The sequence below is a fragment of the Prinia subflava genome, chromosome 26, assembly GCF_021018805.1.
Source record: "Prinia subflava isolate CZ2003 ecotype Zambia chromosome 26, Cam_Psub_1.2, whole genome shotgun sequence".
In the NCBI taxonomy this organism is placed as follows: Eukaryota; Metazoa; Chordata; class Aves; order Passeriformes; family Cisticolidae; genus Prinia; species Prinia subflava.
Window position 1 is genome coordinate 2,607,702 of NC_086272.1, and position 140,772 is coordinate 2,748,473.

At 51.9% G+C, this 140,772-nt stretch overlaps 3 protein-coding genes, 2 long non-coding RNA genes and 1 pseudogene across 5 annotated transcripts; 3 read left to right on the forward strand and 3 right to left on the reverse strand.

Moving 5' to 3' along the window:
• The first annotated feature begins 1,378 nt into the window (after window positions 1–1,378).
• On the forward strand, window positions 1,379–19,625 carry LOC134562203 (cytochrome P450 4F4-like). The gene is made up of 16 exons (XM_063419627.1): window positions 1,379–1,420; window positions 4,427–4,739; window positions 5,165–5,292; window positions 5,539–5,659; window positions 6,441–6,592; window positions 16,009–16,153; window positions 16,540–16,593; window positions 16,908–17,035; window positions 17,346–17,480; window positions 17,959–18,222; window positions 18,560–18,626; window positions 18,701–18,830; window positions 18,888–19,033; window positions 19,115–19,179; window positions 19,264–19,346; window positions 19,445–19,625. The coding sequence occupies exons 1-16, from the start codon at window positions 1,379–1,381 to the stop codon at window positions 19,623–19,625; spliced, it is 2,154 nt and encodes a 717-aa protein (XP_063275697.1).
• Window positions 19,626–20,010: 385 nt separating this feature from the next.
• On the reverse strand, window positions 20,011–21,564 carry LOC134562067 (zinc finger protein 239-like; annotated as a pseudogene).
• A 1,102-nt stretch (window positions 21,565–22,666) lies between these two features.
• Window positions 22,667–39,027, forward strand: LOC134562205 (serine/threonine-protein kinase pim-1-like). Its single transcript, XM_063419628.1, has 6 exons — window positions 22,667–22,822; window positions 36,902–37,108; window positions 37,238–37,288; window positions 37,493–37,859; window positions 38,505–38,684; window positions 38,921–39,027. The coding sequence occupies exons 1-6, from the start codon at window positions 22,667–22,669 to the stop codon at window positions 39,025–39,027; spliced, it is 1,068 nt and encodes a 355-aa protein (XP_063275698.1).
• A 9,108-nt stretch (window positions 39,028–48,135) lies between these two features.
• LOC134562137 (uncharacterized) lies at window positions 48,136–49,371 on the reverse strand. Its single transcript, XR_010083090.1, has 4 exons — window positions 49,334–49,371; window positions 49,172–49,210; window positions 48,394–48,468; window positions 48,136–48,255 (listed from the first exon to the last, which is right to left on the reverse strand). It is a non-coding gene; the product is annotated as an uncharacterized LOC134562137 (long non-coding RNA).
• Window positions 49,372–66,463: 17,092 nt separating this feature from the next.
• Window positions 66,464–68,133, forward strand: LOC134562138 (uncharacterized). Its single transcript, XR_010083091.1, has 3 exons — window positions 66,464–66,612; window positions 67,087–67,196; window positions 67,561–68,133. It is a non-coding gene; the product is annotated as an uncharacterized LOC134562138 (long non-coding RNA).
• A 28,790-nt stretch (window positions 68,134–96,923) lies between these two features.
• Window positions 96,924–116,568, reverse strand: LOC134562206 (serine/threonine-protein kinase pim-2-like). The gene is made up of 7 exons (XM_063419629.1): window positions 116,387–116,568; window positions 99,755–99,839; window positions 98,834–99,517; window positions 98,654–98,704; window positions 98,083–98,449; window positions 97,267–97,446; window positions 96,924–97,030 (listed from the first exon to the last, which is right to left on the reverse strand). Exons 1-7 carry the CDS (start codon window positions 116,566–116,568, stop codon window positions 96,924–96,926), a joined length of 1,656 nt encoding a protein of 551 aa, XP_063275699.1.
• Window positions 116,569–140,772: the final 24,204 nt, after the last annotated feature.

Sequence of the window (140,772 nt, forward strand, 5' to 3'; positions counted from 1 at the left end):
CAGAGATAACAGTTACAAGAACTCCTAAATCTTCTAGTGAAGAAGAATTTATGGCTTCCTTATCAACAGAAGCAACCTCTTCAAGGACTTAAACCAGACTCGCAGATGCTAAAGAATTGAAAGACAAGTAACAGCTGAAAACGATTGTTTTAAATAAAATATGCATAGTCATGAGGAGGTTCCTGAAAAAGAGAGAGATTTCTCTCTAGGTGCCCTTCTCCTGACTAGCCTTTGTCTGGAAGTGGGAGGGGCTGTGGCCCGGGCTACCTTCTTTTGCTATTATTGTCTCATAAATTGTCCTACTCTAAATTGTTTAACTTTTATTATTGTATTTGTATTACTTTTTTTTTAATAACCATTTTTATTTTTATTAAATTTCCAAAAATCCCAAAAGCGAGTGATTGGTGTTTATTACACTAACCCACCATTTTTCCTCCTCACGTGGCTATTCTAAACCCAAAGTTTTCCTTTCCATGAATCTCTTTAACCAGTAAGAACCTTCTTAGGCTTCTTCTTACGTCTCCCCTTTGTCAGGGAAGACACAAGAACTCCTGTGGCTCAGGAACTGAGTGCATCCCTAAGGAGCACGTGGGTGAAACCCTGCTGTCCTGGCAATGCTGATCTGTAAAACTGACGCTGTCTGGAGCTGCAGCTTGGAGCTCCTGGCAGGAGCTGTGGGGACAGGGGGGTGCCAGGGCAAGTGCCAGGGCCAGCAGGGAGCTGGGATGGGGGCAGAGCCAGGGGAAGGGCTCTCCCAGAGCCCCTGGAATGTTGGGGCTTGGACCCTGGCAACCGTCAACAGCCCACGGAATGTTTGGGATTTGGACTCTGCAGCTGCCATCAGCTCTTGGACGTTGAGGTTTGGACCTTGCAAAGGCCAAAGACCCTTGGACATCAGGGTTTGGACCTTGCAAAGGCCAAAGACCCTTGGACATCAGGGTTTGGACCTTGCAAAGGCCAAAGACCCTTGGACATCAGGGTTTGGATCAGAAAAGGCCAGTGGCCTTTGGACATTGGGGTTTGGACTCAGCAAAGGCCAGTGGCCTTTGGACATTGGGGTTTGGACTCAGCAAAGGCCAGTGGCCTTTGGACATTGACTTTTAACCTTGCTGCTGCCAACACCCCCTGGATATTGGCACTTGCCATGGCCCACGCTGCTCATGCCAAGGCGCAGATGGAGACCACCCCCTCAGCAGAGTTTTGCCTTCAGGGGAGCAGTGTCTCTGCTTGCTGCTTTCCCCAGCTCTCTGGGGTCTTCTTCCCTGCTCCTTCTTGGTCATTTGTGCTCTTTTCTTGCCTGTTCCTGCAGACCCCGAGAGAAAAGCTTGCTGCCAGGCAGGACTCAAGCAATCTCCAGCTAGCAGGCATCAAAGAGGAAATGAATCGCTTCCTTGAGCAGAGGGAGGCTCTGCAAAAGCAGGTGAGTGGAACAGCAGTGGCACCGCAGCCATCCAGCAGGTGCTCTGTGCCCTTCTGGCCTTGCCATGGCAGAGCAGCAGCTCAGGGGGTGATCCCTGGGGCTGCCTCACGCTGTGAGCGTGGCAGCTGCTCTGAAGGACACTTAGGGATCTGCTGGATCTCAGCTGCTGCCCTGGACAGCAGGGTTGGTCCTCTGGGCTCTTGAGCAGCAAGCACCAGCATGGATTTCTGCTGGCCCCTTCCTGCTGGCCTGGCTTTTGAGGTGCTTTTCCAGGTGCCCTTGGTGACCCAACGAGAGTTCAAAACAAGTTGTCCATATCCAGTGTGAGCCTGGTCCTTTCAGGACAGGGACATGTGGGAACTGACAGTGCTCAGATTTTAGGCTTTGGGCACTTGCTAAAAAGACAAGAGAGCAACTCTCTCATTCTGGCCTAGGAAAATCCAAAGGAGGAACCCAAACAATCCTTGGGAGGTGAAAAACAGTTAGCAGGTGGTGTTTTTCTAACCTGTTCAGTGGCAAAGATGTTTACAAAGAGGTGTAGGCTCTAAATGACCGGTCATTTTCATTGTACCAAAACACTGCATAAAAAGAGGGTTTTGAAGAACAAAGATTGCTCTCCACTTGCTGTAATAAGCTGAGAGTCGTGTCGTTATTATCGTGCCACCCTTAAAACAATAATGACGGGGACAAATGGAAAGTTGTCCTTTGCCTTTGCTCACAGTGTCTGCTGTGGCTGACAGGGACAGGCTGTAGCCTCTGACTGCTTTGCTCTGTTTGACTTGAGGTGGAAGAGTTGACAGCTCGGCTGGCAGCCTTCAGAGAGTGCCAGAAACCGATTGTGCACAAAGTTCAGCAAGATGGCAGTGAGGCTCTGGAGAGGGAAAAAGGCAGGTAAATGAAATCCTGTGGGACGCTGCCTTGTGATGAATGGATTCCCTCTCTCTGAGCTTTGCACCTGCCAGCATTTCCTGAGTGGCAGAGTTCTGAACTGTCCGTGCTGATGTGTTTCATTCCCTGGAGGTTGTGCTTCATTTCTTTGGAGCCCTCAGTTTCCCTGATGTAATAAACGCCAATCACTCGCTTTTGAAATTTATGAAAATTTAATAAAATTAAGAAATGGTTCTATAAAAAATAGTAATACAAATATAATAATAAAGGTTAAACAATTTAGAGTTAGGACAAATTATGAGACAATAATAGCAAAGAGTTACAGCCCGGGCTGGGTCCCCTCTCCATAAACAAAAGTCAGCAGGAGAAGGACAACATTAAAAGAGAATTTACCCCTTAAGAGGAGTCACTCCATGATTATGCATATTTTGTTTAACACAAGAGATTTTGCCTGGTACTTGTCAAAAACTTTCTGCTAATCCCCCAGGCACCTTTGAGTCTAAGTCAGGCTTGAAGAGGTTGTTTCTGTTGATTAGGAAGCCATAAATCTCTTTCCTCTGGAAAATTTAGGGGTTTCTGCAATTGTTATCTCTATGCAAAGAATTTCCTGGTTATCTTCTCTTTCTCTTGAGCTAAAAAAATCTCACACGCATAGGTTTTTTTATTTTTGATTACTAAAGCTTAATGTTAATTACAAAACTCCATTCACTATATTATTCAAATGTTAATACTTAATACTTTAATAACTTTTCAATCTAGCATAATACATAAATATCTGCATAGAGCCATATAATATGCCTTTTTCACACCTGAGGACAAAGGCTTTTGGAGTAGCTCTTTCCCTCTGAGGGCTGTTGTGTTGTTTGGTTGGTGTCTTAACCCTGCCCAAGCTGCAGTGTAAGGAGCTGGACACATCCATCAGCTCCACCTTGGGTCTGGTACCTCGAACCCTTTGGGAGCTGGGTCAGCCTGGCATCCTGATTGCTTTGCTAGGCAGAACAATCTTAAACCTGTGATCTCTGATCTGAGCCAGATTCCCCTCTGAGGAGCCCAAGGGACACCAAAGTCTCTCCTGGCCATCTGTTGCCTTGCTCTGCAGGCCAACTCTAACTCTGAAGGGGAAGGAATGGAGCCTCAGAAACCTGGAAGGAAACAACCTGGCCTGGGTCAAGCAGGTGTCTCAGCTCCATTCTGCTTTTCACTGGGGTGAGCAGCTCCTCTCAGACCGCATAGGAGAACTGCAGGAGCTCAGCACCCAGGTAACCTGTGCAGGGCATCCTCTTTTCCAGGGACACACAACACCACCTTCAGCTGCAGCTTGGAGCCCCAAGTGCTTCCTTCTGCCAGCAGCATCCACTGCTGCCATGTCCTGCCCGGGGCTGCTGCTGCGCCCTGGGGCCAAGGCTGGCTCTGGTGTCTCCTGATGAGGTTTTTCCCCGTTCTCTCCTGCAACAGGAACTCTCAGAGGAGAAGCAGGGGCAGACTCCTTTGGAGCTCCTCCATCCCTCTTAGCAGTGGAGTTGGTGCCTGGGCTGGGCACTGAGCAATGTGGGGAACACAGGCATGGTTATGGCAGGCTGGGGAGGGCTCTTCCAGCACAGCCAGTCCATCCCGTGTTTGAGCTGCCCCACCAAGGATGCCCATTGCCTCCCGTGCTTTGTTTGGTCTTTGTCCCCGTTGGAATCCTTGGCTTTGCCCCTTCTGTGTCCAGTGTGGTTTTTTGTTGCTGTAGGACACGAAATGAACCACACAGATGCCGTGAATTCTCAGAAGGCTGGAAAAAGGTGTTTATTCAAAGTGTGATTTCTTTATCTACTATTTACAGAGACCAATATGATTGGGTGGCAAAGTAAACACCTCTTCAACCACACTGGTCAAGCCAGAGGGCCATCAAGAAGTCCCTCCTCTAAAAGGAAGGAATAACATAGATATAGTTAGCAAAACATTTCTTTTTGTGTAGAGCAAAGCGCCTGGGAAATTTCACAAACCAAAACATCTCAGACATGAAATCTACAGTTTTTTTGCTTGAAGTCATTTCTCCCCCATTCCTCACCCTCCTGCTGCTCTGCTGCCCCAGCAGCAGCCCTGCCCCTGAGGCTGTGTGCATCCCTGTTGCAGATCCGCTCCCTGCAGGAAGCAGTGCAGCAGAAGGATGCTGCCCAGGCAACTCGAGAGGAGCAGCTGCTGCAGGAGCTGCAGGAGTCCCGGGCAGGCGAACGGCGCTGCAGGGACGCGGTGCAGCTGCTGCAGGCCGAGGTCTCGGAGCTGCATCTGAGGCTCCGCAGCTCCGAGGACAGAGCAGAGGCCTTGGCCACACAGCGCCAGCAGGCCAGCGGTGCCCACCGCACAGCCCAGTGCCAGCTGGACAGACTGCTCCTGGCTGTCCACCGCATGGTCAGGGACAGCAGCCACTTGGTCACTCGCAGCTCAGGCAAGCGTGGCAGGGCTGGGCTGGCAGAGGTGCAGAGGCTGTGGGAGAGCAGGGGGAGTGACCAGCGGCCATGGTCAGCCTGGGGTGACAGGCTCAGCCTTTCAGCCTTTAGGCTGGCCCCAGCCTTGGCGAGTCCTGGCAGCCTGACAGCCCTGCAGGGTCACAGGTCTGTGTTTGGACAGGGAGAAATGATCAGCACCAGGAGGGAAAAGGGCCTGAGCCCTGTCGAGCCACAGGGCCCGTGCAGCCGTCCCTGGGGCAGTGCTGGCACCAGTGGTCATCAAATGAATGATGTGACACAGGCCCTGCTGCAAGGGCGGCTCTGGGACAGTGACAAAGGCACTGCCACCCTCTGGCCAGGAAGAGGCCTGGTCTGTTGTACACCCTGGCACTGAATCTTGAACCAGAACGGCTTCTCTTTTCAGAAGAGGGTCATGTCGTGGGCCTAACTGCTTCTCAGGCCAGGGATGACCCCGCAGAGCTCACGGTGGACACAGTGGAAGCAGCCCTGCAAGACCTGTGGCAGCACCTGGAGCATTCCCAGAAGGACCTGGTAACGTGTGCCCAGTGCACCCAGAAATCCTGTTCCACTGCTGGGCAGGCAGAGCACCAATGCCAGCCTGGGTGGCAGTCCTTGGAGGGGGTTTGCCGGGGGAGGCAGGAGGATCAGAGTCATATCTACCACTTCTGTCCAGCTGCCCTCTCCCACCTGGGCGATTTCTGCCTTAGTGTTTGTAGCCCTTTGTCTCCTGCCAGCAGTGGCCCCGTGAGGTGATTCTGCTCCTCTTACCTCTCCCAGAATGATGCAAGGAAGAAGATTCAGGCCTTGAAGCTGCAGCTGAGCACGACGCAGGCTCAGAGGGACTATTTGTGTGCCTGCAATCAGGAGCTGCAAAAACAGCTGGCTGAAAGACAGGAAGGTACAGCCTCTCCTCTCCTCTCCTCTCCTCTCCTCTCCTCTCCTCTCCTCTCCTCTCCTCTCCTCTCCTCTCCTCTCCTCTCCTCTCCTCTCCTCTCCTCTCCTCTCCTCTCCTCTCCTCTCCTCTCCTCTCCTCTCCTCTCCTCTCCTCTCCTCTCCTCTCCTCTCCTCTCCTCTCCTCTCCTCTCCTCTCCTCTCTCTCCTCTCCCACTGCCCCATTTCTCACCACTGGGGATCTCTGGTGCCACGCAGAGCAAAACTGCAGTGGCCTGAGATGGCGGAGGAGAAAAACCACCAGCAGACTTATCCCAAGCAGGGCCACTGAAAGCTTTTTTTGGAGGCAGATCCCGTGGCTGGCAGTGCACCTGGCTGTGCCACCAGTGAGCACCTGCAGAGCTGCTGCCTTTCAGGTGCCATGCCTCTGCCGAGGAACTGCAGCTGGACGATTCCTTGCCTTGACTCCTCCAAACTCCAGGCCAGCCCAGAGCCTCCAGGCTCTTGGCTCTTTGTGCCAGGGCTGGACAGGCTCCCCCCAGCTCCTCTCTCTCTCTTTGACTGCCTGCTCTGCATAAGCCTAAAAGCAAACACACTTTCCTCTTCCTCTCAACCCTGCCCTTTTCATTTGTTTTTTTTTTCCTCTGCCCAGAAGTTTCCCTCATTCCTGTCAGCTGTGGGAGCCCTTGTGGGCTCAGGGCCCGGCAAACACAGCCAGGCAGAGATGCAGGATGCACATCAGTTTGCCTTTGCTTTGCTTTGCCCCTTCTCCCCCCTCCCTGGTGCAGCCATAGAGAGGGCAGAACGCAAGAACTCTCTAGAAACTGCCCTGAGGGAAGAGGCCACTGCAAGAAAGGAAGAGGCCATGACCCTTCACCAGGAGGTGGCATGTCTGCAGAGCAAACTGGAGAGCACGGAGAAGGAAAGGAAGGATGTGCTGGTGAGAGTGGCAGATACCATGAGGGGCCATTTCTTTGCTGTTTGGGGGCCTTCTCTCACTCTCTCCAAGGAGCTCCTTTCTCCAGTTACACTTTCCTCACTGCATTCTTTGGAACAGGGAGGAAAAGATGTCACAGCCGTGTCAAACCCAGTCAGGCCTGAGGCTGCTGACTTGCCTCCCTGCTGGAGCTTTCTGCCCTTGGAGCTGCAGCTCTCAGTGCCCACACCTGCAGCTCTGTTCCTCCCCAAAGGAACACCTGAGCAAGGCTCCAAGAGATTGGGGAAGGGCAGGAAGGGACCTGGGACAGGCTGAGGGAGCTGGCAAAGATGCAGCAACAAGGGGGGCCCGGGAAAGATCTGCAGCATCCCGAGAGGCAGGGAGAGGAGGGGCAGCCCGTGCTGAAAAGCAAAGAGAGACACAATCACTGACTCTTCTTCTCCCTGTTTTGGAGCACGAACGGGACAGTCTGCAGGCAAATCAAGAAAAACTGGAGTGTCGGATCCAACTTCTGGAAGAATCAGTCACAGCCTCTGAAACCCGAGCAAACTCAGCCATGGAAAGGAATTGTGCCCTTCAAGAAGAACTCCAGACCATCATATCCATCTTTCAAATTAAAAAAGAAAAACTGGAATCACAGGAAAAGGAAATGGAGATGCTCCAGCAAGAGGCAGCAGAGGCCAAAGCTTTGCAGGGCCATCTCGCTGGCATGACTGCCGACCTGTCAGAAAGGGAGAGGGAAATCAGGTTGTACCAGGAGCAGATAAGAATGCTGGAAAAGAAGAATTTAATGCAAGCATCTTCCTTGAAAAGGAAGGAATTAAACCAAATGAGAAGAGAAGCTGAGAGGGAAGCCATGAAGGAAGAGCTGGAGCTTGTGGCTGCTACTTTGAAGCAGAGGGAAAATGGAGAACTTGAATGGAGAAAGAAGGCTCAAGCCCTGAGTGCTGCCCTTGCCAAGAGTGAAATGTCCAAAGGGAGTCTAAGGAAAAAATCAATCATCCTGCAGAGAACAGCTCCCGGCAGGGACACGGACCAGAGCTGTCTGCAGGTAGGCACTGGGATTGATCTTCAATCCACTCAAACGCCCCTGAAGGATTCCAGCGCTATTTCCCATCCAGAGGTGGGAATATATATCCCTGTCAGTCCATGGCCTGCTTGGGCAAAGCAGCCTTGTCTGGCTGACTCCAGCCAGCGGCCACTGGCCTGCGGGAAGGTTTCCTGGCACACCCGCAACGACTGACACAGCTCTGGAGCTTGCTGCTAAAATCAGCTCCACTCCAAGAGCTGGGCATGGGGAGCTGCTTCTCCCATGCCTGGGCAAGGGCAGGCAACACGTGGTGGTTTGGATTTGGTGCAGGAAGGAACGCAGCAGCTGAGCCCAGTGATGGACTGAACTGAGCAGAGCTTTGTCCCCAGGGCTGAACAGCAGCTGCACTGCTGGTGCTCGCAGCATGCCTCCAGAGAGGGAGAGTTCTGAGGGACAGTTTTGTGATGCTTTCAAAGAATGGAGTCATCTCTGTTGCGGTGTGCGTTTCCCAGGACGCACAAGGCAGCATCGGGATGCGACACATTTCCCCCCGGGGAGACGTTTCCTCCCCGCTCTGGACTTCGGTGGTCTCGGCAGTTGCTTTTGGGGCTCAGAGGTGTATCAGAGGCGAGACAGGTCTTGGGGTAAACTAAGGAGATTTATTACAGGTATAACTGAAGCATAACAACTAAAAGCTGGACCCCAAAGACAGGGAGCACATGGTCCCACCGTGGGTTTTATAGACGGGGCGATACAAAGCAAACAACCAATGAAAATGCACTCAGGGAAGAGTCTAGGGCAGGGAATACAGAACTAAATCCAATGGGAATAGCAAAAGCAGTGTAATGATATGAAACAGCAAATGATATATCAAGTTAGGGAAGATTGGCAAGGAAGGTTCTAGAAACAGAGGCAGGGACACAGAGAAATGACACATAACATGTATAATTTAAATCATAACACACAAATGAAATATAAAGCTAGCTTGAAAACTTAAAGCAGAAAATCCACACCACAACACATCTCCTCTCTGAATACCCAGCAGGCTCCTGGAGCAGAAGGGGAGCGGCTGTCACAGCACTCAAGGAAAGGCCTGGAATGCGTGCTGAGTCTGCTTGCATCACCAGAAAAGAAGACAGAGTGGAGGGAACTCAACGCTGAGCCCAGCAGGAATCTTGGGCAGGTAAAATGGGCTTTCCCTGCCTCTGCAAAGCCTCAGGCTCCTCTGCAACACGACACTTTTCCCCAAGCAGCACTTTGAGGTGCTCTGCTTGTTTCCTTCCCTCTCCCTCTCCCCACTGAGGGCATCTCGGATTCTTGTCTCCGAGATTCGGTGGTAAAGTGTCTTTTGCCCTCTGAAACACCTGGCACCAGAAGCAGAAGAAGAGTCAGGAGTTGCCAGTTCTGGTTTTCCAAGGTTGTTTATTCTTTCTCATCTCACAGTTCTCTCTGTGCTCTGCCAAGGTTCCTGCTGCAGCAGAGAACTCGTGGCAGCTCCCCTCTGGTCAGGAGGTCTAACCCTTTTGTACCATTCCTCTGACCCAACCATGGTCCACAATGCATTCTCTATTTACAACTAATTGCCAATACCTATCACCTACCCTAACCATGTCACTCTAAACCAATCCCTTGTGACCCTGCACTGCAGAAGATGGAGGGCAAGAACAAGAAGGAAGAAGAACAGGTCCACGCCCTGATTCCTCCATCTTGGCTCTCCAGCCTCCATTCTAAGAAATCCCAAATTCTGCCTTTTCACCCTGTGATAAACCAACTACTACTCATTTCACACTCTTGAGACTTGTAATTCCTCTTTCACTCTGTGCCAAGGTTTCCAACCCCCTTGTAGAGGTTCCAAACCTCCTGCTCGGGTCCCAGACCCCTCTGCTGGGGTCCCAGACCCTCCAGGGTAGTCAGAGAGATGCCCTGGACTCTGACATGGGCACACACTTGTATTTTCTCTCTCTTGGCCTTCACAAATGCACTTCACTGGGGTGCCTCCCTCCTCGCCCCACACTTGACTCTCTTTCAGAGCCCACAGCAAGAGCTTCATGCCCCCAATGTCCTCTGGTACAATTAAGGGTCTCTGAAGAGACATCTCCTTGCCTTGACATCCAGGGGTCCTTTTGCTCCATGTGACCCCTTCTCCCACCCTGTGTGCAGGCAGAACATCAGTGGAGGAGCTGGAAGGGCTGTAGGCGTCGGGAGAGTTTGCTCTCTGTGCGTGGGGCTTCCAAGGAGCTCGAGTAGAAGAGTTCTTCAGAGCCTTGGGTAAGCAGCAGCCTCCTGCTGAGGCACAGCCTGTGGAGAAGGGGTCAGTGCGCTGAGATCTGCTCAGGGCCAGTCTGGGAGCCTCTTCCTTCCCCTCCGACACGGACAAAGGGTTTGCCAGGGCTGGAGTGGGGGCTGTGTGGGGGCACAGCCTGTGCCGTGGGGCTGCGGGTGCTCCTCAAGTGTGGGCTTGTCTGAGCTGGGCCTCTGGGCCTCTTTCAGGTGTGCCCACTGCATCTGCAGCTGGCCCAAGACCAACAGCACCAGCAGGAGGACGTGGAGAGCTGTGCAGGGACCAGCCAGGAGCTCTCCTCTTCCTCACCACCTGCCAGCCATCATTCTGGAATAAAGAGTTTTTCAGCAGAAGATTAGATTCAGTTTTTCACTGGCACAATGAGGCTCCGGCGAGCTGTTGTGCGATTTCACCGCTCGAGGCCAGAGCTTGTCCCTGAGACAAGAAATGGGAATTTGAGGTGTCACCAAACTGCTTCTGGTCCGAGTTTTCCAGGAGAGAATGGGGAAAACCTCATCAGGAGACACCAGAGCCAGCCTTGGCCCCAAGGCGCAGCAGGAGCCCTGGGCAGGACATGGCAGCAGTGGATGCTGCTGGCAGAGGGAAGCACTTGGGGCTCCAAGCTGCAGCTGAAGGTGGTGTTGTATGTCCCTGGAGAAGAGGATGCCCTGCACAGGTTACCTGGGTGCTGAGCTCCTGCAGTTCTGTGCTCGGAGTGGAGCTGCTCAGGAGCCTGCTGAGGAGCAGAAGGGAGCTGAGAGGCCTGGCTGATCTGGCACGGTGTCCCTCCAGCTGCTGAGGGTACCAGAGCTCCAGACCACCCACTCGTGGAACCAAGGGGCCACCGTGACACTGCGGGCTCTTGTGGAAGAAAGGGGCCACAGTGACACAGCAGGGAAAAAAAATGGGCCCAGGAGACTCTGGTCATGCTGTGGAACCTCATGGAACCAAGGGGCCTTTGTATCATAGTGGAGCTTTTTCAAACCAAGGAGATCATTGTGACATGATGGAAGATGATTGAACCAACAGGCAAGGCTGCATGGAGGCAAGGATTCCATTGTGACTCTGACAAACCAAGGATTCCACTGTGACACTGACAAACCAAGGATTCCACTGTGACACTGAAAATCCAAGGATTCCATTGTGACTCTGACAAACCAAGGATTTCACTGTGACACTGAAAATCCAAGGATTCCATTGTGTCACTGAAAATCCAAGGATTCCATTGTGACTCTGACAAACCAAGGATTCCACTGTGACACTGAAAATCCAAGGATCCATTGTGACACTGAAAATCCAAGGATTCCATTGTGTCACTGAAAATCCAAGGATTTCATTGTGTCACTGACAAACCAAGGATTCCACTGTGACACTGACAAACCAAGGATTCCCAGCTCTACCCCTTTATAAATAAGAGAGTGTTTCCTGCTGCCAGTGACTGCCAGCACTTAGGAAAGACTCACACTTTTCACTCACAGTTTATGGTATAACATAAATTATTAGTTTTATAATCATAAATCTATAATTAATATTAATAATTATTATTAAATTAATGTTAATTTATTAATATTAAATCATGACAGGTTAAGGTCCAAGGAGTGTCAGTGATAGTATCTGAGTGTAAAATTGCACTCAAATGAATACAGAGACAAGCTCTAATCCCCAGTGAAACAATTAGTGTGCATCAAGCATGATTCTTACCCAACAGACATCCTTATAGGGAAGAAGAGAGGTTCAGCCCCTTGACTGATGCCAGCAGTTATCAAGGAGTCTTCCCTGACTTTTCTCTCATTCTTGATTTTAGTTTTTTACTATTTCTTTCTGTTTATGTGGAGCTTGAGTCTGCCTCAAGTCAGACCTACAAATTTGCACAATGGTGCAGTCGATACAATCACTCCATGTATGAATGGCTACATAATCTGATCGTTCAGATTTGAAGAAAATCCTGGCCTCAAATTTTACACCTATACCCTCTAAAATCAGCCTTCTCTCCACCTCTAAAATGCTGGAGAGAAGACTGATTTAGTGAGGTTGGAATTTTGTAACTGTTAGGTAGAAATTAATGAGAGATTCCATCATTACACCCAGTGGGAGGGTTTGGCCAGGTACCCTGAGGTGTACGAGGTTCTAACAACCAGACCTGCCTCAGGAGGAAATATAATTTACAGACAGAAGCAGTCAGGACAGGCCATCTATGTTCAACCCTTAATCAGGACCAAATTGTTCTGAATCTGACCAAGGTGGACAGGCCACCTACACTTGAAGGGGGACCATATAGGTAAATATATGCTCAATAAATAGCCAAATGCCTCATCATCTAATTAGTCATGCACCTGGATGGAAGAATGAGATTCCCACAGCCCCTACCTACTATCCAATAAAACCACAGCCAAGGGAAGGGGCTTGGCAGAATCAGTGGGGAAAGAAGACCCTGTTGAGCCTGGTGCACTCTCAACAGTGTGGGATGACCCCCTGCTGGTGTCGCAGCCTTCGGTGAAATACCACTACTCTGATCATTTTGGTGAGCAAAAATGATGCCCAAATGATCTTCCTGGGTAGAGGAGGGGAAGGCAGACCATATCTGAGACCCCAGTGGGTAGCCCTGGCCTTCTGTGACCAGGCTTGGCATGCTGGGGACACGGGGTACACCTGGTCCCCTGCTCCAGTGGGGTGAGGTGGCCTCCCATCCCAGCAGAGAGAGAGCAGACCTGCTTCCTGTGACCAGACTTGGCCAGTGTGGGATGTAGAAAACGAGTTCCAAGTGTAAGTTCCTACATTTCCAGGGTGATGGGGTTGGTGACCAGTTAATTGCTGGTCATCTTGTTCTCGTGTTCCCTCCTGTTTGTTCAACTCCTTGTATTGCCTCTGCTGTTCCCAAAGATGGCACCTGTGACCATGAAGATGGAAGTGACATCCAAGCCTTCATGCAAATTAAGAGACATTTAGCACCATTAAAAGGAAGAAAGCCCTAGGAAGATGAGCCAACATGTATTTAGAGAAATTAGATCACAGTTTTTGCTGAGGAAGGAATAGGACTATCCCTCAGTTCCAGTTTGTAATCTTTACAGTCCCACCTTATGTTCAAAGGAGCAACACTAGAGGAAAGACCCTGGACCTCGAGCGGGCAAAGTGCCTTCCTGTGCACTCCCGTGAGGACAGAAGTCCCAGCTCTGCCGGCAGACAAAGCTGAACCCCTCCTCCTCCTCCGTGTCACCACCGGGAGGGCGGCAGTGCACGTGACCCCTCGGGCCCCCGCTGGAGCTGACCCTTAATGAAGGGGTTCAGAGGAGCTGCTCTCCTGCCCTCGTTCATTTCAGCTGGGGCCTCATCCGGGATCAGCCACACCCAAAGAGGACTGAGGATGGGACAGGCACCCACCCTACCGGGCCTCCAGGCACAGCTGGATACACCTGGACCAAGGGACGGCTGGAGAGCGGCGACACGCAGGAGCACCGGACTGTTGGGAGTCCAGGGCATCCCTCTGGTCGCACTGGAGGGTCAGGGACCCTGTCAAAGGGGTCTGCGACCCAGGCAGGGGGGTTTGGAACATGTACAGGGGTTCTGGGATCTGTACAGGGAGGTTGTAGACCTTGGCACAGAGCCCAGAGAGACATGATCTTTGACTTCAGTCCATGGGAGAGACTACCTACATTGCAGGAAGAATTAAAAGTCACCAGGGTGTGAAGTAGGTAGCAGTTAGTTTATCACTGGGGGTGAATGTATTTTGGGTGTGTGGGCTTGAGAAGAAAAAATGGAGGATTTGGGATGTGGTCCTGTCCTCCTGCTTCTTCTTCTTGTCCGACATTTCTGCTGTGAAGGTGGCACGTTTGGATAGGGTCAAAGCAGATATGACCTGTCTAAGCATAGGTGTTGGGTATTGGTGATTGATTGTAAATAATGGAAACGCAATATGTAGTATAAGAGGTCAAGACCCTCCCAGGCAGGAGGAGTCCATGTGTGATCCTGCTGCTGCACGGAGCTCCGCAGGGCACGAGAAGAGCTTGAGAGATAAGACATAATAAACAAAGAGCAAGACCTTGAAAAACTAAAAACCTGAAGACTCCGTGTTTTTCTTTGCATCCTGCTGGCGATGCCTGAAAGGGCAGAGACATTTTACCACCCTGACCTCAGGGGGTTAAACCTGAGACCGGACTGGTGAGTGAGACCAGTGGTGGGAGTAGGAGGCGAGTGAGGTGTGAGTGAGACGGGGGCCGGCAGCTCAGACCCCAAAGCGACTGTGGACCCCTTACTACCGCTGTTCTGGGCTCCTGAGGGGGCTGGCTGGGAATGGGGGGAAGCATCACCGCGGGGCCTGACCAGAGAGAGGCTCGGGACCCAGTTCTGTGTTCAGCAGAGCAGGGCAGGAAGAGAACTTCATTTACAAAAACCCACTCTTATACCTTTCCTATGAGGCCTGTGGATTGGAGGATGGAATTCCACCTCTCAATCCACATTTGTCAAGCCAACTGTCAATCACCTTTCTCCTCCCACCTAGAAATAAGTAAACAATGAAAGACAGTTAGCAAAACATGGCCAGTGTTTACATTAACGAGCGCGAGAATCTGCACGTTTCTCCTTCAACATGAACGCTTGGCAAACCAGGAAAAAACCTCATGGCAACAGGGAAGTGAGAGGAAATAGGGAGTACTTGAGGTGCCTCCAAGGGGGATAAAGAGGGGTGCCCGCCGGGTGTGTGGAGGTAACTAGAGAGTGAGTGACACACAGAAAAAGGGGGAGGCCCCTCTCTCAGGGCTTAGCGGCCCAGGCCCTTGCAGAGTGCAAAGAGCCTAGGTGTAGAGGGGGTGGTGTAAGCTTACAGGGTGTCCCCAGGCGCTGCTGGCACCAGGGTCCACGAGGAGCCCGGTCCCCTGGGTCACACCAGATGTGCCGTAAGTGTTGTGTTGGTGCAGTCCTGGGAGGGGGCCGTAAACCTGCCCAGAGCACAGGGGTGGGGGGCCAGGGATCGAGCAAGAAGGAAAGAACAGTGGGACCTGAAGTCAAAAATAATTGGAGAAGAATGCATCATGAGGGTAGAGGAAGAGTGTAAGACCTCAGTAGGAAAAACAGCTTGTAAAAGATATTTCATAACAAAAACTTTAGGCCCTAAGTACATTTCCCAAGAACCCAGTCGTTACTGGTCCTTTGAGAAGAAAGAGAAAGGGTGCATCTGTCATGAGGGGTATGGACTGCATGAACGTGCTGATAAAGAGATAAATCCCTTTTGGGGAGTAAAGAGAAGTGTCCAAATATTGGGAATGTCCACCAGAAACAAGCGGTACCTTTGGGGAGGCTCCTGAACAATTCTTTTGGATCTGCAGAAATACAGCTTACACCAAACTGCCAGGGGACTGGGCTGGGAGTTGCACCATAGGAATTATTAAACCTGCCTTCTTCTTACTCATAAAGAGATCAGAATCAAATTTGGGAGTTCCAGTATATGACGACCTGAGAAAGACGAACCGGAAAAAGAGAAGCATAGTTGGGATAGGGGGGACCCAAAAGTGGAAAAGTAAAGTATGGACCCCAGAAGAAATCATTGAAACTTATGGGCCTGTCACCTGGGCTCAAGATGGGTCCTGGGGACACCATACCCCGATTTATTTGTTGAATCAGATCATCAGACTCCAAGCAGTACTTGAAAAAGTTTCCAACAGAACAGCCCTCGCCCTTGATCATATATCTATATGGCACCAGCAAAGGGACAGCAGGGACAGGGTGGTGGCACCTGCGAGGGGACAGAAGCAATGGGATGGTGGCACTTGGGAGGACAGTGAGGACGAGGTGGAGGTGCCAGCAGAGGGACGGGGGGACAGGGTGGTGGCACCTGTCAAGGGACAGAGGGGATGGCCCCTGCGGGGGGGACAGTGAGGACGGGGTGGCAGCACCTGCAAGAGGACCGTGGGAACAGGGTAGTGGCACCTACAAGGGGACAGAAGGAATGGGGTGGTGGCAATTGGGGGGGACAGCGAGGAGAAGGTGGTGGCACCTGCGAGGGGACAGTGGGGACAAACACACATGTCCACAAGGCTGGCAGTGTTCTGAGGACACACACGTCTCCCCAAGCCTACCTGTGCCCCCAGTGACACAGCTGTCCCCTGTTGTCCCCAGGGCCAGAGCACGGAGCAAGGCCTCCAGCAGGTGGACACCTTGGTGGCCCGGTACCGTCATGGCTGCCTCTGGTGGGGGCTTCCCTGGCTGCCCGTCCTGCTCCTCTTCCACCCCAGCACCCTCCGGCCACTCCTCAGAGCCTCAGGTAGGACATGGGACACCAGATGGGTCCCCAGGGCCACCCATGAGTATCACCACAGCTGGCACAGAGACCTGGCAGGGCCCAGGCAGTGGCCACCAACCCAATCCCAGCGGTGTCACCATGGCCAGGCCAAATGCCACCCTATAGTGGCCACCAACCTGTCCATGGGGTTCCCCAAGGCCACCCAAAGGTGTCACCATGTCCAGCTCTGGTTTTCCCCCAACCCCCATCCTTAGTGGCCATGGGTGCTGAGAGAGGGTCCCCATCCCAGGGTCCCCACCTGAGGGTCAATGGGTGCAGACAGGGTGGCCTCATCCCCAGTGTCCCCACCCAGGGGACCCGATGCCACCCCAGTGAATCCCTACCCACCCCGTCCTTGTACCCTGCAGCTTTTGTGGCCCCCAAGGACAAAATTTTCTACGGCTTCCTCAAGGCCTGGCTGGGTGAGTGCAGGGGGCTAGGGTGGAGACAGCACCCCTGGGTGCCCTGCAAATGGAGCTGGGTGTCACAGCACCCCTGGGTGGCCCCACAGATGGATCTGGCTGTGTCACAGGGGCAGTGGAGGATGGAAACATCACCCCTGGGTTCCCCCAGGATGGATTTGGGTGTGTCACAGGGGACATGGGAGGTGGGGGACAGGGTCAGACCCCTGGGTGCCCCCAGGATGGATTTGGGTGTGTCACAAGGGACAGGGGTGGTGGGGGACAGGGTCAGCTCCCCTGGGTGCCCTCGGCGGACCCCGGTGTCCCCTCGCCAGGGGAGGGGCTGCTGCTGAGCGGTGGGCAGCGCTGGGCGCGGCACCGGCGGCTCCTGACGCCGGCCTTCCACGGGGACGTGCTCCGGAATTACCTGGGAATCTTCAACCAGAGCACCCGCATGCTGCTTGTGAGAGATCCGAGATGGGCACGAGTCCCCCACCTCAACCCCAAATTCTGACCTGCACCCCCAACCCTGACCTGCACCCCAAATCCTGACCTGCACCCGAAATCCTGAGTCCCGCACCCAAAATTCTGTCCTGCACCCACTGCTGCACCCCGAGTCCCGTCCTGTATCCCAAATCCTGTACTGTCCCACACCCCGAACCCAACTCTGCCCCCTCTCCCACCCCTTTCCCACCCCCAAATTCACCCCCTGCCCCCATCCCCTGTCCCTGACCCCCTCCCTGTTCCCTCCCTGACCCAGTCTGTCCCCACAGGCCAAGTGGGAGGCAGCAGCAGCAGCAGCTGGCGGGGGGCCGGTGGAATTGGAGGTGCTGCAGCCCCTGAGCCTCCTCACCCTGGACACGCTCCAGAAGTGCATCTTGAGCCACGAGAGCCACTGCCAGGAGCGAGTGTCACCTGTCCCCACTGACCATCCTGGTGGCTGTGGTGGCCTCACCATGGTCCCTGCTGACCATCACGGTGACCGTATAGGCCCCACCATGGCCCCCACTGGCCATCCTGGGGGCCATGGTGGCCCCGCCGTCATCCCTGTTGGCCATCCTGGTCCTACCATTGCCCCCTGGCCACCCTGCAATTGTCCCCACTGGTCATTCTGATGGCCCCAATGTCCCCGCCATCGTCCCTGTTGGCCATCCTGGTCTCACCATTGCCCCCTGGCCACCCTGCAAGTGTCCCCATTGGTCATTCTGCTGGCCCTAATGGCCCTGCCATCATCCCTGTTGGCCTTCCTGGTCTCAGCATTGCCCCCATTGGGACATCTTGGCCCTGCAATTGTCCCCATTGGTCATTCTAGTGGCCCAAATGGCCCCAATGTTGGCCATGCTGGTGGCCACGGTGTCCCCCGCTGTCCCCATTTCCTGCAGGCAGCCCAGCAAGTACCTCCAGGCCATCCTGGAGCTGAGCTCGTTGGTGGTCCGGCACCAGCTCTGGCCACTCCTCCACCCGTGGTGGCTCTACAGCCTCTCCTCTGACAGCCGGCGCTTCGCCCATGCCTGTGCCACCGTCCACGCCTTCACCGCCAACGTGGTGCAGCGCCGGCACCGTGCACTCGCCTCCCTGGGCCACCAGGCCTGGCTGGATGGCCACCAGGGACACAGCATGGACTTCATCAACCTCCTGCTGCTCACCAAAGTGGAGCTGGGATGGTGGCCATGGGGGCCTGAGGGAGGTCCAAGAGGGCGGTGGTGGCCATGGGGGGATGGTGGTCAAGAGGATGGTGGTGGCCGTGGAAGGGTTGGTCATAGACCAGTGACCAGTGGGGTGCTGGTGGCCACAGGGAGGTTGGGCATAGACTGGTGGCCACAGGAGAACAGTGGTGGCCGTGGGCAGCATTGACCATAGAGCTAGTGGCCAGTGGGATGGTGGTGCCTGTAGGGTGGTGGCCATGGGGGTAGAGTGGTGGCCATGTGTGGGATTTGGCCATAGACTGGTGGCCCCAGGTGGCCCGGGGCTCATCTCATCCCCACAGGACAAGAACGGCCACACCCTGTCAGATGAGGACATAGCAGCTGAGGCTGACACCTTCATGTTTGAGGGTGAGCACGAGCTCCCAGGTGCCACTGCAGGGGAGCCACTCCAGTGTCCCCTCACTCTCCCAATGTCCCCACAGGCCACGACACCATGGCCAGTGGCCTGGCATGGCTCTTCTACAACCTGGCCAGCCACCCTGAGCACCAGGAGAGGTGCCGCCAGGAGGTCCAGCAGCTCCTGGCTGGCAAGGACACTGCAGACATTGAATGGTGAGATGTCCCCAGGGCCACCCCTGGCCATGTGGTTCTGGGACACGGTGCCACCCCTGCTTGTCCCCAGGGAGGACTGTCCCAGCTGCCCTTCACCACCATGTGCATCAAGGAGAGCCTTCGGCTGCACCCTCCTGTCACTGCTGTGTCCCGGCGCTGCACCGAGGACATCCCCCTGCGTGATGGCCGTGTCATCCCCAAGGGTATGGCATGGCCAGGGTGTCCCCAGTGTCACCACCCACCCTCATCTGCTGTCCCTAAAGTGGCCATTCCCATCCCACCAGGGGTCATCTGCCTGATGAGCATCTACGGGACCCACCACAACCCAGACCTCTGGCCCAAGCCCAAGGTAGCGCCAGGCTACGAGGTGTCCCTGTCACCATAGTGGTGACAGCTGTGTCCCCTCGGCATGACGGTGTCGGTGTCCCCCCAGGTGTTCAACCCCCTGAGGTTCAGCCCAGAGAACAGCAAGGGACGGTCCCCATCATCCTTCATCCCCTTCTCTGCTGAGCCCAGGTACGCGCTGCGAGGGGACAGGAGTGTCCCCAAGTGCCACCCCTGTCCCTGGCTGGGTTCACAGTGGGGTGACAGTGACAGTGGGGCTGTGGTGGCAGGAACTGCATCGGGCAGAGCTTTGCCATGGCTGAGATGAAGGTGGTAGTGGCACTGACCCTGGCCCGGTTTGTGCTGCGGAGGGATGCAGCGAGGCCACCCCCGCGCCGCAAGCCCGAGCTGATCCTGCGTGCCGAGGACGGGATCTGGCTGCTGCTGGAGCCACTGGTGGGACTGGCCTGAGGGACACGGGTCACCAGGACATGGGGACACTCTGCAAGGTATCTGGAGGAAGAGCAGGGAATTAACGGTAGCATGAAGGGGACAGTATCGTGGTGGTGGTGGGGATGTGTTGTCCTTGGTCATGGCAAACCTCATGGCATGGACATGGACACCCACAGACTTGTCCCCTAGGCCACTTGACACCATCCATGGCCACGTCCCTCATGTCCTCATGCATGGCCATACATGCCCATGTCACCATCTGTGTCTGTGACCCCCCCATGCCCAATATCCCTATCCACAGCCATGTCCCCACCCATGTCCATGTCCCAGGCCCCATGCCCACCATGTCCCCATCCATGTCCTACAGTGTCCCCAGCAATGACCCACAATATTTCCATCTGTGTCTTAGATCAAGGTTTTTATTTTTACCCCAGTGTTGGGTGAAAGGATGAAGAACAATGAACAATGAACAACGAAAGAAAATCAAGGTCAAAATAAAAGGATTTACGTGTCCATGCTGGCTGAGTATCCATGTGCTTGGGTGGCTGGAAAGAAACCTTTTTAGAGGAGTTTCCACTCCATTGTCTCCAAAATCTTCATTTTTTGTCCCACTCAGTCACCATTTGGTTCTGGAAGATGCCTGTGGAAGGGTCAGAAAGAATTAGAATCATGGAATGATTTAGGTTGGAAAAGACTCTTAAGACATCCCAGTATTCCTTGATGCTTAGAGAAGAAACAATAGGATGCAAAAGGTGGGATTTCTTGAGGTCAAAAGTAAAAAAATTCACTATCCCAAATGAATTCCTGATGCTGGTCTGCATCCCAATAGATTTTTGTCCTGCTGCGCCCAGGTGCCCCCAGGGGCCCAGGAAGATGTGGAGACCACCAGCCAGCTGTCTTCCCACCATGGATCACCAGGACCGTGGATCCCCAAGGCTCTGCCCAACGGGGCTCACTGGGGATCATCCAATGGGCTCCTCCAACGGGGGATGGAGTTGGAGCAGCGCACAAAGCTCTTCCCGCACGCGGGGCACTTGTAGGGCTTCCCTTCCTGCTGCCTCCATTGCTCTTGGGCCACGGCACAGCTCTGGGAGAAGCTCTTCCCACACTCAAAACGCTGTTAAGGCCTCTCTCCGCTGTGCATCTGCCGGTGGACAAGCAGGCTGGACCGGACAGCGAAGCTCTTCCCACACTCCCCACACTCATAGGGCCGTTCCCCAGTGTGAACCCTCTGGTGGACGATCAGGGAGGAGCTCCTAGTGAAGCCCTTCCCACACTCCACACACTCATAGGGCCGTTCCCCAGTGTGGATCCTCTTGTGGCGGATCAGGCTGGTGCAGCATGCAAAGCTCTTCCCACACTCCCCACACTCATAGGGCCGTTCCCCAGTGTGGCTCCTGTGGTGGATGATCAGGCTAGTGCTGGTAGTGAAGCTCTTCCCACATTCCCCACACTCATAGGGCCGTTCCCCAGTGTGGTTCCTCTGGTGGATCATCAGGTGGGAGCTTTGAGTGAAGCTCTTCCCACACTCCCCACACTCATAGGGCCGTTCCCCAGTGTGGACTCTCAGGTGGATCATCAGGTTAGAGGTATCTCTGAAGCGCTTCCCACATTTCCCACACTCGTAGCGCCGTTCCCCAGTGTGGATCTTCTGGTGCCGGAGCAGGCCAGAGTTTGTGTAGAAACTCTTCCAACATTCCGAGCACTGGTGCAGCTTCTTGCCATTGTGAAGCTGTTCATGCACCACCAGCTCAGAGCTCTGGCCACATCTCTGGCTGCCTTCCTGACACAGGGTGGGTCCTTCCTCCTCGGAGCACCCTGGCATGGGTTTGGAGCCCCTCCTCGGGCGGGATCTCTGTGCCTTTTCCTCCCCGTTGCATTCCTGTGCCATGGGGCCGCTCAAAACAGCCTCTTCCACGAGGTTCTGCTGAGGGGATTTGTCCTCCCTGGCCTCCTTGTCTGGGGGAGGAAGGACAAGGACAGCATGGGATTTGACTCCGTGCCAGAGGGAAGGCCAAGGAGATCCCCCCAGTGCATCCCCGGCAGGACGGTGTCGGCAGCGGGGTTGTCCTGCAGCCGGGGCCAGGCTGGGCTGGGAGATGGAGCAGGAGAGAGGGGCAAAGGGGCACTGACTTCCTCCTCACCTGCCTGGGGATCCGCAGGAATCCTCCTCTTCCTCACAGCCTTCTCCTCCTCTACCCAGCCAAAGTCTGGCACTGGGAATTCCTGGTGTGGGAAAGACATTCTGTGAGTGCATTGGCTTTGAAGGTCCTGCTGTCCATCTCCAGAAGTCACCGCATGTCTGGTGTCCATAAAATGCTCCAAAAATCGAGAAGGAGTCCAAAAACACTGTCCCAGGGCTTCCCTGTTTCCAGTGTCCTTACTCTGGGGTTTAAGGGGGTCCCTCTTCTCAGAGCTGCTGGGGGGCCCGTGGGTCCTGGGGATCCCCCCTCTCCCGCCTCCTGCTTTGGCTCGCTCAGGGGGTTTTGGGGCTGCCAGGGCTCATCCTGCCCTGATTCTGACTCGGCTCCCAGCTGTCCCAGGGTCCCCTTCCTCAGCATTTCCCCACTCCAGCCACTCAGCGCTTCTTCCCCCACTCCCCCACTCCCCGACAACACTTGCAGGCTCGGGGGGCCCGGACCCCCCTCATCTCCAGCCTCCACCACCCCTCCAGGCTGCCGGAGCTGCCCCAGCTCTGCCATCGCCCCCCTCCCCACTCCGGGCCTCCCGCCCTTCATCCCCCGCCTCTCCCGGGATCCCCAAAACCAACGTCCCGCCCCGCCGGCACCGCGCGATCGCTTCGTGGGACCCCAAAATCCCCCCAGGGGCAACTACGGCTCAGCTTTGCACTCCTGCAAGATCTGAAAATATCCCCATCTCCTCCCCCAAACCTCCCAGGAACATGCAAAGATATTTGCGGCGCGATTCTGGAATCTCTTAGCTCCCAACGCCATTGCAAAAACCCACCCCCCCAAAAAAAAAAAACAAAACCAAACCCCAAACCTCTCGGGGACCCCCGGACAGATTTGGGGTGAGCTCCCTCTCCCTGGTCACCGGCAATGCTGCGGGGGCCGGAGGTGCGGTGCGCTCTGCGAGCCGCTGGTCGAACTCCGTCGCTCTTTTCCTATTCCGGCTCCTCCTCCTCCTCCTCCACCAGCACGACCCCCCTTCCCCCGATTTCCCCGGACCGCGGCCGCTGCAGCACCGGCGTTTGGGTGGGGAGACCCCGCCAGGGATGGGTAGGGGGCTTGGGGACAGTGTGCATCCTTATTATCATTTATTAAAACGCTTAACAGTTTAAGAGGAGTGTGCTTCGTTTCTCTCATTGAACAAGAAGTGTGTGGTAGAGAAATAGGAAAGCGGTGTCAAAGAGAAAAAGCAATGGGAAACACCTCTGGCTTGCAGCTGCCCCCGCAGCGCCCAGCGCTCCCCACTCCCACCCCCCTGTGTCACCCCTGGTAGCCAGGCACCCCCGGGAGCGGAGTTTGGGCTCGGGGGGCAGGGGAACGGCACGGCCGGGTCTGCCCTGGGGGGAGCCCCGAGCCCCCCGCCCATCCCCGGGGGCTCCCGGCGGCTCCCCCTGTTAAAAATAAGACGCTTGACACGGCCAATATATCAAGCAGCAATTTAATAATTAATTAATTATCATGATAAAGTGTGAGCAAAAGGCAGCGCTGGGTACAGTGGTAGGGGTTTTCCCTTCCAACTGCACACCCATTGCTGGGCTTGCTGGTATTTTATTTGCTATATTCATACATATGCATAAACTTTCTCAGCAGTTTCCATTTCTAGTTTTAACGTCACAATTCAATACCTAACAGCCATAAATCTATAGATTGTCCTGTATAATTCTATAGACCATTGTGATCTATTCCGATATTTCAATACTCCAGGATGTACTTCCAGGATATGTTTTTCCAGGTGGTGGGATCTGGCTTCCAGATGTGGGGGTCCCATCTCTATTTTCAAGTCCTTCAATCTCCAATAGTGATGTCCAGCTTCTCTCTCCAGGAGCCATAAATCAGTGAGCTGAAGTCATATCTTCATGTCCAGGATGTTTTCCCACCTTGTGTGAAGCCTGAGCCCCCTCCTTATTTCCTTCTTTTGTCTAAAAAAACCCTTTTTGCACTCTAAAACTACAGTTTAAAATTCTTTATACATAGCAAGCTTCTAAAGTTATAATTAAAGGACACTTATTGCAGAATAGCTTGAGACTTATAATAGATAATTGCAAGCAAAAGATTTATTCAAAAACTTCCTTCTATGCTTTCCTCAGCTGTTTATTAGAACTCATCTTTTATAACTGTCCCATTGCTGTGTTCTACAACTACAATTACACAGATTTTCTTCATTTCCCTGACACGAAACATAACTTTGTATTTCACAGTCCCCACTCTGCTTGTATAAATTTTTATTTATCTTACTTATTCGTGTCTGGGTTTCGAATCTGGCCAAAACTTCAGAAACTTTTCCTTCTTTGTCCTTTTTCTTCAGTTTCATTATTTTGGATATTTTAGATGTTTTCTCAAAATGGCTAAATTCCCCTGTAGCTAGTTCAGGGTCTACTGGCATCACAGCGACCTGCATACCTTGTATCACAGAGTGGATAAGCTGAACAAAGCATGGAATTAAGCAAGGTAAAAACAACAGTCCAGTCAATGAACACAATATTATAAATACTATTTTCTTCCACCAAGCCCCTCTTCCAAACAACTGGTCTCACCATGGAGCTTGAAGGATAGAATTCTATTGTTAAACAGGCATTTGTTGGTTACTTAAATATCCTTCAGGGTTTTGTGGCTACCACCGATTTTAGAGAAATTTGTGGTATACATTTTCCTGCAAGGGGTTTCCCCTACCTTTGTCCCAAAAGCTTTCCCTTTCTTGGCTATGCATTCTTGGCCTATCACTACATTTGTCAATACCCATCCTTCTGTCCGCTCTTCAGGTTTTGTAATTCCTGTTCGCTTCTACTTTAAAATTTGTGCTACTTCTAACCCTTCTCCTCTCTAAGGCTATTGCCCTGTCATTTGGGTCCCACCACAAATCCAGCACTTGGAAATATTTAATTCTATTACAATTCATTGCATTAAATCCATAAAAAATTTCTCCAAAAGTGGAAAGGTCTAACTCTGGCAGCTGTTTCTTTAATTTCTCATACAAATTTGGGGAAGCAACTTTAGATTCAGAGTGGGTTTTCAACCCTTCTACTGCTTTCTGCACTAAATTCTCCCCATATTAAACTCCTCCCCCATCAGTGTATCCCCACATACTTGCTTTGGTAAAACATATATATTCTTCTCTTCTTGGACGTGTCTGGTAATTACAGCCAGCTCCTCCTCTTGCTCCTAAATTCCTTGCCATCCAAAATTCTCTTCCTTGCTCTTCACAAACCCTTAACTGACTTTCATCATGACCACCTTTGTTTATATGGGTGTGACCAGCAAAGGATACCGTTGTGACTCCTCTCCATTTCACCGCCTGGTGACATGGGTGACAATTGTCAATTGCCATGGCAATGCTTACACACATGATCAGGTATATAATGAGAGGTCCAGTATGACATGCCTTTCCACCCCTCCAACCTATCGGGTTCCTGCCAACAGTTGGGAATTTCATCTTCTTGGTGGCAAAGGCAGAGGTCAATCTGGTCTTGCCCTCTATTTATTCTTACCTGTGAATTGTTGCCAGGCCCACTGAAGCTTAGCTCTGTGCCACTCCCTTATTTCAATTTGGTATCCATCTGGTATCCAATTGTTGTAATCACACTCAATTCTTTCCAATTTTGCTTTTGCTTCTTCCTGCAGATCGATCTCAGCCCGTGTCCTGTGCAACCAGGTCTCCCACCAATCCTTATCACCTACTTTGATGTATCCTTTCTCTACTGCAGCCCTTAGTGTTCTATCTGTCTCTTTCTCTCTCATCCCTACAACTCCAGCAAAGGGTACTAGGGATCCTTGCCCCCACCAAGTTTGTATACCACAATTTCTGACACTCAATGCACCTGAAACAACCCCAGGGAAAACATTTACAGTTTTGGGTAGGACATTTCACTTTCCTTGGAAGGTTTTGATTCTGAAACCTCAGGTACAAGAGTTTCTGAAACATGCATCAATCCTTTTTAAGTCTTATTTTCAGTTCTCTAGGAGCAGATGAGATTTTCCACTGAAGCTTGGCCGGTGCCTCTGTTGGTGGTCCCACTGGTCCTTTAAGCGTGATGTGTGGGTCCAGCCTTTCTCTGCAGTCCAGATGGCTGTATCAGTGGTTAAGGGGTTAAAAATGGGCCTTCCCATTTAGAAGATAAGGTCTCCTCTTTGCAGCTTTTAACCAGCACTCAATCACTTGGTTTTATTTTATGTATGCTAAATCCTAGAGGGGTAGATTGAGCCAATATTCCTTTTCTCTCAACTCTAATACATGTTGTCTAATTGTTTGGATATATTTTCTGAATAGTCATATCTTCAACTATTACTGATGTTTGGGGTATCTCCTGGGAATATGACATTCCATAAAGCATTTCGTATGCTGATAGCCCAGTATCTGCATTAGGAAGTGTTCTTATATTAAGCAATGCTAAAGGTAAACATTTTTTCAGGACATTCTGGTTTCAGTCATTAATTTGGTTAAATGCTGTTTTATAGTTTGGTCCTTCTTTTCTACCTTCACAGAGCTCTGAGGGTGCCAAGGGGGTATGGTATTCTCAGGAAATACCCATGGCTTGTGTTACCCCTTTGATGACACTAGAGGTAAAATGGGAGCCTTAATCAGAATCACTGGCTCGAATAACCCCAAATCGGGGAATAATTTGTTCTAATAGTATTTTAATTACAAATTTGGCCGTGGCCCTTAAAGCTGGGTAAGCTCCTACCCAGTGAATTAGTTGATCTACTACTACTAACAGATACTTCCACTTACTGACATTTGGAAGCTCAGCATAATCCACCCGAACTCTTTCAAAAGGTCTATAGGCTATTTGCTTACCGCCCCCCCCCCCCCCCGTTGAAGTTTGCCTCATTACCTTTTTGTTGACTCTCTGACAAGTAACACGCCTCTGCGTTACTTGCTTTGCTATTTCAAAAAAATCCCAATACACCCATTATATTTAAAAAAAATGATCACACAAGGCTCTGGTTCTTCAATGACTATGCTGATGTAATTGGCTCAAAATCTTTTGTGCATAGGCTTTGGACAAAATTTCCCACCTATCTAAGAGTACTCCTTTTCTTTGTTCTTTCTTAGTATCTAATTACTTTATAGCTTCTTGGGAGCTATAAAATTTTTTTGGACTTCTCTTTGAACTTTTGTTATAATGTTCAACTGAATTGTTTCTTTCAATTCAAAAGCTGCCTCTTTTTGCAGCTTGGTCAGCTATGTCATTTCCTCTTGCTAAATAGCTTGTGTTTCTTTGGTGACCTTTTACATGTGTAATAGCTATTTTTTTTTCTGGTCTTTTTAATGATACAAGCACTTTAAGTATTAATTCTTGATAGATCAACCATTTTCTTTGGGTAATGATCAAACTTCTCTCTTTCCAAATCTTCCTAAAAGTATGTACAATTCTAAAAGTATACTTTGTATAAATAGTCTCCACTTTGTCTTTTAACAGTTCTAAAGCCTGGTATAACGCATATAACTCCTGGGCTTGTGCGGGCCAGCTGGAACTTCACCTTTTCCTTTCTACTGTCAACATGTTTCCTCCCTTTACAATTGCATATCCTGACCTCTGCTTCCTTTCTAATACTTTGGAGGAGCTATTGATGAAATATTTCTCCCCTTCAGATAATTTTATTTTTTTTTTATTTCAGTTAAATCTGGTCTTACTTTAGTTTGTAATTCAATTAACTCTACAAAATCATGAATCTGTTCTCCAGTTAACTTCTGATATAAAAATTTTTGCTTTTTGACTATACTTTTTTATCTACTGCCTACAATACTTTAATAGCTTTACCAGCTGTCTTATCTCTCCCTTTGTTCTGGGAGAAGGTAAGGCAAGTATGCCCGATACTCATTCGGGGTCCAGTTTCTTTGTTCCTTTACTTAACTAATGACCCAAATACTTCATTTGTGCTTCTACAAATTGCAACTTGGACATTGAAGCTTTCAAACCCTTTTTCTCTAAGAAGTTTAATAGCTTAATTGTGGCTTCTTGGGCCCCAGGAACTGATCTAGTTTATCAGACATCCCCATTTCCTTTTTAAGGGCTCTCACATCCCCAGTGGTCAGTGGTACTGATACATATCTAATAGCTGTCCCCTCCACTCCCCCCGTGGTATCTTACTATCAGTACCTTCCTTAATGGATACAACTGGTCCCTTTTGCTCTCATCATCACTGTCCTTGCGCCTTTCTGCCCGAACTGTCTCCCTGCTTCTACGTGCAGGTGCTGAATCTGGAGGACGAGGCAGAGCCACAGGGGCTTGAGGTGCAAGCGGTGCCATAGGGGCTTGAGGTGCTGGGTTAGGCACCTCTGGCGGGGCAGCTGGTTGTGGTAGATAAGGGGGGAGGTTGTGTAAGTGGTCCCATGGATTCTTCTCCTTTTTGGTTTTTAAAGCATACAGGGGACAAGGCCAGGACTTGTGCCATAAAGCAGCATAATCGCTCTCTTCTTGGTTAATTGGATCCTTTTTATTTACACAGGCATTCAGGGCCTGACAGATCCACCCCTCAGACGACCCGTACATTGGCCAGTACAAATTATCAGGTCGTGTCATTTCTTTAGTCCATTCCATCATACAGTATTGTATCATTTTCTCTTTACTTTTTCCTTTCCTAGATTTACATTCATCCTAAAATTTTAACATTAACCCCAGGGGACTGTCCTGTGGTAAAAAGCTCCCTCCTTTCCCAGTACCTTTAGTACTGCTATTTTCCTGTTCGTTTATACCAACCCCTGGGTCCTTGCCTTGGCATTGACCCATCCTAAGGAACGGGTATTCCCTCACTTGCCTCGACCACACTCTTTCTGACTTCAGTAATGAAAGGCCTTCCTATTTTCTCACTTGTCTAGGATTTCTTTAATAAAAAGTCCCTTCAACCAATACCGCTTCCCGCCTCTGATTTACTGTGAAGAAATCCTCCCCAACTATTGCCGCATCCCGCCCCCGACCTTTTTATATGAAAGAATTCCCTTTACCAACACTCGCTTTGTTCCTTCACCTGCCGCTCCCCTCGCGGAGACACGGAACCGAGGTTAGAAGAACTCCACAATCACTTCGTGGCCAGGCCACATCTCACGCACACACCACTCACACTCTCACACGTGTGTACCCGTTCTTAGCCCACCTAACCAAGCGATACTTACAGCCTCCTTTTCTCGCCTGGGTCTCTGTGCACGAGTTATTACAGGTGAATTTCACTGCAGCTTTATCCGGGAGCTCACAGTTCCTTTGCTCACAATTTACCTCGAGGATCTCCTTCTCCCTGAAAGATTCCCCAGTCACTCAGGGCCACCTGAGGCAAAAGCCTGCAAGGTGGGGCACCTCCCCGAGATCAGGGGCCTCCCTCAATGGATTGGAGGTGCCCGCATTCTCCACCAAATTGTTAAAAATAAGACGCTTGACACGGCCAATATATCAAGCAGCAATTTAATAATTAATTAATTATCATGGTAAAGTGTGAGCAAAAGGCAGCGCTGGGTACAGTGGTAGGGGTTTTCCCTTCCGACTGCACACCCATTGCTGGGCTTGCTGGTATTTTATTTGCTATATTCATACATATTCATAAACTTTCTCAGCAGTTTCCATTTCTAGTTTTAACGTCACAATTCAATACCTAACAGCCATAAATCTATAGATTGTCCTGTATAATTCTATAGACCATTGTGATCTATTCCGATATTTCAGTACTCCAGGATGTACTTCCAGGATATGTTTTTCCAGGTGGTGGGATCTGGCTTCCAGATGTGGGGGTCCCATCTCTATTTTCAAGTCCTTCAATCTCCAATAGTGATGTCCAGCTTCTCTCTCCAGGAGCCATAAATCAGTGAGCTGAAGTCATATCTTCATGTCCAGGATGTTTTCCCAGCTTGTGTGAAGCCTGAGCCCCCTCCTTATTTCCTTCTTTTGTCTAAAAAAAACCTTTTTGCACTCTAAAACTACAGTTTAAAATTCTTTAATACAAAGCAAGCTTCTAAAGTTATAATTAAAGGACACTTATTGCAGAATAGCTTGAGACTTATAATAGATAATTGCAAGCAAAAGATTTATTCAAAAACTTCCTTCTATGCTTTCCTCAGCTGTTTATTAGAACTCATCTTTATAACTGTCTCATTGCTGTGTTCCACAACTACAATTACACAGATTTTCTTCATTTCCCTGACACGAAACATAACTTTGTATTTCACAATCTCTCCACTTTGGGGTCCTGGAGGCCCCCCTGTCTGTGTTGCCCAGGGTCAAGTTTTTATTGGTGTTGGCCCTCTCTGGGCTGCTGTGGCTCCTGAGAATCCACGAGGTTCCCCTTCTCTGGGCTCACCACTTGGGGATCACAGGTGTCCCAGGGCTCAGCACTATCCAGGGTCCCTCCTTCAGAGTCCTGGGGTATCCATGTGAAAAGAACAGGGCATATGCCTTTATTAATATTCAGCTCTTTATTAAAGTGATCAGCTCATTATTAAAATCATCAGCAGGATTGCAAAGTCCGATGGGAGTTTTCCACACTACTGCAGCCATCTGAAGGAGCAGGTGCTGTCCCAGTGGATGCTGAGTCCTTGTTCCCATAGAAACAGCTGGCAGTTCTCTCTGGTCAACCATCAGAAGGCAGAGCACTGGCAGTCAGCTCTTTGCCCTCAGGGAATAGTTTCAAGAGTTTCCCATTCTCTACATCAGTCAGCTCAGCTGGCCAGTTCCCATTCCATTCAGGCTCCTCACAGGTCATGGCCAATCTTCAAACCAGGCCAGGAGGTGCACCCACTCCCCGCTCAGCCAGGGCACTATCCAATTCTCTTCTGACGAATCCAGCTTCCTGTCCCGGGGTGCAGTTTCCCCAAAAAAAACCTCCCAGGATCCACGGGGGCGGCCCTGCCCTATCTGCATATCCAAATGCATATGCATTTGTCCTGGTCATAGCCAAAGTTACTCTCGCTAAATGAGGTAGTTACAAAGGACAATAGGGCTATCTAGGTGTGGGCAGCTTCTTTTCACATTTCAATTAGGTAGGGAAAAGTTGCCAGGCAACTTTCCTTCAGGGCAGCTCCCTGCTCAGATTGTCTGGGGTGTGGGGGGTGTTACTCTAGCCAGGAGAGGGTCAGTTGTGGGGTGGTTGTTTTGTTGTTTTGTTTGTTTGTGTTTTTTTTGGTTTTTTTTTGTTTTTTTCTTTCGTTCCTAACACATGGGTCCCCCTTGTCCTTGCTCCCAACCTGTCCAGGCTTCTGGAACACCCCCAGCTCTCGCACTGCCCGTTTCTGCTCCCCCCATTCCCGGGTTTGCCTCCCAGCGCTGCTGGTACCGGGCGATCCCCACGTGTCTCTGGGCTGACAATGCAGCCCCTGAGCCGGGCAGAGCAAGCCCCACCACGGGGGGACCCTGCATGCCCCGCTCCCTGGGCAGCCGCGCCCAGCCCCGGGCACAGAGCTCCGCCAGCCCCCGCCGCCCCCTCCCCAGGGCCCCGGGGACCCCCGCAGCCGGGGCCGGGTCTGAGCGAGGCGGCCCCCGAGCCCGGCTGCGTGGCCAGGGGGGCACGGGGAGCCCGGGACCTCTGTGCCAACGCTTCCCCCGCTCTCCCTCAGCCTTTGCCCGGCCCAGCCCGGCCCCCCGAGCCCCAACAGGCCCCGCACGGCCACGGCCGGGCCGCTCCGCTCCCCTGCGAGCCCGGCCACACGGACCCACCTGCGCCGGGGCCCACGGGCCACCGAGAGCTCCCCGGGCCGCCTGGGCCTGGGCCCCGAGCACAGAGCTCTGCCCGGGGGGCTCCCGGCCCAAGGCGGCGGCTCCGGGCCCGGGCGGCCGCTCCCGGCTCCCACAGCCCGCCCGGGGCCGCCCCGCCCGTGCCGGGGCTGCGCCAGTGCTCCCCGCACCCAAGGGGGTTCAAACTGCCGGGGGGATCTCACAAAAAACCATTGCCCGTATCCCCTCCCAAAACAATAAAATCCCAACCAGCCATCCAGAGTCCCCGCTCGCACTTCCTTGGGCCCCTGGGCTCTCCTCTGGGGGTTGGGGAACAGCCGGCAATGCAACCTTGTTCTGTAAAGGAATCATTTTGGTGCTCCCTAGAGAGGCCAGAACTGAAACTTTGTTCGTTTTGCCTGGGTGCAGAGACCATCAGGGCATTTTCTGCGCAAAGTTCCAGCCCCCAGCTTTTGTTGAAGGAGCTGCCTACCAATGTCACGCTGCCAGGAGCCTGTCCTTGCTGTCACCTGCTGTGGCTGGGCATGAACAGAGCTCCTGCACTTGCATTTCCAGCTGCTGCGCAACCAAAGCTGAGGGATCTGCAGCTGCCTGAATGCAAAAACTGCAATATGAGCCACTCTCAAGGGGGAAATCTCCCCCTGCTGTGCCAGCCCGTGGCAATGCTGCCATTCTCTGCTGTTGCTGCGGCACTCTTGGGTCTGGCTGAGCAGGAAAGGTGACCCTGAGCCAGGAGATTTCTTTGGCTGCAGCAAAGCCTTGGAATGCAAAGACCTTCCTGATGCTGTGCCCTGGGCCAGGAGGCAATGAACCACCAGAGCTGACCCTAAATTTCTTACAGAATTCACAGAATGACTGGGTAGGAAGAGACCTTCAAGAGCATCAAATCCAACCCATGCCCTAACACCTCAACTAAACCATGGCTCTGAGTGCTTCATCCAATCTTTTTTTAAACACATCCAGGGATGGTGACTCCACCACCTCTCCAGGCAGACCATTCCAGTACTTTATCACTCTCTCTGTGAAAAACTTCTTCCTAATATCCATCCTGTATTTCCCTTGGGGCAGCTGAAGACTGTGTCCTTTTGTTGTGTCAGCTGCTGTCTGGAGAAAGAGACCAAACCCCACCTGACTACAGCTACCCTTCAGGGAATTGTAGAGAGCGATTAGGTCACCTCTGAGTCTCCTTTTCTCCAGGCGAAACAACCACAGCTCCCTCAGCCGTTCTTAACAGGGTTTTTGTTCCAAGCCCCCCACCAGCCTTGTTGCCCTCTCCTGGATGTGCTCAAGCGTCTCAATGTCCTTCCTAAATTGGGGGCCCAGAACTGGACACGGCACTCGAGGTGCGGCCTCACCAGTGCCGAGTACAGGAGAAGAAACACTGCCCTGCTCCTGCTGGCCACGCCATTCCTGATCCAGGCCAGGAGCCATTGGCCTTCTTGCCCACCTGCCCACACTGCTGCCTCATGTCCAGCCTGCTGTCCAGCAGTGCCCCAGGTCCCCTTCCCTGGCTGCTGTCCAGCCACTCTGTCCCCAGCCTGGAGTGCTGCAGGAAGTTTTTGTAGCCAAAATGCAGGACTCAGCACTTGCACTTATTAAACTTCATCCTATTGGACTCTGCCCATCCATCCAGTCATTCCAGGTCTCTCTGCAGAGCCCTCCTACCCTCCAATACATGGACACATGGTCCAAGCTTAGTGTCAGCTGCAAATTTACTAATGAAAGACTCAATCCCCTCATCCATGTAATCAATATTGAACAGAACTGGCCCCAGCACAGACCCCAGGGGAACACCACTGGTGCCACCAGCTGGATGCAGAACCTTCACCAGCACTCTCTGGGCCCAGCCATGCAGGCAGTTCTTAACCCAGCACAGAGTGCTCCTGTCCAAGCTGTGGGCTGCCAGCTTTTCCAGGAGTGTGCTGTGGGAGACAGTGTCCAAGGCCTTGCTGAAATCCAGGTACACAACATCCACTGCCTTTCCCGCACCCACCCGGCGGGTCACCTGGTCATAAACGGAGACCAGGTTGGTCAAACACGACCTTCTGTTCTTAAACCCGTGCTGGCCGGGTCTGATAGCCTGGCCATCCTGTAGGTGCTGTGTGATGACACTCAGTATAAACTGCTGCAGTACCCTACTGGGTACTGAGTTCAGGCTGACTTGAGTTGTGGGATAAGGATTTAACAATTAAAACTGTAAAGCAGGTATGTTTTATTTCCATCTGGGACACAAGGGGGATTTTCCACCATACCTGCGTACCTGGTTGAGACAGGTTTAAGGTTTAAATACACTCAGATCCCACAAAACAACCCCTCCCTCCCCGCCCATTCTCTGCCCACTCTCCGCCTCCTTGCACTTCCTATTATAATTAGCCTTCTCTGGTGCCACATCTCCTGGTGGTTGCAGGCTGGGGTCTTCTGATGAAGTAAGAGGTCTTCCTCAGTTGTTCACTGTTTGACCTCTTCCTCTGGGCAGATGCAGTGAAGGTTTGGCTAACTCCCAGGTCACTTTGTCCTGGCCAAAACCACGAGCCTGGTTCTTTCTGATTTCTTAAGCCACAGGTTCTGCTTTATGGGGTTTTCACTATACCTAAGTCTTGCTTTACTGAGTTTTCACAATATACACAATATACATCTTATCTCTATGGCCTTCAGCTAGCAACTAAATCCTCATGTGTTCTGCTACAAGTTGTTTTTCTGCTTTTACAGGATTGCTAAATAAGCTGTATATTTCTGCTTCCCCTCCATCTGCTTAAGCACATTAAATGCTTCTAAAATTCTGAATTTTAGATATGTTTCCCATATCAAACTGGCCTATAATTACCAGGATCCTCCTTTCTACCCTTATGGTGTAGGGGTCACACAACACATTGGCCAACCTCCAGTCCTCTGGAACCTCACCAGTGAGCCAGGACTGTTGGGAAATGATGGAGAGTGGCTTCACAAGCTCATCTGCCAGCTCCCTCAACACCCTGGGCTGGATCCCATCTGGGCCCATGGATTTTGAACATCCAAGTGGCTCAGCAGTTCCCTGACTGCCTCCTCCTGGATAACAGGGGCACCATTCTGCTCCCTGACACCATCTACCAGCCCAGGAGGGCAGCTGTCCTGAGGACAAGCCGTCTTCGCCTCATCTGCAGTTCCTAAGTTCCCTCCCACATCCAATAGAGAACAAAGGTTGGTCCTACCCTTCCTTTTGCCATTAATATATTTGTAAAAACATATTTTATTATCCTTTACAAAAGTTGCCAAAATGACTTCAAACTGAGCTTTGGCCTCCCTAATATTTTTTTCCTACATGTTCCCTTAAATACTTCCTGAGAGACCTGACCCTCCTTCCAAAAATGATACATCCTCTTTTTATTCCTAAGTTCCTTTGAAATCTCCTTGCCCATCCAGGCTGGACGTTTGCCTTGTCAGCTCATCTTTCAGCACACAGGGACAGTCTGTTCCTGTGCCCTCAAGATCTCTGCATTGAAGCACACCCACCTTTCCTGGACTCCTCTGTTTTTAAGGGCTCCTTCCCAAGGAACTCTCGGAATAAGTCTCCTAAAACGACCAAAGTCTGCCCTCCAGAAGTCCAATGTAAAAATCTTTTTGATGTCCCTCCTGAATTCACCACATATTGAGAACTCTGTAATTTCATGATCCCTGTGCCCCAAGCAGCCTCCAAGCACCACATCTCCCACCAGCCCTTCTCTATTTGCAAACAACAGGTCGAACATAGTCCCTCCCCTGCTGGCCTCACTCACCCGCTGTCACAAAAAGTTCTCCTCCATCCACTCCAAAACCTTCCTGCACTGCCTCTTTGCTGCTGTATTGAGTTCCCAGCAGATGTCTGCAAGGTTAAAGTCACCTACAAGAACAAGGGCTGGTGATCCTGAAACATTCTCCAGCTTCTTAGAGAAGAAGTTGTCCACCTCTTCTTCCTGCTTGGGTGGACGATAACAGATTCCTAGCAGGTACCCCTGGTAGCCCGTCCTGTTTTCTTCGGGTAGAACAGGAACAATGAAAACCTTCCCAATGGCACAACTCCCCAGCCCACAAGGGGAAAGGAAAGAAAAAGTTGTCAAGTTCTCAAAACCTTTCTCCTGCTTTGCTGCAAGACTCCTGCTTCACACATGTTGTGGAAAGTCAAGAGAAGCTGCATGGGTGGGATATCTTGTGACAGATGGTGCAACTCGTTCTCCAGGAAAGGTTCTTGGAAAGAGCAGACAGGACTGTGGAGAAGATTCTGGGAAAGCTGAAACAGCTTTTAAAATAAAAATGAAAGTGGAAAGAAACAATCCAAGATGTTTTTCTCTGTTTATTTCTCTGTCACCCTTTCCATCTTAAACTACTTCTCCATCTCATTAATTCTAAATGGGTCTCACCTCTGACATCCAAGACTTGGCAAGATTTAGACACTGTAAAATACCATGAGCTACATCCAGTTTGCCTTCCCCTGTTTTTCTTGGAAAGCAATGCCGGAGACACAAGTGCAGTGCTTGGGTCAGGTTCAAATTCTGCATTCAGGGAATGTGCTGTGACAGTGTCTGACCCTCAGCAGGGACAATGCACAGCAGCAGCCAAGGGGATTCCTCTGTCACTGTGCAGGAGTCAAGACTGGGCCCTGACTGAAAACGGCGAAGTTCCCGTGTTTGGACAGGCCCAGGGGCTGCCCCGGGGAGTGCAGGGCTCGGTGCGAGGCAGAGGGGGCAACGGAAAAAACTGACAAGGGGACAAACGGCCCTGGAGCTTCAGTTGCAGCAGAAGCAGCGGCGGCAGCGGCAGCAGCAGCGGCAGCAGCAGAAGCAGAGAAGAAAAAAGCGGCTTTGTTGACCAAGCCGTGCTTCCCCTCTCCCTCTCCCACAGTCCCGCAGCCTCTCCCTTTCCCAGTGTCCCCCTCCCAACCCAGTCTCCCTCTCCCCTGCTGGGCCGGGCCATGCCTCGGGCCCACCCCCGGCCCCGGGCGGGGCTGCCCCGTCCCTGCCCCCGGGCGTCCCGCCGCGGTCTCGCCTTCGCCCGGCTCTGGCAGTGCTGGCGATGGCGCTGCTGGGCGGGCATCAGTGCCTGGGGCTGGGGCAGCATTGCTGGCCTTTGGCTGCGCCTGTGCCGAGCCCAGCCCAGGCCCCGGCACCAGCCCCGGCACCGGCCCCGGCACCGGCCCCGGCCGCAGCCCCTGCCCCGGCCCCGGCCCCGGCCCCGGCCCCGGCCCCGGCACCGGCACCGGCCCCGGCCCCGGCCCCAGCCCCAGCCCCAGCCCCAGCCCCGGCTCGAGCCTCGGCCCCGGCCCCGGCCCCGGCCCCGGCCCCGGCCCCGGCCCCGGCCCCGGCCCCAGCTCGTCCCTGGGCCCGCAGAGGACACAGGCGGTGCAGCTGCTCCCGCCGCCTCCACTGCGGCTTCCCCGGCCCAAGCTCCTCTGCTTGGCAGCGCAGCCGCTGGCCCTGAGCCGCTGCTGTCCCGTTGCCAGGAGCAAATGCCTGGGGATGCCCAGCCCGGGCCGCTCGAGGGGCGCTCGGGGGCCGTTCCTGGCCCCGGGCCGAGCGCTGACAGCCGCGTCTCGCCGGCAGGGAAGGCGCAGCAGGCCCTCCAGGAGCAGTACCGCCTGGGTTCGCTGCTGGGGCACGGCGGCTTCGGCAGCGTCTGGGCGGCCACACGGCTCTCAGACCGTGCCCCGGTGAGCGGCAGGGCCGGTGGTGGGTGCACAAGGAAGGGGCGCAGGAGGAGGAGGAGGGCGAAGGAGAAGGAGGCTGGGGCTGGGCAGGGCAGGCAGTGAGCTCAGCCTGCTGCTCCCCTTGGCTTGCAGGTGGCCATCAAAAGGGTGCCACGGAACCGTGTCCGGCATTGGGGTGAGCTGGTGAGTGAGCGGGGCCAGCAGGAGAAGCTGGGCCATGCCGGGCAGGGATGAGCTGAGGCCTGGCAGGGTGGAAGCCGCCAGGACGCCTGGAGGGAGAGCGGGCGTGGGGCCAGCAAAGGGTGCAGAGCATCCCGGGCTGGCTGAGGGGTCCCTGACCCCTGGCACGGCCTCAGCTTCACTGACAACATTGTGCTCCTCCCACAGCCCAACGGCACCAGCGCACCACTGGAGATCGTGCTGCTGCACAAGGTCTCCACTGGCTTCCCTGGTGTCGTCCAGCTGCTGGAGTGGCTGGAGCTCCCCAAAGACATCATTATCATCATGGAGCGCCCGGAGCGGTGTCAGGACCTCCAGCACTTCATTCGGGCACGGCGGTTCCTGTGCGAGGAGGTGGCGCGGGAGCTGTTCCGCCAGGTGCTGGAGGCCGTGCGGCACTGCACCAGCTGCGGGGCCCTGCACCGCGACCTCAAGCCAGAGAACATCCTGCTTGACCTGGCCACCGGGCAGGCCAAATTGATTGATTTTGGCTGTGGCACCTACCTACAAGACACAGCCTATACTCACTTTGCAGGTGAGCCCTCGCAGGGGTGTGCTCCCCATTGCAGACATCTCCTGGCCCAACATCTCACAGCCCAGCCTGGGTGTGGCTCTGGGGATTCTCCCTTTCCCTGCCACTCATGGCACTGAGTCTTCAGCCCAGCTGCTTTTGAACACAAGTGGGTGGGGGGACCAGCTTCCAGCCCTGCTGGCAGCCTTTGCCAGCCACTCTGCCTGGGACTGGGGCTGGGGCTGGGGCAGCCAGCCCAACAGAAGCACCTGTGGGTGGGGGTGGCTGAGAGGGGAGCCAGAACATGTGCACCAGCCAGTTTGGGGAGCAGGTGAGAAAGGGCTTGGACTGCTGTGATTGCCTGGTTTGCTTTGGGTTCATAATGGTTTTTGGGGCAATGCAGGCAGGGACGAGTAAGGCATGGTTTTCCCCCAGCACTGAGTGGGTTTTGCTTGTCATGGTTGGGCCTTACCAGGGCTTCCACTGCCACCTTCCGACACCAGTGGCTTCTTTTCCAACCCTAAGTTTGTACAGAAGTCACAGGTGCTGGCCAGAGGGCAGCAGGTCACACCACGTGCCACTGGGGCAGCCCCTGCACGCCCAGGGATGCTGGGGCCAGGCTCTGGGAGCAGCAGCATCCCCCTGATGAACTCCATCTGTATTCCTTAGGAACACCGTCATACAGCCCCCCGGAATGGAACCAGTTTGGCTGGTACTATGGACAGCCAGCTACCGTCTGGTCCCTGGGCATCCTGCTGCACCAGATGGTGTGTGGGGAGCACCCTTTCAGGAGGGGCCACAAGATCAGCTGGGACCATCAGCTCTCGCTGCCACCACGGCTCTCTCAAGGTGAATCCTCATCTCTGGGCACGGGGGAAATGCCAGTGCTGGGAGACAGCAGTGGGCTGTGGCAGCTGCTGAGGAGGTGGCACGTGTCCTGCTGTCCTGCTTTCCTCCAAAACAGGGAATTCCTGGGAAAGTTTAGGCCCAGCTCTGAGCAAATGCAGCATGGCCTGAGAATGGGAACAGTGGGACAGACAGGAGCCTTCTCCAACTGACCGGCAGTTTTTGGTTTCTCTCGCCAGAGTGCCAAGATGTCATCCGGCGGTGTTTATCCATGCTGGATGTGGACCGGCCTTCAGTAGAAGACCTGTTCAGTCATCCCTGGATGCAGGATAGTCATCTGCCATAGAAGAAGGGAGAGAGCCACAGAAACAGTGATGCAGGGCCCTGGTAAGTTCCAGCTCCACACATGCCTTGGCAATCAGAAGCAAAGGACCCAGACTTTTTTGTCCTGCCAGTGTCACTGCACAGGGGTCATCAGATGGGAACACACAGCCCCTGTGCTGGAGCTGAGCTGCTCTGCCCAGCACTGCTGGCTGCCATCCCAGCTGCTTTGGCTTGTCCTGGTTCACTGCCAGCTGGGGCCCTGGGCAGAACACTGACAGCCTGGTCTCACTCCCAGGGAAAGAGAAGCAGCCCCTGGAGAAGCTGTGCCAGGTGGGGCTGCTGCTGCTGGAGACAGCCAGGACAACATCAAGGATGAAAACCTCTTCCTCGACCAGGCCACCACAAAGCTGAAGATGATGGACTTCGATTCTGGCACCTTCTTCAAAGCCAGGCTCCACAGCGAATTTGCAGATGAGTGCACACACAGGGGGATGCTCCCAGATTTGGGCATTGCACAGGCTGGCTGGGAAACAAAGGTTTCCCCTTTTGCTGGGGTGGAAGCAACTGATTTTTCAGTGGGCTGCCAAGCTGCATTTTGGCAGGGCTGGGGGGCATGAGCTGGGGTGGGTGTGAAATGGGTGTGGGGTCCTGGCCCTGCCAACAGCCCCCAGTATCCACTGTGCCATTTCCCTCATTTTCCCTTTTTGTCTGTAGTCTATTTTCGTTAATTTGCTGTTTGTTTCTCTAAAGGAAGCGTTCTAGGTGTTGTCCAGTCTGGACGGGGAAGTGCTTGGGACCAGCCGTGCCGTGGATGGGCCGTGCCCTTGGAGAAGGCTGAGGACATCGTTTGGGAGCAGCTTTTCTTCCAGCGGTGGATGGCGTCAGGTGGGTCCCGTCTTCTTGTCCTGGGTGGGATCAGAGCTTTTGGGAGATGGCAGCCAGCACAGGAGCATCCTGCTGTGGGCAGCTGCTGAGGAGGTGGATGTGCCACGGCTGGCTGCAGGCTGGGCACATGTCCTGCCCTCCTGCTCTGCTGCCAAGGGCAGCAATGATGGGCAGCTCTGGGCACCGCTCTGGGCACGGCCAGCATGGCCTGGGCACGGTGGGCACTGGGACAAGGGGGACAGGAGCTTTCAGCTGACGGGCAGGTTCTGGTTTCTCTCCTTGCAGCCGGGCTCTGCGGATGCTAAGGCTGCTCTGGGCTCTGCCAGGGCTCTGCTGGAGCTCAGCCCCAGGCCAGAATCAGCCAAAGAAGAAATGGTGTGACCTGCAGCAGAGACTTGCTTGAGTACTTGGGTAATGCAGCTCAAGTTTGCAGAGTGTACATCTCCGAGGGAAAACATCACACCCTCCAAAATGAAACTTGATCAAGAACTTCTGAAATGCAATCAATCTGGGATGACCCCAAATGACATTTATCAACTTGCCCAAGGTGTAGCTCAGCCCTTCCCTGAAGATTTCTCTCCTCCACCTACTTTTAAATTTCACAACTGCTCCCTCCTTTCCCCCAGTGAGTTCCCAGCCCATCACAGTCTCCGTCACACTGTTGCCTTCCTTGATGGCCTTCACCACAAGGAAGACCAAACCCCAGGTTTAGGGCCTCATCCTGTCACTGGCTGAAGAGCAGCAATATCTCCGAGGTCCCGTGGCATTTTAGTGTCAGTGAGAGCTGCTGTCCAGCCCTCATCTCTCCTCAGTGCTGAGTTCCCACTCCCTTTTCCTTGTCCTTCCAGCAGGATGAGCTCTGTGAATCCCCTTGAGCCTCCTCACTCTCCCAGCCCACTCACCCACCTCACTAAGGTTAAGCTGAAGCTTCTTTGTCTCCTCTGGCACACCAGTGCAGTCCCCTCTGCGGGGAGCCCCAGCCCCAGGGCACAGCACACAGCAGTGCAGTGCGGGCTGGAGCAGCTGCCCTGCACCCCTGGCTTGGCTGTTTGTGGCAAGGAAATGCTCCCTGTTTGCAGCTCTCCCTGCAGGATGGCCCCAGGGCAGAGCCCAGCCGGGCTCCCACTGCATCCCCTGAAGCCTGGGGCAGACAGTGGTGTCAGGGCTGAGGGTCACGGGCTGTCGCTGGGAGCCTCGCCTGAAAAGACACACAGAGCCACGAATCTGGGGAGATCAGAGCAGCAGGGAGAATCTCCTGCTTTGTTTATTACTTCCTATTATATACTTTTAGCAAGGTGCCCATGGATTGGAGAGTGGCATTCCCACCTCTCAACGGCATTGGTCAGAAGGACTGTCATTCAACCTCTCCTTCTCTTGGAGAAGGAATTCAAAACAATAGCAATATTTACAAAACACAATCTCCTTGTTTACATGAATGAGCGTGAGAAGGTGCACACTTCTACTTTAGTATGAATGCTCAGAAAACTGGGAGAATCTCATGGTGACAATGGGGCGCACCCAGAGCTGTGGCTTGCAGTCAGTGTTTGCCAGGGTTGTGTTCTCATCTCCTGCAGCCTGTGGAGAAAACAAACAGTGCTGCCAGGCCAGCAGTGCTCCTGTGGGCAGGGACAAGGCTGAAGGGCTTTCCCATTGCAGAAGAGGTGGCACTGATCCTTGTCAGGGCCTGGCAGGGCTGGAGCCGGGTCTGGCCTGCTGTGCGGGACTCGCTGCCACCAACCGGCTCCACCCGCTGTGCCACAAGAGCTGAGCAAGAGGAAACTTTTTGACCAAAGTAATGCTGCTAACATGGTCTTGGATGAATACAGTAGATGGAATCCTGGAATTATGGAATCCTTTCTGTTGGGAAAGACCTCTGAGCACATCCAGTCCAGCCGTTCACCACCACTATCAAGCCCAGCACTAAACCATGGCCCTGAAAGTGCCAAGGCCTGGACAACAGGCCCGAGTGAGGCCTGAACAACAGGCCCTGAGCCAAAGGTGACCTCTGGATGAACCTTCCAACCAAAGGTTATCTTTGTATCTGCTCCATAATGAAATATGCATGGTCATTAGTGCTGTGATAAATTGATCCACTCATCACTTAAACATGTATTGACCTTTCTGTAGTTAGAAACCAGACAAGGCCATGAAATCTGACATCTGGCCTTGTTTGGGGCTGTATGGTCAGAGTCAGCTCCCTTGGTTCCTCCTTGAGCCCTGGCCAGGCTTTGGGAGGAACCCAAGAGGTGAATGAAACCAGATGTTCCTGCACTAGAAGTGCTGTCAGTTTGTTTATTCAGCACTGTCAGAGCTAGGCCCTCTCCCAGCCAGGTTGGAGCCTCACCTGTGTCTGGAGGCCCCTGCAGGAATTCCCAGTGTCCGGGAGTGGCTCTGCAGTCCTTGGCTGTGACAGCTCCCCCAGCTGATGTGTGGGTCTGGGTGATGGCAAAGTCTGAGGGTGACTGCTGCTGTCTCTTTCTTAATCACTGCAGGCAATCCTTGGTAGTGATGATTGGGTGCATTGCTGAGCTTCTCCTTTTGTGATTCTTTGCAGCTCTGCATTAGAATAAATCACACCATTGCTGAACTTTGTGTCTGTGTCTTTGGTGCTGACCCTGCTCAGGGGCAGAACAGACACTGTAGGCCCAGAGAACCAAAGGTGCCTTGTGACACTGCGGGGCCTGGTGTGAGCAAGGGGACCAGAGTGACACTGTGGGGCCACATGGAACCAAGGGGACCAGAGTGACACTGTGGGGACACATGGAACCAAGGGGACCAGAGTGACACTGTGGGGACACATGGAACCAAGGGGACCAGAGTGACACTGTGGGGCCACATGGAACCAAGGGGACCAGAGTGACACTATGGGGCCACATGGAACCAAGGGGACCAGAGTGATACTTTTACAAACGAGGCCAGGACTCGGATGGAAAAAAATAAAAATATTCCTCGTTTCTTCTATTAACTACCAAAGATGGGAGCCCAGGATAAGCCCAGGCTCCTCACCACAAGCCAGAGAACACATACAAAACAACAGTGTAACAATTCAGTACACCGGATGCTCCTTGGCATACGTTGTGTCCCCGCCAGAGAACGCTGGCAGAGCTCCAACACTCCCTTTTATCAGCTCCTGTCCTCCTCTGATTGGGGCGCTCAGGATCCTCTCTCTGACTGGCCAGTTGTCTAGGGTTTGATTGGTTTATAATGAGAGTCATCCTGGACCAATCATTCTGCCAGGGCGTTGAGTGATTGGTCCGTTGCCATTACCAATCCAGGCTCGTGGTTTTGATGCTGCCTGCATCATTCTTCTACATTTACATATAACTCAAACAAATTTTTTAAATCTGGCAAACTTAACACTGGAGCTGTAACTAACTTCTCTTTCAGTTCCTTCAGTTTCTCTTCATCTTCTTCACTCCATGTCACAGGTTCACTCCCTACTAGCTTTTCATATAAAAATTTTACTAATTGAGTGTGCCTATCGATCCACATTTTACAGTACCAAATTAGACCTAATAATTTTCTTATATCTGTTTTGGGTTTTGGTGTTGGTAATGATAGAATGCCCTGTACTCAGTTTACATCTAACTTTTTATAACCTCTCCCAATTAAGTGTCCTAAATACCGAACCTCGGGCTCTACAAATTGCAACTTCTTTTTAGAGACTTTCAACCCTTTTTCGCCTAGGAAATTTAGCAGTTTAACGGTTGTCTGTTTAACTTCTTCTTCTAATTTTCCTGAGACTAAAAGATTATCTACATACTGTAGAATTTGGACTTCCCCAATTGGAACGAATGGTTGCAGTATCTCTTCTAATGCCTGACCAAATAAATTAGGGGATTCAGTAAACCCCTGAGGGAGTCGGGTCCACTGTAGTTGTTGTTTTCTTCCCGTGCTCTCGTCATGCCATTCAAAGGCAAACCAACTTCGGCCTTGTTTTTCGAGGGGGCAGGCCCAAAAGGCATCTTTTAAATCTATAACACTGAACCATGCATGATCTGATGGGTCTCTGCTCAATAACGTATAGGGATTGGTTACTACTGGATAACGAGCAATGGTTTGCTTGTTTACTTCCCTCGGATCTTGCACTAAGCGATAGGTACCATCTGGTTTCTTAACTGGTAAAATTGGTGTCTTATGAGGGGACATGCATGGTTCTAAGATTTCATCTTTTATTAATTCTTTTATTACTGGGTTCAACCCTTGTTTTCCTTCTGCTGAGATAGGGTATTGCTTCTTCCTAATTGGGGGTATATTAGGTTTCATCTTGACCTCTATTGGGGGAATTTCCAGTAATCCTCGACCCCCTTCTTCTGCCCATACCCTTGGATCTATTTCTCCCTCATCTTCTTGTTTTAAAACCATCATTTTTGCCACCATCTGACCTTCTTCTGGCACTACACCAATATTTAGTTGTATTTGCAAATCTTGCCCTAGAAGACCGACCCTCTCCCTCTCCCTCCTCTCGGTGCTCCTCGTGTTTCTGCTCTTCCCCTTCATCTCTCCCTCCTCTTCCTCCCGCCCCTCCTCCGCCCACAGCCCGGGCCCCCCTTTCCCGCCCGCTCTGCCCCGCGGCCGCTGCAGCGCCGCTGTTGGGTAGGGGGGAGCCAAGATTGGGGGCATGGTGGGGATACGGGCATGGGTGGGGACATCAGGGCACACGGACATGGGTGGGGACATGGGGTGAACTTCCAGGGAATGTGGGGGATGATGGGTTTGAGTGAACTGAGGGCTCTTGGGAGGGTCGTGGCGTGTTGTGTCATGAAACTGAAATTCTAGATCATCCCAGCGTGGTCCATGGATCCCAGAGGGGAATTCCCAAGGCTCCCAGGGTGGTCCCCAAAAAGAGAATGAGCCTGTTTATTTCTTTCATTTTTATGCATTTGTGGGTCTGGTTGTGGATTGGCTTCTGGGGTTACTACCCCTTCACCCCACCACCCAGACCAGCTGTCAACCAACATTATTTTCAGGCTAGAAAGATGGAAACAAAGGACAGTGAACAAAAACAAGAAAGGTTATCTATGGTCTAAAGTGTGAGAAAGTGAAAAGCTGACCCTTAATATTGTACAGAAACTAAAGAACTGACTCCATCTTATGAACACCTAGAAGGCTTTAAAAAACCTCCGAAAAACCAGGCCAACACAGCACAGGTCGTTTTTCTCTCTTTTTTCCTTGGGACAGGTCATTCCCTCCTGCCCATCGTGTGCTGTGGCCGCTCCGTGTCCATCTGCAAACCCCTGTGGTCACTCTGGGACCCTGCTGGGCAGCAGAGCCGGTGCCTGCAGGGCAGCAGCTGCCCGGGCCAGTGCCTTTCTGTCTGCCCTGCTTCTCACAGCCAGGTGTCTTGGGTTGAAAAATGGAACCAAAAATGTGTATTCTATTTTCATCTGTTGAAGTCAGTTGGGAGATATTGTTCTTTATCTCTTGTAACTCTAGGGGTAGAAAGAGGGCAGATGCCTTCTGTTAATGGGACACCTGATAACACCAGATGAGGCAGTGCCTTCTTATCTCTTCTTCCTTTCCTCCTCTTCTGAGGGACATCACCCGTGAATGGGCCATTTAAGGCCTCTCACATGACTGATGACATCACCTCATCCCACTGTGAGATGCTCCACCCAGTGGGAGGAGCCAAAGCCTTTCCACCAGCATAAAACCTGCAGTCTAATCATTTATCTAAACTCTAATTTAGCTGGTTTTCTCCTGTATCCTCGGAGGAAGATGGGACCCATCTCGCCAGCACTGGACCCATTTTCCTACAGGATCATCTCTACTCCACAGAACATCTGCTACTCCAGGATTTTTTTGGTCTGCTTCCAACACCCTGACAACAGGGTGTCAGGTTGTGTCTCTGACTCTGTCAGGGTTTTCTGGGACTTTTGTTTGTTTGCTTGTTTGTGGTTTTTTCTACTACTGCATTTGTATTTTTCAATATTCCTAGTAAACAACTGTTATTCCTATTCCCATCTTTTTGCCTGAAAGCTCCAAAAGGCAAAATTGTATTAATTTGGTGGGAAGGGGTTTTATGTTCTCCATTCCAAGGGAAACTCCAGTTTTCCCTGGCAGATCCCTGTCTCTCCAAACCAAGACACCAGGACATTTCCTGGGACCCTCTGCACGGGCAGAGCCCTGGGCCAGTTCTGCTCTGAGGCGTCCCCGGGGCGCTGCCGGGGCCAGCGACTCCCTCAATGCAGGAACTGGAGGCAGAGTGTTATATGTACACATCACCTTATTGGCTTTTTGCAAATATTAAAATGAAAGCTGTATGTAGAATGTTGAAAAATTCTGCATTAATATAGTTTCCTTTATTTCTGCTATTAATGAAACTTAGAAATAAAGTAGTGTGATGAATATATATATATTTCTTAGGCTGTAGCAGGATATTAAAGTAAAAACTGCTTTTGGTCCTGAAGGAAACCCCCCCACATTCCTGAATTATCTTATCCAGATGAAGATGGCAACGACCAGAGGTCGGGGGGGGAATTTATTGAACCTCTGTTCTCAGTATCTTACCCAGCTGCTATCAGTAACTTATTCTGATGAAGATGGCAGTGACCAGAGCTCCAGGGGAGGAATTTGTTGAACCTCTGCTATCAGAGAAGGCCAGATGGAATGGAGCTACTCACAGATTGATCTGCAAGATTAAATGGTTGGGGGGAATTGAAACCGAACAGAGAAACATTCAAACCCAGGAGGAATGTTTGAATCCTGTATGTGGGTTTATGAATACACAACGAAACGGTGCTTTGAAGGAACGAGCCTTTCCCTTGGCGGGTGTGCTTGTGGCTGAATGCCAAGTCACCTAGCTGTAATTGCTGATTAAATATTTGCTTTATTTCCGCCTCTGAATTGTCTTTTTATCAAACCTATAAACTGTACCAGGAGAACGACCCTTGTTTTTCACCCAGAGAGATCCAGCGAGCCCTTGGGGAGCGTCGGCAGTGCCCGCCCCCCCTGCTCTCCCTGCCTGCCGTGGGATGGTCCCGGTGCTGCGGCCGCGCTCGCCCATTCTCATTTTCTCCTCGCGCCGCACCGGGGCAGCCCCGACACCTCTGGGCAGGGCTGGGGCCTCCCCAGGGCCCCGGGGAGACCTCGCGGCCGGCCAGGGCCACCCTCTGCGGCCGGCCGGACATGGGCACCCAGGAAGGCCCCAGTCAAGGAGAGCGGGCACCGTTCTTCCAGCCCAGAGCCAGGGACAGCCACAGCCCCGTTCCACCACGGGGCCAGGGACACGCAGCAGCCCCGCCCAGCCCAGGAACCAGATTGCAGCATCAACAGATACTGGTGACATAAAGAGACCGGTTTTTAAAAAATAGCTGCTGGTTTCTTATCTCCTTTTCTTCATGTTAGAGCTGGGATTAATGCATGGGATTAATACAGGCAGTTCCGTGATCAGACTCAGAGTTTATAATTCTTACCTGGAATTCAGTCTCACAAGGCACGAGCTCGAGCCAGAAAATCAGAAAATGGAGGTGCCTCTAACTCTTCCCATGGTTAATTAAACACTAATCACCCAATACCGAGATGACACCTGTATTATTTATACTTTTAACCGAATAATTGGCCACCCCAGGCCCGCAATGCAGACCTTTTTCATCCATTTACAAAAAACCACCCAAAATCATGAGGAAGAAGATGAAGAAGAATGACTTAGACAACGCCCTAAATCCTCCATATATCCTCATGGACATCATCATTCACTAAAATCCCGAACCCCAAGTTTTTCACCCTGTGAGGTCACGCAATGTCCTTCAAACTGCACACCCAGAACCCCAGTGCCACCGCCCAACTTAGGAGGCCAGTTCCACGGCCTCGGGTCAAATGCAGAGCCTGCCCGAGGGTCAGCGCCTCTTAGCACAGAAACCCTGACATTTTCAGCTTCCAGAATTCCAAAGAAGAGGTGTATTTTTTTGTTGAAGAAAGAAACTCATTTGGAAATAAACTGTATTTTTTAAACTGTTTCTATATTGGAGCCACAATAGCCCCATGGTGATCACAGCCAGCACCTGCTCCTGGCTCTCCCTGCGCACCCACCCACCCCCCCAAACTGCCCCCAGTGCACCCCGCAGCACCCACAGCCCACAGCCGCGGTGTGGGGTGCGCCGTGGGGGCGGCAGAGCCCGGCAGGAAGGGAGGAGAGCCCCAGGCGAGCTGCCCTGCACAGCGGCAGAGCGGAAACCCGGACACATGGACAGACACACCCCGAGGGACAGACAGACAGAGAGGGCAGCTCTGCTGAAAGGGTTTATTGATTATTGAGGGGAAACGGCCCCGGGCTCAAAGGGGATCGGGGGGCTCCTCCAGGGACGATCATCTCCTCGTGCCGCCGGAGGTGGACAGGACACGGACGGCACCGATGCTGCCGACCCTAAAACACCAAGGGCGGAACGTCACCGCCCTGCTGGCACTGGGACACCGGAGGGGCCCTGTCCCCAGCCCTGTCCCTGCTGGCACTGGGACACCGGGGGGGCCTGTCCCCAGCCCTGTCCCTGCAGGCTCTGCTCACCTAGGCATCCAGAGAGGCCGCCAGGCGCTTCTGCCGCAGGAGCTGGCGCACCCGCAGGTTTTGACCAAGCGCGACCTGGGAACAAGGACAGCGTCAGGGACACGCTGGGGGCACTGGGATGGACTGGGGGGACAGGGGAAAGGAGGGGGGCCCATGGGGAAGGGCCCCGCGGCAGCAGTGGGGTACAGGAGCTGCTGCACTCCTGCCCTGAGGCGTGGGGTCCTGGCCAAGGGTTTATTAATTCTTATCTGTAATTCAGTCTCACGAGGTGTGAGCTCTAGCCAGAAAATCAGAAAATGGAGGTGCCTCTAACTCTTCCCATGGTTAATTAAACACTAATCACCCAGTACCGAGATGACACCTGTATTATTTATACTTTTAACCGAATAATTGGTCACCCCAGGCCCACAGTGCAGACCTTTTCCACCCAATTACAAAAAACCACCCAAAATCATGAGGAAGAAGGTGAAGAAGAAGGACTTAGACAACACCCTAAATCCTCCCTATTGCCCCACGGACATCACCATCCACTAAAATCCCAAACCCCGATTTTTTCGTCCTGTGAGACCACGCAATGCCCTTAAAACTGCACACCCACAACCCCAGTGCCTCTGTGTCCCCCGGGTGAGGGGAGCCCTGCCGAGGGTCCGGGGGGCAGGGGTGCTGCCAGGGCTGTCGGCAGGGCTGCGCTGGCCCGTGCTGGCACACGCCGGCACGGCCTGACCGCGGTGGCCGCGCAGGGCGAGGCTCTGGCGGCGGCGCAGCTCCTGGTACCCACCACGGTCGGCTCCGGGATCTCGACCTTGCCCAAGTCCAGCTGCGGAGAGAGCAGGAGACCCGGCCGGTCACTGGGGAGTCCCCGGTGCCAGCAGGGCAGGGGGGACACGGGTGCCCCCCAATCCCCACAGGGGACGCCCTCCAGCCCCAGCCCCTCACTCACCTCCCTCAGATCATCCTGGGTTCCTTCCAGGAGTGCCTGGGAAGGAGAACAAAGGCTGGAGCTGCGCTGGGCCTGGGGGGCTGGGGGGGACAGGGGGCAGGGCGGGGGCAGAGGGAGGGGAACTCAGGGCCCCCAGGGAGATCTGCTGGAGCTGGGGGAGAGCCAGAGACACCGAGCTGGGGAAAAGGGAGAGCCCGAGGGGCTGGGCTGGGGCTGTGGAACAGGCACGGGGGGAGGCACGGGGCAGGAGAAAGGAATTGGGGTATGGGGACACGGGAGAGGCAGGGAGGGGCTGGGTGGGGACAGAAGGAGCAGACCGGGTGAGGACAGAAGGGACAGGACTGAGAGCAGGTCTGTGAGGCACGGGGTGGATCAGGGAATGGGACAGGGGGACCCCGCTGCAGTGGCCAGGATGAAAGGCAAAGGACAAAGGGGGGACACGGAAGGAAAGGCCTCGGGAATGGGGGGTGGGAGGGGGTTTGGGGGCCTGGACAGGACACAGGGGAGGGAGCAGGGAGGAAATGAGTGAAGGGACCAAAAGGGTGGGCTGGGAGGGCAGAGAGGGCAAGTTGTGGGGCCAGCATTGGGCTGGTGCCTCACCTTGGCCTGTGCCGGGGTGCACAGCAGCACGGAGAAGAGCAGGGCCACGCCGAGCACAGCCACCTTCATCTTCCTCTGGCACTGGGCAGCGCTGCCTGAGGCTGCAGCAGGGCACCGGCACCTTTATCCCTGCCGGGACTCCTCCCTGCGCCCTCCCCGACAGCCCCCAGGCCAAAGCCCGGCTTGGCACAGCCCCCAGCCCTGGCCACAAGCCCAGCCCTGCCCAGAGTCCATCCCAGCTGTGGCACGGATCCAGTCCCCCTGCCCGCATCCCTGCAGCTTCCCGCACGGGGCAGCTGCCCCTGCAAGGGCCCGGGAACATGGGGGGGCCAAGGGGGGCCAAGGGGATCCAAAGGCAGCTGGGGACCCTGTGGGGACAAGCCCCGCTCCAACACCATCCATCCTCCAGCAGCCCCCAGTGCCACAGCCCCCATCTCCTGTTGTCCCTGCCCTGCCAGAGCGTTCCTTGCAGCACAGCCCAGAGCTGAGCCCGGCCCCAAACCCCACATGTGAGAGAACAGGGGGAGCCAGGGCCGAGTGCTCAGGGCAGGGACTGGGATCTGCACTCCCTGTGAGCACTGGGAGCACTGGGCAGTGCGGGTCCCCTGCAGACAGGGCTGAGGGCTGGGCAATGCCTCAGCTGTGCCAAATCCCAGCTCCACAACACTCCACAGGTCCCCGGTGGGTTCAATTTGCAGCCCCATGGCAGAGCCCAGAGGGGAATGTCCCCTGCCCCGACCCCTGCCCTGTCCCCCCACAGCCACCGTGCCCACTCACAGCCCCTGGGCCCCGCTCTGTGCAGCTGCCCCACGCGCAGGGGCCCAGGGACCCCAGCCCCAACCAGGCTCCCACCCCAGCCCTGCCCCTGCCTGGGCCCTGCCCGCAGCCCCCCATGGCCCTTGTCCCCACAGAGGGGCTCTGCAGTGCCCCAGCCCCGGCCCAGCCCAGCGCTGGCCCTGGCACCGATGCTGGGCCCAGGGTGTGCCCGTCCCCAGGGACGTGGACAAGGGGACTTTTGTCCCCAGGCAGCCACGGGGAGCTGATTGGGCAAACAGAGGTGCCCAGGGAGCAGGGGGGGCGGTGGTGCCCTGCCAGCAGCTCTGATGAGCCCTGTCTGCCCAGCGCCTCAGGCACCAGCAATGCCTTCATCAACCAGGGACTTCCCCAGGCCTGCGGCTCCTTGGGGAGGCTCCAGAGCAAACAATCAAGGCAGTGACCTGAAAGGTTTTCCCAGCTGGGCCAAGATTTCTGCTGGATCCCCAGGGAAAGAGAGGAGCAGAACCCTTCACTAATGCCCTGGAATGTCTAACAGGAATCTCAGCCAGGGACAGCTTCCAGCAACCACTGCTCGGTGCATTTTTCCTTCTTGAAAGCGCACCTGGATCCACCTGGGAACTAAATCCGGGGCCCCTGGGATTCTCTGAGGCTCAGGAAAACGTCCCGTGGGCCTCGGACCCCAAACCAGGTTTTCAGCCCTTTGATGCCCAGCTTGGATCTCCTCCAAAGATTCTCCTCCCTCCCCTGCAGGCAGAGCAGCAAAGCAGAGCAGGATTTTCCTGGGTGGATTTGGGAGTGGAGGGGTTTGGGAAGCACAGCTGGGGCCCTGGACCGGGGAGTGTCTCCTGGCACCCCTCCATGGACACAGACACTCTCCAATGCCTCGCTGCAGGGTCCCAAATCTCCAGGGAGGGGAAGGAAACCCAAAGACCGAGAGATTCTGTGCAACTGTGCGACTCTTGGGTGGCCCAGAGCGATCAGAGGGATGGCTCCATGCTTGGAGAGCAGTTGGGAATTCTCGGGGTTGATTTTCCCCGAGATACCTGAGGTTTGGTTTTTTCTTCCCAAAAACCCCGCGCCCAAACCAGAAAAGAAGGACGGAGTCTGCGAGCTGAGGTTTCTAACTTTGTTTATTCTTCCTGATCCCTCTGTTCTCTCTCTGCCCTGCTCAGTGTCCTGCTGCAGAGCAGAGCATCAGCAGACTCCCCCAGGGCAGGAGGTCCCAGACCTTTTCCTATCATTTCTCTGATCCAACCACCTTCCACAACGTATTTTTATTTACAATTGTATACCAATTAATTCATTTCACTATTCTAAACACGTCAGTGCCACCTAAACCAATCTTGTGTGCCCTGTCACAGCCCAAGATCAAGTCTGAGGAAGAAGAGGAAGAAGAGGACAATGCCCTGATTCCTCCATCTTGGCCTCCCAACCTCCATTCTAAAAATCCCAAATTCTACATTTTCACCCTGTGACAAACTAAACAACAATTTATATCAAACTCTTGTGGCTTGTAATTCTTCGTGCAACATTGATAATCTTTCCCATGGGCTGAGATCCTAGACAGTGTTGTTTTGGGCTGTGTGCCAGGGTCCCGGACCCCTCAGGGCAGGCAGGAAGATGCCCCGGACTCCAACAGGGAATGGCTCCAGGGGTTTTGGAAAAAGCAGGACAGATAAGGCAGTGGTGGAGTTGTCCTTTCTGTAGGACAAGAGCAGCCCTCAGCAACGTTTGCCTCAGGAGAGCAGCAACAAGGAATGGGGGGGAAAAGGACCTTCCCTCACCCCTTGTGGGTTTGGTCAGAGATCCCCGGGCAAACTCAGCATCCCAAACTCCCAGGGCACTGGCAGAGGCGTTGGGGAGCGCTGGGGGAGCCGGGGACACCCAGCCAGGCCCCCTGTGACAATCTGTGCCAGGCTGTGGCTGCCAGGAGAGGGGCAGGAGGCAGCCAGGGCCACCCCAGTGCTCCCAAAGAGGCGGGGAGGGGCAGGTGACGCCTGCTCAGGCTCACCTGAGAACAGAGGCCAGAAGAATCAAGGGAATAAAAAGCAGGTGTGTCTATTGAGCAGCCCTCAGGTACATTTAGGGCAGGTGGGCTGCACCCAAAATGGACGACAGGTCACGGGTTTTCACACTTCTATAATTTTGGTTCGTTTATATATTGGGGGTTAATCTTCTAATTACAGCTTCAGGTAATGAAGTAATTTCCCCCCAGTTTGCTCCCTCATGACTGATTTTTGTTTTCATTCCTCGCTCCCTGGGACAGTGTGGTTTGCTCTGATCCCAGGCCTGGAGAGGAATTGTTTTGTCTGACCAAAATAAGAAGAGAGTAGCTAACACTGTGTGTGGAGTTTAGAGTTAGACGCTAAAAAGTGGCTTACAAATATATGAAGAAAAAAAAAAAAAGCTAAATATATAATATAGAAAAATACAATAATATAATAAAAAGAAACCCCAACATATACACAGGTATATAATAAAGATAATAATTAAATGTAATATATATTATTATATGGCTACACATTTATATTATATTACATTACATTACATTACATTACATTACACTATAATAAATATATATACTAAATATAAAAATAATGGCCTCCTGTGATCCCAAGGCACCCCAGGCCAGGCAGGGTCCCCTCCCCCCCTGCCCTGGGCTCATCCTGGAGCCCACCTGGCCACAGGGACACCAGGCAGGTGGCCAGCAGCGGTCAGCACGGGCTGACCAAAGGATTGTTGGCCACCAGGAGTTCCTTCCCTGATCCGACAGCGCCTGGCATGGATGAAGGGAGCGGAATTTCCGAGCCTGGAGCTGAGCAGGCTTTGCCCACCACCCCCAGCTCGGGGCTGCAGCCTCTGCTGGTGGCAGCAGGGGGGCACCAAGGGTGTGGGGAGCCCCCAGCCAGCGCCCCCAGCCCTGCCCGAAGCTCCCTCTGCCCCACGGCAGGCACTGCCAGCAGGAACAGGAGGGCTGAGCATCCTCCTGGAGCCTGGGGCGCTGGGCAGACAGGGCTCATCAGAGCTGTGGGCAGGGACACCCTGCCCCCTGGGCACCTCTGTTTGCCCAATCAGCTCCCCATGGCTGCACGAGGTTTTCAGGGAGAAAAACCCGAAACTCAGGCACCTTGGGGAATTCTTGTTCTTGTTCTTGTTCTTGTTCTTGTTCTTGTTCTTGTTCTTGTTCTTGTTCTTGTTCTTGTTCTTGTCCTCGTTCTCGTTCTCGTTCTCGTTCTCGTTCTCGTTTTCGTTCTTCTTCTTGTTCTTGTTCTTGTTCTTGTCCTCATTCTCGTTCTCGTTCTCGTTCTTGTTCTCGTTCTCGTTCTCGTTCTTCTTCTTCTTCTTCTTCTTCTTCTTCTTCTTGTTATTCTTCTTCTTCTTGTTATTCTTCTTCTTCTTCTTCTTCCTCTTCTTCCTCTTCTTCCTCTTCCTCAGACTTGATCTTGGGCTGTGACAGGGCACACAAGATTGGTTTAGGTGGCACTGACGTGTTTAGAATAGTGAAATGAATTAATTGGTATACAATTGTAAATAAAAATACGTTGTGGAAGGTGGTTGGATCAGAGAAATGATAGGAAAAGGTCTGGGACCTCCTGCCCTGGGGAGTCTGCTGATGCTCTGCTCTGCAGGAGGACACTGAGCAGGGCAGAGAGAGAACAGAGGGATCAGGAAGAATAAACAAAGTTAGAAACCTCAGCTCGCAGACTCCGTCCTTCTTTTCTGGTTTGGGCGCGGGGTTTTTGGGAAGAAAAAACCAAACCTCAGGTATCTCGGGGAAAATCAACCCCGAGAATTCCCAACTGCTCTCCAAGCATGGAGCCATCCCTCTGATCGCTCTGGGCCACCCAAGAGTCGCACAGTTGCACAGAATCTCTCGGTCTTTGGGTTTCCTTCCCCTCCCTGGAGATTTGGGACCCTGCAGTGAGGCATTGGAGAGTGTCTGTCCATGGAGGGGTAGCAGGAGACACTCCCCAGTCCAGGGCCCCAGCTGTGCTTCCCAAACCCCTCCACTCCCAAATCCACCCAGGAAAATCCTGCTCTGCTTTGCTGCTCTGCCTGCAGGGAAGGGAGGAGAAGTCTTTGGAGGAGATCCAAGCTGGGCATCAAAGGGCTGAAAACCTGGTTTGGGGTCTGAGGCCCATGGGAGGTTTTCCTGAACCTCAGAGAATCTCAGGTGTCCCAGATTTAGTTCCCAGGTGGATCCAGGTGCGCTTCCAAGAAGGAAAAATGCACCGAGCAGTGGTTGCTGGAAGCTGTCCCTGGCTGAGATTCCTGTTTGACATTCCAGGGCATTAGTGAAGGGTTCTGCTCCTCTCTTTCCCCGGGGATCCAGCAGAAATCTTGGCCCAGCTGGGAAAACCTTTCAGGTCACTGCCTTGATTGTTTGCTCTGGAGCCTCCCCAAGGAGCCGCAGGCCTGGGGAAGTCCCTGGTTGATGAAGGCATTGCTGGTGCCTGGGGCGCTGGGCAGACAGGGCTCACCAGAGCTGCTGGCAGGGCACCCACGCCCCCCCTGCTCCCTGGGCACCTCTGTTTGCCCAATCAGCTCCCCGTGGCTGCCTGGGGACAAAAGTCCCCTTGTCCACGTCCCTGGGGATGGGCACACCCTGGGCCCAGCATCGGTGCCGGGGCCAGCGCTGGGCTGGGCCGGGGCCGGGGCACTGCAGAGCCCCTCTGTGGGGACAAGGGCCGTGGTGGGCTGCGGGCACGGCCCAGGCAGGGGCAGGGCTGGGGTGGGAGCCTGGTTGGGGCTGGGGTCCCTGGGCCCCTGCGCGTGGGGCAGCTGCACAGAGCAGGGCCCAGGGGCTGTGGGTGGGCACGGTGGCTGTGGGGGGACAGGGCAGGGGTCGGGGCAGGGGACATTCCCCTCTGGGCTCTGCCATGGGGCTGCAAATTGAACCCACCGGGGACCTGTGGGGTGTTGTGGAGCTGGGATTTGGCACAGCTGAGGCATTGCCCAGCCCTCAGCCCTGTCTGCAGGGGACCCGCACTGCCCAGTGCTCCCAGTGCCCACAGGGAGTGCAGATCCCAGTCCCTGCCCTGAGCACTCGGCCCTGGCTCCCCCTGTTCTCTCACATGTGGGGTTTGGGGCCGGGCTCAGCTCCGGGCTGTGCTGCAAGGAACGCTCTGGCAGGGCAGGGACAACGGGAGATGGGGGATGTGGCACTGGGGGCTGCTGGAGGATGGATGGTGTTGGAGCGGGGCTTGTCCCCACAGGGTCCCCAGCTGCCTTTGGATCCCCTTGGCCCCCCTTGGCCCCCCCGGGTTTCCCGGGCCCTTGCAGGGGCAGCTGCCCCGTGCGGGAAGCTGCAGGGATGCGGGCAGGGGGACTGGACCCGTGCCACAGCTGGGATGGACTCTGGGCAGGGCTGGGCTTGTGGCCAGGGCTGGGGGCTGTGCCAAGCCGGGCTTTGTCCTGGGGGCTGTCGGGGAGGGCGCAGGGAGGAGTCCTGGCAGGGATAAAGGTGCTGGTTCCCTGCTGCAGCCTCAGGCAGCGCTGCCCAGTGCCCGAGGAAGATGAAGGTGGCTGTGCTCGGCGTGGCCCTGCTCTTCTCCATGCTGCTGTGCACCCCGGCACAGGCCAAGGTGAGGCACCAGCCCAATGCTGGCCCCACAATTTGCCCTCTCTGCCCTCCCAGCCCACCCTTTTGGTCCCTTCACTCATTTCCTCCCTGCTCCCTCCCCTGTGTCCTGTCCAGGCCCCCAAACCCCCTCCCACCCCCCATTCCCGAGGCCTTTCCTTCCGTGTCCCCCCTTTGTCCTTTGCCTTTCATCCTGGCCACTGCAGCGGGGTCCCCCTGTCCCATTCCCTGATCCACCCCGTGCCTCACAGACCTGCTCTCAGTCCTGTCCCTTCTGTCCTCACCCGGTCTGCTCCTTCTGTCCCCACCCAGCCCCTCCCTGGCTCTCCTGTGTCCCCATACCCCAATTCCTTTCTCCTGCCCCGTGCCTCCCCCCGTGCCTGTTCCACAGCCCCAGCCCAGCCCCTCGGGCTCTCCCTTTTCCCCAGCTCGGTGTCTCTGGCTCTCCCCCAGCTCCAGCAGATCTCCCTGGGGGCCCTGAGTTCCCCTCCCTCTGCCCCCGCCCTGCCCCCTGCCCCCTGTCCCCTGTCCCCCCCAGCCCCCCAGGCCCAGCGCAGCTCCAGCCTTTGCTCTCCTTCCCAGGCACTCCTGGAAGGAACCCAGGATGATCTGGAGGAGGTGAGTGAGGGGCTGGGGTTGGAGGGCGTCCCCTGTGGGGCTCGGAGGGCGCCCGTGTCCCCCCTGCCCTGCTGGCACCGGGGACTCCCCAGTGACCGGCCGGGTCTCCTGCTCTCTCCGCAGCTGGACTTGGGCAAGGTCGAGATCCCGGAGCCGACCGTGGTGGGTACCAGGAGCTGCGCCGCCGCCAGAGCCTCGCCCTGCGCGGCCACCGCGGCCAGGCCGTGCCGGCGTGTGCCAGCACGGGCCAGCGCAGCCCTGCCGACAGCCCCGGCAGCCCCCCTGCCCCCCGGACCCTCGGCAGGGCTCCCCTCGCCCGAGGGACACAGAGGCACTGGGGTTGTGGGTGTGCAGTTTTAAGGGCATTGCGTGGTCTCACAGGATGAAAAACTCAGGGTTCGGGATTTTAGTGGATGGTGATGTCCGTGGGGCAATAGGGAGGATTTAGGGCGTTGTCTAAGTCCTTCTTCTTCACCTTCTTCCTCATGATTTTGGGTGGTTTTTTGTAAATGGATGAAAAAGGTCCGCATTGTGGGCCTGGGTTGGACAATTATTGGGTTAAAAGTATAAATAATACAGGTGTCATCTCGGTATTGGGTGATTAGTGTTTAATTAACCATGGGAAGAGTTAGAGGCACCTCCATTTTCTGATTTTCTGGCTCGAGCTCGTGCCTTGTGAGACTGAATTCCAGGTAAGAATTATAAACTCTGAGTCTGATCACGGAACTGCCTGTATTAATCTCGTGCATTAATCCCGGCTCTAACACGAAGAAAAGGAGATAAGAAACCAGCAGCTATTTTTTAAAAACCGGTCTCTTTGTGTCACCAGTATCTGTTGATGCTGCAATCTGGTTCCTGGGCTGGGAGGGGCTGCTGCGTGTCCCTGGCCCCGTGGTGGAACGGGGCTGTGGCTGTCCCTGGCTCTGGGCTGGAAGGATGGTGCCCGCTCTCCCTGACCGGGGCCTTCCTGGGTGCCCATGTCCGGCCGGCCGCAGAGGGTGGCCCTGTGTCACGATCCAAGCAGGAATCGTGATAGGTTCGTGTGATCTCAGAGTGCAAAGAGTACTCAAGGGTACAAGAGTTTAATCATACAACAAATGCACCTTTATTGAGTGCCAACAACACTTGCGATAGAGGGAATGAGAAAGGAAAAATAGGATACAGAGCGAGGAAAGGGGGGCAGGGGGATATAGCTACCAACACCAGAGGCGTCCTCGTGGCGTGGCGTCCGGCCAATGGATCCGTCTTCTGTCCATGGGGAGATCTCCAAGTGTGAGTCACAGGGGGAAGCTTTTATTGTCATTTCAGAAGCGGGCGGTGCCTGGCCAACACAGGGGGAGCACCCAAGAGTCATTGTGAGGAGCCCCATTGCTCTGGGAATCAGGTGCAGCCGTTCAGATCAGGCAAGTCTGGGCCAAGCAGGTCTGGTCCTGGCCGCTGGTAAGCACAGGCTGTCCAGCCGTCCATTGTCTTCGTACAAGTTCCCATGGGAGCCAGCTCCGGTCCGGTGGACACACCTGCAGTTCAGTGCTTGGTACACACACACACACCGTGGCTCAGGCCCGAGCCCCTTGCACAGTCCCTTCCTTGACGGGAGGCCTTGGCAAGGGTCGTGAGGCAAAACCAGGGACCCTCGGGCCCCGACTCTCACACCCTGGCCGGCTGCGAGGTCTCCCCGGGGCCCTGGGGAGGCCCCAGCCCTGCCCAGAGGTGTCGAGGCTGCCCCGGCGCGGCGCGGGGAGAAAATGAGAACGGGCGAGCGCGGCCGCGGCACCGGGACCATCCCAGGGTGGACTGGGAGAACAGAGGGGGCGGGCGCTGCCGACACTCCCCGAGGGCTCGCTGGATCTCTCTGGGTGAAAAACGAGGGTTGTTCTCCTGGTACAGTTTATAGGTTTGATAAAAAGACAATTTGGAGGCGGAAATAAAGCAAATATTTAATCAAAAATTATGGCTGCGTGACTTGGCATTCAGACCTGCCAAGGGAAAGGCTCATTCCTTCAAAGCACCAGCTCGTTGCGTATTCATAAATGCACATGCATCCGCCCTCTTCCCACCCTAGAGTTACAAGAGATAAAGAACAATATCTCCCAACCAGTTTCATCAGATGAAAATAGAATACGCATTTGTAGTTCCATTTTTCAACCCAAGACACCTGGCTGTGAGCAGCAGAGCAGAGAGAAAGGCGTCTGCCGGGCAGCTGCTGCCCTGCAGGCACCGTCTCTGCTGCCCAGCAGGGTCCCAGAGTGACCACAGGGGTTTGCAGATGGACACGGAGCGGCCACAGCACACGATGGGCAGGAGGCAATGACCTGTCCCAAGGAAAAAAGAGAGAAAAACGACCTGTGCAGTGTTGCCCTGGTTTTTCTGAGGTTTTTTAAAGCCTTCTACTTGTTCATAAGATGGAGTCAGTTCTTTAGTTTCTGTACAATATTAAGGGTCAGTTTTTCACTTTCTCACACTTTGGAACATAACCTTTCTTGTTTTTGTTCACTGTCCTTTGTTTCCATATTTCTAGCCTGAAAATAATGTTGGTTGACAGCTGGTCTGGGCGGTGGAGTGAAGGGGGAGTAACCCCAGAAGCCAATCCACAACCAGACCCACAAATGCATAAAAATGAAAGAAATAAACAGGCTCGTTCTCTTTTTGGGGACCAGGCTTTTCCCTGCAGACCTCCTGCCTCCGTGTCGCTGTTTGCGTGCCGCTCTCACAGTGCAGCACATCCCCCTCAGGAGATGTCCCTGGTGGCCCAGAGGGGACAGGCCGTGGCTTTAGGGACAGGGATGGAGCCCTGGCGGAGCAGGGGGGGCTGAGCAGGAAGAAGCCCCTGGGGTGTGCAGGGGGTGGCCGCAGGCTGTGGGGGGATGATGAGGCTGTGGCCCAGGGGAGCAGCCAGGGATGCATCCGGGGAGAGCCACAAGCGCAGGAGCTGCAGCTCTGGAGAGGCCAGGGGGAGGAACGGGGTGCTGGAGCTGCTGGGGGACACCTGGAGCCTCTGGGCACAGGGGTGTGTGAGACACACAGTGAGAGGTGAGGCTGGGCTCTGCAGAGGGAAACCTGGTTTGTTTTTGGAGAGCTGCCTGCCCTGGCTGTGCGCCCTTGGCTCCCTTTGCCCGGAGCTGTGCCTGGCACGGGCTGAGGCTGCCAGCAGAGCCAAGGGGGCTGCACTGGGACAGCCCCGAGGGACTGACGGGCAGGCAGAGCCCCCAGCTCACCTGAGCAGCTCCTCAGCCCAACCTGGGAGCACCAGCAGCGCCTTCGCTCAGGGCCAGCAGGCACCGGGAGTTCCAGCACAATCCAGCAACACAGGCTGGGCATGGCAAAGGCAACTGCAGACATTTGCGAGTTGGACATTGTCTAATGCAGCAAAATGGGGATGAACTGTGTCTGTGTGTGTGTGGGGAGGGAGGGGGGCGGGGTTCGTGTGGGTTTGTGAAGATGATGGGCAGAACTGAATAATTATTCTAAAATACTCCAGACTCCAGGAGAGCAGCCCCTCTCCCATATCCCAGCAAGGACAGGCACAGCTGCACCCAGTGTTTGCCATTCAGACATAAACAATCTTCCCAAGGCTGGGAAAATGAAAAAACAACAACAGGAGGAGATGAGGCAGCAGCCCTGGCAGGGAGCAGCCAGTGTTTGTGCTAAGCCCCAGCAGAGCTGGGCCCAGCTGCAGCTCCTCAAGGCCGAGGCCTCAGCAGCATTTCTCCCAAGGAAGGCATTCCTTGGGATGGAAATGCCAGGCACCCAGATTTGTGTAACTTTTGGTTTTTTTAATGTGTCTTATGGTCTAATACTTATTTATATTATTCTTATTTTTTATCATTTATTTGTTATATATATTTATTAATAAAGTTATTATAAACTATAAATATTTTTAATGTCTCTAATAGTATTTTTTAATTTAATTTTATTTATTTATAAATAAAGTTTATTATTAAACTTTAAACATCTTAACAAAAGTGAGCCGTGCTTTTCACCCGCGCCCCTCCGTGCCGCGAAAGACCCCTGAGGGCACACCCAGCCCCAGCAGCTCCCTGGGGACCCCCCAGCAGCCTCCCCTCGCCCACAGCCCACGCAGATCCCAGCCTGGAACAGGCTCTCCCTGCTGACATCCCCTGGGGCTCCAGGCTGCGCAGTAGCCCACAGCTCCCGGGCACTGCCAGGGCCTCCCTGCTGCCTCCCCTGCAGCCTCCACCCTGGGCAGGAGCTGGCAGGGCACACGCACGGGCACACCGGCTCCCCGGGCACAGCCCGGCCATCTCCGGGCTGCCCAGGGCTCTGCGGGTGCCCCGCGCTGTCACAGGAGCTCTGTGGGGACACGCCAGAGCTCTCTCTGTCCCCAAAGAACACAGACACTGTCCCCACTCTCCCTGTCCCCAAAGGACACGCCAGAGCTCTCCCTGTCCCCAAAGAACACAGACACTGTCCCCACTCTCCCTGTCCCCAAAGGACATGCCAGAGCTCTCCCTGTCCCCAAAGAACACAGACACTGTCCCCACTCTCCCTGTCCCCAAAGGACACGCCAGAGCTCTCCCTGTCCCCAAAGAACACCAAGCCCCACCCGGGGGCTCCCAGCAGAGTCGTGGGCACATCTCAGGGGGCTGCAGCTGCTGAGGAGCCCTGGGGGCACAGGCACTGCCAGGGCCTCAGGGCTGGCAGCCCAGTGGAATATATGATGTAATTCGTGTTCATGCAATATAAATGTATAATCATCCATGTTCATGAAATATCGATGATATAAATACAGCTGCATTTAGGGGGAATACAGCAGCAGTCACCCGTGATTGGAAATAAAGTAAAAGGATTAAGAATTGAAAAACGCCCTTGCTGGAAACTTGGGTAAGGACCATGATTTACAGCAGAAAGGAGGGTGGCCATGAGAAGAGATGGATCTTGACTGCATCATCCGGGGTGTGCATCCCAATACGAGATTCCCTGCAATCGAATCAAATGTTCATCTCTCCATGGAAATCCAATCAACCATCCTGCAATGAGGACACAATTTCATTAATATGGAGAAAGAGTGAAAAAAGGACAAAGAAGTATGAAGCAATGCCCTCTCCGGCCAAAACTGTATATAACCTGACCCTGCTGGGACTGAAATTGTGAACAGGGGAGCTCCGGTGTGATAGAGGCCGGGGCCGGATTCACCAAGGCTGAGACAATTAAAGATGGCAACAGTTCACATGCTGCCAGCAGCAGCAAAGATCTCTTTGTTCCAGGGCATCTTGAAAACATTCAAGCCCAGAGCATATTGCTAAAGCTTCCAGACAATTGTTCTAGCCACTCACTGACAGCACACGTACACCTGCTTCAAACAATGCTTACTTGGATGCTTTCTATTGACAATAAACAATATCCCATTATTCAGTTCAAAACTTTCTACTGTCTTGCTAAGCATATTTTTCTGCAGTCTTAAGATCTATCCTAGCCAAACCTAACACTCAGACTATGGTTTCATGTCCTTGCTTGCTGTACTAATGCAACTTTTCCTTCTTTCCAGCTTTGCAGTTGCAGATAATTCTAAATTCTGCTGCTCCTTCTGTTTCTGAGGCCTCCTTTTACAGCTTCTACCTTGATAAGGCTGAAGGCACAGGCAGGAAAAGCAACAATCCAAAATGCAGAGTCAGGCAATCCAAAATGCAACCAAATGAGAACTGTCTGTCTCTGGCAGTGTGTGTGTCTGTGTGAAGGTGATGTCAAGAGAAAGGATCAAAAGGACCTGGCCCAAAGGCTGCAGAGCTCTTCACTTAACAGCACTTCAGCTCAGCAGCAATGGAACTGAGGAGTTCAACTGAACCATTCAGTGGTGCAATAACACCTCGGAGCTTTTCAACTTAACCAGGCTCCAGCTCCACAGGACTTCACTTAGAACTGAACTCAAACCCAGCATCCCAGAAAAGGACTCCTAAAGGAGTGACCATCTCTGCAGAGGAACTTTCCCTCCAGGCAGAACTGAGTGACAATTGGAAAGGACTCCAGACTCCAGGAGAGCAGCCCCTCTCCCACATCCCAGCCAGGACAGGCACACCTGCACCCAGTGTTTGCCATTCAGACATAAACAATCTTCCCAAGGCTGGGAAAATGAAAAAATAACAACAGCAGGAGATGAGGCAGCAGCTCTGGCAGGGAGCAGCCAGTGTTTGTGCTAAGCCCCAGCAGAGCTGGGCCCAGCTGCAGCTCCTCAAGGCCGAGGCCTCAGCAGCATTTCTCCCATCCTGGTGGGGCTGAGCAAGGGGAGGCGAGGGCCCTGCAGCCCCACGAGGCAGGAGATGCCAGCTGAGCACAGCCCCTCCACGCTGGCACCCCGTGCCAGCCCAGGGCTCCTCATCCTCCAGAGCCCCCGCAGCTGGCGGGCACTGACAGCCACAGCAGAGGGGTCTCTGTGTGCCACGCAGCCCCCTGGGCTCAGGCACTCCCTGCCCTTCCAGAAAGATCTCCCAGCGCTCTCCGTGCCCCTCAGGAACACCGAGGGCAGGGGCAACGCCAGAGGCTCCACGGGGACGTGCCAGGGCTCTGCCAGCTGCCAAAGCACCCCCAGCTCCCTGCCAGGCTGGAACTGGGTGTCACTTGGCACAGCAGGGCTGTCCCCAGGCTGCTGAGGGGCCCTGATGTCCCAGCATCTGCCAGGGGCTCCGTGCTGACACCCCAGGGCCCTCCAGGCTGGCAAAGAGCTGTCCTGTCATCCATGGTCACACAGGGGCCACTGCCACACCCCAGTGCTGTCCGTGCTCCGAGGAACACTGAGCTCCCCAGCAATCCCAGGGGCTCCACGGGGACACCCCAGGGCTCTCCAACGTCTTTGAGCACACTGAGCTCAGAGGCTGCAAGAGGATGAGCATCGTGACATCAGTTCTGTCTCTAAGCTACTGATATTTACAGGGAAAGGGATTGTCTGGAAGGCAGCCTTGTCCAGGGCACTTCAGCAGCTCATCTGTGAAATCTTTGGGTCACTTTTGGGTCTTTGGGTCACTTTTAGGTCAGCTCTTTCATTCCGGGGCAGCAGCCATAAGGAGATGCACAAGAAGTCAAATCTAAAAGATCACACTGTGCCCCTCTCAATACAACTGAGAGCTTTGTAAATGGGACATTTTCCTACTGCCTTGACCCCATTCCAAGGCAAAGCAGCCAGCCCAAAGCATCCTGCCCCGACCTTCCAGGGGTCTCCAGACTGCTCCAGGGCAGGGACAGTAAAGGCACAGTCAGGGCTTCCATCCTTATGTAACAGAATTTCTTAGAGAACATGAACATGAGGTATTTTGGAATGAGATCTGAGCTATCCCAAAATGGGGCCCAGGCTCAGGCCTGTGTGGAAGTAAATAAGCCTGTGGTGCCGTTAAAATTTAGATTAAGGTGGGTTTATGCATTAGACAGGATAGTTATAGTGAAATTATGGTAGCTACCTTAAATTGAGATTGTTTGCATTCCTTTTTATGCTGAATACCAATTAGAAAACACCTGTAACTGTAAATTATCTGTATTTAACCAGCCATTTCAGGAATAAGAGAACGTATCATTTCACCATAGTGGTTGTGCTCTGCGTTGCTCAGCCCAGCTTCCATGTAATTAATGGGGACCCTGTCTCCATCCTTACACCCTGGGTTGGTTACAGGTTTCCTAAGATGCCTGAGCTCACCTGCGTCCGCAGGGCTCCCATGGGAACATCCCAGAGCTGTGTGGGGATGATGAAGAGCCGCTGTTCTCAGAGGCTCTCACAGCCCTTCAGTGGGCACATCCCAGGTGACTTTAGTGAGCTACGGCACTGCTGTGTCACAGCCCCTCACTGGGATTCCAGGAGCACATCCTGTAATAAACGGGGAGTTTGACTGAGCCAAGATACCAAGCAACAATCAATTTATTAATTCATTAGTTCAAATGATAAAGTGTGAGCAAAGCAGCGCGGCGCTGGGTACAGTGGATGGGGTCTCCCCTCCAGCTGCACACCCACTGTTAATTCTTGCTGGGATTTATTGAGCATGTTCATAAGCATTTCTCAGCACGTTTTATTTTGTGATTTCCTCCTAGTTTCTATTTGTGACGTCGGATTTCTACACCTTAGGGCTGAAAATTTCACAATCCCAGCAGTCTCTGTGTGATGGCGATGGAAGAGACAGGACTGATTGCTTGGATGCAAAAAATCAGTTTATTGATTACAAAGCTTTAGTATCTTTACCTTTTCAGCTGTAACTCAAAATAGCTGCTTGCTTAAGGAGTAATAACTATAGCAACCATATCTTATGTTTCTTGATAACGTGAAATGTGGGGTTGTGTTTCGTGTCAGGTAGATAAAGGTGGCCTGTGCAGTTGAATGTGGCCATGGGACAGTTATAAAAACCAGCTTTAATAAACAACCGGAAGAGACATAGAAAGAAGCTTTTGAATAAAAGTTTTGCTTGTTTATAGATGAATAATGTAAGCTTTAAAGATTTCACAATATAAGTTTTAGGGGGTTTAGTTAATATGAGTTTTATAGGCCTTTACCATACAGGATAGAAGAATGTGGAAGTATTATGATTATTTTCTTTTGAAAATAAAATTATGATAAGCTTTAAGCTGCATTGTAATAAGAGGTTTTGAACTAGAGCTTTAGAAAATACAGAAGGATTTGTAATCACCTAAACAAAGGAGGGAAGCAAGTTTATCCCAAGCTACAATCCTGGAAAGGGAAACTGGACATCATCACCATTTATTTACAATGCTGGAAAAAGCAGCTGGACATCGCCGTCACAGGTGTATGACTGAGAAGGGAAGATGAACATGACCATGACTGATTCACAACCTTGGGGTATAGAAACTCGACATCACAAATAAGAACTGATCAGAATGGAGGACAGAAATAAGACTTATTTTCAAACCTAAAGTATAGAAATCCGACTTCACAAATAGAAACTAGGAAAAAACCACAAAAATAAAACGTGCTGAGAAATGCTTATGAACCTGCTCAATAAATCCCAGCAAGAATTAACAGTGGGTGTGCAGCTGGAGGGGAGACCCCATCCACTGTACCCAGCGCCGCGCTGCTTTGCTCACACTTTATCATTTGAACTAATAAATTAATAAATTGATTGTTGCTTGATGTACTGGCTGAGTCAAGCTCCTCATTTATTACAAGGCCCTGTCGGATTTTTTTTTTTTTTTTAAGCTATTTTTGTTTTCCCTGCCGCCCCCACGGCAGCCCCGCCGCTCTCCCGCCGAGCCGCCTCCCCTCGCCCCGCCCCGCCGCCCCCCGCAGCCCCACACGCGGCCCGGCTGAGGGGATCGCGGCCCGGCGGCACCGCCCGGCCCGCAGCCACCGGCCCGGCCGAGCTCCCCCGCCCGCCGCCGCAGCGCAGGGCCCGGCGCCCTCGGCCGCCTTTCGGTTTCGGTTCCGCGCTGCGAGAGGAGGTAATTTTGCTTTTCTTTGCTGGTTTATTTTTCGGCGCGGCTACGAGCAGGAGCCGTAGGGCGGGGCTGCGGTATCTGTTCGTTTCCCTTTCCCAGCCCGCTCTCCACGCCGTTTTTTCCTGGCGATTTCTTTTTTTCCCCGCTGTTTTCCCCTCGCTGCCCGCGCCGCCTTTCGGGGCCGGCCCGCGCTCCGCGCTGAGGGCGGGCGGTGGCGCGGGGCACCACGGGAAGGGCTTTTCCCGCCGCCCGGGCCGGGAGAGGAGGAGGCGGCGCGGGGGCAGCGAGCGCGTCGGGCGAGCGGGGCAGCGGCGCACGGGTGAGGCCGGGCACGGGCTGCGGGTGGCGGCGGGCGGTGCGTGGTGTCTCTTCGCGAGGGAGATTGCTGCGTGGGCTGGTTGGACTCTTGCCGCTGTTCCGCGGCGTTTTTCCGACGCCTCTCCCGCTTCTTCGGCCCGCGGCGGGGACGAGCGGGAGCGCAGCGGGGCGAGGGAGTGAAGCAGAAATGAAGGCGGGAGGCGAGGCAGGGGCAGGGCGGGTTTAGAGAGCCGCTTCCCGGGTTTAGAGATCTCACCTGCTGCCTGTCCGTGGAAAGGACGGGGAAGGGAGAGAGGAGACAGTAATTGTGGCGGCTCCTAAAGGCTCGCTCCTTCCCTCCGCGGGCGCAGTGCGGCGTGGTGAGGCGCAGGGGAGGGACAGTGGCGGCGGTGAGGGTGACTGAGAGGGGAGGAAGGTTAAAGAGCCTTGGGATGTCACCATGGTATACCTGTGACTGCTCCTGACCTCTCTTTAGCAACCCAGAGCCTTCTAGGATGTGACCATGGAGTGCCTGTCACTGCCAGTGACCTCCTTAGAAGCCCCAGAGAGCTCTGCGAGGTCACCGTGGAAGCCCTGTGAGTGCAGGTGAGCTCAGGGTTCTTTAGAAACCTGTGTCTCTCTGGGATGAGAGGATGGAAGCCTTGGGGAGGGCCTTTGACCTGACTGCCCTTCAGCAGTTCAGAGAAAGCTGGGATGTCACCATGGAGCTGTTGTCAGTGCCGGTGACATCCGAGTTCTTTGGCAGCCTAGAGACAGATGGGATGTCAGCACAGAGCTGCTGTCATTGCCTGTGACCTCACTGTTTTTTAGGAGCACAGGGGCCGCTGGCATGTCACGATGGAAGCCCTCAGGGTGGCAGTGACAAAGTGGTTCTTCAGCAGCCTGGAGAGCCCTGGGATGTCCCTCTGGGGTCCCTCTAACAGCGTGTGACCTCATGGTTCTTTTGCAGCCTTCAACACCTTTGGAGGATGTCGCTGTAGATCCTGTGAGTGCCTGTGACATTGCAGCTTTTTAACAGCATGGAGACTTCTAGGATGTCACCGTGGAACCCCTGTGAGTGCCTGTGACCTCACGGCTGCTTAGCAGCCTGGAGACACTTGTGATGCTGCCATTGAGACCCTGTGACAGTCTGTGAGGTCAGTGTGGGTTGGCAAAGGGGAGACTCCTGGGATGTTCCCATGGAACCCCTGGGATTGCCCATGCCCTCAGTGTTCTTTAGGAGCTTGGAGACCGCTGGGATGTCACCACAGAACCTCAGTGAGTGCCTGTGCCAAATGGGCTCCTTAACATGTAGAGACATCTCTGTTGTCCTCATGGATGCTGGTGACTGCCTGGGACCTCGCAAGTCTTTGGAAGATGAAGGAGCTGTGGCGTGTCACCATGGAGTCACTGTGCCTGTTTGTGATCTCTGTGCTTTTGATCAGGCTGGAGACAACTGTGATGTCACCAGGGACTGGAGTGGGGGCGTGGTGGTTGAGGGAGGTGAGGGTGAGGGGAGGAACGTGTGGCAGGACTCGCTGGGAGCCCCTCAGGCACTGAGTGGGCAGGAACAGCACCAGAACCTTGGCCTGGGAAACACTCTCTCTGTAGTGTGTAATGCAGGCATTGCTAATGGTGTCATTCTCAAAGTGTGCTATTGCTCGGCCTTGGGATACAAGGTGTTTCCAGTTTTGAAATTCTTTGTTTCTCCAGTCACATGGTTTTGGATATTTAAATTTTGGGGTTGGCCTTTTGCATTCACGCAATTCCTGCCTTGCTGGTACTTGTAAAGTGACTGTTGGCTTAGCAGTCCATACTGACAGAATTTGCTTTTGTCTGCTCTGGCTGTTATCCATAACTTGGCATACTTCTATGCCATCCTTTCTTAGGAACTCTTTGATTATCCCCTCCAAAGGTTTTGCTGGTCTGTGCAATCTCCTAGCTTGAATGCTAGGGATGAGTCCCACCAATCTAATCAATGCTAAGCCTCTGTGTTTAGTGCTAGAGTGTAATAAGGTGTCCCAAGTGTCCCCCACTGGCCAGGTCTGGTCACAGGAAGCAGGTCTGCTCTCTGCTGGGATGGGAGGCCACCTCATCCCACTGGAGCAGGGGACCAGCTGTACCCCATGTCCCCAACATGCCAAGGCTGTCACAGAAGGCCAGGTCTACCCACTGGGGTCTCAGATATGGTCTGCCTGCTGCTGGCATGGGAGGCCTTCCCTCCTCTACCCTGGAGGCCAGGTCTGCTCACCAAAATGATCAGAGTAGTGGTATTTTACCAACAGCTGGGACACCAGCAGGGGGTCATCCCACACTGTTGAGAGTGCACCAGGCTTGACAGGGTCTGCTTTCCCTGCTGATTCTGCCAAAGCACTTCCCTTGTCTGTGGTTTCATTGGATAGTGGGTAGGGACTGTGGGAATCTCATTCAGTCATTGATTCACTCATTCACACCACTAATTAGATGATGAGGCAATTGGCAATTTATTGAACATATATTTTCCTCTATGTTCTTTTTCTGGGCTAAGTATAGGTGGCCCATCCACCTTGGTCCAAATCAGTAGAATTTAGTCTCTAATGTGGGTGAAATGCAACACTACATGCTTGGAAGAAATCTGTCATTCCCACTGTCTTTATGTACCATCCAGCTTTTAACTTTCCTTCTTTGTTTATAATTTGCATAAACAATAATGACTCTACACATCTGAGCCAGCCTTGCTTAATATGAACTGTATCAACTGAGGTAAAGAGCACTCTGGAGGCCAGGGCTGGGGCAGTTTCCCCCTGCCTTGTTTTGGAGAGACCTACGAGCTCATTGTTTCCGTAGAACTACTTTGCCCGCACTCCAATGGGAAAGCCCACAAACTTGATACCTCCTACATTGGTGAGGTCCTGAATTTGTGAAAATGTTGGTATTATCCTCGTTGTAGTGGGTTGACCTTGTCTGGGTGCCAAGTGCTCACTCAGTCACTCCATCACTCCCTTTCCCAATGGGACAGGGCAGAGAATAAGATGGAGCACAACCAGCAGGATAAGATAAAGCAATTTTATTACTTTAAAGAAATTCGTAAAAGAAAGAAATAAGCGGAGATTTGCACGCACAAGAGCTAAAGAGAAAAAGAAGTCTGTCTACTTCCCATCAGCAGTGATGTTCAGATACTTCTGGGGAAGCAGGCCTTCAGCACGTTTTAAGAGTTCTTCCAGACGGCAAACACTGAAAACTCACAAATATCCCCCTTTGTCCTCTCTCCCTTAGCTTATATAGCTGAGCTGATGTCATATAGTATGGAATATTCTTTTGGCTAATTTGGGTCAGCTGGCCTGGTTGTGTCCCCTCCTAGGATTTTGCCCAGTCCCATCCCCTCTGATGTGGAAATGAATGTCAGAGGGACAGTGCTGCTTGGCAGTAGCCAAGCCACTGGTCTGTTATCAACACCCGTCCAGCTACCAAAGCAAAGCACAGCACTGTAAAGAGTATGAACTTTACCTTGGTCAGACCCAGTACAATCTCCACCCCTTATTCCATACCATTTGTGTCATGCTGGGATCCCATATAGTCTATATACTCTCATTACTAGAATCCTTAAACCTTCTGTAGACCAATCATACTTTTTATTAACTAGTATCGCCTGTCCTTTCACATCCCTCCAGGTGGTCTCCATTCCAGCAGGAGGTGGGGTCAGGACAGGAGAAATAGTACACTTGATGGTTGGGCAGTGGCGTCATCCCTGTTCAACATTGCCTTTTTCTTGCTCCTTGCTAAAATTCATTCTTTGTCAGTTCATGTCCCTCCTGCTACTTTACCTCCTGTAACATACAACTTACACTCTAAGTTATTCTTACCTCAAGGTTAAATCTCCTTGAAGTACACACCGGGTCTCCCTATCCTCCGGGATCACACACCAAGTACACCCAAGTCCTTGTGCAAAGACAATCCCATGAATGGGTTTGCCTTTTCCCATGGGGGAAGAAATCCACACTGACTTCCCCACCCTCTTCCCTATGTGCAATGCAGAAACCCTGTTTCCTTCCACAGTGTCTAAGGGCTTAGTTTGGGTGGGACCAGGGCAGTTAGAGATTCCCTAGTATTGACTAGCCAAGCGGCTTCTGCCAAGTTTGCATCCCAGTGCTTCCATGTCCCATTACCTAATGCCCTGAACATAGTTTTTAGCAGCCCATTATATCTTTTAATCTTCCTGGGGACTTGTGGATGGTAGGGAATGGGATATATCTATAGCCAGGGTGCTATTAATGGGGGCTGGACAGAGCAACGCACAGTACAACCAATATGGTCAGTTCATACGTTCTCCTCTTTATTCTCGAAAATGGCTGGTTTTATACAGTGTGAAATAATTTACAGTTGCAGGTGCATTCTACTTGGTATTCAGTGTGAACAAAAATGTAAACAATCTTAGTTTAAAGCAGCTACCGTGATTCTACTCTTAAGTGTCCCATCTAGTCCATACACACACCTTAACCTAATTTCTAACTGTGCCACAAGCTTATCTACTTCTACACAGGCCCAAATTTGAGGCCCAATTTGGGATAGCTCAAATCTCTTCCCACAGCACATCATGCCTGTGATCTCGAAGAAATCCAGTTACAATTCCCTCTTTTTCTTTTTGAGCTATCCAAACTGACTCTAAGGCACGGCTGACTAATTTTTGCATACATCATAACAAGCACGGCACGATAATTAAGATGACTGTAATAGCAATGAGAATCACTATAGCAAAACAGATCAAATCCTTGATCCACCCGGTAAAACCCCATGACGTGAGCCATTTGTCAAACGGAGTGTCTACCACTACAAGTTTTCTCATATTATCTTTCAGCTGTGACAGCTGCTTGTAAATCGATTGAGAATAAATTCATGCAGCACATGCCCTCAAATTCTTCACTTCCATGCCCTTGTGCTACAAGGAGGAAGTCGATTCCTGCTCTGTTTTGGAGGACTGCATGACAAATGTCATGAACATCTATGACAAGCTCACTTAGTAGATTAGATGTTATATTAATTTGTTTTCCTGTCCAGCAGGCTAAGTTTTTCAATTGCGTGAGAGCTTGCGCTGAAGCAACTTCTGGGGCAAAGAATGATGCCGATATTACAGCTGCAGGTTGCCATAAGTCAACTCGATCTTTACAGTTGGGGCTTAATTGAGACATACTGCGTTTGACTCGTCGGGTCTTTTGAGACAATCCTAAAACTTGATGAATGCTAGGAGCAAACAATGGTAATTTACCAAAATAACATGGACCTCCTATAGCTTCTTGAGGCACTGCAGACCAGGCTCTATCTCCACAAATGAGAAAAATCCCTGGCGGTCATTTTCTTGCAACACCTTTCAGTGGCATCACAGACTCAGTCCAATTATTGCAGTACTCGGTATAATTATAGTACAATGGGGACTGGGGAGACAACCAAGTGTTGCCATTTTTCAGTTGCCATTTTTCTACAATTAACAAACTTGAATTCATGATAAAATGCACAAAGATCAAACAGTAATTCCCTGGCACAGAACCCAAAAGATGATTGAGTTCTTGGGGCTCAGTACTAGCAACTTTAAGATTCTGTGCAATGGCAACAGCTTGCATTCCCAAAACACTCTTTGGATTAATTTTGACTTGAGACCAGGTTCTGAACTCTGTCATGGAGTCTACTGGGACTCCAGTCAAGCAAGTCTGAAAACGATTTGATAGTGTAAAATGCAAAATGAATCTTGTTTACTCCGATTGGCCCAAGTGACCCACATATTTTGTCTTGGGTCAATCTCAAGCATTCCTGATCCTCTTTCTATTAAGGCACTAACTAAAACAAACATTTCAATACTTAACATTCTATTCATAGTTTTGGTTGTCTCTCATAGAAAAGCAAAACAAAGCCTATTACTTAATCTTAAATACTAAAATACTAAAAATGACTTATCACTAAACTTAATCTTATAACTGTAACTGTATAACTATCTTTTCTAATTCAAAAGTCAATTTTCAACAGTCTCAGGGTCTTCACAACGTGCTCCAGGTAAGACACTGCTGTCACTGTGGTTATCACTGTTAGCTGATATCTCTGACTGTGGACATGCATGGGTAAATCGGCTCGGCACCCAAACAGGTCCTGCTTCTCCTGTGGAAACACACAGATAACCACAGCCATTAAACAACACAGGACTCCGTCCCTGCCATTCGCCCGTTGGCATATTTTTGTGATATACATAAAGCCCTGGAATCACTTGTGGTCTTCCTTCTTTCACTGCATGGTCATGTGTGACAACTGCAGGCTCTTCTCTTCTGCTAGGCACAAATAGTTTAAAGTGAACAGTAGCTTGGATAATCAACTAGTTACGTCAGTTTCATCATTCTGTTTTTTCTTTGCTAGATATTCTTTCAGCGTCCGATTAGCTCTTTCTACGATGGCTTGACCAGTGGGAGAGTGAGGGATACCGGTGGTACGCTTGACTCCCCACTTTTGCATAAATTTAGCAACTCGCTGCCTGACATAGGCTGGCCCATTGTCGGTCTTAATTTCTACAGGCACTCCCATCACTGCAAAACAAATGATCAGGTGTCTTTCAACATGCAAAGCTCTCTTGCCTGACTGCGCTGTGGCCCAGATAAATTCAGAATAGGTATCAACAGTGACATGGACATATTTCAGTCTTCCAAATTCTGGAACATGAGTTACATCCATCTGCCACAATTCTAAAGCTTTCATTCCCCTTGGGTTGGGGGCCCAGGCTAAGGCCAGGCCCATGATGACTACATTGAGGGCAGGTATGCACAATCCCTTGTGCATCATTCAGGGAAATCTGGAATTGTCAGCGCAGGGTCCTAGAATTTTGATGAAAATTCTCATGGTTGTCACAAGCCCTCACAAATTTGTTTTCTGGAGGGATATGGGCAACACAACTGACTGCAGCATCTGCTCGTGCGTTGCCTTCTCCTAAACTGCTGTCGCACTGATGGCTGCGAATGTGCATGACACAAAAGGCATGCTGATGCTGTTTCAGTACACTTCTTAATTGCAAAAGCAGTTCTCCAAGGCGCTGATTCTGGGTGGTCCTGATGAGTGCATCCTCAATTCTTTGCACGACTCCAACCACATATAAAGAGTCCGAAACAACATTGAGTGGTTCGTTGTTCCAGGTTTGCAAAGCTCAACACACTGGCCTCAGTTGAAGGGTTTGCAGACTGTCTCCTGCTTCACTCTTAAGTAAATGTTGCATCCCTTCTCCTTGCTGTTGGCACACACACACAGCCCTTCTTGTTTTTCGGCCGCCATCAGTAACAACTGTTCTTCCTTTAACTGGTGTCAAGGAACACAAAGGTCTCTCTAGCCACTGGTAGCGCATGACTAGAGTCCACATCGGGCCTTTTGGTTGCTGATTGTGAACCACACCTGTAAAACCCAACAATGCTTTTTGCATTGCGACAGAATGTCTCAGCTTCCACTCTAAATCTTCACTTCTCACAGGAACGCTGGTATCTGCTGGTTCCTTTCCATCTATCTCTACAATTCCACCTCTGCCCTTTTTTATCAATGCAGCAAGAGCATCTGTTCTGGTCATGACACGGCTCTTTGGTTGCACAGGTAAAAACACCCATTCCAGCACGCTTGCTGTTGAACCAAACCTAGATTGGTGTTGCCCCTTTTTCTTTTGCCATTGAAAGACAATGGCAAATGGACAGGCATCAGCATTGGAAAGTGAAAGTGATAGTGGAAGATGCTCTGTATGGCGACAACTCCAACCACGTTGTAACTTTTCTGATACCTGAACCAAAGCTCTTTGCTGTTCGGGGGTGCACTTTCGGGGGCTGCTGGCATCACCACCATGAAGCCACAGTAAAAATGGTTGTAAATCATCATTGATGATTCCTACAATGGTATGAACCCACTGCAGGTCTCCAAAAAGTCTCTGGGCATCATGCAGGGTGGAAATGCTGGTGTGTAAAGTGATCTTCTGTGGGTGAATTTGTGCATTTGTGATCAGCCAACCTAAATATTTCCAAGGATCTGACCGATGTATTTTTTCTGGGGCTACAGTCAGTCTACGATGTTTCAATTGTGCAATCAACCAGTTTAAATCTGTTTCTGCCAATGGTTCTTTGGTGGCAATAAGAATGTCATCGACATAATGATAAATCATTCACTGGAAAAATGCTGGCGAATTGGTTGCAAGGCCAAATCAACAAACAACTGACACACGGTCGGTGAGTTTCTCCCCGCCTGGGGCAATACGGTCCATTCATATTGTTGTGCTGGGGCTGCTCTGTTGACAGATGGCACGGTGAAGGCAAAACATTGAGTGTCTTGAGGATGAAGCGGGATGGTGAAGAAGCAGTCATTTAAATTGATGATAAGATGTTCCACCCTTGAGGTATCATAGTTGGTGCTAGCAGGCCAGGCTGCAAAGCGCCCATTGCCTGCATTTGTTCATTGACTTTGCGGAGATCATGTAACAATCTCTGTTTTCCTGATTTTTTAGGGATAACAAAAATTGGTGTGTTCCACGGACTCACTGAGGGCCGAATGTGACCAGCTTCAAGTTGGTCTTGTACCAATTGTTTAGTAATTTGCAGCCTTTCTTCTGTCATTGGCCACTGCTCGACCCATACAGAAGTTTCAGTCAACCAGGTGATTTTCAGAATGAGTGGCTGCTCTGCAGTGGCCATCAAAGAAAATGCTGGTCAGTGGTTAGAACCATGTCCAGTTGAGAAAGCACGTCTCTGCCTAGCAATCCTCGATGTTTTTCGGGCAAAAGCATAACGTGGAGTTGAGTTACGATGACTTGATTGTCTTTAAAGATAATGCTGATAGGGTCTGCGCTCATTGAGGGAACACTCATTCCACCCACTCCTACAACATGGATGTAGAGAGATTGCAAAGGCAAATTCGATGGCCAGTACATTTGATTGATGATGGAAATATCTGCGCCTGTGTCGAGAATTGGTGATAGAGTGATGATCTGGTTACTGTGATGTAACTTCACTGTGATGCGCGGGTGATCTTTCAGGCTTATTGTAAGAAGGACATCGTGGCCAGTTGATTCAAAGCTTCCATCTCCTCTCTCTTTTTCAGCTGGTTCTCTTGGCCGTTGACAATGTGGCAAAATGTTTTCAGATGGGATAATTTGAGCAATTCTGCTCCCTTTTGGAATGGTCACAGGTGGCTGCAAGGCATAAGCCATTATTTTCACTTGTCTGTTGTAATCTGCATCGATGTCTCCTGGAATCACAATCACACCCTGTTTGCCTGTGGAGGATCTTCCCAGCAACAAACCTCCAGCTAAAGAGATTGTGCTGTACGTTAGTCCATATACATTGGTGGGAATCAGGGTTACTTCTTTGTCTTGTAAGGTAACTTCTGTTGTTGTTACATGCACACCAAGACTTCCTATGTGGCAGGCCTGTTCTTAACTAGGAAACCACTTTCGGGGTCTTGTGAGTCAAGGCGTTGATTTGTGTCTTGGTGCGCTGCCTTAGCGCGCTGGTTTTGAAGTTTCCCTGCTTCCTACAAGCTTCAGTGGCATGAGTGTCTGCATTACATTTGTGACACCACACAGTCTTTTGACAGGCTCATTTGAAATGGCCTGTATCACCACAGCGGAAGCAAACAATGCCAGATGCTGGTCTTCTGTTGTTGCTGGAACGGCTGATATTTCTTCCGGTCAATGCAGCTGCAATGATATGTCCCTGTTGCTGCATTGCATTCTGCACAGCTGCTGTGAATGCTGCTGTTTGGTTGTTCTGTTCCGCTCTGGTTGCTCTTACTAACATCTCATCAACTGCACAGCCTTGAGGAAGGGAAGCTAACACAGTCCTGGTGCGCGCGTTGGCATTTTCAAAAGCAAGGGAACGAAATAGATGTTCCTGCACTTCTGTGGGTAAATCTTGGGCATCTTTTAAACTGCAGACAAGCGATCGATGAACTGACCGTATGCCTCGGTGGCTCCTTGCTTAACATTTGCATATGATGCAGGTTTTTTCTTGTCTGGAACCAGTAGCAAAGCCTTGTGGGCCAATGCCTGAGACAGCTGGTGGATTTCAATTGGAAATGTCAGTTGTACATTAGTTGTAGCGTATGGTCCTTGCCCTGTTAACATAGCTGGTTGGATTCCATAAAATGGATCTCCCAGTATTTGATGTCTGTTTGCTTCTTTGGTGGCTAAATATCTCCATTCCCTCTCAAAAATAAGAAACTGTGGGTGTGTCAATAGTAAAGATGCAATGCTGGAACAGTGTGCTGGCCAAAGGAGATCGGCAGTAAAAATGTATTGTATTATAGTCTTGGCTGCTTCGGACCTAATACCTGTTTGCTTGGCTGAATTTAACACTTTCCACTCGTGGGGTTCCCACCTAGCCTGGTTTTGTTTGATGGTGACTGGGCAAACAATGGAATTGTCAGCTTTAACATTACCATCTAAAACAGCTTCTTGTAGAACACCAGGCCAGCACTTTTGAATCGGCTCTTGTTGGGTGGCAGGCAGCGCCATCTGCTGTGCAGCAGGTGGCAATGCCTGGTCAGGTTGTCAGGAAGACAAAGCTGATAGATTTTGCATTTTTTGCGGAGAAATTCTGGATGCCACAACTGCTTGCTGCTCAAGCTGGCTCTGGTGATTAGAAAGCTCTGCGAGTTTAGTTATTTTTGTTGTAATTCATCTGAATGCCATACCTTTTCTTGCGGCTGTGGTGCACGACGAACGTCGGGTTCAGAACTCTCTCCGTCTGAGTCAGATTCTGGCAGGGGGCAATGGGCTGCCTGTGTATGGGTGGCGGGCTGCACTGTTGCCAGCTGTGACAGTGTGGGAACGTCGGACTGGACCGGGTCCAAGTTTCCAGAAGTGGCAGTGGAAGTTGCCATGTGGCCGGTTTGGATATTCCGTGCAAACTTTGCACACGGTGCAGACACAAGTGCAGAGTTTTCACCATATTCAAGCAAAATCCGTATTTAAATGAAAAAATAAAAATTCAGAACTCTGCATCTAAGCAAAAAATCCCAAACAAACCATATTCAAGCGTATTAAAATTCTGCATCTAAGCAAATGGCATCTAAGCAAAACAAGAGAGTCCCTGGATCCGGGCGCCATGGTATTGCCAGGGCTCTCTTAATGGAGGCTGGACACAGCAACGCAGAGTACAACCAATATGGTCAGATCATATATTCTCCTCTTTATTCTTGAAATGCCCGATTATAAACAGTTTGAAATAATTTACAATTGCAGGTGCATTCTACTTGGCATTCAGCGTGAACAAAAACGTGAACGATCTCAGCTTAAGGTAGCTCCCATACTTCTGCTCTAACTGTCCTATCTAATGCACGCACACACCTTAACCTAAATTCTAACTGTGTCACAAGCTTATCTGCTTCAACACAGGCCTGGAACTGAGGCCCAGCAGGCCCAAACCTTAGGCCCAGTTTGGGATAGCTCAAACTTCATTCCATAATACGTTATCCTGCTACACCTGTCCTGGTTTTTAAAGTCCTCAAACTCCTTCTTGAGTGGACAGTCAGACATCCAGTGTCCGGACTGTCCACATAGCATGCATGGTTTGTCTGGAGGACGCCAAAAGGATGTCCGGCAAGGCAACGGAACGTTGGCAGGCCAAGAAGATAAATCTGTGGTGATGGTGTTAGCAGCTGCAGCCTTCAGGGGATGATTCTGGGGCATTTGTCTCAGATGATGTCTTGGTGGAAGGGCCATGAAAGGAACCTTCACTTGGCAGACCTGTAACATACTCCTTTAAGGTCCGAGGAGGGTCTAGAGGGAGACTGAGGATTGCAGCACGGCAGGAATCATTTGCATTAATAAAGGCAATCTCCTCTAGTATGCCCTCCCTGGCATGTTCTAACTTGAGTTTCAATGAGGCTTGTGTGAGCCTCTCTACAAAGTCTACGGAGGATTCCAATGGCCCTTGTTGAATTCGTGTGGAAGGTGGAAGGGGGCCATGTGGCTGCAGACTGAAAAAAGCCTTCCCTGCTAATTCTTTAAGGATTTCTAGGGCTGGGACAGGAATGGCAGAAGCCTGCACTGGTACCCACTGTCCCTCACCACAGAGATGTTCTAGGGTCAGGGCATAGCCCTGTTCATCCACTGCTGTGTCAGGGTTCAGGAGCAGATCTCAGTCAACTGGGAAAACTTAGGGTCTATTTTAGTAAGATAACCCAAACTAATCCCATCTGACCCTGGAGCAGAGGTTTTACATATCTCACCCATGTTCTTACCACTCTATTTATCCATAATCAGGTCTTGAAACCTGGTGTTATTCTCATCCCTATACACAGGGAAGGTTTCAAGACCCTTAAACGATGTTTCCCATCTCACTTTAAATGCACTGTGGACAATGCCAGATGGTATTTGGCATTGCAGGGCTTCCGTGTTATCCAAGATGACATGTGCCAACCGTCCTCTCTGTAATTGAAACAGACTCTGATAATGATGATATATCCCACGTTTTCTAGCCCGTTTTTGCATCCAATTAGTTGTTGCTCTGGATGCATCTCAGCCATGAGACCTTTGCAACTTCGGACCACTGGGAATTTTAAGGCCTAACGTATTCAGGCTGTCCCAAAACTTCTCATATACCTCGTTCACCACCGCCTGTGGATCTTGCCCATCTCATATTCTCATGAAGGCCTCCTGGCAACTGGTGAATCTGCCAGCTGATAGCCTCTGTCTGATGGCATCAAAATACTGGAGCTGTAAGGGTCCCTCCCTTGGCCCTTGAGCAGACTGGGGAGGCTCTTCTCTGTTGCCTGGAATGCAAAATCAACAACACAGAGGCAGAGGTCTTCAGTGAAAAGCTGCTCCCCACCAAAAAAAGGGGCCAACTTGTTTATTTCTTTTCCTTTTATAATTTGTGGGTCTGGTAGCAGATTGGCTTCTGGGGTTACTACCCCTTCACCCCACTGGCCAGACCAGCTGTCAACCAACATTATTTTCAGGCTGGAAATATGTAAACAAAGGACAGTGAACAAAAACAAGAAAGGTTGTTTATGTTCTTAAGTGTGAGAAAGTGAAAAACTGACCCTTAATATTCTACAGTAACTAAAGAACTGACTCCATCTTATAAGCAAGTAGAAGGCTTTAAAAAAATCTCAGAAAAATCAGGGCAACACTTCTCTCCCTATTTCTTTGCCTTCTACTAGCCCACCTTGGATGTAAAACCACGAGAGCATACCTCAGACCCACTCGCCTGTGGAACCACACACACCTGACCTTTGCACCGAGGGACATGACAGGCAATACTGTGGTATTTTAGATTTTGCTTACCACACTGAGAGCATCTAAAAAAAATCTTTCTTTGCCCATGGGCTCTCTTTAGATGATCAATCAGCCCCAGCATCCTAGTAAACGGGGTCGAACAGGGTGGACAAGGATGGATTTTTGTCCCAGATGGACACCACAGGAGTTTCTGGAGGTATCATGACCCCACTGTTGTTACATTCCCCTGTGGGAATGGTCTCTCCCCCCTCAGGGACCCCTAGAGCTTGTACCATGTAGTTTGACCCTTCCTTCCATTTCTGACCCCATTGGCTGCATCCCAAGTTGCCCCTCCCTGGCAAGAGCTGAGAAAAGACCCTGTTCCTCTGTGCACGCCCTCTTTCCTTCTGGAGACCACCTGGAATAAACATCTTGATCTGCAGCTGAGGGTCAGAGCCTCTTTTGGGTCCTTTTTCCTGTGTATGAAATATTCCTCCAAAGCCTGAGAAGGCCTGAGCTAGCTTGGAACTTCGCAGGGATTAAAAAGGAGGATTTATTTTCACACTGTTCCCCGGGGGAGCCTCAGGTTTGGTGGGCTCCTCAGACTCTCTTACTTTGCACTCAGATTGCTCCTCCGCAACCTGTCCCAAGGGCAAGATGTCATATGGTCTGGGGAATATGGCCAAACACTCCCTGGCTTTATCCCAATGGATTCCCATTTCAAAAACCAGTTTGGAGTTTATAAACTCCAGAGACACCAGATTGAATCTTTCCTCATGTAACACCACAGGAGGAGATGGAATTTCAGCCCCTTTGACCCTCAGATCTAATGGGTCAGTCTGAGTGGCCGTTGACATGAAACATAAAGCCACTGATTGTACCATTGCAAGACTGAAAGATGGCGTTTGGTCAAAATCAACTGAGGGTTGTCAAAGTCCACAGTCAGAACCCTCCAGCAGCTGAAGACTGTGTCCAACTTAAGCCTGTGAACAAGGCTTTGGGCTACAGTGAATGGCTGTGCCGATAAATTTGTCTCTGCAAATCGTGAAACTACCTCTGAGAGGCGAGTCCGGATGATAGGGAGGGGGCAACCAGTGCACCCTCCCTCACACTGGGGCAGAACTCAACTTAGCTAACCCTTTACAGGTATCCAGCAGGACGATGTGAAGGTTTGACTTCTGCAGCTAAGCCCAATTAGTAACTAGCTCTCTCAAGCTGCCTTAAGAGAGTCATAGTTACTCCCACCAGACTAATGAAGTCTGTTTTACTCTCTGTCCTGTGTGCTCCCACAGTTAATCCGTTGCGTTTTGTGCCTACAAAGCTCTCTAACACTCCCAGCGCAAGGCTTCTGCTTCTCCCGCAGCTTCCGGACGCTCGGTGCCGAGGTGGGTCTCCCAAGTTCTTGGAATTGCAAGACAGGCAGCCAAGAAGGGCAGAAAAGCCGCCAGGTAGAAGCTGTCTTTCACTTCTGGGAAGGACCTTCCCATAGCCACTCTTCCCCTCTCTACTGCACAGCCAGTCCTGTTTCCTTTTGCTTTACGGGTTCCTAGGATTGAGACAGTGGGTCAGCATCCTAAGAGGGAGAAGGGTTCCTGCAGATTTGCCTTATCTTTGGGATTTTTTTCTTTTTGGATCACAGAATCACAGAATCATTAGGCTGGAAAAGACATCCAGGATCATCAAGTCCAACCCAACCCTAACCTCAACTAAACCATGGCACCAAGTGCCACATCTAGTCTTTTGTTAAACATATCCAGGGATGGTGAATCCAGCACCTCCCCAGGTAGACCATACTTTACACCAACACACAGAATCACACAGAATTAATAGGGTGGAAGAGACCTTCAAGATCATCGAGTCCAATGCATGCCCCAACACCTCGACTAAACCATGGCACTGAGGGCCACATCCAGTCTTTTCTGAAACATATCCAGGGATGGTGAATCCACCACCTCCCCAGGCAGGCCATTCCAGTACTTTATTACTCTCTCTGTGAAAAACTTCTTCCTAATATCCAAGTTATATTTCCCTTGACGCAGCTTGAGACTGTGTCCTCGCGTTCCGTCAGTTGTTGCCTGGAGGAAGAGACCGACCCCCACCTGACTACAACCACCTTTTAGGAAGTTGTAGAGAGTGATAAGATCACCTCTGAGTCTCCTTTTCTCCAGGCTAAACAACCCCAGCTCCCTCAGCCGTTCCTCACAGGTCTTGTGTTCCAAGCCCCTCACCAGCCTTGTTGCCTCCTCTGGGTGTGCTCAAGCATCTCAATGCCCTTCCTAAACTGAGGGGCCACAACTGGACACAGCACTCAAGGTGTGGCCTCACCAGTGTTGAGTACAAGGGAAGAATGACCTCTCTGGTCCTGCTGGACACACTATTCCTGATACTGGCCAGGATAGCATTCGCCTTCTTGGCTACCAGGGCGCTCTGCTGGCTCATATTCAGCCAGTTATCAACCAGTACCCCCAGGTGCCTTTCTGCCTGGGCACTCTCCGGCCATACCGTCCCCAGCCTATAACCTTGCAGGGAGTTATTGTGGCCCAAATGCAGGACTCGGCACTTGAACTTATTAAACTTCATCCTATTTGACTCTCCCCATCCATGCAACTGTTCTAGATCTCTATGCAGAGCTCTTCTTTCTTCCAACAGATTGACACATGCTCCCAGCTTAGTGTTGCCTGCAAATTTACTAATGAAAGAGTCAATCACGTCATCCACGTCATCAATTAAAAAAAAAATTTAAAAGGATCTGGATTCTTCTTCTGGAGCGGTGTTGGAGTCCAGGATATCCCTCTGGCCGCCCCGGAGGGTTTGAAGACTGTACAGGAGGGTTTGGAGACTGGACAGGGGGGTCTGGGATCTGTACAGGGGGGTCAGTTAGACCCACACAGAGCCCAGGAGGACACTGACTCTGATCCCTGGCCATGGGAGTGAACACTCACATGCAGGAAGAATCACAAACCCTAAGAATTTAAAATAAGTATTGGTTTATTATAGAATATAAATATAGAAATTAGGATTCTTAGTATATGGGGCTGAAGAGACAAGATGGAGGAATTGGGGAGTGGCCCCTGTCCTCCTTGTTCTTGCTCTCGTCCCCCATCTTGTGCTGAGTTGGGTTTTAGAGATTGGCTTAGAGTCAAACTGACATGTTAGCATAGGTAGTAGGTATTGGTAAAATTTTGTAAATAAAAAATACGTCTTGGACAGTGGTTGGGTCAAAGATACCGTACTTAAGGTGCGGGGCTCTCTGATCCGCCCAGTCCAGCCGCGTGTCCTGCTTTGCTGGGGACGCCTTGCAAAGCTCGACAAGAACTGATAGATAATTAAGAATAAACAGCCTTGATAACACGAACTGCTGGACTCAACTTGTCGTCTCTGGCTTCGGTGTGAAACACCTAGGGCGAAGAGAAGACTGAAAACCTTATTACCTCGGGGAACATCAACCCCGAAGAAACTCCCAGGGAACAGCAACCTTGGGGGAACCCTTATTACCTTGGGGAACAGCAACCCCAAGGAGAATCTCAGGGAATCAATAACCCTGAGAGAGTGGCCTGCTCCCGGATCCATGAGTGGGATCTCTAGCCCAGGCAACACTTTTTCGCTACGGGTACACTTGACAAAGAGCCAAATCTCCACTACCCTGAAGCTCGGCTCTTCCCCTTTGCTGATCTAATAAAACTCAGACTTCACTCAGGGATGGCACTTTCACTGCAGGGGAAAAATGGGCAATGGAGTACCAGAAAATATGATTTCAGCAGAAGCCACTGTATTGTCCATATTCAAGTCCAATTATAGATTCTAGAACTACTGTCCAAATGTACAGGTATCTCTCGATTGGCTAAGCCACTTGTTCACAAGGCAGGCACACATCCTTCAGGACACCTAATTAGGCAAACATCCATCATCATGTTGTGTGTCTTCTATGTAGATTTTGCATTTTTTTAGACAGAATCTCCGCCTCTTCTTTCTTATTTTTAGTCTTCTTGTTGTCTCAGTAGCCTTGATGAATTCCTGAGAACCCTGAAAACAAGACTGCAGCTGCTTGTTACCTATAAAGATTTTGGCTGGTATACAGAATGGCGTAAGTTATTCAGACACATCACTGTAATTCCCCCTTCTCTTTCTTGGACCAGTCAAACTTTCTTTACTGCCTTTTCTGCCAAGCGAGTTACCAATTTTATAATGCATGGAATAATACAAACTAAAAATATAATGAAATCTAATATTAACAAAGCACCCTTTGTGATATCCTCCAACCAACCAGTGATTCCACATCCCTCAAACCATTCATCCGAATTCCAGTCATTAACAGTCGACAAATTCTTGTTATCTTGTAGTTGCTTGAGTTTCCTGTGAATGGATGCACCATGGTCAGAGAGGTTCATGCAACACATTCCCTCAAAATCTTTACAGCCGTCCCCATGACACAATGATGTCATCAATATACTGTAGATGTTCTGGAGCCACGCCCTTTTCCAGTGCAGCCTGGATCAGTCCATGGCAGATGGTGGGGCTGTGCTTCCACCCCTGGGGCAGTCGGTTCCAGGTGTACTGCACGCCCCTCCAGGTGAAAGCAAACTGAGGTCTGCATTCTGCTGCCAAAGGGATGGAGAAAAATGCGTTGGCAATGTCAATAGTGGTGTACCACTTTGCTGCCTTGGACTCAAGCTCCTACTGGAGTTCCAGCATGTCTGGCATGGCAGTGCTTAGTGGTGGAGTCACTTCATTCAAGGCACGATAGTCCACAGTCCATCTCCATTCTCCTTCAGATTTATGGCCAGGGGGGCTGTTGAAGCGTGAGTGTGTTTTGCTGACCACTCCTTGGCTCTCCAGTTCTTGGATCATCTTGTGGATGGGGATCATGGCATCTTGAGTTGTTCTATACTGTCGGCGGTGCACTGTCTTATTGGCAATTGGTGCCTGTTGCTCTTCCCCCTTCAGAAGTCCTACTGTAGATGGATTCTGGGACAGTCCAGGCAAGGTGTTCAATTGCTGGATGCCCACCGTTACTACAGCTCCTATCCCAAATGCCCACCTGAGTCCTTTCAGGTCTTTGACATACCCACTTCGGAGGTAATCTGTGCCCAAAATGACTCGGGTTTAACCCCCTGAGATTAGGGTGATAAATTGCCCTTTGATGAGTCGTGAGCCGAGTGCAAAGAAACACACGGAGTGTTCAGGTTTCTTGTGTTCAAGGTCTTGCTCTCTGTTTATTATTTCTTATCTCACAAGATGTTCTTGTGCCCTGCAGAGCTCCGTGCAGCAGCAGGGGCAACGACGCTCTCTACCCCTCTGGGAGGGTCTTGGCCTCTTTTACTACATTTCTATTATTTACAATTAATCACCAATACCCAACACCTGTGCTAGACAGGTCGTATCTGCTTTGACCCTGTCCAAACGTGCCACCTTCACAGCAGAAATGTTGGACCAGAAGAAGAAGAAGAAGGACAGGAGCATGGCCCGAACCCTCCATCTTGTCCTCTCAAGTTCACACACCCAAAATTCATGCACCCCCAGTGATAAACTGGTTACTATCTACTTCACACCCTGGTGACTTGTAACTCCTCCTGCAGTGTAGGTAGTCTCTCCCATGGACTGAAGTCAAAGCCTGCATCTCCCTGGGCTGTGTGCCAAGGCTTACAACCCCCTGTACAGGTCCCAGACCCTCCTGTAAACATTCCAAAGCCCCCTGCCCGGGTCGCAGACCCCTTTGACCGGGTCCTTGACCCTCCAGGGCCACCGGCACTGCTCAGGACTTGGTGAAGCCACCGCTCCAGCGCTGTCCCCGTGGGAGCTGACACTCATCTCCAAGGGGCTCTGGGAGTGCCACTGAGCCGGGACATGCCAGGCCATGCCATCCAACCAGTGACACACGATTCTATCCCACTATCTTATCCAGGAATTGCTGCTCCTCCCTGTTGTGGGGCAAAAGTTGGAAGTAGATTTTCTCTCAGTGGCACTAGCCAAGCCCTGAGCCAGGGGCAGGACCTTTCCCTGGAGCTCTGAGGGTGTTGGATTTGTTCAGCTGCAGCAGAGCAGATGGAGCTCAGAGCTCCCCAGGGGCTGCGGCTCCTCCCGAGGGGCAGCACAGGGGCAGCTCCGACCTCTGCCCCGGGGGAGCAGGGACAGCACCCGAGGGAATGGCTGGGGCTGGGCCAGGGCAGGGCTGGGCTGGAGATCAGCAAAAGCTTCTTCCCCAGAGGGGCTCAGGCACTGACCAGGCTCCCCAGGGAATGGTCACAGCCCCAAAGCTGCCAGAGCTGCAGGAGCCTTTGGACACCGCTCCCAGGGATGCACAGGCTGGGATTGTTGGGCTGTCCTGGACAGGGCCAGGGCTTGGACTCCATGATCCCCGTGGCTCCCTCCCAGCTCAGCCCACTCTGCAATTCTCACCCTTTGGCTCAGCCTTTGTGTCCCCTCCAGGCGCTGGCAGAGCTGTTGGGTGGGGCAGGAGCAGGGCAGCCCCAGCGTTCCCGTCTGTGTGACACAGCAGTGACAGCCCCAACATTCCATCCCTGGAGACGCTCCAAGGGAAGTGTCCACACCCGTGTCCAGTCAACAGAACTGACCGGCCACTGACCCTGAGTGACCACGGCCCTGCCAGCCCGGAGGCACCACTGGGGCAGCTGCATCTCAGCCGTGTCCCAGCTCCTGCAGCCCCTCCTCTGCCCCGAACCCTCCTGCACCACAGGGAGGGGCTCGTTTCAGTGCCCCTCAGGCGTCTCCTCTTGGGGTTATAGAACACCTGGCAATGGAACCTTGGGGTGAAAAGTAGAGCTTTTGGTCCTCACTAGCAAGGCCAGAACTGAAACTGAGGGCCTGGAGATGCTTGAATTCAAACATTGGAATGGGAGCATCTGTCGAGGGGGAGATCTTTTCCTCCTATGCCTGCTCATGTGAACTGTGCAATTCTCTTGTGCTGAGGAACTTGAGGTGTCTGCCTGAGCAGGAAAGGTGAAGAAAGGAAAGGTGAGCCTGAGACAGGAGTTTTCCTTTGCTAAAGCAAAGCCTCAGCACAGAAAGAACATTGTGCCCTTGGCAAGGAGGGATTGTGTTAAAAGAGCTGTCACATCCCTGCTGGGTTGGACATGGAAAGTTGTAGTGCCATCCTTTCCTTCCCTCCGGCCCTCAGCCAGAACTTGGATTGAACAGGGACATGAGGAGAGAGGAATTTCCCTGCCAGGGCAGGGCTGTGGTGCAACACATCCCCCAGAAGGAGTCGTGAGCAGCCCAAGGCTCTGTGTGCCCAGGCAGAGGCAGGCAGGACACAGAGCTGTCAGCAAAGGAAGGGACCAGCCAGGTGGGGCAGCTGGGGGATGAGGACAGCCTGCAGGGACAGAGGCGCAGGGCACGGACACCGTAGGACAGCCTGGGCTGCACAGGGCACAGGCATGGGCAGCAGCTGAAAGGCCCTGACACAGCCAACTCCTGCAGCACTTGGGCCATGGCTGCTGGCCCTGGGCCTGAGGCATCAGAGGAGACAAGTGACCCTTGCAGGCCTGGAGCCTCATTGCCTCCTTGTCCCTGCTCAGCAGCCTGGCAGGGGCCGGCCCACAGTGCTGCCCTTGGCATTGCACATCCCCACATCCCAGGGCCCAGGAAGAGCCCTGAGCTGTGAGGGAGGGACAGGATCTGCCTTGGCAGGGGCTGGGGCTCAGGCTTTGTCCCTTTGCATTCCTGAAACACATCCAGGTTTGCTCAGCATCAGAGACACCTTTGCCTTGTTTGTCCCCACCTGTCATCACTGCCTGCAGTGTTCTGCTCTGACTGGAACCTGGGGACACTTCCTCAATCGTGTCCCTCGATGAGACCTATTTAAACCAGAGGAAACCTGAGTATTTCTGCTTAATTCTTGAGAACTCTGAATTTTGCAGAGCAGCAGCCCCAGCTCGGGGCTGTGGGCAGCAGGGCAGGGGCTGCAGCAGTGGCTGCTCAGGCCAGCACAGACCTGTTCCCCTGGGAAAGGCTCTGGGGGCAGCTGGCATGTGCCAGGAGCAGGGCAGGAGCCCGTGGGTGTGCAGAGGAACCCTGGCAAGAGGCTGCCCTGTCCCTGGGGCAGCAGGAGCTGCCTGAGGAGCCCCAGGGCCAACTCTCTGCTGCTGTGCTGGCCAGCGGGGCTGGCCCTGGGGCTGCAGGAGCTGCCTGAGCTGAACATCTCCTGAGCACTGCAGACACAGAGTGGCTGTCCCTGAGCTCCAGTGCCAGCAGTTCCTGCTGCAGGGCCAGACAGGGCTGGGCTGCTCTGTGGGGCTGAGCAGGGAGAGGAAAACAATGAAAGCTTGGTTACATTAGTCCCCAAAGTGTCAGGACTATCTCAATTGTTCCATGTGGCCCCACAGTGTCACTCTGGTCCCCTTGCTCACACCAGGCCCCGCAGTGTCACAGGGCACCTTTGGTTCTCTGGGGCTGCAGTGTCTGTTCTGCCCCTGAGCAGGAGCAGCACCAAAAACTGACACCAACCTAAGGAATAATGGAATTTATTATAATGCAAATCAGCAAAATCACAAATAGAGAAGCTCAGTATTGCACCCAGTCATCACTATCAAAGATTGACCATGATGATTAAGAAAGAGACAGTACCAGTTACCCCCAGACTTTGCCATCATCCACATCCACACATCAGATGGGGGAAGCTTTCATAGCCAGGGACTGGAGAGCCACTACTAGCCACTGGGAATTCCTGCAGGTGCATCCAGCTTTGGAGCCAATGAGGTGGACAAAAACCTGGAACACTAGGCAAGGAAACAGTCCTCCATATATATAGTATAAGGCCTTTAGAGCAGGTATTTTTTCATTCGACACCCGCAGTGAGGGGGATAGCTCCACCACAAACTCACTCATCCATTCTTCACACAGTACTAGCTTTTATACATGTTTTTTATGTTCACATTATACTTTGCTAATCTTCATACTGTAGCATATTTTCTAATCACATGAATATGTAAGCCCCTGTAGCACATGCGGGGTCTCTGCACGAGGTGGTCGTCAGCCTCTTGGTGGTTGTTTTGATGAAGGCTCAGAAAACTTCCTTGGGCTTGAACTTACTACTCCTGCTTCCTGCACATGCTCTAGAAGATTGCCTGCTCAAATAGCCAGGAGTTAGCTTTTTGCAGACAGCTCGTGGTTTGACACTGGCGCAATTAAAGGCACCCAAAAGAGTCGTTCACTCGCCCTCTGCTGCCACCGCTGGGCAGAGAAGGGAAAAAAATATTGACAAACACTTCATGAGTGAGAAATATTTCAAAGGCAAGGAAAGCTCAACTTAAGTTGCAAAGTGAATTTTATTAGTAACAGAATCAGAGGAGGATAATGAGAAATAAAATAAGCCCCTAAAACACGTTTCCTCCACAGTCCCTCTCCCCTTCCCACTAACAGCACAGGGAGACAGGGCACGGGAGTTTTCTCATTTCATCAAGAGATTTTCTGCTGCTCTGGGAGACGAGTCCTTCCCCTGTCAAGGCCGTGGGGCCCCTCCCAGGGGAGACAGTTCTCTGTGAACTGCCCCAGAGTGGGTCCACTCTCACCAGCAGCAGCCCTTCTGCCCCTGCTGCAACGTGAGCCCCTCCCACGGGCACAGTGTCCTCCCAAACTACTGCGGGGTGGGTCTCTCTGCCCACGGGGTGCAGCCCTCCAAGAACAGGCTGCTCCAGCATGGAAGCAGGGCCCTCTCTCTCCACTGGGTCTCCCACTGGATCACAGCTTCCTCCAGGCATCCACCTGCAGGGCCAGACCTGACTCTGCTGCTCCGTGGGGCTGGGGCAGGGGCAAGGAGAGTCTGGACTCTGGAGTGCCAGGGAGAGGAAAACAATGGACCTTTGGTTATACGAGTCCCTGCAGTGTCAGAATGGTCTCCATGGTTCCATGAGGCCATGAAGAGTCACAATGGCTGCTTGGTTCGTTGGGACCCCACAATGTCACAATTTCACCCTGGTTCCATGAGACCCCAAAGCGTCACTATGGTCCAGTTGGTTCCATGAGACCCTCACTGAGTGCCTCAATGGCCCCTTGGTTCCATGTGGCCCAACAGTGTCACTCTGGTCCCCTTGGTTCCATGTGGGCCAACAGTGTCACTCTGGTCCCCTTGGTTCCATGTGGCCCCACAGTGTCACTCTGGTCCCCTTGGTTCCATGTGGCCTCACAGTGTCACTCTGGTCCCCTTGGTTCCATGTGGCCTCACAGCGTCACTCTGGTCCCCTTGGTTCCATGTGGCCCCACAGTGTCACTCTGGTCCCCTTGGTTCCATGTGGCCTCACAGTGTCACTCTGGTCCCCTTGCTCACACCAGGCCCCGCAGTGTCACAAGGCACCTTTGGTTCTCTGGGGCTGCAGTGTCTGTTCTGCCCCTGAGCAGGGTCAGCACCAAAGACACAGACACTAAGTTCAGCAATGGTGTGATTTATTCTAATGCAAAACTGCAAAGAATCACAAAAGGAGAAGCTCAGCAATGCACCCAATCATCACTACCAAGGATTGCCTGCAGTGATTAAGAAAGAGACAGCAGCAGTCACCCTCAGACTTTGCCATCACCCAGACCCACACATCAGCTGGGGGAGCTGTCACAGCCAAGGACTGCAGAGCCCCTCCCGGACACTGGGAATTCCTGCAGGTGCCTCCAGCCACAGGTGAGGCTCCAGCCTGGCTGGGAGAGGGCCCAGCTCTGACAGTGCTGAATAAACAAACTGACAGCACTTCTAGTGCAGGAACATCTGGTTTCGTTCTCCTCTTGGGTTCCTCCCAAAGCCTGGCCGGGGCTCAAGGAGGAACCAAGGGAGCTGACTCTGACCATACAGCTCCAAACAAGGCCAGATGTCAGATTTCATGGCCTTGTCCGGTTTCTAACTACAGAAAGGTCAATCCATGTTTAAGTGATGAGTGATCAATTTATCACAGCACTAATGACCATGCATATTTCATTATGGAGCAGGTACAAAGATAACCTTTGGTTGGAAGGTTCATCCAGAGGTCACCTTTGGCTCAGGGCCTGTTGTTCAGGCCTCACTCAGGGCCTGTTGTCCAGGCCTTGGCACTTCAGGGACATGGTTTAGTGCTGGGCTTGATAGTGCTGGTGAACGGCGGAACTGGATGTGCTCAGAGGTCTTTCCCAACATGAAGGATTCCATAATTCCAGGATTCCATCTGCTGGATTCATCCAAGAGCATGTTAGCAGCATTACTTTGGTCAAAAAGTTTCCTCTTGCTCAGCTCTTGTGGCCTAAGGCTTCAGCTCCTTCAGCTCCTGGTGCTAAGCTGCTCATGCTGAACGAGATGACTCGGACAGAAGAACAGAGTTCATGTAATTCCTTCATGGACACTGAGAGGGGAGGGTGTGGAAACAGGAGCATTGTTTGGTGTGGCCTCCCCCCTGCCCTTCACACCTTTCAGGGCTTTGAACCAGCCCAGAGCTTTCTCCAAGAGTGCAATGGAGCAGCTGTTCCTGCTCCCAGCTCTGGCTCTTCCCAGGCTCTGACCTTGCCTGCTTTTGTCCCTCGTGCTGTGCCCTCTGTTCCCCTGTGCTCGGTGGCTGCTGCCCAGGACTGTGGGACTGGCACAGATCCAGTGGTCGAGCTCCTCCTTTCTCTGCCCTTGGAGCTGCCTGGGCACAGCAGCCTTTTCCATCTGGAAGCTGCACATGGAGAGGGAGTCCCCACCTCTGTTCCTTGCACAGCCCCCAGGAGCCCAGGGCTGCCATCTCAAGGCCCTGCTGGCCCTGAGGGCTCCCAGGTGCCTCAGGCTGCTGTGACACCCCTGCACACAGAGGGAAGAGTGGCAGGGCTGTGCTCAAAGTCAGCTCCATGTGCTGCTGCTGCTGCTGCTGTGGGGGTCATTTGTGCAGCCCTGCCCAGAGGGAGGGATCAGCTCCAGGCCCTGCTGCTGCTCCCTGGGCTCAGCCCCAGGTTGGTTGTTGCTGGCAGTGCCAGCAGAGGCGGTGGCTGCAGCAGCGGGTGCTGACAGTGCCCCAAGCCCCAGGGCCGCAGGGGTCCCTGGGCTGGAGCTGGCAGGGAGCTGCCCCTTGTTCTCCCTCTGCCCTGCAGAGCTGGGCTGGGCACAAGTGGGGCAGCACAGCAAACAGGGAGCCTGCCAGACTCCTGCAGCCCTGTCTGCTCAGAGTTTGGGCCTTGGAGCTGCAGGTGGGCAAAGGCAGCTGCTTCTGCTCCCTCTGTGTGTGCCCGTGTCCAGCAGTGCTGCTCCATCAGTCTGTGCCCAGCAATGGGGAAAAGCCTCAGCCCTGCAGGGCCAGGAGCTGCCGGGCTGTGCCTGAGCAGCTCAGCCAGCGGGAAGGGAGCTGCTCCACACGGGAACCAGCAGCAAAGCACTGGAGCACCTCGTTCTTGGCCACAGCCCAAATTCTGGGAGGGAATAACAGAGTTATTCACGTGCATTGGTGCGTCAGCACTGCAGGTGCTGTGCCTGCAAACACATGGTTTGAGATGTGCAAAGGAATTCTGCAACTCTTGACTGGATCAGGATGTCACCAGTGCTGAACTCCAGTTTAGCCCAAAGCAACCACTTTACACCTCTGCTGGTCCCTGCTAGATCTTTTTCTTCAGGGTTTCCAGACAAAAGCAAACAGAGGAGGAGCCTACATTTTCATTGTTTATCCAAAATGTCTCTCATTTTGCTGTACATTCCTCTTTTAGGATGTGTTATCTGCTTAACAAGGAAAAGAAAAAAGGAAAAAACAGGAAAAAAGAAAGGGAGAACAAAAAACAAACATGGAGTGAAAAATCTTCTGTAACTTTAGATTAAGAGGTAGCTGATCTTCTTAAAAAGACAACTAAATTACTTAATTTGTGAATGTTTTGATGGCATGGATCCATCTCACTGACCTCAGTATCCTTTTTTAAAAGTATATGGGTTTTCTTTCCAATATTAAGTTATTTGAAATTGTTGTTGAAGCATTAAGAAACTGACAGATGGATTGTGCATGACTGTATCTTGAGGGTAAAAAATATTACAGTTTGACACTTCGACCTAGAGTTGCAACTGAAAGTTGTAAATCCCAGTGGATTGTGTGGCAGCAGCCTTTCCTTGAGAATTTGCAGCATCACAAAGACTTCATCAGTGGGCTTGGGGGTGCTTGGAGCTTTGTCCTGTTCCACTCTGGGATGTCATGAAACAGGACTTCACCTGCCAACATGCCAGGTCACGTTCTGCCACCCCAGCTCCTTGGACCCTGTATCCCCCAAAGCAGACACAAAGTGTTTCTGCTGCTCCTCCCTCGACACAAATCCACAGAGCTGGGATTTTCCCAAGTCTCGTGTCTCAATTGCTCCATATTCCTAAAGAACCAGCAGAGTCCATCCTGATAAATACAGTGAGTTACACGGATGGTGTAACTTCCTGCCTAGAAATCCTGAAACTGCTTCTGAATGATGCTCCCTTCAGCTCTTGGACACCTACTCACACTGAGCTGGGAAAAAATTGCCCTGGACACTGGCTTACAAGTGAGTTATTCCAAACTTAGAACTCTGTGGGAAATCTCTATTCATCCCTATCCTTTTAGTATATCCATACATGGGGGTGTGCATGGATGTGTCTTGTGCAAAGAGGAAGGAGCGTGCAAGCAACGTGACTGACACTTTCACTCTGTGTTCATTCCATACCCATGGATACAAAGACATTATGGAAACCCTGGCACACACACACCCTTCTGTCCCTGCAGACAGAGACATCCCAGAGCCCCTGGCACACACAGACCCTTCTGTCCCTGCAGGCAGACACATCCCAGAGCCCCTGGCACACACAGACCCTTCTGTCCATGCACACAGAGACATCCCAGAGCCCCTGGCACACACAGACCCTTCTGTCCATGCACACAGAGACATCCCAGAGCCCCTGGCACACACAGACCCTTCTGTCCCTGCAGGCAGAGACATCCCAGAGCCCCTGGCACACACAGACCCTTCTGTCCCTGCAGACAGAGACACCCCAGAGCCCCTGGCACACACAGACCCTTCTGTCCATGCAGACAGAGACATCCCAGAGCCCCTGGCACACACAGACCCTTCTGTCCATGCACACAGAGACATCCCAGAGCCCCTGGCACACACAGACCCTTCTGTCCATGCAGACAGAGACACCCCAGAGCCCCTGGCACACGCAGACCCTTCTGTCCATGCAGACAGAGACATCCCAGAGCCCTGGCACACACAGACCCTTCTGTCCATGGGTACAGACACATCCCAGAGCCCCTGGCACACACACACCCTTCTGTCCATGCAGACAGAGACATCCCAGAGCCCCTGGCACACACAGTCCCTTCTGTCCATGCAGACAGAGACATCCCAGAGCCCCTGGCACACACAGACCCTTCTGTCCATGCAGACAGAGACATCCCAGAGCCCCTGGCACACAGACCCTTCTCTCCCTGCAGACAGAGACATCCCAGAGCCCCTGGCACACACAGACCCTTCTCTCCCTGCAGACAGAGACATCCCAGAGCCCCTGGCACACACAGACCCTTCTGTCCATGCAGATAGAGACATCCCAGAGCCCCTGGCACACACAGACCCCTCTGTCCCTGGAGGACGCAGCGCAGCGGGTGGGGCCGGTTGGTGGCAGCGAGTCCCGCACAGCAGGCCAGACCCGGCTCCAGCCCTGCCAGGCCCTGACAAGGATCAGTGCCACCTCTTCTGCAATGGGAAAGCCCTTCAGCCTTGTCCCTGCCCACAGGAGCACTGCTGGCCTGGCAGCACAGCTTGTTTCCCCCACAGGCTGCAGGAGATGAGAACACAACCCTTGCAAACACTGACTGCAAGCCACAGCTCTGGGGGCTCCCCATTGTCACCATGAGATTCTCCCAGTTTTCTGAGCATTCATACTAAAGTAGAAGTGTGCACCTTCTCACGCTCATTCATGTAAACAAGGAGATTGTGTTTTGTAAATATTGCTATGGTTTTGAATTCCTTCTCCAAGACAAGGGGAGGTTGAAGGACAGTCCTTCTGACCAATGTGGTTGAGCGGTGGGAATGCCACTCTCCAATCCATGGGCACCTTGCTAAAAGTATACAATAGGAAGTAATAAACAAAGCAGGAGATTCTCCCTGCTGCTCTGATCTCCCCAGATTCGTGGCTCCGTGTGTCTTTTCAGGTGAGGCTCCCAGCGACAGCCCATGAACCTCAGCCCTGGCACCACTGTCTGCCCCAGGCTTCAGGGGATGCAGTGGGAGCCCGGCTGGGCTCTGCCCTGGGGCCATCCTGCAGGGAGAGCTGCAAACAGGGAGCATTTCCTTGCCACAAACAGCCAAGCCAGGGGTGCAGGGCAGCTGCTCCAGCCCGCACTGCACTGCTGTGTGCTGTGCCCTGGGGCTGGGGCTCCCTGCAGAGGGGACTGCACTGGTGTGCCAGAGGAGACAAAGAAGCTTCAGCTTAACCTTAGTGAGGTGGGTGGGTGGGCGGGAAGAGTGGGGAGGCTCAAGGGGATTCACAGAGCTCATCCTGCTGAAAGGACAAAGAAAAGGGAGTGGGAACTCAGCACTGAGGAGAGCTGAGGGCTGAACAGCAGCTCTCATTGACACTAAAATGCCACGGGACCTCGGAGATATTGCTGCTCTTCAGCCAGTGACAGGATGAGGCCCTAAACCTGGGGTTTGGTCTTCCTTGTGGTGAAGGCCATCAAGGAAGGCAACAGTGTGACAGAGACTGTGATGGGCTGGGAACTCACTGGGGGAAAGGAGGGAGCAGCTGTGAAATTTAAAAGTAGGTGGGGGAGAGAAATCTTCAAGGAAGGGCTGAGCTACACCTTGGGCAAGTTGATAAATGTCATTTGGGGTCATCCCAGATTGATTGCATTTCAGAAGTTCTTGATCAAGTTTCATTTTGGAGGGTGTGATGTTTTCCCTCGGAGATGTACACTCTGCAAACTTGAGCTGCATTGCCCAAGTGCTCAAGCAAGTCTCTGCTGCAGGTCACACCATTTCTTCTTTGGCTGATTCTGGCCTGGGGCTGAGCTCCAGCAAAGCCCTGGCAGAGCCCAGAGCAGCCTCAGCATCCGCAGAGCCCGGCTGCAAGGAGAGAAACCAGAACCCGCCCGTCAGCTGAAGGCTCCTGTCCCCCTTGTCCCAGTGCCCGCCTTGCCCAGGCCATGCCCAGAGCGGTGCCCAGAGCTGCCCATCATTGCTGCCCTTGGCAGCAGAGCAGGAGGGCAGGACATGTGCCCAGCCTGCAGCCAGCCGTGGCACATCCACCTCCTCAGCAGCTGCCCACAGCAGGATGCTCCTGTGCTGGCTGCCATCTCCCAAAAGCTCTGATCCCACCCAGGCCAAGAAGACGGGACCCACCTGACGCCATCCGCCGCTGGAAGAAAAGCTGCTCCCAAACGATGTCCTCAGCCTTCTCCAAGGGCACGGCCCATCCACGGCACGGCTGGTCCCAAGCACTTCCCCGTCCAGACTGGACAACACCTAGAACGCTTCCTTTAGAGAAACAAACAGCAAATTAATGAAAATAGACTACAGACAAAAAGGGAAAATGGCACAGTGGATACTGGGGGCTGTTGGCAGGGCCAGGACCCCACACCCATTTCACACCCACCCCAGCTCATGCCCCCCAGCCCTGCCAAAATGCAGCTTGGCAGCCCACTGAAAAATCAGTTGCTTCCACCCCAGCAAAAGGGGGAACCTTTGTTTCCCGGCCAGCCTGTGCAATGCCCAAATCTGGGTGCATCCCCCAGTGTGTGCACTCATCTGCAAATTCACTGTGGAGCCTGGCTTTGAAGAAGGTGCCAGAATCAAAGTCCATCATCTTCAGCTTTGTGGTGGCCTGGTCGAGGAAGAGGTTTTCATCCTTGATGTTGTCCTGGCTGTCTCCAGCAGCAGCAGCCCCACCTGGCACAGCTTCTCCAGGGGCTGCTTCTCTTTCCCTGGGAGTGAGACCAGGCTGTCAGTGTTCTGCCCAGGGCCCCAGCTGGCAGTGACCCAGGACAAGCCAAAGCAGCTGGGATGGCAGCCAGCAGTGCTGGGCAGAGCAGCTTAGCTCCAGCACAGGGGCTGTGTGTTCCCATCTGATGACCCCTGTGCAGTGACACAGGCAGGACAAAAAAGTCTGGGTCCTTTGCTTCTGATTGCCAAGGCATGTGCGGAGCTGGAACTTACCAGGGCCCTGCATCGCTGTTTCTGTGGCTCTCTCCCTTCTTCTATGGCAGATGACTATCCTGCATCCAGGGATGACACAACAGGTCTTCTACTGAAGGCCGGTCCACATCCAGCATGGATAAACACCGCCGGATGACATCTTGGCACTCTGGCGAGAGAAACCACAAACCGCCGGTCAGTTGGAGAAGGCTCCTGTCTGCCCCACTGTTCCCATTCTCAGGCCATGCTGCATTTGCTCAGAGCTGGGCCTAAACTTTCCCAGGAATTCCCTGTTTTGGAGGAAAGCAGGACAGCAGGACACGTGCCACCTCCTCAGCAGCTGCCACAGCCCACTGCTGTCTCCCAGCACTGGCATTCCCCCCGTGCCCAGACATGAGGATTCACCTTGAGAGAGCCGTGGTGGCAGCGAGAGCTGATGGTCCCAGCTGATCTTGTGGCCCCTCCTGAAAGGGTGCTCCCCACACACCATCTGGTGCAGCAGGATGCCCAGGGACCAGACGGTAGCTGGCTGTCCATAGTACCAGCCAAACTGGTTCCATTCCGGGGGGCTGTATGACGGTGTTCCTATGGAATACAGATGGAGTTCATCAGGGGGATGCTGCTGCTCCCAGAGCCTGGCCCCAGCATCCCTGGGCATGCAGGGGCTGCCCCAGTGGCACGTGGTGTGACCTGCTGCCCTCTGGCCAGCACCTGGGACTTGTGTACAAACTTAGGGTTGGAAAAGAAGCCACTGGTGTCGGAAGGTGGCAGTGGAAGCCCTGGCAAGGCCCAACCATGACAAGCAAAACCCACTCAGTGCTGGGGAAAAACCATGCCTTACTCGTCCCTGCCTGCATTGCCCCAAAAACCATTATGAACCCAAAGCAAACCAGGCAATCACAGCAGTCCAAGCCCTTTCTCACCTGCACACCAAACTGGCTGGTGCACATGTTCTGGCTCCCCTCTCAGCCACCCCCACCCACGGGTGCTTCTGTTGGGCTGGCTGCCCCAGCCCCAGTCCCAGTCCCAGGCAGAGTGGCTGGCAAAGGCTGCCAGCAGGGCTGGAAGCTGGTCCCCACACCCACTTGTGTTCAAAAGCAGCTGGGCTGAAGACTCAGTGCCATGAGTGGCAGGGAACCCCAGTGCCACACCCAGGCTGGGCTGTGAGATGTTGGGCCAGGAGATGTCTGGAATGGGGAGCACACCCCTGCGAGGGCTCACCTGCAAAGTGAGTATAGGCTGTGTCTTGTAGGTAGGTGCCACAGCCAAAATCGATCAATTTGGCCTGCCCGGTGGCCAGGTCAAGCAGGATGTTCTCTGGCTTGAGGTCGCGGTGCAGGACCCCGCAGCTGGTGCAGTGCCGCACGGCCTCCAGCACCTGGCGGAACAGCTCCCGCGCCACCTCCTCGCACAGGAACCGCCGTGCCCGAATGAAGTGCTGGAGGTCCTGACACCGCTCCGGGCGCTCCATGATGATAATGATGTCTTTGGGGAGCTCCAGCCACTCCAGCAGCTGGACGACACCAGGGAAGCCAGTGGAGACCTTGTGCAGCAGCACGATCTCCAGTGGTGCACTGGTGCCGTTGGGCTGTGGGAGGAGCACAATGTTGTCAGTGGGGCTGAGGCCGTGCCAGGGGCCAGGGACCCCTCAGCCAGCCCGGGATGCTCTGCGCCCTTTGCTGGCCCCACGCCCGCTCTCCCTCCAGGCGTCCTGGCGGCTTCCACCCTGCCAGGCCTCAGCTCATCCCCGCCCGGCATGGCCCAGCTTCTCCTGCTGGCCCCGCTCACTCACCAGCTCACCCCAATGCCGGACACGGTTCCGTGGCACCCTTTTGATGGCCACCTGCAAGCCAAGGGGAGCAGCAGGCTGAGCTCACTGCCTGCCCTGCCCAGCCCCAGCCTCCTTCTCCTTCGCCCTCCTCCTCCTCCTGCGCCCCTTCCTCGTACACCCACCACCGGCCCCGCCACTCACCGGGGCACGGTCTGAGAGCCGTGTGGCCGCCCAGACGCTGCCGAAGCCGCCGTGGCCCAGCAGCGAACCCAGGCGGTACTGCTCCTGGAGGGCCTGCTGCGCCTTCCCTGCCGGCGAGACGCGGCTGTCAGCGCTCGGCCCGGGGCCAGGAACGGCCCCCGAGCGCCCCTCGAGCGGCCCGGGCTGGGCATCCCCAGGCATTTGCTCCTGGCAACGGGACAGCAGCGGCTCAGGGCCAGCGGCCGCGCTGCCAAGCGGAGGAGCTTGGGCTGGGGAAGCCGCAGTGGAGGCGGCGGGAGCGGCCGCACCGCCTGTGTCCTCTGCGGGCCCAGGGACGAGCTGGGGCCGGGGCCGGGGCCGGGGCCGGGGCTGGGGCAGGGGCCGGGGCCGGGGCCGGGGCCGGGGCCGGGGCCGGGGCCGGGGCCGGGGACGGGGACGGGGCCGGGGCCGGTGCCGGGGTTGGGGCCGGGGCCTGGGCTGGGCTCGGCACAGGCGCAGCCAAAGGCCAGCAATGCTGCCCCAGCCCCAGGCACTGATGCCCGCCCAGCAGTGCCATCGCCAGCACTGCCAGAGCCGGGCGAAGGCGAGACCGCGGCGGGACGCCCGGGGGCAGGGACGGGGCAGCCCCGCCCGGGGCCGGGGGTGGGCCCGAGGCATGGCCCGGCCCAGCAGGGGAAAGGGAGACTGGGTTGGGAGGGGGACACTGGGAAAGGGAGAGGCTGCGGGACTGTGGGAGAGGGAGAGGGGAAGCACGGGTTGGTCAACAAAGCCGCTTTTTTCTTCTCTGCTTCTGCTGCCGCTGCTGCCGCTGCTGCCGCTGCTGCCGCTGCTGCCGCTGCTGCCGCTGCTGCCGCTGCAACTGAAGCTCCAGGGCCGTTTGTCCCCTTGTCAGTTTTTTCCGTTGCCCCCTCTGCCTCGCACCGAGCCCTGCACTCCCCGGGGCAGCCCCTGAGCCTGTCCAAACACGGGAACTTCGCCGTTTTCAGTCAGGGCCCAGTCTTGACTCCTGCACAGTGACAGAGGAATCCCCTTGGCTGTTGCTGTGCATTGTCCCTGCTGAGGGTCAGACACTGTCACAGCACATTCCCTGAATGCAGAATTTGTACCTGACCCAAGCACTGCACTTGTGTCTCTGGCATTGCTTTCCAAGAAAAACAGGGGAAGGCAAACTGGATGTAGCTCATGGTATTTTACAGTGTCTAAATCTTGCCAAGTCTTGGATGTCAGAGGTGAGACCCATTTAGAATTAATGAGATGGAGAAGTAGCTTAAGATGGAAAGGGTGACAGAGAAATAAACAGAGGAAGATATCTTGGGTTGTTTCTTTCCACTTTCATTTCATTTCCGAAAAGCTGTTTCAGCTTTCCCAGAATCTTCTCCACAGTCCTGTCTGCTCTTTCCAAGAACCTTTCCTGGAGAACGAGTTGCACCATCTGTCACAAGATATCCCACCCATGCAGCTTCTCTTGACTTTCCCCAACATGTGTGAAGCAGGAGTCTTGCAGCAAAGCAGGAGAAAGGTTTTGAGAACTTGACAACTTTTTCTTTCCTTTCCCCATGTGGGCTGGGGAGTTGTGCCATTGGGAATGTTTTCATTGTTCCTGTTCTACCCGAAGCAAACAGGACAGGCTCCCAGGGGTACCTGCTGGGAGTCTGTTACCGTCCACCCAAGCAGGAAGAAGAGGTGGACAACTTCTTCTCTAAGAAGCTGGAGAATGTTTCAGGATCACCAGCCCTTGTTCTCGTAGGTGACTTTAACCTACCAGACATCTGCTGGGAACTCAGTACAGCAGCAAAGAGGCAGTGCAGGAAGGTTTTGGAGTGGATGGAGGACAACTTTTTGTGACAGCGGGTGAGTGAGGCCAGCAGGGGAGGGACTATGTTCGACCTGTTGTTTGCAAATAGAGAAAGGCTGGTGGGAGATGTGGTGCTTGGAGGCTGCTTGGGGCACAGGGATCATGAAATTACAGAGTTCTCAATATGTGGTGAATTCAGGAGGGACATCAAAAAGATTTTTACATTGGACTTCTGGAGGGCAGACTTTGGCCGTTTTAGGAGACTTATTCCACAAGTTCCTTGGGAAGAAGCCCTTAAAAACAGAGGAGTCCAGGAAAGGTGGGTGTGCTTCAGTGCAGAGATCTTGAGGGCACAGGAACAGACTGTCCCTGTGTGCTGAAAGATGAGCTGACAAGGCAAACGTCCAGCCTGGATGGGCAAGGAGATTTCAAAGGAACTTAGGAATAAAAAGAGGATGTATCATTTTTGGAAGGAGGGTCAGGTCTCTCAGGAAGTATTTAAGGGAACATGTAGGAAAAAAAATATTAGGGAGGTCAAAGCTCAGTTTGAAGTCATTTTGACAACTTTTGTAAAGGATAATAAAACATGTTTTTACAAATAAATTAATGGCAAAAGGAAGGGTAGGACCAACCTTTGTTCTCTACTGGATGTGGGAGGGAACTTAGGAACTGCAGATGAGGAGAAGACAAAAGTGCTTAACTGAGCCTTCTTTGCCTCAGTCTTTAGTGGGAAGACGGCTTGTCCTCAGGACAGCTGCCCTCCTGGGCTGGTAGAGGTGTCAGGGAGCAGAATGGTGCCCCTGTTATCCAGGAGGAGGCAGCCAGAGAACTGCTGAGCCACTTGGATGTTCAAAATCCATGGGCCCAGATGGGATCCAGCCCAGGGTGTTGAGGGAGCTGGCAGATGAGCTTGTGAAGCCACTCTCCATCATTTCCCAACAGTCCTGGCTCACTGGTGAGGTTCCAGAGGACTGGAGGTTGGCCAATGTGTTGTGTGACCCCTACACCAGAAGGGTAGAAAGGAGGATCCTGGTAATTATAGGCCAGTTTGATATGGGAAACATATCTAAAATTCAGAATTTTAGAAGCATTTAATGTGCTTAAGCAGATGGAGGGGAAGCAGAAATATACAGCTTATTTAGCAATCCTGTAAAAGCAGAAAAACAACTTCTAGCAGAACACATGAGGATTTAGTTGCTAGGTAAAGATAGAGATAAGATGTATATTGTGTATATTGTGAAAACTCAGTAAAGCAAGACTTAGGTATTGTGAAAACCCCATAAAGCAGAACCTGTGGCTTAAGAAATCAGAAAGAACCAGGCTCGTGGTTTTGGCCAGGACAAAGTGGCCTGGGAGTTAGCCAAACCTTCACTGCACCTGCCCAGAGGAAGAGGTCAAACAGTGAACAACTGAGGAAGACCTCTTACTTCATCAGAAGACCCCAGCCTGCAACCACCAGGAGATGTGGCACCAGAGAAAGCTAATTATAATAGGAAGTGCAAGGAGGCGGAGAGTGGGCAGAGAATGGGCGGGGAGGGAGGGGTTGTTTTGTGGGATCTGAGTGTATTTAAACCTTAAACCTGTCTCAACCAGGTACGCAGGTATGGTGGAAAATCCCCCTTGTGTCCCAGATGGAAATAAAACATACCTGCTTTACAGTTTGAATTGTTAAATCCTTATCCCACAACTCAAGTCAGCCTGACCACAGTACCCAGTAGGGTACTGCAGCAGTTTATACTGAGTGTCATCACACAGCACCTACAGGATGGCCAGGCTATCAGACCCGGCCAGCACGGGTTTAAGAACAGAAGGTCGTGTTTGACCAACCTGGTCTCCGTTTATGACCAGGTGACCCGCCAGGTGGGTGCGGGAAAGGCAGTGGATGTTGTGTACCTGGATTTCAGCAAGGCCTTGGACACTGTCTCCCACAGCACACTCCTGGAAAAGCTGGCAGCCCACAGCTTGGACAGGAGCACTCTGTGCTGGGTTAAGAACTGCCTGCATGGCTGGGCCCAGAGAGTGGTGGTGAAGGTTCTGCATCCAGCTGGTGGCACCAGTGGTGTTCCCCTGGGGTCTGTGCTGGGGCCAGTTCTGTTCAATATTTTTATTGACGACATGGATGAGGGGATTGAGTCTTTCATTAGTAAATTTGCAGCTGACACTAAGCTTGGACCGTGTGTCCATCTATTGGAGGGTAGGAGGGCTCTGCAGAGAGACCTGGAATGACTGGATAGATGGGCAGAGTCCAATAGGATGAAATTTAATAAGTGCAAGTGCTGAGTCCTGCATTTTGGCCACAAAAACTTCCTGCAGCACTCCAGGCTGGGGACAGAGTGGCTGGACAGCAGCCAGGGAAGGGGACCTGGGGCACTGCTGGACAGCAGGCTGGACATGAGGCAGCAGTGTGGGCAGGTGGGCAAGAAGGCCAATGGCTCCTGGCCTGGATCAGGAATGGTGTGGCCAGAAGGAGCAGGGCAGTGTTTCTTCTCCTGTACTCGGCACTGGTGAGGCTGCACCTCGAGTGCCGTGTCCAGTTCTGGGCCCCCAATTTAGGAAGGACATTGAGACGCTTGAGCACATCCAGGAGAGGGCAAAAAGGCTGGTGAGGGGCTTGGAACAAAAACCCTGTTAAGAACGGCTGAGGGAGCTGTGGTTGTTTCGCCTGGAGAAAAGGAGACTCAGAGGTGACCTAATCGCTCGCTACAATTCCCTGAAGGGTAGCTGTAGTCAGGTGGGGTTTGGTCTCTTTCTCCAGACAGCAGCTGACACAACAAAAGGACAGTCTTCAGCTGCCCCAAGGGAAATACAGGATGGATATTAGGAAGACGTTTTTCACAGAGAGAGTGATAAAGTACTGGAATGGTCTGCCTGGAGAGGTGGTGAAGTCACCTTCCCTGGATGTGTTTAAAAAAAGATTGGATGAGGCACTCAGGGCACTAACCCAGGTTAAGCTGAGGTGTTTGGGGCATGGGTTGGATTTGATGATCTTGAAGGTCTCTTCCTACCCAGTCATTCTGTGAATTCTGTAAGAAATTTAGGCTCAGCTCTGGTGGCTCATTGCCTCCTGGCCCAGGGCACAGCATCAGGAAGGTCTTTGCATTCCAAGGCTTTGCTGCAGCCAAAGAAATCTCCTGGCTCAGGGTCACCTTTCCTGCTCAGCCACACCCAAGAGCGCCCCAGCAACAGCAGAGAATGGCAGCATTGCCATGGGCTGGCACAGCAGGGGGAGATTTCCCCCTTGAGAGTGGCTCATATTGCAGTTTTTGCATTCAGGCAGCTGCAGATCCCTCAGCTTTGGTTGCACAGCAGCTGGAAATGCAAGGGCAGGAGCTCTGTTCATGCCCAGCCACAGCAGGTGACAGCAAGGACAGGCTCCTGGCAGCGTCACATTGGTAGGCAGCTCTTTCAACAAAAGCTGGGGGCTGGAACTCTGTGCAGAAAATACCCTGATGGTCTCTGCACCAGGCAAAAGGAACAAAGTTTCAGTTCTGGCCTTTCTAGAGAGCACCAAAATGATTCCTTTTCAGGGCAAGGGTCCATTGCCGGCTGTTCCCCAACCCCCAGAGGAGAGCCCAGGGGCCCAAGGAGCTGCGAGCGGGGACTCTGCAGGAGCCGGGACAGCGAGAGAGCCCGGGCTGAAGGTCAGCCCCGGGGCGGGCAGGGCCTGGGAGGGGGCACAGCCCGGGGGTCCCGCAGAGCCTCCCTGCTGCAAAGGCCCGGCTGGGACAGCGGGGCAGCTGCCGGGAGCCGTGTGCCAGGGCCGGGCCGCGGGTGGGTGTTCAAAGCGCCTCCAGGGGAGCAGCTTTTTGTCCCGGCCCGGGGGCATTCCCGCGGGGTCGGGGTCCCTGCGAAGGCGCAGGAGGACAGGGTGGAAGGGGTTAGTTTATGGGTTTGTTTTTGGATTATTTTTTGTGGGGGTTGATGGCTGGTTGGGATTTTATTGTTTTGGGAGGGGATACGGGCAATGTTTTTTTGTGAGATGCCCCCGGCAGTTTGAACCCCCTTGGGTGCGGGGAGCGCTGGCGCAGCCCCGGCACGGGCGGGGCGGCCCCGGGCGGGCTGTGGGAGCCGGGAGCGGCCGCCCGGGCCCGGAGCCGCCGCCTTGGGCCGGGAGCCCCCCGGGCAGAGCTCTGTGCTCGGGGCCCAGGCCCGGGCGGCCCGGGGAGCTCTCGGTGGCCCGTGGGCCCCGGCGCAGGTGGGTCCGTGTGGCCGGGCTCGCAGGGGAGCGGGGCGGCCCGGCCGTGGCCGTGCGGGGCCTGTTGGGGCTCGGGGGGCCGGGCTGGGCCGGGCAAAGGCTGAGGGAGAGCGGGGGAAGCGTTGGCTGAGAAATGCTTATGAACACGCTTAATAAATCCCAGCAAGAATTAACAGTGGGTGTGCAGCTGGAGGGGAGACCCCATCCACTGTACCCAGCGCCGCGCTGCTTTGCTCACACATTTTTTCATTTGAACTAATAAATTAATAAATTGATTGTTGCTTGATGTACTGGCTGAGTCAAGCTCCCCGTTTATTACAAGGCCCTGTCGGATTTTTTTTTTTTTAAGATATTTTTGTTTTCCCTGCCGCCCCCACGGCAGCCCCGCCGCTCTCCCGCCGAGCCGCCTCCCCTCGCCCCGCCCCGCCGCCCCCCGCAGCCCCACACGCGGCCCGGCTGAGGGGATCGCGGCCCGGCGGCACCGCCCGGCCCGCAGCCACCGGCCCGGCCGAGCTCCCCCGCCCGCCGCCGCAGCGCAGGGCCCGGCGCCCTCGGCCGCCTTTCGGTTTCGGTTCCGCGCTGCGAGAGGAGGTAATTTTGCTTTTCTTCGCTGGTTTATTTTTCGGCGCGGCTACGAGCAGGAGCCGTAGGGCGGGGCTGCGCTAGCTGTTCGTTTCCCTTTCCCAGCCCGCTCTCCACGCCGCTTTTTCCTGGCGATTTCTCTTTTTCCCCGCTGTTTTCCCCTCGCTGCCCGCGCCGCCTTTCGGGGCCGGCCCGCGCTCCGCGCTGAGGGCGGGCGGTGGCGCGGGGCACCACGGGAAGGGCTTTTCCCGCCGCCCGGGCCGGGAGAGGAGGAGGCGGCGCGGGGGCAGCGAGCGCGTCGGGCGAGCGGGGCAGCGGCGCACGGGTGAGGCCGGGCACGGGCTGCGGGTGGCGGCGGGCGGTGCGTGGTGTCTCTTCGCGAGGGAGATTCCTGCGTGGGTCGTCTGGAGTCTTGTCGGTGTTCCGTGGCGTTTTTCCGACGCCTCTCCCGCTCCTTCGGCCCGCGGCGGGGGCGAGCGGGAGCGCAGCGGGGCGAGGGAGTGAAGCAGAAATGAAGGCGGGAGGCGAGGCAGGGGCAGGGCGGGTTTAGAGAGCCGCTTCCCGGGTTTAGAGATCTCACCTGCTGCCTGTCCGTGGATGGGACGGGGAAGGGAGAGAGGGGACAGTAATTGTGGCGGCTCCTAAAGGCTCGCTCCTTCCCTCCGCGGGCGCAGTGCGGCGCGGTGAGGCGCAGGGGAGGGACAGTGGCGGCGGTGAGGGTGACTGAGAGGGGAGGAAGGTTAAAGAGCCTTGGGATGTCACCATGGTATACCTGTGACTGTTCCTGACCTCTCTTTAGCAGCCCATAGCCTTCTAGGATGTGACCATGGAGTGCCTGTCACTGCCAGTGACCTCCTTAGAAGCCCCAGAGAGCTCTGCGAGGTCACCGTGGAAGCCCTGTGAGTGCAGGTGAGCTCAGGGTTCTTTAGAAACCTGTGTCCCTCTGGGATGAGAGGATGGAAGCCTTTCGAGGGCCTTTGACCTGACTGCCCTTCAGCAATTCAGAGAAACCTGGGATGTCACCATGGAGCTGTTGTCAGTGCCGGTGACATCCGAGTTCTTTGGCAGCCTAGAGACAGATGGGATGTCAGCACAGAGCTGCTGTCATTGCCTGTGACCTCACTGTTCTTTAGGAGCACAGGGGCTGCAGGCATGTCACTATGGAAGCCCTCAGAGTGGCAGTAACAAAGTGGTTCTTCAGCAGCCTGGAGAGCCCTGGGATGTCCCTCTGGGGTCCCTGTAACAGTGTGTGACCTCATGGTTCTTTTGCAGCCTTCGACACCTTTGGAGAATATCGCTGTAGATCCTGTGAGTGCCTGTGACATGGCAGCTTTTTGGCAGCATGGAGACTTCTAGGATGTCACCGTGGAACCCCTGTGAGTGCCTGTGACCTCACGGCTGCTTAGCAGCCTGGAGACACTTGTGATGCTGCTGTTGAGACCCTGTGACAGTCTGTGAGGTCAGTGTGGTTTGGCAAAGGGGAGACTCCTGGGATGTTCCCATGGAACCCCTGGGATTGCCCATGCCCTCAGTGTTCCTTAGGAGGTTGGAGACCTCTGGGATGTGACCACAGAACCTCAGTGAGTGCCTGTGCCAAATGGGCTCCTTAACATGTAGAGACATCTCTGTTGTCCTCATGGACGCTGGTGACTGCCTGGGACCTCGCAAGTCTTTGGAAGATGAAGGAGCTGTGGCGTGTCACCATGGAGTCACTGTGCCTGTTTGTGATCTCTGTGCTTCTGAGCAGGCTGGAGACAACTGTGATGTGACCAGGGACTGGAGTGGGGGTGTGGTGGTTGAGGGAGGTGAGGGTGAGGGGAGGAACGTGTGGCAGGACTCGCTGGGAGCCACTCAGGCACTGCGTGGGCAGGGATGGCACCAGAACCCAGGCCTGGGAAACACTCTCTCTGTAGTGTGTAATGCAGGCATTGCTAATGGTGTCATTCTCAAAGTGTGCTATTCCTCGGCCTTGGGATACAAGCTGTTTCCAGTTTTGAAATTCTTTGTTTCTCCAGTCACATGGTTTTGGATATTTAAATTTTGGGGTTGGCCTTTCTCATTCAGACAATTCCTCCCTTGCTGGTACTTGTAAAGTGACTGTTGGCTTAGCAGTCCATATTGACAGGATTTGCTTTCGTCTGCTCTGGCTGTTATCCATAACTTGGCATACTTAGCTTCTACACCACTCTTTCTTAAGAACTCTTTGATTATCCCATCCAAAGGTTTTGCTGGTCGGTGCAATCTCCTAGCTTGAATGCCAGGGATGAGTTCCACCAATCTAATCAATGCTAAGCCTCTGTGCTTAATGCTAGAGTAAAATAAGGTGTCCCAAGTGTCCCCCACTGGCCAGGTCTGGTCACAGGAAGCAGGTCTGCTCTCTGCTGGGATGGGAGGCCACCTCACCCCACTGGAGCAGGGGACCAGCTGTACCCCGTGTCCCCAGCATGCCAAGCCTGGTCACAGAAGGCCAGGTCTACCCACTGGGGTCTCAGACATGGTCTGGCTGCTGCTGGCATGGGAGGCCTTCCCTCCTCTACCCTGGAGGCCGGGTCTGCTCACCAAAATGATCAGAGTAGTGGTATTTTACCAACAGCTGGGACACCAGCAGGGGGTCATCCCACACTGTTGAGAGTGCACCAGGCTTGACAGGGTCTGCTTTCCCTGCTGATTCTGCCAAGGCCCTGCCCTTGGCTGTGGTTTCATTGGATAGTGGGTAGGGACTGTGGGAATCTCATTCATTCATTGATTGATTCATTCACACCACTAATTAGATGATGAGGCATTTGGCAATTTATTGAACATATATTTTCATCTATGTTCTTTTTCTGGGCTAAGTATAGGTGGCCCATCCACCTTGGTCCAAATCAGTAGAATTTGGTCTCTAATGTGGGTGAAATGCAACGCTACATCCTTGGAAGAAATCTGTCATTCCCACTGTCCTTATGTACCATCCAGCTTTTAACTTTCCTTCTTTGTTTTTAATTTGCATAAACAGTAATGACTCTACACATCTGAGCCAGCCTTGCTTGATATGAACAGTATCAACTGAGGTAAAGAGCGCTCTGGAGGCCAGGGCTGGGGCAGTTTCCCCCTGCCTTGTGTTGGAGAGACCTATGAGCTCATTGTTTCTGTAGAACTACTTTGCCCGCACTCCAATGGGAAAGCCCACAAACTTGATACCTCCTACATTGGTGAGGTCCTGAATTTGTTTGTGAAAATGTTGATATTATCCTTGCTGTAGTGGGTTGACCTTGTCTGGGTGCTAAGTGCTCACTCGGTCACTCCATCACTCCCTTTCCCAATGGGACAGGGCAGAGAATAAGATGGAGCACAACCAGCAGGATAAGATAAAGCAATTTTATTACAGTAAAAGAAAGAAATAAGCGGAGATATGCGGACACAACAGCTAAAGAGAAAAAGAAGTCTGTCTCTACTTCCCATCAGCAGTGATGTTCAGACACTTCCTGGGAAGCAGGCCTTCAGCACGTTGTAAGAGTTCCTCCAGACGGGAAACACTGAAAACTCAGAAATATCCCCCTTTGTCCTCTTTCCCTTAGCTTATATATCTGTGCTGATGTCAAATGGTATGGAATATTCTTTAGCTAATTTGGGTCAGCTGGCCTGGTTGTGTCCCCTCCTAGGATTTTGCCCAGTCCCATCCCCTTTGATGTGGAAAGGAATGTCAGAGGAGCAGTGCTGCTTGGCAGTAGCCAAGCCACTGGTCTGTTATCAACACCCGTCCAGCTACCAATGCAAAGCACAGCACTGTAAAGAGTATGAACTTTACCTTGGTCAGACCCAGTACAATTTCCACCCCTTATTCCATACCATTTGTGTCATGCTGGGATCCCATATAGTCTATATACTCTCATTACTAGAATCCTTAAGCCTTCTCTAGACCAATCATACTTTTTATTAACTACTATCGCCTGTCCTTTCACATCCCTCTGGGTGATCTCCATTCCAGCAGGAGGTGGGGTCAGGACAGGAGAAATAGTACACTTGATGGTTGGGCAGTGGCGTCATCCCTGTTCAACATTGCCTTTTTCTTGCTCCTTGCCAGAATTCATTCTTTGTCAGTTCATGTCCCTCCTGCTACTTTACCTCCTGTAACATAAAACTTACACTATAAGTTATTCTTACCTCAAGGTTAAATCTCCTTGAGATACACACCGGGTCTCCCTATCCTCCCGAATCACACACCAAGTACACCCAAGTCCTTGAGCAAAGACAATCCCATGAATGGGTTTGCCTTTTCCCATGGGGGAGGAAATCCACACTGATTTCCCCACCCACTTCCCTATGTGTAATGCAGAAACCCTGTTTCCTTCCATGGTGTCTAAGGGCTTAGTTTGGGTGGGACCAGGGCAGTTAGCAGATTCTCTAGTATTGACTAACCAAGCGGCTTCTGCCAAGTTTGCATCCCAGTGCTTCCATGTCCCATTACCTAATGCCCTGAACATAGTTTTTAGCAGCCCATTATATCTTTTAATCTTCCCAGGGGCTTGTGGATGGTAGGGAATGGGGTATATCTATAGCCAGGGTGCTATTAATGGGGGCTGGACAGAGCAACGCACAGTACAACCAATATGGCCAGATCATACGTTCACCTCTTTATTCTCGAAAATGGCTGGTTTTATACAGTGTGAAATAATTTACAATTGCAGGTGCATTCTACTTGGCATTCAGCGTGAACAAAAATGTAAACAATCTTAGTTTAAAGCAGCTGCCGTGATTCTACTCTTAAGTGTCCCATCTAGTCCATACACACACCTTAACCTAATTTCTAACTGTGCCACAAGCTTATCTACTTCTACACAGGCCCAAATCTGAGGCCTAGTTTGGGATAGCTCAAATCTCTTCCCACAGCACATCATGCCCGTGATCTCAAAGAAATCCAGTTACAATTCCCTCTTTTTTTTTTTGAGCTATACAAACTGCCCTTAAGGAACGGCTGACTAATTTTTGCATACATCATAACAAGCAAGGCACGATAATTAAGATGACTATAATAGCAATGAGAATCACTATAGCAAAACTGATCAAATCCTTGATCCACCTGGTAAAACCCCATGATGCGAGCCATTTGTCAAACGGAGTGTCTACCACTACAAGTTTTCTCATATTATCTTTCAGCTGTGACAGCTGCTTGTAAATCGATTGAGAATAAATTCATGCAGCACATGCCCTCAAATTCTTCACTTCCATGCCCTTGTGCTACAAGGAGGAAGTCGATTCCTGCTCTGTTTTGGAGGACTGCATGACAAATGTCATGAACATCTATGACAAGCTCACTTAGTAGATTAGATGTTATATTAATTTGTTTTCCTGTCCAGCAGGCTTAAGTTTTTCAATTGCGTGAGAGCTTGCGCTGAAGCAACTCCTGGGGCAAAGAATGATGCCGATATTACAGCTGCAGGTTGCCATAAGTCAACTCGATCTTTACAGTTGGAGCTTAATTGAGACATACTGCGTTTGACTTGTCAGGTCTTTTGAAACAACCCTAAAACTTGATGAATGCTAGGAGCAAACAATGGTAATTTACCAAAATAACATGGACCTCCTATAGCTTCTTGAGGCACTGCAGACCAGGCTCTATCTCCACAAATGAGAAAAATCCCTGGCGGTCATTTTCTTGCAACACCTTTCAATGGTGTCACAGACTCAGTCCAATTATTGCAGTACTCGGTATAATTATAATACAATAGGGACTGGGGAGACAACCAAGTGTTGCCATTTTTCAGTTGCCATTTGTCTACAATTAAACTTGAATTCATGATAAGATGTGCAAAGATCAAACAGTAATTCCCTGGCACAGAACCCAATAGATTGAGTTCTTGGGGCTCAGTACTAGCAACTTTAAGATTCTGTGCAATGGCAACAGCTTGCGTTCCCAAAACACTCTTTGGATTAATTTTGATTTGAGACCAGGTTCTGAACTCTGTCATGGAGTCTACTGGGACTCCAATCAAGCAAGTCTGAAAAGGATTTGATGGTGTAGCTAAAGACAAGCAAAATGAATCTTGTTTACTCCGATTGGCCCAAGTGACCCACATATTTTGTCTTGGGTCAATCTCAAGCATTCCTGATCCTCTTTCTATTAAGGCACTAACTAAATAAACATTTCAATACTTAGCATTCTATTCATTGTTTTGATTGTCTCTCATAGAAAAGCAAAACAAACAGCACCTGCTTATTACTTAATCTTAAATACTAAAAATGACTTATCGCTAAACTTAATCTTATAACTGTAACTGTATAACTATTTTTTCTAATTCAGAAGTCAATTTTCAGCAGTCTCAGGGTCTTCACAAGGTTCTCCAGGTAAGTCACTGCTGTCACTGTGGTTATCACTGTTAGCTGATATCTCTGACTGTGGACATGCATGGGTAAATCGGCTCGGCACCCAAACAGGTCCTGCTTCTCCTGTGGAAACACACAGATAACCACAGCCATTAAACAACACAGGACTCCGTCCCTGCCATTCGCCCGTTCGCATATTTTTGTGATATACATAAAGCCCTGGAATCACTTGTGGTCTTCCTTCTTTCACTGCATGGTCATGTGTGACAACTGCAGGCTCTTCTCTTCTGCTAGGCACAAATAGTTTAAAGTGAACAGTACCTTGGATAATCAACTAGTTACGTCAGTTTCATCATTCTGTTTTTTCTTTGCTAGATATTCTTTCAGCGTCCGATTAGCTCTTTCTACGATGGCTTGACCAATGGGAGAGTGAGGGATTCCGGTGGTACGCTTGACTCCCCACTTTTGCATAAATTTAGCAACTCACTGACTGACATAGGCTGGCCCATTGTCGGTCTTAATTTCTACAGGCACTCCCATCACTGCAAAACAAATGGTCAGGTGTCTTTCAACATGCAAAGCTCTCTCGCCTGACTGCGCTGTGGCCCAGATAAATTTAGAATAGGTATCAGCAGTGACATGGACATATTTCAGTCTTCCAAATTCTGGAACATGAGTTACATCCATCTGCCACAATTCTAAAGCTTTCATTCCCCTTGGGTTCGGGCCCAGGCCAAGGCCAGGCCCATGATGACTACATTGAGGGCAGGTACGCACAATCCCTTGCGCATCATTCAGGGAAATCTGGAATTGTCAGCGCAGGGCCCTAGAATTTTGATGAAAATTCTCATGGTTGTCACAAGCCCTCACGAATTTGTTTTCTGGAGGGATATGGGCAACACAACTGACTGCAGCATCTGCTCGTGCGTTGCCTTCTCCTAAACCGCTGTCGCACTGATGGCTGCGAATGTGCATGACACAAAAGGCATGCTGATGCTGTTTCAGTACACTTCTTAATTGCAAAAGCAGTTCTCCAAGGTGCTGATTCTGGGTGGTCCTGATGAGTGCATCCTCAATTCTTTGCACGACTCCAACCACATATAAAGAGACTGGAACAACATTGAGCGGTTCGTTGTTCCAGGTTTGCAAAGCTCAACACACTGGCCTACGTTGAAGGGTTTGCAGACTGTCTCCTGCTTCACTCTTAAGTAAATGTTGCATCCCTTCTCCTTGCTGTTGCCACACACACACAGCCCTTCTTGTTTTTCAGCTGGCATCAGTAACAACTGTTCTTCCTTTAACTGGTGTCAAGGAACACAAAGGTCTCTCTAGCCACTGGTAGCGAGTGACTAGAGTCCACATTGGGCCTTTTGGCTGCTGATTGTGAACCACACCTGTAAAACCCAACAATACTTTTTGCATTGCGACAGAATGTCTCAGCTTCCACTGTAAATCTTCACTTCTCACAGGAACGCTGGTATCTGCTGGTTCCTTTCCATCTATCTCTACAATTCCACCTCTGCCCTTTTTTATCAATGCAGCAAGAGCATCTGTTCTGGTCATGACACGGCTCTTTGGCTGCACAGGTAAAAACACCCATTCCAACAGGCTTGCTGTTGAACCAAACCTAGATTGGTGTTGCCCCTTTTTCTTTTGCCATTGAAAGACAATGGCAAATGGACAGGCATCAGCGTTGGAAAGTGAAAGTGATAGTGGAAGATGCTCTATATGGCGACAACTCCAACCACGTTGTAACTTTTCTGATACCTGAACCAAAGCTCTTTGCTGTTCGGGGGTGCACTTTCGGGGGCTGCTGGCATCACCACCATGAAGCCACAGTAAAAATGGTTGTAAATCATCATTGGTGATTCCTACAATGGTATGAACCCACTGCAGGTCTCCAAAAAGTCTCTGGGCATCATGCAGGGTGGAAATGGTGGTGTGTAAAGTGATCTTCTGTGGGTGAATTTGTGCATTTGTGATCAGCCAGCCTAAATATTTCCAAGGATCTGACCGATGTATTTTTTCTGGGGCTACAGTCAGTCCACGATGTTTCAATTGTGCAATCAACCAGTTTAAATCTGTTTCTGCCAATGGTTCTTTGGTGGCAATAAGAATGTCATCGACATAATGATAAATCATTCACTGGAAAAATGCTGGCGAATTGGTTGCAAGGCCAAATCAACAAACAACTGACACACGGTCGGTGAGTTTCTCCCCGCCTGGGGCAATACGGTCCATTCATATTGTTGTGCTGGGGCTGCTCTGTTGACAGATGGCACGGTGAAGGCAAAACGTTGAGTGTCTTGCGGATGAAGCAGGATGGTGAAGAAGCAGTCTTTTAAATTGATGATAAGATATTCCACCCTTGAGGTATCATAGTTGGTGCTAGCAGGCCAGGCTGCAAAGCGCCCATTGCCTGCATTTGTTCATTGACTTTGCGGAGATCATGTAACAATCTCCCTTTTCCTGATTTTTTAGGGATAACAAAAATCGGTGTGTTTCACGGACTCACAGAGGGCCGAATGTGACCAGCTTCAAGTTGGTCTTGTACCAATTGTTTAGTAATTTGCAGCCTTTCTTCTGCCATTGGCCACTGCTCGACCCATGCAGAAGTTTCAGTCAACCAGGTGATTTTTAGAATGAGTGGCTGCTCTGCAGTGGCCATCAAAGAAAATGCTGGTCAGTGGTTAGAACCATGCCCAGTTGAGAAAGCACGTCTCCGCCTAGCAATCCTCAAAGTTTTTCGGATAAAAGCATAACATGGAGTTGTGTTAAGATGACTTGATTGTCTTTAAAGATAATAGTGATAGGGTCTGCGCTCATTGAGGGAACACTCATTCCACCCACTCCTACAACATGGGTGTAGAGAGATTGCAAAGGCAAATTCGATGGCCAGTACATTTGATTGATGATGGAAATGTCTGCGCCTGTGTCGAGAATTGGTGATAGAGTGATGATCTGGTTACCGTGATGTAACTTCACTGTGATGCGCGGGTGATCTTTCAGGCTTATTGTAAGAAGGACATCGTGGCCAGTTGATTCAAAGCTTCCATCTCCTCTCTCTTTTTCAGCTGGTTCTCTTGGCCGTTGACAATGTGGCAAAATGTTTTCAGATGAGATAATTTGAGCAATTCTGCTCCCTTTTGGAATGGTCACAGGTGGCTGCAAGGCATAAGTCATTATTTTCACTTCTCTGTTATAATCTGCATCGATGTCTCCTGGAATCACAATCACACCCTGTTTGCCTGTGGAGGATTTTCCCAGCAACAAACCTCCAGCTAAAGAGATTGTGCTGTACGTTAGTCCATATACATTGGTGGGAATCAGGGTTACTTCTTTGTCTTGTAAGGTAACTTTTCCTGCTGTTGTTACATCCACACCAAGACTTCCCCATGTGGCAGGCCTGTTCTTAACTCGGAAACCACTTTCGGGGTCTTGTGAGTCAAGGCGTTGATTTGTGTCTTGGTGCGCTGCCTTAGCGCGCTGGTTTTGAAGTTTCCCTGCTTCCTACAAGCTTCAGTGGCATGAGTGTCTGCATTACATTTGTGACACCACACAGTCTTTTGACAGGCTCGTTTGAAATGGCCTGTATCACCACAGCGGAAGCAAACAACGCCAGATGCTGGTCTTCTGTTGTTGCTGGAATGGCTGATATTTCTTCTGGTCAATGCAGCTGCAATGATATGTCCCTGTTGCTGCATTGCATTCTGCACAGCTGCTGTGAATGCTGCTGTTTGGTTGTTCTGTTCCACTCTGGTTGCTCTTACTAACATCTCATCAACTGCACAGCCTTGAGGAAGGGAAGCTAACACAGTCCTGGTGTGCGCGTTGGCATTTTCAAAAGCAAGGGAACGAAATAGATGTTCCTGCACTTCTGTGGGTAAATCTTGGGCATCTTTTAAAGCTGCAGGCAAGCGATCGATGAACTGACCGTATGCCTCGGTGGCTCCTTGCTTAACATTTGCATATGATGCAGGTTTTTTCTTGTCTGGAACCAGTAGCAAAGCCTTGTGGGCCAATGCCTGAGACAGCTGGTGGATTTCAATTGGAAATGTCAGTTGTACATTAGTTGTAGCGTATGGTCCTTGCCCTGTTAACATAGCTGGTTGGATTCCATAAAATGGATCTCCCAGTATTTGATGTCTGTTTGCTTCTTTGGTGGCTAAATATCTCCATTCCCTCTCAAAAATAAGAAACCGAGGGTGTCAATAGTAAAGATGCAATGCTGGAACAGTGTGCTGGCCAAAGGAGATCGGCAGTAAAAATGTATTGTATTATAGTCTTGGCTGCTTCGGACATAATACCTGTTTGCTTGGCTTAACACTTCCATTTTACACTTTCCACTCGTGGGGTTCCCACCTAGCCTGGTTTTGTTTGATGGTGACTGGGCAAACAACGGAATTGTCAGCTTTAAAATCACCATCTAAAACAGCTTCTTGTAGAACACCAGGCCAGCACTTTTGAATCGGATCTTGCTGGGTGGCAGGCAGTGCCATCTGCTGTGCAGCTGGTGGCAATGCCTGGTCAGGTTGTCAGGAAGACAAAGCTGATAGATTTTGCATTTTTTGCGGAGAAATTCTGGATGCCACAACTGCTTGCTGCTCAAGCTGGCTCTGGTGATTAGAAAGCTCGGCGAGTTTAGTTATTTTTGTTGTAATTCATCTGAATGCCATACCTTTTCTTGCGGCTGTGGTGCACGACGAACGTCGGGTTCAGAACTCTCTCCGTCTGAGTCAGATTCTGGCAGGGGGCTGCCTGTGTATGGGTGGCAGCCTGCACCGTTGCCAGCTGTGACAGTGTGGGAATGTCGGACTGGACCGGGTCCAAGTTTCCAGAAGTGGCAGTGGAAGTTGCCATGTGGCCGGTTTGGATATTCGGTCCAAACTTTGCACACGGTGCAGACACAAGTGCAGAGTTTTCACCATATTCAAGCAAAATCCGTATTTAAATGAAAAAATAAAAATTCAAAACTCTGCATCTAAGCAAAAAACCCCAAACAATCCATATTCAAGCGTAATAAAATTCTGCATCTAAGCAAATGGCATCTATGCAAAACGAGAGTCCCTGGATCCAGGCGCCATGGTATTGCCAGGGCTCTATTAATGGAGGTTGGACACAGCAATGCAGAGTACAACCAATATGGTCAGATCATATATTCTCTTTATTCTTGAAATGCCCGATTATATACGGTTTGAAATAATTTACAATTGCAGGTGCATTCTACTTGGCATTCAGCGTGAACAAAAACGTGAACGATCTCAGCTTAAGGTAGCTCCCATACTTCTGCTCTAACTGTCCTATCTAATGCATGCACACACCTTAACCTAAATTCTAACTGTGCCACAAGCTTATCTGCTTCAACACAGGCCTGGAACTGAGGCCCAGCAGGCCCAAACCTTAGGCCCAGTTTGGGATAGCTCAAACTTCATTCCATAATACGTTATCCTGCTACACCTGTCCTTCTGGTTTTTAAAGTCCTCAAACTCCTTCTTGAGTGGACAGTCAGACATCCAGTGTCCGGACTGTCCACATAGCATGCACGGTTTGTCTGGAGGACGCCAAAAGGATGTCCGGCAAGGCAACGGAACATTGGCAGGCCAAGAAGATAAATCTGTGGTGATGGTGTTAGCAGCTGCAGCCTTCAGGGGATGATTCTGGGGCATTTGTCTCAGATGATGTCTTGGCGGAGGGGCCATGAAAGGAACCTTCACTTGGCAGACCTGTAACATACTCCTTTAAGGTCCAAGGGGGGTCTAGAGGGAGACTGAGGATTGCAGCACGGCAGGAATCATTTGCATTAATAAAGGCAATCTCCTCTAGTATTCCCTCCCTGGCATGTTCTAACTTGAGTTTCAATGAAGCTTGTGTGAGCCTCTCTACAAGGTCTACGAAGGATTCCAATGGCCCTTGTTGAATTCGTGTGGAAGGTGGAAGGGGGCCATGTGGCTGCAGACTGAAAAAAGCCTTCCCTGCTAATTCTTTAAGGATTCCTAGGGCTGGGACAGGAATGGCAGAAGCCTGCACTGGTACCCACTGTCCCTCACCACAGAGATGTTCTAGGGTCAGGGCATAGCCCTGTTCATCCACTGCTGTGTCAGGGTTCAGGAGCAGATCTCAGTCAACTGGGAAAACTTAGGGTCTATTTTAGTAAGATAACCCAAACTAATCCCATCTGACCCTGGAGCAGAGGTTTTACATATCTCACTCATGTTCTTACCACTCTATTTATCCATAATCAGGTCTTGAAACCTGGTGTTATTCTCATCCCTATACACAGGGAAGGTTTCAAGACCCTTAAACGATGTTTCCCATCTCACTTTAAATGCACTGTGGACAATGCCAGATGGTATTTGGCATTGCAGGGCTTCCGTGTTATCCAAGATGACATGTGCCAACCGTCCTCTCTGTAATTGAAAAAGACTCTGATAATGATGATATATCCCACGTTTTCTAGCCCATTTTTGCATCCAATTAGTTGTTGCTCTGGATGCGTCTCAGCCATGAGACCTTTGCAACTTCGGACCACTGGGAATTTTAAGGCCTAACGTATTCAGGCTGTCCCAAAACTTTTCATATACCTCGTTCACCACCGCCTGTGGATCTTGCCCATCTCATATTCTCATGAAGGCCTCCTGGCAACTGGTGAATCTGCCAGCTGATAGCCTCTGTCTGATGGCATCAAAATACTGGAGCTGTAAGGGTCCCTCCCTTGGCCCTTGAGCAGACTGGGGAGGCTCTTCTCTGTTGCCCAGAATGCAAAATCAACAACACAGAGGCAGAGGTCTTCAGTGAAAAGCTGCTCCCCACCAAAAAAAGGGGCCAACTTGTTTATTTCTTTTCCTCTTATAATTTGTGGGTCTGGTAGCAGATTGGCTTCTGGGGTTACTACCCCTTCACCCCACTGGCCAGACCAGCTGACAACCAACATTATTTTCAGGCTGGAAATATGTAAACAAAGGACAGTGAACAAAAACAAGAAAGGTTGTTTATGTTCCAAAGTGTGAGAAAGTGAAAAACTGACCCTTAATATTCTACAGTAACTAAAGAACTGACTCCATCTTATAAGCAAGTAGAAGGCTTTAAAAAAATCTCAGAAAAATCAGGGCAACACTTCTCTCCTTATTTCTTTGCCTTCTACTAGCTGGACATTCTTGGAGGGACCTTTTCCCAGAAGGCGTCTCTTATATCACTAATCTGCTTGGCGTTTTTGATGGTATATGCTCCATAATTAACTGGTTGATGTTCCTGTTACCAGCAAAACTCACCACCAATTGACTCAGGAGAGCCTCTTCCTCTTCAGTCCATGCTTTTTTGTGGGCCCCTCTCAAAGATGACCCTGTAGGGCAGGAGTCCTAAATCCATTCCTCATTGCGCACAAGAGGATGTTTCAGTTTCTTGTGCTGGCCCAGGCCCACCTTGGATGTAAAACCACGAGAGCATACCTCACAGACCCACTCGCCTGTGGAACCACACACACCTGACCTTTGCACCGAGGGACATGACAGGCAATACTGTGGTATTTAAGATTTTGCTTACCACACTTAGAGCATCTAAAAGAGATCTTTCTTTGCCCATGGGCTCTCTTTAGATGATCAATCAACCGCAGCATCCTAGTAAACGGGGTCAAACAGGGTGGACAAGGATGGATTTTTGTCCCAGATGGACACCACAGGAGTTTCTGGAGGTATCATGACCCCACTGTTGTTACATTCCCCTGTGGGAATGGTCTCTCCCCCCTCAGGGACCCCTAGAGCTTGTACCATGTAGTTTGACCCTTCCTTCCATTTCTGACCCCATTGGCTGCATCCCAAGTTGCCCCTCCCTGGCAAGAGCTGAGAAAAGACCCTGTTCCTCTGTGCACGCCCTCTTTCCTTCTGGAGACCACCTGGAATAAACATCTTGATCTGCAGCTGAGGGTCAGAGCCTCTTTTGGGTCCTTTTTCCTGTGTATGAAATATTCCTCCAAAGCCCGAGAAGGCCTGAGCTAGCTTGGAATTTTGCAGGGATTAAAAAGGAGGATTTATTTTCACACTGTTCCCCGGGGGAGCCTCAGGTTTGGTGGGCTCCTCAGACTCTCTTACTTAGCACTCAGATCGCTCTTCCCCAACCTGCCCCGAGGGCAAGATGTCATATGGTCTGGGGAATATGGCCAAACACTCCCTGGCTTTATCCCAATGGATTCCCATTTCAAAAACCAGTTTGGAGTTTATAAACTCCAGAGACACCAGATTGAATCTTTCCTCATGTAACACCACAGGAGGAGATGGAATTTCAGCCCCTTTGACCCTCAGATCTAATGGGTCAGTCTGAGTGGCCATTGACATGAAACATAAAGCCACTGATTGTACCATTGCAAGACTGAAAGATGGCGTTTGGTCAAAATCAACTGAGGGTTGTCAAAGTCCACAGTCAGAACCCTCCAGCAGCTGCAGACTGTGTCCAGCTTAAGCCTGTGAACAAGGCTTTGGGCTACAGCGAATGGCTGCGCTGATAAATTTGTCTCTGCAAATCGTGAAACTACCTCTGAGAGGTGAGTCCAGATGATAGGGAGGGGGCAACCAGTGCACCCTCCCTCACACTGGGGCAGAACTCAACTTAGCTAACCCTTTACAGGTATCCAGCAGGACGATGTGAAGGTTTGACTTCTGCAGGTAAGCCCAATTAGTAACTAGCTCTCTCAAGCTGCCTTAAGAGAGTCATAGTTACTCTCACCAGACTAATGAAGTCTGTTTTACTCTCTGTCCTGTGTGCTCCCACAGTTAATCCGTTGCGTTTTGTGCCTACAAAGCTCTCTAACACTCCCAGCGCAAGGCTTCTGCTTCTCCCGCAGCTTCCGGACGCTCGGTGCCGAGGTGGGTCTCCCAAGTTCTTGGAATTGCAAGACAGGCAGCCAAGAAGGGCAGAAAAGCCGCCAGGTAGAAGCTGTCTTTCACTTCTGGGAAGGACCTTCCCATAGCCACTTGTCCCCTCTCTAGTGCACAGCCAGTCCTGTTTCCTTTTCCTTTACGGATTCCTAAGATTGAGACAGTGGGTCAACATTCTAAGAGGGAGAAGGGTTCCTGCAGATTTGCCTTATCTTTGGGATTTTTTTCTTTTTGGATCACAGAATCACAGAATCATTAGGCTGGAAAAGACATCCAGGATCATCAAGTCCAACCCAACCCTAACCTCAACTAAACCATGGCACCAAGTGCCACATCTAGTCTTTTGTTAAACATATCCAGGGATGGTGAATCCAGCACCTCCCCAGGTAGACCATACTTTACACCAACACACAGAATCACACAGAATTAATAGGTTGGAAGAGACCTTCAAGATCATCGAGTCCAATGCATGTCCCAACACCTCGACTAAACCATGGCACTGAGGGCCACATCCAGTCTTTTCTGAAACATATCCAGGGATGGTGAATCCACCACCTCCCCAGGCAGGCCATTCCAGTACTTTATTACTCTCTCTGTGAAAAACTTCTTCCTAATATCCAAGTTATATTTCCCTTGACGCAGCTTGAGACTGTGTCCTCGCGTTCCGTCAGTTGTTGCCTGGAGGAAGAGACCGACCCCCACCTGACTACAACCACCTTTTAGGAAGTTGTAGAGAGTGATAAGATCACCTCTGAGTCTCCTTTTCTCCAGGCTAAACAACCCCAGCTCCCTCAGCCCTTCCTCACAGGGCTTGTGTTCCAAGCCCCTCACCAGCCTCGTTGCCTCCTCTGGGTGTGCTCAAGCATCTCAATGCCCTTCCTAAACTGAGGGGCCACAACTGGACACAGCACTCAAGGTGTGGCCTCACCAGTGTTGAGTACAAGGGAAGAATGACCTCTCTGGTCCTGCTGGACACACCATTCTTGATACTGGCCAGGATAGCATTCGCCTTCTTGGCTACCAGGGCGCTCTGCTGGCTCATATTCAGCTAGTTATCAACCAGTACCCCCAGGTCCCTTTCTGCCTGGGCACTCGCCGGCCACACCGTCCCCAGCCTATAACCTTGCAGGGAGTTATTGTGGCCAAAATGCAGGACTCGGCACTTGAACTTATTAAACTTCATCCTATTTGACTCTCCCCATCCATGCAACTGTTCTAGATCTCTATGCAGAGCTCTTCTTTCTTCCAACAGATTGACACATGCTCCCAGCTTAGTGTCGCCTGCAAATTTACTAATGAAAGAGTCAATCACGTCATCCACGTCATCAATAATAAAAAAAATTTAAAAGGATCTGGATTCTTCTTCTGGAATGTTGTTGGAGTCCAGGATATCCCTCTGGCCGCCCCGGAGGGTTTGAAGACTGTACAGGAGGGTTTGGAGACTGGACAGGGGGGTCTGGGATCTGTACAGGGGGGTCAGTTAGACCCACACAGAGCCCAGGAGGACACTGACTCTGATTCCTGTCCATGGGAGTGAACACACACATGCAGGAAGAATCACGAACCCTAAGAATTTAAAATAAGTATTGGTTTATTATAGAATATAAATATAGAAATTAGGATTCTTAGTATATGGGGCTGAAGAGACAAGATGGAGGAATTGGGGAGTGGCCCCTGTGCTCCTTGTTCTTGCTCTCGTCCCCCATCTTGTGCTGAGTTGGGTTTTAGAGATTGGCTTAGAGTCAAACTGACATGTTAGCATAGGTAGTAGGTATTGGTAAAATTTTGTAAATAAAAAATACGTCTCGGACAGTGGTTGGGTCAAGGGTACCGTGCTTAAGGTGCGGGGCTCTCTGATCCGCCCAGTCCAGCCGCGTGTCTTGCTTTGCTGGGGACACCTTGCAAAGCTCGACAAGAACTGATAGATAATTAAGAATAAACAGCCTTGATAACACGAACTGCTGGACTCAACTTGTCGTCTCTGGCTTCGGTGTGAAACACCTAGGGCGAAGAGAAGACTGAAAACCTTATTACCTCAGGGAACATCAACCCCGAAGAAACTCCCAGGGAACAGCAACCTTGGGGGAACCCTTATTACCTTGGGGAACAGCAACCCCAAGGAGAATCTCAGGGAATCAATAACCCTGAGAGAGCGGCGTGCTCCCTGATCCATGAGTGGGATCTCTAGCCCAGGCAACACTTTTTCGCTACGGGTACACTTGACAAAGAGCCAAATCTCCGCTGCCCTGAAGCTCGGCTCTTCCCCTTTGCTGATCTAATAAAACTCAGACTTCACTCAGGGATGGCACTTTCACTGCAGGTGAAAAACGGGCAATGGAATACCAGAAAATATGATTTCAGCAGAAGCCACTGTATTGTCCATATTCAAGTCCAATTATAGATTCTAGAACTACTGTCCAAATGTACAGGTATCTCCCGATTGGCTAAGCTGCTTCTTCACAAGGCAGGCACACATTCTTCAGGACACCTAATTGGGCAAACATCCATCATCACATTGTGTGTCTTCTATGTAGATTTTGCATTTTTTTAGACAGATTCTCCGGCTCTTCGTTATTATTTTTAGTCTTCTTGTTGTCTCAGTAGCATTGATGAATTCCTGAGAACCCTGAAAACAAGACTGCAGCTGCTTGTTACCTATAAAGATTTTGGCTGGTATACAGAATGGCGTAAGTTATTCAGACACATCACTGTAATTCCCCCTTCTCTTTCTTGGACCAGTCAAACTTTCTTTACTGCCTTTTCTGCCAAGTGAGTTACCAATTTTATAATGCATGGAATAATACAAACTAAAAATATAATGAAAGCTAATATTAACAAAGCACCCTTTGTGATATCCTCCAACCAACCAGTGATTCCACATCCCTCAAACCATTCATCCGAATTCCAGTCATTAACAGTCGACAAATTCTTGTTATCTTGTGGTTGCTTGAGTTTCCTGTGAATGGATGCAGCATGGTCAGACAGGTTCATGCAACACATTCCCTCAAAATCTTTACAACCGTGCCCATGACACAATGATGTCATCAATATACTGTAGATGTTCTGGAGCCACGCCCTTTTCCAGTGCAGCCTGGATCAGTCCATGGCAGATGGTGGGGCTGTGCTTCCACCCCTGGGGCAGTCGGTTCCAGGTGTACTGCACGCCCCTCCAGGTGAAAGCAAACTGAGGTCTGCATTCTGCTGCCAAAGGGATGGAGAAAAATGTGTTGGCAATGTCAATAGTGGTGTACCACTTTGCTGCCTTGGACTCAAGCTCCTACTGGAGTTCCAGCATGTCTGGCATGGCAGTGCTTAGTGGTGGTGTCACTTCATTCAAGGCACGATAGTCCACAGTCCATCTCCATTCTCCTTCAGATTTATGGCCAGGGGGGCTGTTGAAGTGTGAGTGTGTTTTGCTGACCACTCCTTGGCTCTCCAGTTCTTGGATCATCTTGTGGATGGGGATCATGGCATCTTGAGTTGTTCTATACTGTCGGCGGTGCACTATCTTATTGGCAATTGGTACCTGTTGCTCTTCCCTCTTCAGAAGTCCTACTGTAGATGGATTCTGGGACAGTCCAGGCAAGGTGTTCAATTGCTGGATGCCCACCGTTACTACGGCTCCTACCCCAAATGCCCACCTGAGTCCTTTCAGGTCTTTGACATACCCACTTCGGAGGTAATCTGTGCCCAAAATTACTCGGGTTTAACCCCCTGAGATTAGGGTGATAAATTGCCCTTTGATGAGTCGTGAGCCGAGTGCAAAGAAACACACGGAGTGTTCAGGTTTCTCGTGTTCAAGGTCTTGCTCTCTGTTTATTATTTCTTATCTCACAAGCTGTTCTTGTGCCCTGCAGAGCTCCGTGCAGCAGCAGGGGCAACGACGCTCTCTACCCCTCTGGGAGGGTCTTGGCCTCTTTTACTACATTTCTATTATTTACAATTAATCACCAATACCCAACACCTGTGCTAGACAGGTCATATCTGCTTTGACCCTGTCCAAACGTGCCACCTTCACAGCAGAAATGTCGGACCAGAAGAAGAAGAAGGACAGGAGCATGGCCCGAACCCTCCATCTTGTCCTCTCAAGTTCACACACCCAAAATACATGCACCCCCAGTGATAAACTGGTTACTATCTACTTCACACCCTGGTGACTTGTAACTCCTCCTGCAGTGTAGGTAGTCTCTCCCATGGACTGAAGTCAAAGCCTGCATCTCCCTGGGCTGTGTGCCAAGGCTTACAACCCCCTGTACAGGTCCCAGACCCTCCTGTACACGTTCCAAAGCCCCCTGCCCGGGTCGCAGACCCCTTTGACAGGGTCCTTGACCCTCCAGGGCCACCGGCACTGCTCAGGACTTGGTGAAGCCACGGCTCCAGCGCTGTCCCCGTGGGAGCTGACACTCATCTCCAAGGGGCTCTGGGAGTGCCACTGAGCCGGGACATGCCAGGCCATGCCATCCAACCAGTGAGACACGATTCTATCCCACTATCTTATCCAGGAATTGCTGCTCCTCCCTGTTGTGGGGCAAAAGTTGGAAGTAGATTTTCTCTCAGTGGCACTGGCCAAGCCCTGAGCCAGGGGCAGGACCTTTCCCTGGAGCTCTGAGGGTGTTGGATTTGTTCAGCTGCAGCAGAGCAGATGGAGCTCAGAGCTCCCCAGGGGCTGCGGCTCCTCCCGAGGGGCAGCGCGGGGGAAGCTCCGACCTCTGCCCCGGGGGAGCAGGGACAGCACCCGAGGCAACGGCTGGGGCTGGGCCAGGGCAGGGCTGGGCTGGAGAGCAGCAAAAGCTTCTTCCCCAAGAGGGGCTCAGGCACTGACCAGGCTCCCCAGGGAATGCTCACAGCCCCAAAGCTGCCAGAGCTCCAGGAGCCTTTGGACGCCCCTCCCAGGGATGCACAGGCTGGGATTGTTGGGGTGTCCTGGACAGGACCAGGGCTTGGACTCCATGATCCCCGTGGCTCCCTCCCAGCTCAGCCCATTCTGCAATTCTCACCCTTTGGCTCAGCCTTTGTGTCCCCTCCAGGCGCTGGCAGAGCTGTTGGGTGGGGCAGGAGCAGGGCAGCCCCAGCGTTCCCATCTGTGTGACACAACAGTGACAGCCCCAACATTCCATCCCTGGAGACGCTCCAAGGGAAGTGTCCACACCCGTGTCCAGTCAACAGAACTGACCGGCCACTGACCCTGAGTGACCATGGCCCTGCCAGCCCGGAGGCACCGCTGGGGCAGCTGCATCTCAGCCGTGTCCCAGCTCCTGCAGCCCCTCCTCTGCCCCGAACCCTCCTGCACCACAGGGAGGGTCTCATTTCAGTGCCCCTCAGGGGTCTCCTCCTGGGGTTATAGAACACCTGGCAATGGAACCTTGGGGTGAAAAGTAGAGCTTTTGGTCCTCACTAGCAAGGCCAGAACTGAAACTGAGGGCCTGGAGATGCTTGAATGCAAACATTGGAATGGGAGCATCTGTCGAGGGGGAGATCTTTTCCTCCTATGCCTGCTCATGTGAACTGTCCAATTCTCTTGTGCTGAGGAACTTGAGGTGTCTGTCTGAGCAGAAAGGTGAAGAAAGGAAAGGTGAGCCTGAGACAGGAGCTTTCCTTTGCTAAAGCAAAGCCTCAGCACAGAAAGAACATTGTACCCTTGGCAAGGAGGGATTGTGTTAAAAGAGCTGTCACATCCCTGCTGGGTTGGACATGGAAAGTTGTGGTGCCATCCTTTCCTTCCCTCTAGCCCTCAGCCAGAACTTGGATTGAACAGGGACATGAGGAGAGAGGAATTTCCCTGCCAGGGCAGGGCTGTGGTGCAACACATCCCCCAGAAGGAGTCTGGAGCAGCCCAAGGCTCTGTGTGCCCAGGCAGAGGCAGGCAGGACGCAGAGCTGTCAGCAAAGGAAGGGCCCAGCCAGGTGGGGCAGCCGGGGGATGAGGACAGCCTGCAGGGACAGAGGCGCAGGGCATGGACACCGTAGGACAGCCTGGGCTGCACAGGGCACAGGATGGGCAGCAGCTGAAAGGCCCTGACACAGCCAACTCCTGCAGCACTTGGGCCATGGCTGCTGGCCCTGGGCCTGAGGCATCAGAGGAGACAAGTGACCCTTGCAGGCCTGGGGCCTCATTGCCTCCTTGTCCCTGCTCAGCAGCCTGGCAGGGGCCGCCCCATGGTGCTGCCCTTGACATTGCACATCCCCACATCCCAGTGGCCCGGGAAGAGCCCTGAGCTGTGAGGGAGGGACAGGATCTGCCTTGCCAGGGGCTGGGGCTCAGGCTTTGGCCCTGTGCATTCCTGAAACATCCAGGTTTGCTCAGCATCAGAGACACCTTTGCCTTGTTTGTCTACACCTGTCATCACCGCCTGCAGTGTTCTGCTCTGACTGGAACCTGGGGACACTTCCTCAATCGTGTTGCTCGATGAGACCCATTTAAACCAGAGGAAACCTGAGTATTTCTGCTTAATTCTTGAGAACTCTGAATTCTGCAGAGCAGCAGCCCCAGCTCGGGGCTGTGGGCAGCAGGGCAGGGGCTGCAGCAGTGGCTGCTCAGGCCAGCACAGACCTGTTCCCCTGGGAAAGGCTCTGGGGGCAGCTGGCATGTGCCAGGAGCAGGGCAGGAGCCCGTGGGTGTGCAGAGGAACCCTGGCAAGAGGCTGCCCTGTCCCTGGGGCAGCAGGAGCTGCCTGAGGAGCCCCAGGGGGAACTCTCTGCTGCTGTGCTGGGCAGCGGGGCTGGCCCTGGGGCTGCAGGAGCTGCCTGAGCTGAGCATCTCCTGAGCATTGCAGCCACAGAGTGGCTGTCCCTGAGCTCCAGTGCCTGCAGTTCCTGCTGCAGAGCCAGACAGGGCTGGGCTGCTCTGCACGGCTGAGCAGGGAGAGGAAAACAATGGAAGCTTGGTTACATTAGTCCCCAAAGTGTCAGGACTATCTCAATTCCATGTGGCCCCACAGTGTCACTCTGGTCCCCTTGCTCACACCACGCCCCTGTGGGATTGCATTTTATGGAAATGCTTTGCTCTGGCTCAACCCTGGAAAATGTATGGTTTATCCCAAGTCTGTACCCTCCCTGCAGTATCCTGTATCTGTAACCTCATTGGCTGGAGAATGTTACCGCGCCCCTTTGAACCTCTGTGATAAGAATGCTAAGGCAGAAGGCTCTGCCCCTCTTGCCCCTCTCCCCCTGGAGGCCTCCTGATGCTCCCTTTCCCTCTCCTCCCTTCCCCCCCCCTTCCCTTCCCCTCTCCCTCAGTGAATAAACCCTCACCTCATCAGCACCCCACCGGCATCTGAGTCTCTTTGCCTGCCAGCATGGGAACACCACGACCACAAAGACCCCAGGGGTCTCCAGGGGGCACTCCCCGGGGACCCCCCCATAAATTTAAACAACAACACGCCCCGCAGTGTCACAAGGCACCTTTGGTTCTCTGGGGCTGCAGTGTCTGTTCTCTCCCTGAGCAGGAGCAGCACCAAAAACTGACACCAACCTAAGGAATAATGGAATTTATTATAATGCAAATCAGCAAAATCACAAATAGAGAAGCTCAGTATTGCACCCAGTCATCACTATCAAAGACTGACCATAATGATTAAGAAAGAGACAGTACCAGTTACCCCCAGACTTTGCCATCATCCACATCCACACATCAGATGGGGGAAGCTTTCATAGCCAGGGACTGGAGAGCCACTACTAGCAACTGGGAATTCCTGCAGGTGCATCCAGCTTTGGAGCCAATGAGGTGGACAAAAACCTGGAACACTAGGCAAGGAAACAGTACTCCATATATATAGTATAAGGCCTTTAGAGCAGGTATTTTTTCATTCGACACCCGCAGTGAGGGGGATAGCTCCACCACAAACTCACTCATCCGTTCTTCACACAGTACTAGCTTTTATACATGTTTTTTATGTTCACATTATACTTTGCTAACCTTCATACTGTAGCATATTTTCTAATCACATGAATATGTAAGCTCCTGTAGCACATGCGGGGTCTCTGCACGAGGTGGTCGTCAGCCTCTTGGTGGTTGTTTTGATGAAGGCTCAGAAAACTTCCTTGGGCTTGAACGTACTACTCCTGTTTCCTGCACATGCTCTAGAAGGTTGCCTGCTCAAATAGCCAGGAGTTAGCTTTTTGCAGATAGCTTGTGTTGTGGTTTGACACTGGCGCAATTGAAGGCACCCACGAGGGTCGTTCGCTCGCCCTCTGCTGCCACCGCTGGGCAGAGAAGGGAAAAAAATATTAACAAACACTTCATGAGGGAGATAAGGACCAGGAGAAATATTCCAAAGGCAAGGAAGGCTCAACTTAAGGTGCAAAGTGAATTTTATTAGTAACAGAATCAGAGGAGGATAATGAGAAATAAAATAAGCCCCTAAAACACCTTTCCTCCACAGCCTCTCTCTCCTTCCCACCAACAGCACAGGGAGACAGGGCACGGGAGTTTTCTCATTTCATCAAGAGATTTTCTGCTGCTCTGGGAGAGGAGTCCTTCCTCTGTGAGGCCGTGGGGCCCCTCCCAGGGGAGACAGTTCTCCGTGAACTGCCCCAGCGTGGGTCCACTCTCACCAGCAGCAGCCCTTCTGCCCCTGCTGCAACATGAGCCCTCCCACGGGCACAGTGTCCTCCCAAACTACTGCGGGGTGGGTCTCTCTGCCCACGGGGTGCAGCCCTCCAAGGACAGGCTGCTCCAGCGTGGAAGCAGGGCCCTCTCTCTCCACTGGGTCTCCCACTGGATCACAGCTTCCTCCAGGCATCCACCTGCAGGGCCAGACCTGACTCTGCTGCTCCGTGGGGCTGGGGCAGGGGCAAGGAGAGTCTGGACTCTGCAGTGCCAGGGAGAGGAAAACAATGGACCTTTGGTTATACGAGTCCCTGCAGTGTCAGAATGGTCTCCATGGTTCCATGAGGCCATGAAGAGTCACAATGGCTGCTTGGTTCATTGGGACCCCACAATGTCACAATTTCACCCTGGTTCCATGAGACCCCAAAGCATCACTATGGTCCAGTTGGTTCCATGAGACCCTCACTGAGTACCTCAATGGCCCCTTGGTTCCATGTGGCCCAACAGTGTCACTCTGGTCCCCTTGGTTCCATGTGTCCCCACAGTGTCACTCTGGTCCCCTTGGTTCCATGTGTCCCCACACTGTCACTCTGGTCCCCTTGGTTCCATGTGGCCTCACAGTGTCACTGTGGTCCCCTTGGTCACACCAGGCCCCACAGTGTCACAAGGCACCTTTGGTTCTCTGGGGCTGCAGTGTCTGTTCTGCCCATGAGCAGGGTCAGTACCAAAGACACAGACACAAAGTTCAGCAATGGTGTGATTGATTCTAATGCAGAGCTGCAAAGAATCACAAAAGGAGAAGCTCAGCAATGCACCCAATCATCACTACCAAAGATTGCCTGCAGTGATTAAGAAAGAGACAGCAGCAGTCACCCTCAGACTTTGCCATCACCCAGACCCACACATCAGCTGTAAGAAATATGGCTAGGAGACCTTCTGCTCCAATTAAAATGCCTTTATTGGATCAGCTCTTTTGAGGGGTGGGGGCTCGAGGGGCTGTGCACACCGCCGCTGCTCCCACGGAGAGCACCGCCGAAGAGGAGGAGATGGTCGGTCCTGCTGCTGACGCTGCAGAGCCGGGGCTTCCGTCCTCACGGGAGTTCTCCGGAATGCCTGCCGTGGCTCGTCGTGTCTAGCGGTGTCACCTCCCTAGAGTGCTGTTGCGGTGAGGGCGAGGAAGTTCGAGGCTCCGAGGCTCCGGCCGCTAGCTGGACAGTTGCTTAGTCCAACAGTGTCTCTTGCAGGCTCCAGTTCAGCACCGGTCAGTGGTTTAAGAGGGCTATTCGCCCTAGCTGGACTTCCGGGTTTTGAAGTGCATTCTGGGAGCCTTGAAGTCTTTTACATCGGAGGCGGAGTCAGTCTTTATTAGACGGAGGCGGAGCCCGGTGGAGCAGCAGGGGCGGTGTCGAGGGCAGTGCTCGCGTGACTGGCACGTGGGGAGCAGCGGAGGCAGTACACAGCAGGGGTGAAAGGGGCGGAGGAACTGGGAATACAGGGAACAGGGGTTACAAAATAGAACTTATAACTCTGAGCAAGATAACTACAGTTGGGTAAGTATAACTGTTAACAAATTGTGACATTTCTCTTAACATTAACTTCAAACTCATTTATCTCAATAACATTAATTCTCAACTCATTTCTCTCAGATTTGATGATCTTGAAGGTCTCATCCTACCCAATCATTCTGTGAATTCTGTAAGAAATTTAGGCTCAGTTCTGGTGGCTCATTCCATCCTGGCTCAGGGCACAGCATCAGGAAGGTCTTTGCATTCCAAGGCTTTGCTGCAGCCAAAGAAATCTCCTGGCTCAGGGTCACCTTTCCTGCTCAGCCAGACCCAAGAGTGCCCCAGCAACAGCAGAGAATGGCAGCATTGCCATGGGCTGGCACAGCAGGGGGAGATTTCCCCCTTGAGAGTGGCTCATATTGCAGTTTTTGCATTCAGGCAGCTGCAGATCCCTCAGCTTTGGTTGCACAGCAGCTGGAAATGCAAGTGCAGGAGCTCTGTTCATGCCCAGCCACAGCAGGTGACAGCAAGGACAGGCTCCTGGCAGCGTGACATTGGTAGGCAGCTCCTTCAACAAAAGCTGGGGGCTGGAACTCTGTGCAGAAAATGCCCTGATGGTCTCTGCACCCAGGCAAAAGGAACAAAGTTTCAGTTCTGGCCTCTCTAGAGAGCACCAAAATGATTCCTTTTCAGGGCAAGGGTCCATTGCCGGCTGTTCCCCAACCCCCAGAGGAGAGCCCAGGGGCCCAAGGAACTGCGAGCGGGGACTCTGCAGGAGCCGGGACAGCGAGAGAGCCCGGGCTGAAGGTCAGCCCCGGGGCGGGCAGGGCCTGGGAGGGGGCACAGCCCGGGGGTCCCGCAGAGCCTCCCTGCTGCAAAGGCCCGGCTGGGACAGCGGGGCAGCTGCCGGGAGCCGTGTGCCAGGGCCGGGCCGCGGGTGGGTGTTCAAAGCGCCTCCAGGGGAGCAGCTTTTTGTCCCGATCCGGGGGCATTCCCGCGGGGTCGGGGTCCCTGCGAAGGCGCCGGAGGGCAGGGTGGAAGGGGTTAGTTTATGGGTTTGTTTTTGGATTATTTTTTGTGGGGGTTGATGGCTGGTTGGGATTTTATTGTTTTGGGAGGGAATACGGGCAATGTTTTTTTGTGAGATGCCCCCGGCAGTTTGAACCCCCTTGGGTGCGGGGAGCGCTGGCGCAGCCCCGGCACAGGCGGGGCGGCCCCGGGCGGGCTGTGGGAGCCGGGAGCGGCCGCCCGGGCCCGGAGCCGCCGCCTTGGGCCGGGAGCCCCCCGGGCAGAGCTCTGTGCTCGGGGCCCAGGCCCGGGCGGCCCGGGGAGCTCTCGGTGGCCCGTGGGCCCCGGCGCAGGTGGGTCCGTGTGGCCGGGCTCGCAGGGGAGCGAAGCGGCCCGGCCGTGGCCGTGCGGGGCCTGTTGGGGCTCGGGGGGCCGGGCTGGGCCGGGCAAAGGCTGAGGGAGAGCGGGGGAAGCGTTGGCACAGAGGCCCCGGGCTCCCCGTGCCCCCCTTGGCCACGCAGCCGGGCTCGGGGGCCGCCTCGCTCAGACCCGGCCCCGGCTGCGGGGGTCCCCGGGGGCCCTGGGGAGGGGGCGGCGGGGGCTGGCGGAGCTCTGTGCCCGGGGCTGGGCGCGGCTGCCCAGGGAGCGGAGGATGCAGGGTCCCCCCGTGGTGGGGCTTGCTCTGCCCGGCTCAGGGGCTGCACTGTCAGCCCAGAGACACGTGGGGATTGCCCGGTACCAGCAGCGCTGGGAGGCAAACCCGGGAATGGGGGGAGCAGAAACGGGCAGTGCGAGAGCTGGGGCTGTTCCAGAAGCCTGGACGGGTTGGGAGCATGGACAGGAGGGACCCATGGATACCCCAGGACTCTGAAAGAGGGACCCTGGATAGTGCTGAGCCCTGGGACACCTGTGATCCCTAAGTGGTGAGCCCAGAGAAGGGGAACCTCCTGGATTCTCAGGAGCCACAGCAGCCCAGAGAGGGCCAACACCAATACAAACTTGACCCTGGGCAACACAGACAGGGGGGTCTCCAGGACCCCAAAGTGGAGAGATTGTGAAATACAAAGTTATGTTTCGTGTCAGGGAAATGAAGAAAATCTGTGTAATTGTAGTTGTGGAACACAGCAATGAGACAGTTATAAAGATGAATTCTAATAAACAGCTGAGGAAAGCATAGAAGGAAGTTTTTGAATAAATCTTTTGCTTGCAATTATCTATTATAAGTCTCAAGCTATTCTGTAATAAGTGTCCTTTAATTATAACTTTAGAAGCTTGCTTTGTATTAAAGAATTTTAAACTGTAGTTTTAGAGTGCAAAAAGGTTTTTTTTAGACAAAAGAAGGAAATAAGGAGGGGGCTCAGGCTTCACACAAGGTGGGAAAACATCCTGGACATGAAGATATGACTTCAGCTCACTGATTTATGGCTCCTGGAGAGAGAAACTGGACATCACTATTGGAGATTGAAGGACTTGAAAATAGAGATGGGACCCCCACATCTGGAAGCCAGATCCCACCACCTGGAAAAACATATCCTGGAAGTACATCCTGGAGTATTGAAATATCGGAATAGATCACAATGGTCTATAGAATTATACAGGACAATCTATAGATTTATGGCTGTTAGGTATTGAATTGTGACGTTAAAACTAGAAATGGAAACTGCTGAGAAAGTTTATGAATATGTATGAATATAGCAAATAAAATACCAGCAAGCCCAGCAATGGGTGTGCAGTCAGAAGGGAAAACCCCTACCACTGTACCCAGCGCTGCCTTTTGCTCACACTTTATCATGATAATTAATTAATTATTAAATTGCTGCTTGATATATTGGCCGTGTCAAGCATCTTATTTTTAACAATTTGGTGGAGAATGCGGGCACCTCCAATCCATTGAGGGAGGCCCCTGATCTCGGGGAGGCGCCCCACCTTGCAGGCTTTTGCCTCAGGTGGCCCTGAGTGACTGGGGAATCTTTCAGGGAGAAGGAGATCCTCGAGGTAAATTGTGAGCAAAGGAACTGTGAGCTCCCGGATAAAGCTGCAGTGAAATTCACCTGTAATAACTCGTGCACAGAGACCCAGGTGAGAAAAGGAGGCTGTAAGTATCGTTTGGTTAGGTGGGCTAAGAACGGGTACACACGTGTGAGAGTGTGAGTGGTGTGTGTGTGAGACGTGGCCTGGCCACGAAGTGATTGTGGAGTTCTTCTAACCTCGGTTCCGTGTCTCCGGGAGGGGAGCGGCAGGTGAAGGAACAAAGCGAGTGTTGGTAAAGGGAATTCTTTCATATAAAAAGGTCGGGGGCGGGATGCGGCAATAGTTGGGGAAGATTTCTTCACAGTAAATCAGAGGCGGGAAGCGGTATTGGTTGAAGGGACTTTTTATTAAAGAAATCCTAGACAAGTGAGAAAATAGGAAGGCCTTTCATTACTGAAGTCAGAAAGAGCGTGGTCGAGGCAAGTGAGGGAATACCCGTTCCTTAGGGTGGGTCAATGCCAAGGCAAGGACCCAGGGGTTGGTATAAACCAACAGGCAAATAGAAGTACTAAAGGTACTGGGAAAGGAGGGAGCTTTTTACCACAGGACAGTCCCCTGGGGTTAATGTTAAAATTTTAGGATGAATGTAAATCCAGGAAAGGAAAAAGTAAAGAGAAAATGATGAAATACTGTATGATGGAATGGACTAAAGAAATGACATGACCTGATAATTTGTACTGGCCAATGTACGGGTCATCTGAGGGGTGGATCTGTCAGGCCCTAAATGCCTGTGTAAATAAAAAGGATCCAATTAACCAAGAAGAGAGCGATTATGCTGCTTTATGGCACAAGTCCTGGCCTTGTCCCCTGTATGCTTTAAAAACCAAAAAGGAGAAGAATCCATGGGACCACTTACACAACCTCCCCCCTTATCTACCACAACCAGCTGCCCCGCCAGAGGTGCCTAACCCAGCACCTCAAGCCCCTATGGCACCGCTTGCACCTCAAGCCCCTGTGGCTCTGCCTCGTCCTCCAGATTCAGCACCTGCACGTAGAAGCAGGGAGACAGTTCGGGCAGAAAGGCGCAAGGACAGTGATGATGAGAGCAAAAGGGGCCAGTTGTATCCATTAAGGAAGGTACTGATAGTAAGATACCACGGGGGGAGTGGAGGGGACAGCTATTAGATATGTATCAGTACCACTGACCACTGGGGATGTGAGAGCCCTTAAAAAGGAAATGGGGATGTCTGATAAACTAGATCAGTTCCTGGGGCCCAAGAAGCCACAGTTAAGCTATTAAACTTCTTAGAGAAAAAGGGTTTGAAAGCTTCAATGTCCAAGTTGCAATTTGTAGAAGCACAAATGAAGTATTTGGGTCATTAGTTAAGTAAAAGAACAAAGAAACTGGACCCCGAATGAGTATCGGGCATACTTGCCTTACCTTCTCCCAGAACAAAGGGAGAGATAAGACAGCTGGTAAAGCTATTAAAGTATTGTAGGCAGTAGATAAAAAAGTATAGTCAAAAAGCAAAAATTTTTATATCAGAAGTTAACTGGAGAACAGATTCATGATTTTGTAGAGTTAATTGAATTACAAACTAAAGTAAGACCAGATTTAACTGAAATAAAAAAAAATAAAATTATCTGAAGGGGAGAAATATTTCATCAATAGCTCCTCCAAAGTATTAGAAAGGAAGCAGAGGTCAGGATATGCAATTGTAAAGGGAGGAAACATGTTGATAGTAGAAAGGAAAAGGTTAAGTTCCAGCTGGTCTGCACAAGCCTGGGAGTTATATGCGTTATACCAGGCTTTAGAACTGTTAAAAGACAAAGTGGAGACTATTTATACAAAGTATACTTTTAGAATTGTACATACTTTTAGGAAGATTTGGAAAGAGAGAAGTTTGATCAATACCCAAAGAAAATGGTTGATCTATCAAGAATTAATACTTAAAGTGCTTGTATCATGAAAAAGACCAGAAAAAAAAAAAGCCGTTACACATGTAAAAGGTCACCAAAGAAGCACAAGCTATTTAGCAAGAGGAAATGACATAGCTGACCAAGCTGCAAAAAGAGGCAGCTTTTGAATTGAAAGAAACAATTCAGTTGAATATTATAACAAAAGTTCAAAGAGAAGTCCAAAAAAATTTTATAGCTCCCAAGAAGCTATAAAGAAATTAGATACTAAGAAAGAACAAAGAAAAGGAGTACTCTTAGATAGGTGGGAAATTTTGTCCAAAGCCTATGCACAAAAGATTTTGAGCCAATTACATCAGCATAGTCATTGAAGAACCAGAGCCTTGTGTGATCATTTTTTTTAAATATAATGGGTGTATTGGGATTTTTTTGAAATAGCAAAGCAAGTAACGCAGAGGCGTGTTACTTGTCAGAGAGTCAACAAAAAGGTAATGAGGCAAACTTCAACGGGCGGGGGGGCGGTAAGAAAATAGCCTATAGACCTTTGGAAAGAGTTCAGGTGGATTATGCTGAACTTCCAAATGTCAGTAAGTGGAAGTATCTGTTAGTAGTAGTAGATCAACTAATTCACTGGGTAGAAGCTTACCCAGCTTTAAGGGCCACGGCCAAATTTGTAATTAAAATACTATTAGAACAAATTATTCCCCAATTTGGGGTTATTCGAGCCAGTGATTCTGATCAAGGCTCCCATTTTACCTCTAGTGTCATCAAAGGGGTAACACAAGCCATGGGTATTTCCTGAGAATACCATACCCCCTTGGCACCCTCAGAGCTCTGTGAAGGTAGAAAAGAAGGACCAAACTACAAAACAGCATTTAACCAAATTAATGACTGAAACCAGAATGTCCTGAAAAAATGTTTACCTTTAGCATTGCTTAATATAAGAACACTTCCTAATGCAGATACGGGGCTATCAGCATACGAAATGCTTTATGGAATGTCATATTCCCAGGAGATACCCCAAACATCAGTAATAGTTGAAGATATGACTATTCAGAAATATATCCAAACAATTAGACAACATGTATTAGAGTTGAGAGAAAAGGAATATTGGCTCAATCTGCCCCTCTAGGATTTAGCATACATAAAATAAAACCAAGTGATTGAGTGCTGGTTAAAAGCTGCAAAGAGGAGACCTTATCTTCTAAATGGGAAGGCCCATATTTAACCCCTTAACCACTGATACAGCTATCTGGACTGCAGAGAAAGGCTGGACCCACACATCACGATTAAAGGACCAGTGGGACCACCAACAGAGGCACCGGCCGAGCTTCAGTGGAAAATCTCATCTGCTCCTAGAGAACTGAAAATAAGACTTAAAAAGGATTGATGCATGTTTCAGAAACTCTTGTACCTGAGGTTTCAGAATCAAAACCTTCCAAGGAAAGTGAAATGTCCTACCCAAAACTGTAAATGTTTTCCCTGGGGTTGTTTCAGGTGCATTGAGTGTCAGAAATTGTGGTATACAAACTTGGTGGGGGCAAGGATCCCTAGTACCCTTTGCTGGAGTTGTAGGGATGAGATAAAGAGACAGATAGAACACTAAGGGCTGCAGTAGAGAAAGGATACATCAAAGTAGGTGATAAGGATTGGTGGGAGACCTGGTTGCACGGGACACGGGCTGAGATCGATCTGCAGGAAGAAGCAAAAGCAAAATTGGAAAGAATTGAGTGTGATTACAACAATTGGATACCAGATGGATACCAAATTGAAATAAGGGAGTGGCACAGAGCTAAGCTTCAGTGGGCCTGGCAACAATTCACAGGTAAGAATAAATAGAGGGCAAGACCAGATTGACCTCTGCCTTTGCCACCAAGAAGATGAAATTCCCAACTGTTGGCAGGAACCCAATAGGTTAGAGGGGTGGAAAGGCACGTCATACTGGACCTCTCATTATATACCTGATCATGTGTGTAAGCATTGCCATGGCAATTGACAATTGTCACCCGTGTCACCAGGCGGTGAAATGGAGAGGAGTCACAACGGTATCCTTTGTTGGTCACACCCATATAAACAAAGGTTGTTATGATGAAAGTCAGTTAAGGGTTTGTGAAGAGCAAGGAAGAGAATTTTGGATGGCAAGGAATTTAGGAGCAAGAGGAGGAGCTGGCTGTAATTACCAGACACGTCCAAGAAGAGAAGAATATATATGTTTTACCAAAGCAAGTATGTGGGGATACACTGATGGGGGAGGAGTTTAATATGGGGAGAATTTAGTGCAGAAAGCAGTAGAAGGGTTGAAAACCCACTCTGAATCTAAAGTTGCTTCCCCAAATTTGTATGAGAAATTAAAGAAACAGCTGCCAGAGTTAGACCTTTCCACTTTTGGAGAAATTTTTTATGGATTTAATGCAATGAATTGTAATAGAATTAAATATTTCCAAGTGCTGGATTTGTGGTGGGACCCAAATGACAGGGCAATAGCCTTAGAGAGGAGAAGGGTTAGAAGTAGCACAAATTTTAAAGTAGAAGCGAACAGGAATTACAAAACCTGAAGAGCGGACAGAAGGATGGGTATTGACAAATGTAGTGATAGGCCAAGAATGCATAGCCAAGAAAGGGAAAGCTTTTGGGACAAAGGTAGGGGAAACCCCTTGCAGGAAAATGTATACCACAAATTTCTCTAAAATCGGTGGTAGCCACAAAACCCTGAAGGATATTTAAGTAACAAACAAATGCCTGTTCAACAATAGAATTCTATCCTTCAAGCTCCATGGTGAGACCAGTTGTTTGGAAGAGGGGCTTGGTGGAAGAAAATAGTATTTATGATATTGTGTTCATTGACTGGACTGTTGTTTTTACCTTGCTTAATTCCATGCTTTGTTCAGCTTATCCACTCTGTAATACAAGGTATGCAGGTCGCTGTGATGCCTGTAGACCCTGAACTAGCTACAGGGGAATTTGGCCATTTTGGGAAAACATCTAAAATATCCAAAATAATGAAACTGAAGAAAAAGGACAAAGAAGGAAAAGTTTCTGAAGTTTTGGCCAGATTCGAAACCCAGACACGAACAAGTAAGATAAATAAAAATTTATACAAGCAGAGTGGGGACTGTGAAATACAAAGTTATGTTTCGTGTCAGGGAAATGAAGAAAATCTGTGTAATTGTAGTTGTGGAACACAGCAATGGGACAGTTATAAAGATGAGTTCTAATAAACAGCTGAGGAAAGCATAGAAGGAAGTTTTTGAATAAATCTTTTGCTTGCAATTATCTATTATAAGTCTCAAGCTATTCTGCAATAAGTGTCCTTTAATTATAACTTTAGAAGCTTGCTTTGTATTAAAGAATTTTAAACTGTAGTTTTAGAGTGCAAAAAGGTTTTTTTTAGACAAAAGAAGGAAATAAGGAGGGGGCTCAGGCCTCACACAAGCTGGGAAAACATCCTGGACATGAAGATATGACTTCAGCTCACTGATTTATGGCTCCTGGAGAGAGAAACTGGACATCACTATTGGAGATTGAAGGACTTGAAAATAGAGATGGGACCCCCCACATCTGGAAGCCAGATCCCACCACCTGGAAAAACATATCCTGGAAGTATTGAAATATCGGAATAGATCACAATGGTCTATAGAATTATACAGGACAATCTATAGATTTATGGCTGTTAGGTATTGAATTGTGACGTTAAAACTAGAAATGGAAACTGCTGAGAAAGTTTATGAATATGTATGAATATAGCAAATAAAATACCAGCAAGCCCAGCAATGGGTGTGCAGTCGGAAGGGAAAACCCCTACCACTGTACCCAGCGCTGCCTTTTGCTCACACTTTATCATGATAATTAATTAATTATTAAATTGCTGCTTGATATATTGGCCGTGTCAAGCGTCTTATTTTTAACAAGATGAGAGAGGGGAAACTCATGGTTGGGTGTTTTTGCTGAACCTTGGTCACTTGGTTATTTTGGAGAAATGAATCTTTGTGTTTTGGAGGTTTATATGGGCACCAGAAGCCCAGTGACTTCTAGAGATGGACTTGGGCAGGAGGAACCCCCCAACCCAATGTGCTCATACATTGTATTTTTCCCCAAAGCAGCATTTCCCATTCCCAAACCTTGACCAGATGGAGAAGGCAGCTGCAAGGAAGAGGAAGATGGCCAGGGACAGCCAGGCAGGTGAGGAGGAAGTCAGTGCCCCTTTGCCCCTCTCTCCTGCTCCATCTCCCAGCCCAGCCTGGCCCCGGCTGCAGGACAACCCCGCTGCCGATGCCGTCCTGCCGGGGATGCACTGGGGGGATCTCCTTGCCCTTCCCTCTGGCACGGAGGCAAATCCCATTCTGTACTTGCGCTTCCTCCCCTGGACAAAGAGCTGAGGACAGAGACCAGGGAGGACAAATCCCCACGGCAGAACCTCATAGAAGAGGCTGTTTTGAGCGGCTCCACGGTGCAGGATTCCAACGGGGAAGAAAAGTCACAGAGATCCCGCAGGAGGAGGGGCTCCAAACCCATCTCAGAGTACTCAGAGGAGGAAAGACCCACCCAGTGCCAGGAAGGTGGACAGAGCTTCAGCCAGGGCTCTGAGCTGGTGGTGCATGAGCAGCTTCATGATGGGGAGAAGCCCCACAAGTGCTTGGAGTGTGGGAAGAGCTTCAGCTGGAGCAACACCCTGATCCAGTACCAGATGATCCACACCAGGGAGAGGCCCTGTGAGTGTTCTGAATGTGGGAAGAGGTTTCAGACCAGCTCACATCTCCTCAAGAACCAGTGGATTCACACAGAGGAGAAGCACTTCTGCTGTCCTGTCTGCAGGAAGGGCTTCAAGAACAACTCCCACCTCGTCACCCACCAGCGCATCCACACCGGAGAGAGGCCCTGTGAGTGTCCCCAGTGCAGGAAGAGCTTCACCCACAGCTCTCCCTTGACCAGGCACCGACAGAGGCACTGGTAAGGGAAGCCCTGTGAGTGACCTGACTGTGGGGAGAGCTTTGTGTGCTGCTCCAACTCTATCCTGCATCAGGGGATCACATTGGGCAGAGCCCTGATGACCCACATTCCCTGTGATCTGCACTGGGGAGACACTGGGCTGGTGGTCCTTTTGTTTGGTGGTCCCTAATATTCTTTTGATTCCTCTTCATCCCTTTAAAACAGACAAAATTGGGATAAAAATGAACAAATTCATCAAAGGCATCTAAATCCTCACTTTTTGCTAGTTTTTCGAGGGGATCTGGGATTCAGGGGGATACTTG

Excerpts from the sequence above, each read along its gene's own strand:
- LOC134562203 (XM_063419627.1), top strand. The coding sequence starts at position 1,379 with ATGAATCGCTTCCTTGAGCAGAGGGAGGCTCTGCAAAAGCAG. Across the intron at positions 5,293-5,538 it reads AGCATTCCCAGAAGGACCTG|AATGATGCAAGGAAGAAGAT; the intron begins GTAACGTGTGCC and ends TACCTCTCCCAG. Across the intron at positions 16,154-16,539 it reads GCCACTCCTCAGAGCCTCAG|CTTTTGTGGCCCCCAAGGAC; the intron begins GTAGGACATGGG and ends TGTACCCTGCAG.
- LOC134562205 (XM_063419628.1), top strand. The coding sequence starts at position 22,667 with ATGCTGCGGGGGCCGGAGGTGCGGTGCGCTCTGCGAGCCGCTGGTCGA. Across the intron at positions 22,823-36,901 it reads GCTGCAGCACCGGCGTTTGG|GAGCAAATGCCTGGGGATGC; the intron begins GTGGGGAGACCC and ends TCCCGTTGCCAG. Across the intron at positions 37,860-38,504 it reads AGCCTATACTCACTTTGCAG|GAACACCGTCATACAGCCCC; the intron begins GTGAGCCCTCGC and ends TGTATTCCTTAG.
- LOC134562206 (XM_063419629.1), bottom strand. The coding sequence starts at position 116,568 with ATGGCAACTTCCACTGCCACTTCTGGAAACTTGGACCCGGTCCAGTCC. Across the intron at positions 99,518-99,754 it reads CCCGGGGAGTGCAGGGCTCG|TCTCCCTTTCCCCTGCTGGG; the intron begins GTGCGAGGCAGA and ends CTCCCAACCCAG. Across the intron at positions 98,450-98,653 it reads TCCGGCATTGGGGTGAGCTG|CCCAACGGCACCAGTGCACC; the intron begins GTGAGTGAGCGG and ends CTCCTCCCACAG.